Source organism: Durio zibethinus, chromosome 15 (genome assembly GCF_047325235.1).
Source record: "Durio zibethinus cultivar Kanyao isolate XHJ-2024 chromosome 15, ASM4732523v1, whole genome shotgun sequence".
NCBI lineage: Eukaryota > Viridiplantae > Streptophyta > Magnoliopsida > Malvales > Malvaceae > Durio > Durio zibethinus.
In genome coordinates, this window is record NC_143176.1 from 20,835,167 (window position 1) to 20,973,833 (window position 138,667).

The 138,667-nt window shown below is 31.9% G+C and overlaps 20 protein-coding genes and 1 pseudogene across 40 annotated transcripts in view; 13 read left to right on the plus strand and 8 right to left on the minus strand.

Moving 5' to 3' along the window:
- The first annotated feature begins 1,121 nt into the window (after positions 1–1,121).
- On the plus strand, positions 1,122–2,515 carry LOC111302453 (subtilisin-like protease SBT4.15). The gene is made up of 4 exons (XM_022898360.2): positions 1,122–1,219; positions 1,325–1,858; positions 2,086–2,220; positions 2,344–2,515. Exons 1-4 carry the CDS (start codon positions 1,122–1,124, stop codon positions 2,513–2,515), a joined length of 939 nt encoding a protein of 312 aa, XP_022754095.2.
- A 463-nt stretch (positions 2,516–2,978) lies between these two features.
- Positions 2,979–3,703, plus strand: LOC149514761 (subtilisin-like protease SBT4.15 pseudogene; annotated as a pseudogene).
- A 4,838-nt stretch (positions 3,704–8,541) lies between these two features.
- On the plus strand, positions 8,542–11,422 carry LOC111302097 (histidine-containing phosphotransfer protein 2-like). Its single transcript, XM_022898034.2, has 6 exons — positions 8,542–8,616; positions 8,948–9,078; positions 9,162–9,230; positions 10,028–10,099; positions 10,429–10,501; positions 11,104–11,422. The coding sequence occupies exons 1-6, from the start codon at positions 8,557–8,559 to the stop codon at positions 11,146–11,148; spliced, it is 450 nt and encodes a 149-aa protein (XP_022753769.2). The 5' UTR covers positions 8,542–8,556; the 3' UTR covers positions 11,149–11,422.
- Positions 11,423–12,290: 868 nt separating this feature from the next.
- On the plus strand, positions 12,291–13,082 carry LOC111301287 (large ribosomal subunit protein P2B-like). The gene is made up of 3 exons (XM_022896849.2): positions 12,291–12,471; positions 12,584–12,810; positions 12,892–13,082. The coding sequence occupies exons 1-3, from the start codon at positions 12,384–12,386 to the stop codon at positions 12,916–12,918; spliced, it is 342 nt and encodes a 113-aa protein (XP_022752584.1). The 5' UTR covers positions 12,291–12,383; the 3' UTR covers positions 12,919–13,082.
- A 2,875-nt stretch (positions 13,083–15,957) lies between these two features.
- Positions 15,958–18,287, minus strand: LOC111301289 (histidine-containing phosphotransfer protein 1-like). Its single transcript, XM_022896854.2, has 6 exons — positions 18,228–18,287; positions 18,000–18,130; positions 17,822–17,890; positions 16,728–16,799; positions 16,514–16,586; positions 15,958–16,002 (listed from the first exon to the last, which is right to left on the minus strand). The coding sequence occupies exons 1-6, from the start codon at positions 18,285–18,287 to the stop codon at positions 15,958–15,960; spliced, it is 450 nt and encodes a 149-aa protein (XP_022752589.1).
- Positions 18,288–21,416: 3,129 nt separating this feature from the next.
- LOC111301288 (peptidyl-prolyl cis-trans isomerase CYP71) lies at positions 21,417–27,778 on the minus strand. Of its 5 annotated transcripts, none has more exons than XR_016328296.1 (15): positions 27,571–27,778; positions 27,146–27,231; positions 26,838–26,926; positions 25,733–25,972; positions 25,508–25,629; positions 25,190–25,265; positions 24,912–25,019; positions 24,659–24,835; positions 24,311–24,528; positions 23,785–23,917; positions 22,914–23,137; positions 22,305–22,458; positions 21,912–22,022; positions 21,599–21,690; positions 21,417–21,503 (listed from the first exon to the last, which is right to left on the minus strand). XR_016328296.1 is itself a non-coding variant. In XM_022896852.2 (14 exons), the coding sequence occupies exons 1-13, from the start codon at positions 27,720–27,722 to the stop codon at positions 21,939–21,941; spliced, it is 1,863 nt and encodes a 620-aa protein (XP_022752587.1). In that variant the 5' UTR covers positions 27,723–27,778; the 3' UTR covers positions 21,500–21,690; positions 21,912–21,938. The 5 variants fall into 5 exon arrangements, 1 of the variants encoding a protein (XP_022752587.1); XR_016328295.1 differs by having other exon boundaries at positions 21,854–22,022; XR_002691511.2 differs by having other exon boundaries at positions 21,500–21,690; positions 21,854–22,022.
- Positions 27,779–29,825: 2,047 nt separating this feature from the next.
- Positions 29,826–33,425, minus strand: LOC111302098 (serine/threonine-protein kinase AGC1-5-like). Its single transcript, XM_022898035.2, has 2 exons — positions 32,729–33,425; positions 29,826–30,698 (listed from the first exon to the last, which is right to left on the minus strand). Exons 1-2 carry the CDS (start codon positions 33,310–33,312, stop codon positions 29,903–29,905), a joined length of 1,380 nt encoding a protein of 459 aa, XP_022753770.1. The 5' UTR covers positions 33,313–33,425; the 3' UTR covers positions 29,826–29,902.
- An 18,432-nt stretch (positions 33,426–51,857) lies between these two features.
- On the plus strand, positions 51,858–57,217 carry LOC111301290 (serine/threonine-protein kinase D6PKL1-like). Of its 2 annotated transcripts, none has more exons than XM_022896856.2 (3): positions 51,858–52,603; positions 53,183–55,206; positions 56,215–57,217. In XM_022896856.2, exons 2-3 carry the CDS (start codon positions 53,474–53,476, stop codon positions 57,071–57,073), a joined length of 2,592 nt encoding a protein of 863 aa, XP_022752591.2. In that variant the 5' UTR covers positions 51,858–52,603; positions 53,183–53,473; the 3' UTR covers positions 57,074–57,217. The 2 variants fall into 2 exon arrangements, with proteins under 2 accessions (XP_022752591.2, XP_022752590.2); XM_022896855.2 differs by having other exon boundaries at positions 53,193–55,206.
- Positions 57,218–58,234: 1,017 nt separating this feature from the next.
- LOC111301293 (protein-tyrosine phosphatase) lies at positions 58,235–63,866 on the plus strand. Of its 3 annotated transcripts, none has more exons than XM_022896861.2 (5): positions 58,235–58,793; positions 59,111–59,246; positions 59,406–59,473; positions 59,555–59,641; positions 63,530–63,866. In XM_022896861.2, exons 1-5 carry the CDS (start codon positions 58,383–58,385, stop codon positions 63,608–63,610), a joined length of 783 nt encoding a protein of 260 aa, XP_022752596.2. In that variant the 5' UTR covers positions 58,235–58,382; the 3' UTR covers positions 63,611–63,866. The 3 variants fall into 3 exon arrangements, with proteins under 3 accessions (XP_022752596.2, XP_022752594.2, XP_022752595.2); XM_022896860.2 differs by having other exon boundaries at positions 58,273–58,793; positions 59,111–59,258; positions 63,530–63,822; XM_022896859.2 differs by having other exon boundaries at positions 58,271–58,793; positions 59,406–59,641; positions 63,530–63,822.
- Positions 63,867–64,017: 151 nt separating this feature from the next.
- On the minus strand, positions 64,018–67,792 carry LOC111301291 (alkaline/neutral invertase E, chloroplastic-like). 3 transcript variants are annotated; one of them, XM_022896858.2, is made up of 8 exons: positions 67,603–67,754; positions 67,047–67,383; positions 66,715–66,944; positions 66,442–66,607; positions 66,145–66,356; positions 65,289–65,782; positions 65,136–65,184; positions 64,018–64,673 (listed from the first exon to the last, which is right to left on the minus strand). In XM_022896858.2, exons 2-8 carry the CDS (start codon positions 67,333–67,335, stop codon positions 64,347–64,349), a joined length of 1,767 nt encoding a protein of 588 aa, XP_022752593.1. In that variant the 5' UTR covers positions 67,336–67,383; positions 67,603–67,754; the 3' UTR covers positions 64,018–64,346. The 3 variants fall into 3 exon arrangements, with proteins under 3 accessions (XP_022752593.1, XP_022752592.1, XP_089600880.1); XM_022896857.2 differs by having other exon boundaries at positions 66,715–67,383; positions 67,603–67,792; XM_089744754.1 differs by having other exon boundaries at positions 66,715–67,379; positions 67,603–67,726.
- Positions 67,793–70,086: 2,294 nt separating this feature from the next.
- On the minus strand, positions 70,087–76,756 carry LOC111301294 (uncharacterized). 4 transcript variants are annotated; one of them, XM_022896865.2, is made up of 11 exons: positions 76,618–76,756; positions 75,581–75,669; positions 74,561–74,708; positions 74,183–74,327; positions 73,958–74,085; positions 72,851–72,922; positions 71,930–72,053; positions 71,731–71,855; positions 71,488–71,529; positions 71,038–71,250; positions 70,087–70,443 (listed from the first exon to the last, which is right to left on the minus strand). In XM_022896865.2, exons 3-11 carry the CDS (start codon positions 74,690–74,692, stop codon positions 70,375–70,377), a joined length of 1,050 nt encoding a protein of 349 aa, XP_022752600.2. In that variant the 5' UTR covers positions 74,693–74,708; positions 75,581–75,669; positions 76,618–76,756; the 3' UTR covers positions 70,087–70,374. The 4 variants fall into 4 exon arrangements, with proteins under 4 accessions (XP_022752600.2, XP_089600882.1, XP_022752602.2 ...); XM_089744756.1 differs by lacking the exon at positions 76,618–76,756 and adding an exon at positions 70,721–70,782 and having other exon boundaries at positions 75,581–75,746; XM_022896867.2 differs by lacking the exon at positions 76,618–76,756 and having other exon boundaries at positions 74,561–74,694; positions 75,581–75,737.
- Positions 76,554–81,515, minus strand: LOC111301295 (putative histone deacetylase 10). Of its 8 annotated transcripts, XM_022896868.2 has the most exons (8): positions 81,378–81,515; positions 81,051–81,169; positions 80,859–80,944; positions 79,769–79,982; positions 79,381–79,444; positions 78,577–78,669; positions 78,212–78,455; positions 78,038–78,129 (listed from the first exon to the last, which is right to left on the minus strand). In XM_022896868.2, the coding sequence occupies exons 2-7, from the start codon at positions 81,083–81,085 to the stop codon at positions 78,339–78,341; spliced, it is 609 nt and encodes a 202-aa protein (XP_022752603.1). In that variant the 5' UTR covers positions 81,086–81,169; positions 81,378–81,515; the 3' UTR covers positions 78,038–78,129; positions 78,212–78,338. The 8 variants fall into 8 exon arrangements, with proteins under 8 accessions (XP_089600887.1, XP_089600884.1, XP_089600888.1 ...); XM_089744761.1 differs by lacking the exons at positions 78,577–78,669; positions 79,769–79,982; positions 80,859–80,944; positions 81,051–81,169; positions 81,378–81,515 and adding exons at positions 76,554–76,891; positions 77,045–77,111; positions 77,316–77,414; positions 77,587–77,657 and having other exon boundaries at positions 78,212–78,261; positions 79,381–79,429; XM_089744758.1 differs by lacking the exons at positions 79,381–79,444; positions 79,769–79,982; positions 80,859–80,944; positions 81,051–81,169; positions 81,378–81,515 and adding exons at positions 76,554–76,891; positions 77,045–77,111; positions 77,316–77,414; positions 77,587–77,657 and having other exon boundaries at positions 78,212–78,261; positions 78,577–79,336.
- Positions 81,516–81,691: 176 nt separating this feature from the next.
- On the plus strand, positions 81,692–83,489 carry LOC111301296 (uncharacterized). 2 transcript variants are annotated; one of them, XM_089744763.1, is made up of 4 exons: positions 81,754–81,835; positions 81,986–82,050; positions 82,994–83,150; positions 83,284–83,489. In XM_089744763.1, the coding sequence occupies exons 3-4, from the start codon at positions 82,995–82,997 to the stop codon at positions 83,329–83,331; spliced, it is 204 nt and encodes a 67-aa protein (XP_089600889.1). In that variant the 5' UTR covers positions 81,754–81,835; positions 81,986–82,050; position 82,994; the 3' UTR covers positions 83,332–83,489. The 2 variants fall into 2 exon arrangements, with proteins under 2 accessions (XP_022752604.1, XP_089600889.1); XM_022896869.2 differs by lacking the exon at positions 81,986–82,050 and having other exon boundaries at positions 81,692–81,835.
- A 2,155-nt stretch (positions 83,490–85,644) lies between these two features.
- Positions 85,645–93,272, plus strand: LOC111301297 (pleiotropic drug resistance protein 2-like). Its single transcript, XM_022896870.2, has 20 exons — positions 85,645–86,237; positions 86,484–86,604; positions 86,791–86,879; positions 87,325–87,409; positions 87,491–87,781; positions 87,865–87,955; positions 88,066–88,966; positions 89,082–89,242; positions 89,404–89,507; positions 89,595–89,745; positions 89,835–89,915; positions 90,188–90,336; positions 90,438–90,770; positions 90,905–91,195; positions 91,297–91,380; positions 91,542–91,675; positions 91,777–92,004; positions 92,134–92,305; positions 92,424–92,678; positions 92,805–93,272. The coding sequence occupies exons 1-20, from the start codon at positions 85,870–85,872 to the stop codon at positions 93,072–93,074; spliced, it is 4,359 nt and encodes a 1,452-aa protein (XP_022752605.1). The 5' UTR covers positions 85,645–85,869; the 3' UTR covers positions 93,075–93,272.
- A 2,139-nt stretch (positions 93,273–95,411) lies between these two features.
- Positions 95,412–97,081, plus strand: LOC111301298 (uncharacterized). Its single transcript, XM_022896871.2, has 4 exons — positions 95,412–95,869; positions 96,186–96,296; positions 96,507–96,587; positions 96,710–97,081. Exons 1-4 carry the CDS (start codon positions 95,618–95,620, stop codon positions 96,782–96,784), a joined length of 519 nt encoding a protein of 172 aa, XP_022752606.1. The 5' UTR covers positions 95,412–95,617; the 3' UTR covers positions 96,785–97,081.
- A 5,153-nt stretch (positions 97,082–102,234) lies between these two features.
- LOC111302099 (LURP-one-like protein (DUF567)) lies at positions 102,235–103,189 on the plus strand. The gene is made up of 2 exons (XM_022898037.2): positions 102,235–102,651; positions 102,739–103,189. The coding sequence occupies exons 1-2, from the start codon at positions 102,391–102,393 to the stop codon at positions 103,105–103,107; spliced, it is 630 nt and encodes a 209-aa protein (XP_022753772.2). The 5' UTR covers positions 102,235–102,390; the 3' UTR covers positions 103,108–103,189.
- Positions 103,190–107,190: 4,001 nt separating this feature from the next.
- Positions 107,191–107,890, plus strand: LOC111302100 (stress-response A/B barrel domain-containing protein At5g22580-like). The gene is made up of 2 exons (XM_022898038.2): positions 107,191–107,350; positions 107,467–107,890. The coding sequence occupies exons 1-2, from the start codon at positions 107,232–107,234 to the stop codon at positions 107,663–107,665; spliced, it is 318 nt and encodes a 105-aa protein (XP_022753773.2). The 5' UTR covers positions 107,191–107,231; the 3' UTR covers positions 107,666–107,890.
- Positions 107,891–108,542: 652 nt separating this feature from the next.
- Positions 108,543–109,774, plus strand: LOC111302101 (uncharacterized). The gene is made up of 2 exons (XM_022898039.2): positions 108,543–109,460; positions 109,559–109,774. Exons 1-2 carry the CDS (start codon positions 108,740–108,742, stop codon positions 109,648–109,650), a joined length of 813 nt encoding a protein of 270 aa, XP_022753774.2. The 5' UTR covers positions 108,543–108,739; the 3' UTR covers positions 109,651–109,774.
- Positions 109,775–119,459: 9,685 nt separating this feature from the next.
- Positions 119,460–121,117, minus strand: LOC111302102 (uncharacterized). Its single transcript, XM_022898040.2, has one exon. It carries the CDS (start codon positions 120,540–120,542, stop codon positions 119,646–119,648), a length of 897 nt encoding a protein of 298 aa, XP_022753775.2. The 5' UTR covers positions 120,543–121,117; the 3' UTR covers positions 119,460–119,645.
- An 8,647-nt stretch (positions 121,118–129,764) lies between these two features.
- Positions 129,765–131,386, minus strand: LOC111302103 (uncharacterized). The gene is made up of 3 exons (XM_022898041.2): positions 131,081–131,386; positions 130,857–130,960; positions 129,765–130,090 (listed from the first exon to the last, which is right to left on the minus strand). The coding sequence occupies exons 1-3, from the start codon at positions 131,242–131,244 to the stop codon at positions 130,059–130,061; spliced, it is 300 nt and encodes a 99-aa protein (XP_022753776.2). The 5' UTR covers positions 131,245–131,386; the 3' UTR covers positions 129,765–130,058.
- Positions 131,387–136,897: 5,511 nt separating this feature from the next.
- The window catches only part of LOC111301299 (nucleobase-ascorbate transporter 12-like), a 7,745-nt gene continuing 5,975 nt past the window's right edge, over positions 136,898–138,667 (plus strand). The window contains exons 1-3 of the mRNA XM_022896873.2: positions 136,898–137,805; positions 138,465–138,562; positions 138,657–138,667. The exon at positions 138,657–138,667 is cut by the window's right edge and continues 160 nt beyond it. Coding sequence (XP_022752608.2) covers positions 137,280–137,805; positions 138,465–138,562; positions 138,657–138,667 — 635 coding nt within the window. The 5' untranslated portion in view covers positions 136,898–137,279. The remainder of the gene's footprint in view (positions 137,806–138,464; positions 138,563–138,656) is intronic.

The window sequence follows — 138,667 nt, forward strand, 5'->3', positions numbered from 1 at the left end:
CTTTATTATGGACTTGCAACAGGCTTACACCGTTTACATGGGAGATTCTTTGAAAATAAAAACTCTAGCTGTGGCCAATCACCATAGCTTGCTTTTTGAAGTTACTGGAGTAAGTGATAACAAAATTATTATGTGTTCTACGTACAAATCAGACAAGTTCAAGGGTGAGAAATGTTATAGTGTTTGACATTCTGATTGTCCGATCGACTACTCATAAAAAGAAATGCCTATAAGGTTTTGTGAGTATCAAAATTGTCATTATTAGTTGAGAGGTACTAGAATCGGCTTTAAAATTAAGGGTTTTGAGTAGAGGCGAAGTCAAGTATAGGGAAAAGGTATGGGAAGAAGGACCAGATAGTAAATTCAATTGAAAAGTAAATTTTATGGGAAAGAGCACTATACATATAAAGGGTTATAAAATTTTTTTGGGGAGCCATGGCTCATCTTTGCCCCCTAGCTACGCCCCTGATTCGGAGTTTGAACCCTAATCCTAATTCAAAAGATCAAAATAGATTGTCAATATATCAGACAATGCAACATTACTCTTAAAAAATTTGCTTTGAATGTTGTTTGAAAGAGTGAATTAACAATCAATTAGACTGTGATGTATAAAGCTTAATTTTCTATCTAAAATGTAGTAGTATAATCGGTTAGTTAACTAATCACTTTGGTTAATATTTATTAGTGAGGAAGCTGCTCGGCAGTCCATAATTTACAGCCATGGGAAAAGTTTTAATGCATTTGCTGCATATTTGTCGCCAGATGAAGCTGAAAGACTACAACATTAATTTATATACATATACCAGTTTTGGATTACAGTAAGTATATTATACATGTAAAAATATTATATGACTATGAGAGATTATTCCCATTGATTTCAGAGAAAGAAAATGGGGCTTCCGTGTTTCCAAGCAGTATGAGACAGCTTCACACAACAAGATCATGGGATTTTCTAGGCACGCCTTTATCAGTTGGAAGAAATCTCCAAAAAGAGAGTGACATAATTGTTGGTGTGCTAGACACGGGAGGGAAGTTTAAAATTTTTTGAAAATGGAATGCTTGAATCTTTCCTCTCTTCTTATCATTAATTAACAATTGTTTGATATTTTTCGAGAATTTATATGGATGCTCCAAGTTTTGATGACAAAGGGTTTGGGCCACCTCCAGCGAAATGGAAAAGCACCTGCCAATTAGGAGGCAACATTTCAGGCTGCAACAAGTTTTTTTTTTTTTTATTCCCTTTTGGTCCGGATTCGAATATGAGAACTCTAAAGTGAAAATCTTGAAATTTAACCATTATTTTCTTGCTGTCTCTTAATCACAGTAAGGTGATAGGAGCAAGAGCATATAACCTGGACCCCTCGACTGGGGATTTGAATTCAACACCGGCTGATGAAATGGGCCACGGCTGGCACACTGCGTCAACAGTAGCAGGCAATCCTGTCCAAGGTGCAAATCTATATGGCCTAGGTGAAGGCACAGCTCGAGGAGGGGTTCCCTCAGCAAGCATTGCTGTCTACAAGGTCTGTCGCCCTGGCTGTAGCGACATGAGCATACTTGCAGCATTTGATGATGCCGTTAATGATGGTGTTGACTTATTGTCATTGTCCATTAGTGGCTACTCCCCGGGTCGCTTGCACTACTCCATAGCCATCCGTGCATTTCACGCCATGAAGAAAGGTATCTTGACAAGCTGTGCCGCCGGAAATGAGGGGCCGTATTTGCATACATTGAATAATGGGGCTCCTTGGATTTTCACTGTTGGTGCTAGCGCTACGGACAGAGTGTTTAAGACTCCAGTTAGAATCGGCAAGCACACGAAAACTTTGGTAACCATCTTTCTCTTCCTGCATTCAAAGTCTCAATATACCATTTTTACTTGAGCTCAAGTGGCATGTTCAAATCCAACATTTTCTTCCTGCAAAAATTTTAATCATGTTAACACTTCACATGGACCGACCAGATCAAGATTAATGGAACTAATGAGCTTTTAGGCATATAAAGTGCTCATGCTCTTATTATATTGATAATAACATATTGGTCGTTGTCTCTAATTAACTTATTGGTACTTAATTTGCGTAACAGGGGGGGTTCTATGAATACCTTTCATCTCAAAAGGAAAACGTACCCTTTTACTAGTGGAGCAAAAGCAAGCATGCCGGGTGAAAAGGACTTTAACTGTAAGAATCAGGAATTGGACCATGATCGCTTGAATAAAGAGTTCGACGCTTTACGTTCAGACTAAATATTAACATCAACAATATCCAAAATCACGTTTTGCTGTCGGTTATTTATTACACAATTTGGGCTCTAATCAAATGAGAAACACTTTTAATATTGCAGGTTATGTGAGATTGAAACTTTAGATGAAAAGAAGGTCAAGGGAAAACTAGTTTACTGCAATGGAGGAAACAAAAATTATATCATTAAGAATATGGGTGGAATAGTTGTAATTATGGGTTGCGAACCCGCCGCCAGAGATGCTGGATATTCTTTTATAATTCCTGCCGCATGAGTCAATACCCAAGTAGGAGAACGCATTCAGAAATACATTAACTCAACCAAGTAAGTTTTCATTGGTCAAGATCAGATATCTGTTTACGACTATAACAAATGAGTAATCTGCAAAATAATAATAATAATAATAATAATAATAATAATAATAATAATAATGCAGAAACCCTCGGGCTATGATTCTCAAGCCAATAGAAATCAAAGTTTCTGCACCTTTTGTGGCTGTCTTTTCATCTAAAGGGCTGTACGTTCGTGCCTGCTCTATTTTAAAGGTACTATCTGTTTGATTAAGCAGTGCCTTTTTATTGGTCTGAAATTAGTAATTTTCTAGGTTTGGTTGTTGGCATAGCCGGACACTGTTGCACCTGGAGTTGCAATTATAGCTATTCACACGAAACTTGCATCTATGACGGCGTCTGAGTGTGACAATCGCTTCAATACGTAATATCCTGTCTGGAACATCAATGGCTTGCCCTCATGCTACTGCAGCTGCTGCCTATGTCAAGTCATTCCATCCTGAATGGTCTCCCAGTGCAATTAAATCTGCTCTCATGAGTCATGACAACAAGTTATAGTCTGACCTTCAACCAAAGTGAAGTAAAAAAAAATTGCACAACTGATTGCCTAGCCACTATTTAGTTTCATCTGAAATCCAGCATCTGAAATGAAAGTTGGCCATGAATTTGCTGAGTTAGCCTATGGAGCTGGCCAAATTGATCCAGTTAGAGCTGTTCAGCTTGGTTTAGTTATCAGGTTCCTATGCAAAGAGGGCTACAAGGGAACACGTATTCGATTGGCCATTGATGAACATGTTGATTGTTCAAGCATCCCAAAGTTTGGAGGCCAAGATGATCTAAACTACCCATCCATGTTTGTGTTGCAGAAGAACCGTAAGTCAAGAATTTCAGCTGTTTTCCATCGAACTGTTACAAATGTAGAACATGGAAATTCAACATACAAGGCAATCGTGAAGGCCCCGAAGTTTCTCAAGATCAAAGTTATCCCGGACACACATGTTTTTAATGAATTGAATGAGAAGAAATCTTTTAGACTTGAGGTGAAAGGGCCACCATTGAAGACCAACTCTACTGTTTTATCAGCATCCTTAGAATGGACTGACTCAGTTCACAGAGTGAACAGTCCAATCGTCATTCATCCTCGTTCTATAGCATACAATATTGTAGTTTGAACTTTATTTTCTCATTTTTAGACCAAAAACGAATTTTATATTAAGAATGCACCATTCAACTTAAATTTCAATCCAACATATAAAACAATTGATTAATAAGAGAATATTAATGATGTAAATTAAGGGCGTGTTTGGTTGTGACAACATTCTCATGTTTTTTTTTTTTAATTTATATTAAAAAAGTAAAATTGTCATTATAAATTATTTTATATTTTAACTTTCTATTTGAAAATTTTGAAATCTAAAACCCTTTATTAAACAAACATTTCACTAAAGTTTTATCATTTATGTAAAGCTTCAAATAACTAATCTTAATCATTAGTCAATCCTTCACATATTTTCACAAACAAAATTGGTCTAACTTTCACTTATCAAGCCCATGTCATCTGCATTGGGCTTCAAAATGTTGGGCCCTACTTTAGAGCCCAGTTACCATTTAGAAGGAAAATATTTTCCTCTTAAAATCTTAGACTGGGGTTAAAATTGCGATACCATAAGCCTTTTCGTTCTTCCCTTTTATTTTTAATTTTTTGTTGTTAAAATATTTTTGTCATTGAAAATTATTTGATATATTAAGAGCAGAAGTTATTAGGGTTATTTGGATGAACAATGATATTGATTTTGATGAGATTAAAAATAATGATTAAAGTGAAATTAATTATTGTAATAATAAAATTAAATATTATAACAGTAAAATTAAATTAGTGATAAAATATGTATTTCAATGTAAAAATAATAATAACGGTAAAATAAATTATAGTAAAAAAATGATCATTAAAAATATTAAATTAAAACCTATATATAATAAATTTATAATATATTTGATATTTTTATATTTATTCAATTGTTAAAAATATAAAAATATTTTATATTAGATAATAATTTTATTCATAAAAAATATAAAAAGTAATTAAAATGAATACTATAGAAATTTATTTAATTATTAATTAGTTTATTATATAATTATAAAATCTTATTTATTTATATTAAATTAATAAAAAATTTTAAAATTTTTTTAATAAAAAAAAGAAATGAAAAAAGAATTTAAGTGATAGGGATGTTTTTGACTTTACATTATACTTTCAAGGGTAAAAAGGAAAAAAATGGAAATGTATGGTTTTTTTTGAAAAGAACTATTGCAGTGAAATTAAAAATTTCTCACTGGACACTTACAGGTCCAGTCCAGCTTTTGCTTCCAGTGCGTTGGAACCCCCTTCCAACTGCACTGAAGTTCTGCCATCCAAATGACAAATCCCAGCACGTTTGGACGGAAAAACATGCCAATTTTACCACATTACACTTCGGTGGAATCCAAATCCACCCTTAATTCTACGAGTTTAAAATAATTTTTTTAAAATTAATTTTTAATTTTTTAAATATATATTAAAAATATGAGGTAATATTTTAATTTGTAAAATTAAAAAATCTTATTATTAATATGTCAAATAATTTTTTTATTATATTTGACATTGTTAAATTTAAATTGATGATTAAAATTAAAATTTTAATATTTTATCAATAAATATCAAATTTTATTTTTAAAAATTTTTAATATACCTTTGAACTCTTATCTCAAAAAAACACGTAATCTAGTTCAAGAATCAATAACATAAAAATTTCATGTACATGCTAAATTTGTTCATTGTCTTTTATTTTCTTTTCTTTTTTTTTTTTGTCAATAAATATCTATTAATTATTTGACTTTTACGATGGAAGTCGATATGAAGATTTGTAGGTTCAAACTTGAGTATCTTTATGTTCAAACCGACCAAGATTATAAGCCGAAGCCCTTTTGTCCAGTAACCAGTTTTGGGCGTTATAATATGGAGTTTTGTCTTCCCAAGTCCCAACAACCGGTGTTCACTTCACCAAATGAGTAAAACTTCATTGCCTTTTATACAAAACTTTCCATCACTTTTAAAAAAAAAGAAAGTTGAAAAGAATCTACCCATTTCATGCAAGGAACAATTCTTAATAATGGCATTGCCTATCCAGAAAGGTCTGCTTACTGGGTGTTTATTAAGTCCATGCATGATGAGGTAACCCATCTTGTTATACTTTTTTTTAGCAGTTTAATGCAATTAGGTTTTGAATTTTCATGTTTTAACTCCATTGTTTGATATTCTTGTTGGGTTTCTTGGAATTTATTTGTTGTTCCTTTGTAGATTGTAAAATCATCAGAAAGTTTTGAACGAATTGGTGAAGTACTTGCTTTCCTTTTTCTTTTCCCAAATGTGATAGATAGAGGAATATGTAAGTGTTCAAAGCTCTTCATGAGTTAAATTACTTCTTTCCAGAAAAAAAAAATCTAACCTGATACAATTTACTCTCTTAATAATTTCAGGGAATCGTTAATGACCAATTCTATCAGCTGGAGATTGTTTATATTGACGCAGTAGCTTCACCATTAGTTTCAGATTTGGAAACAGGTTCTTGTGATACAGTTTATTTTAATGCATGCCTAGTTTCTTGATTGGAACATTACTTGTCTATTTTCATGTGAGCAGTTAACCTGATGACTTGTCTAGATGAATCTTGTTCTTTTAGTTGCAAATTTTACTAGATGCTATAAGGTTTAAATTCCTTTATGTAAAATTTTAAGTTCTAGACAATGAAGTGGTAATGAATACGAAGGTCCTGTGATCCTTAACAATGTTTCTATGTTGTAAGAGCTATTTGTTGCAACTAAAAAATAAGGGAACGTATCTTTTCAGAAATTTAGCGAAGTGAATTTGTTAGTTAAGAATTCTTTGAGCTGGCATTGTGAGCCATTTCAAAAAACCACCAAATTGATTATCCTAAATTTTGGGGTTTACTGTAACCAAATTAGTTGCAGCCTGGGATTGAAATTGTATTGGAAGGTTCATTCTAAACCTACAGGAGGCAGATTTGTGTGGGGTACAGCTTTCTTGCATCTTAGGGAGCTTTCTTTCTTTTCATCAGAAAGGAAGGAAAATGTAACAATTTGCTGTTACCACCTAGTTTTCTGGATACCATTAAACTTTTGTTAATTGTTCAAGCTTGCTGAGTGTTTCTAAAGTTGTGCAATATATTCCAAATATGATGCATGTGGCAGTTATAATATCAAAGCTGCTTTGCACTTGAATTGATTGCCTTTCTGCTGCTGCTGCTGCATGAAAAATCCGATTTTTCACTATTGAATAATTTCTTTGTAGCTCTCTGCTCCAGGTGTTTTCTTAAAGAGCCACAAGTATTTTCCAAAAGATTTTAGCTAGCTAGCTTCATTTAAAAAAAAAAAATCGTTTTAAATCTCCAAAGGAAACCATGATAATGAATGTTAGAAACTTGAATTTGTAAATTTTACATGAAATTTTGAAATATCTTTAATACTTAAGTTCAAATCTTTTTAAGGTTAAAAAAGTAATATGAAGCACCACAACTTAAAGCCTTAAATTGCAAAAACTGGTGTCCCAGAGACAAAAGGACATTAACATCTTTGTAAAAAAATTCAATTGTAAATAGAAAAGTGGATATTAACATCTTTATAGGAACTGATATCACCTTCACTATTTCTTGTGTGTAAAAAATTCAAATGCATGAGATATATGTCTACATCTCAAGTCGAAAGCACTCATGGATATCTATAATTTGTATTTCCATTTGAATTTTTACTAGTTGCTGATTTTCAGCATGTCATACGAACTGAAGGTAACATTTCTTTGTGTTTTTATGCTTATGATATAAGGCTGCATGAGACATATCATTCTGGTAGACTCCAACTCTAGGGCAGGTCTTAGGACTTAATTCAATGTTATCTGGGTTAAGCAGAGTATTGTGTTAGTCCCTTCATCAATCTTATTGAACCTCTAGCTGAGATTCTTCAATCCATGCCAAGGAACTAACTTGTTATACACTAGCTTAAGTTGGTTTATTTACCGAAATGAGCTTCCCTTGGTCCAGTTAAAAGTGTTTGATAAACTTGAACTACTTTTGGTCAATGAGATGTTTAAAATATGATCTGTATAATCCTTTTTTGTCTAAATAAATAAGACAACTGTATACGGACTGTTATGGTAACAGATTAAAACAATGGGGACCCAGTTGAGAGTCTAAGAATTTCTTCGATTTGACCATGTGGCATGGACATGCTGTACCACCTTATGTGTCAATAAGGGGTAAAGTGGACCCACAATGCCTGTCATCATGCCAATCAGGTTTAGATTGGGACTACTTTATAGGGTGAGAATTCTTGGAAGTCCCACTGGCAACTGAAAGTTTTACTGGTATATTTATAGCGGCTTCGTGGTTAGAACCATCAACATTTGGTTAACTTATTATATAATGAGTTGTATATAGCCCGTTATGAGTTAGAACATAAAACCATCATTTTCTGGATGTGTTTGGAGTCCTTGGTTTTGTTTTTTTCCCCTTATTATCGAGGAGAAAGAATTCATTTTGTATTGTGTGCAATAGTTGTTTATTCTCGTGCACAAATGTGTTGTATGATGTCCAAAAAAAGGCTTGGCTCTTGATTTACCAATTAATAATCTCAAACTATCCCCATAGTTAAATGTTATCAAAATACTTCTTGATTGATGGTTCAAGTGTTTTCTCACTAAACTAAACAAGATGTAATTTAGTGCCAGAAACTCTTGCTGAAAGAGGACAAAAAGATTTTTGTGACATTTGTCATTAGGAGTTGTAGGTGTTATCAGTGAAACACCATGCTTAACTCGTGGTGTTCTGACACACCATTTTTGTTTGCTACACATTTTGCTTGTTGTCACTTGAAGGGGGTGCATCTCATGAAAAGTTCTTTCTTCTTATTTTGGATTAAAAGATTTCTTCCAGTTTCAATTGTGTAAATTTAATAGTATTCATTAATACCAGAAATGGCTTTGTCTATTGTTAAAGGACTGCTGCAACAATACGTGCAGTCATTGTTCAATGAGGTGACATATTATGAGCTCAATCTTGATTTATCTTGGTCTTTTGTTTTTCTGTTTTGTAATATATTTTGTGCCATGGGTCTCCTTTGGCTCTAATTTGCTCTGTGCCAGGTTCTTTTGGTATAAGTTGCCATGTGATCTTGCATCAGATGCCTAAACATGTATAGTTAAAATTTTATGCATTATATTAAAAATTTGATTTGTTTCTTCTATATTCTTTTTTATGCTGTTTGGATTATAGCTTCTAGTACACAGAGATGTACTTGTTCAAGCATATCTGGTATTTATGAATTTAGTATTGAACCTTTGTGGGTTCTCATGTTGTTCTTTGCAGGGGATCGTAAATGATCAGTTTTCTCACATTCAGCACTTGAAAATGGTTGGAAGAGCTGACCATTTTGTGCAGTTGATCAATATGTACTGCCTCGATGTGGAAACCATTTTATCACAACTTGCAAGCTACATGTATCTTTGTTCCTAAAATGTTTGAACTGAAGAAGCTAATTTTCTTTTATTTGGATTATTTTAATGGGTCTATATATTTGCAGTGATCTCCCTACCATTGATTTTTCTAAGTTGGCTGCTCTGGCTGCAGAAGTAGGGGAGAGAAGCTCCTGGTAATGTTGACCTTAATTTTTCATCAAGGAATCAACTGGAAAATCTCCCTGATTTAGTTCTTGTCTTATAGAATGTTTTCTAGATAGAGAATGTTGATTGAAAATTTCATCCTGATGATGCCTTTCGATTTAAAAGTCAAAGGGCTAAATGAGTTCTTAATCATATGCTATGCAACAGTATTAAAATCAATATTGGACTTGAAATAATGTGTTTTTTGAGTAAGAAAAGTGTGCATGTATTTATAGGTCAAGGCATTCGTCTTAGGCATGGGGTTTGCCAAGGTGCCAGGTATGACAAGATGCACAACTAACATATTGGTAGAATCACCCTCCTTCCTTTCCCCCCTTTTTTTAATGATTTCCTATGTAGTGCAAAAAGAACAAAAGATGCACAGCAGCATATCTCCAGTGAAATAGTATGTCGAATTAAATAGAAGCATCCATATATGCCTAAAGAAAATTTCAAAAGGTGACAAATAAGAATATATAGCTAGTTTGGGTTTTCTTTACGTAACGGGTTACGTCATTAGTCTCCATGGTTGGGAGAACAGTTGGCAGAGAGAAACAGGAAAATAATTAAAAGATCAGCTGTTTGTTCTTATAAGAATATTGTGATGATTCATTTGATGCCACTTTAGCTTTTTAAGAAAAACACTTATGTCCAAAATAATATTTACTTTGTCTTTTTATGAACAGTTATGATATGATATTGTTATGTGGTCTAGTCTTAATTTATCCAACCATTATTTACTGATTACTTATTGCATAATCTCCCCCACCCCACAAAATGTAAACAGTATTGGCGCTGAGCACATGAGACTTGCATGTGTGGATCTAATGCAGGCTTGTGATCAGTTGCAGAAGCAAAAGTATGAAATTTTCTTCTATGCACTTTCTCATTGATTTTTTATCTACATATATGCTGCCATGTGAGAAAATGTTGATATGCATTCATCAATCTTGGGCTGTAACCATGCTTTTACTTTTATGGCATAGCCAATCTTAGTAATTGAAGTAGAACTTTCATTTGCCCGCATCCATTGACCTGCCAGGATCATTCATTCCTTACCCTTTATGATCTGCTTATGCTTTAAAGATTTCTTTTATTCTCTTTTTTGTTATTTTCTTTTCTATTTAAAGTTGCGTCATGTGTTTAAGATGCTTTTCCCTTTTTGCTTTGAAAACGTCCTTGTTTCAGCTTCCTTCAGGCCTTGAGTTGGACAAAGAATGAATTCGCTCATACCCGTGAAAAGTTACAAGTCCTTGTCCAGGTATAGACTCAACTTTAATTCATATGACAGTTACATTACATGAATTTGTAAGGACATTACAATGAAAATGAACTATGGAAAGTGTTAAATTCAGAGCCCATCTAGCTGGTTATCATGTTAGGCCTGCATTTGTTTTGTGATCTCATGTCATTTTGGTAATGCCTTTGTCTTCTAAATGGTCCTCTCTTGAGGCCTCTCTGTCTACACTTACAGTGGGGCATGGTCTTTGTAAATATGAACAAAGGAAAAAAATCTATTGGAGCAACTCCCTGGACTTTTGGGAGACGGGTTTAGTTTGTTTGTCACAAACCATACAACATAAATCAGGTTATACCTCCTTATAAATTAACTGGAAAATATTGATCATTAGAGGTGCACCTTGTCATGCTGAGTTTGCATGTCTGAAAAATTTCTACTTGGCTTATGAATATCTTATCGTCTTGAATTTGAACTTCATTCATCATAATTATGAGACTATTACACAATACATTTGCTTATGAGATTTATGAAAGTAATGATAATTGTTTGGCATTAATTCAAGACTATCTAGTACCTTTTCTTGTTTATGGTGGTTGTTAATTCTACCTGCCTATTGAATGCAGATGGAACGGAGGATTATGAGACTTGAAGCAAAACAAAAACATTAGAGATGCTGTATACCAAGTGTTCTTTGATGTGCCTGCAGAAATTTCAAACAAATCATTGTGATTTCTTTGGGAAAGTGGTACCGTTTAGAAAAGTAGAATAAACAATCTTACAGTAATTATTTCATACTTCTCATGAAAAGCAGTAATCAGTTTGAAATTCTGGCACCTGCTTGTTCATGTATTTATTCCTGCGTGTTTACATAAACACTAGAAAAGGAGCAATGCTTTGTCAATTGCTCCTCCTGAAAGATCGAATGTGAATTTTTTCTGAAAATGGATAAATTGTGCACTGTGGGATGAGCAAAAGGAAGATGGCAAACGAAAGTGATGAATGACATTGGACAGCTAAAGTAAGTTTGCGTCATGGTTGCCAGCTTGCTGCTACAATAGGCTTCTACTTCTCTGATAAGCCTTGAAGACGATATTTTTCCAAAGGTTGTTGAACAAATTAACCACACACTAGTCATCTTGGGAAAATCTTGTGATGATTCCATCAGAACAGAGAACTGCAACATCTCTAGGTGGGTTCATGAAGCAATTCATGAAATGCACACAAACTGTGAAGTATTTGGTGCTATTTTCTGGACATTGTTCCAGGGCAACACAGTTGACAAGGGCAGTTCTGGTGAAGTCTGATTGTAATGGATGGGATCTTTGCTGAAATTAATTTCCACGAATCTATAAGATTTCTTTTGGCTTGAACTTTATTCCTGATGGTCTAGGTTGAGTAATAAACTGTATTAGACTAATTGATGGACGATGCTCTTGTTGCTTAAGATTACTAGCGACTGGTTTTGGTGGCAGGAGACTCAAGAGGAACAGATAATGTCAATGCTTGGTTCCAAATGATTTGGAAAAACAAGATTGGAAACTTTCAGGTCAACCTGTCAAGTAACCAGGTTAACTGCCCAAGTTTTAAGGCTCTTCAAAATTTAAAAGGTTTGAACAGGAATGGTAAATCCTTTAAATGGGATTAAGCTTAAATTAAGATCTGTTTAAAGGGTCCATTTACGCTAGGTTGAAACTTGGAAAATGGGCTCAACGAGCACCCATCGGAGGGTAATATTGGGCCTCTTGTCTTCATGTTGGGCATGAGAAAAAAATAATTTTAAGCGAACGGCCCTCACCAAAAACAGCATCGACACTTATTATCCCCTCTGCGCTGCAAACCCTACCCTTTTTCCTCCGCCGCTCGTTTTCCCTTCTCGTTCTCTCTACTCTTTTGTCAAGTAAAAATGAAGGTGATCGCTGCCTACTTGCTCGCCGTATTGGGAGGGAATCCTTCCCCTTCCGCCGATGACTTGAAGGCTATTCTCGGATCAGGTCATTTTCTTACTCTTTTCTTTACTCCATTTACTCTTTTCTGATGTGATGGTGTTTCGCTTAGATGATTTATGGTTATGATTCTTTGATTTTTCTTTTTAATATGTTGCAGTTGGTGCTGAGGCTGATGATGATAGGATAGAATTGCTCTTGTCCGAAGTCAAAGGAAAAGATATCACCGAGCTAATTGCATCTGGAAGGGAGAAGTTGGCTTCAGTTCCTTCTGGTGGTGGTGCTGTTGCCGTTGCTGCTCCTACAGCTGGTGGCGGTGCTGCTGCTGCACCTGCTGCCGAGGCCAAAAAAGAGGAGAAGGTCGAGGAGAAGGAAGAATCCGATGATGTAATCACTTTTACACAGAAGTTGACTTGTACTGATCTTTATTGGTGTGTTCTTCACTAATGTAATTTCCTTTTGATGCAGGATATGGGTTTCAGCCTCTTCGACTAAGCAGGCAATGCAAATATCAAGGCTTCTCATATCAAGGTTTTGTTATATGTTTTTGTTTCTGTAGTTGAACATGGCTTTCGTTCTTCTTGGGACTTTTAAGTTTTGTTTGAAAATTGTAGTTAAAGATATTAACATTTCAGTTATAATTGTGGATTTCTGGATAACCACTACTTATGGTTGAGTTTGGCTGAATGACTCTTAATATTTCCAGCTAGATACTATGGTGGCAGGTGACTGAATAAATCTCTGGTAGTTTTTTTTTTTTTTTAATTTTATTAGTCTTAACTCCAAAGTTAATTTCTAGGCTTGAGATATTTCATGCTAGGATTAACTGTGAAACCCTGTTTTCTTCTCCATGTATACTTGGGAATTGCGGAGTTACTTATGGATGATTGCCTGGTGTCATCAAACCTGTAACTGTGAGGCTTCTTTCTGTTGCTTTTCTTCATTTTTGTCCATGGGGTAGGGTTTAATCAAAGCTGCCCTTTCATGCATCAAGGTACATAATCAGACTCAGTTGCATAGAGTTGGTTTGAATCTTGTCTGGTTAGTTTTTTAATTTTATACCCTCAAAGAGTTGAGGGTTTATGAATCACTAGAGACAATATCAAATTGCAGAAGAGTGGCTGCAAGTTGTGCCAATGCAGCGAATCGATATTTATTGGTCAAAAGTCAGTTTCTAGCATATGGTAGAGAATGTGGAGATGCTTTGTTTCGTGTTAGATTTGTTTTTAAATCTTGTCTTATCATGCAGTAAATCCTCTGTAGCTGTTGTGCCTGCTAGGTTGAATATGTTCTTCAATCTTTCACAGAGCACACTTTTTTTCAGCTTGGTCCAAAAATAGAAAGTAAACTATTACTGAGCGGTCTTTGATTCGTATTCTGCTGCATCCAAATGATAGGTAATCGCCCCTAGAACATAATTCTGAAGAGAATTTAGTATGCGTAAGTTTCAAGCATGATTTGATGGCTTTAGAAGGTTTGTTCCACTCCCGGACGGTATCTTCGCTCCTTGGCCTGTATTTTATTTCGCTGGGATCAATGCCATTTTTATCAGCACCGAAACAATGGAGCACACTGAGCCCTGAGGTGACTTAGACAAGCCTGGGAGCAGAATATGCGGATTAATACACGTTTATGCGCCTTTTGTTATTTTGATCTGACGGCTTCCTTAACCTCTCATGCATTTCAAGAATTCAATCTATATGTGGGTTGAAAAAGGTAAAGAAATGTAAAGTACAAATCTCTCTACCAACAGGTCCAATGGCTAAAATGGAAGAGTTTGGGTTCAAATCTATGAGTCTGCTCTTCCGTTCTCTCTGCCACATACATTCCAGAGGGAATTTTCGTGTAGCCGGCCATTTATGCAAATCGAAAACCTAGGAAATGCAACTGGCCCCAATAACACATGCATTCAAGTAAATGCTGTTGTCCCCAATTAATTTGTGTGATTAATAAACAAAAGCAAAAAAATTAAATATGTATGAACTTTGAGTTGGCAAGCAGATCACTATTAATAAATTTGAAATTTAAATTTCATGTAATTTTTTTATTCAAATTACAGTTTCTTTTAAAAAAAAAAATTCGAACACTGAAAATATTTTTTAGTGAATCAATGTATTCATATTAAGAAATGTACAAATTAATTAAGTCTAATTGACATTGGCCTCGCTCGGAATCAATTGAACTTTAAGTGAGAGGTCAATTGCATTGAAATTTTGTGCGAAAAGCATCGAACACCCTTTTGGGTGTCAATGGTGAGGCATGATTGGTGACTTTTAGCTACTAATGAATTTTGCTAGTGACCAATTGGTCACATTCTTGTTTTATTTTTACCCTTTAAATAATAGTATAATTATAAAAATATCATTTCATAATAAATTTTCACTTTCTGTTTTAATTTTTTATTTAAAAATAGTAAAACAATTTTTTTAAATTTAATTTAATAAAAATATTATTTATTAATTTTATAAATATTAAATAATTTAAATTTTTTATAACATAATTTCGAACTCATTGTGACGATAAAGAAGACCTTAGAATTCTACCCGAAAAGCAAAAGCATATATTAATAAGAGCATTGCCTGTTTTTGATCTATCAATCCCTGGCTCTGTGCTCTTAACTGAATAGTTTTATTCACTGCAATTTCTAATGTAGATTACTCCTGAAATTATTCAAAGAGCAGAGTTGATAGTGCATTTTCGGTTGTTTTTTTTTTCTGCTTGGTCTTTGCTCGACTCAAATGTTTCCTTGACTTGATATTACCTTCTTCTCTTTCTCTAATTACTAAACCCATTGAGGAAGACCTGTTTGATATTCCAGCAGTACCAATGGAGGAGGATTGATGTGTATAACTAGGTTTGAAACACCTTATCTATATATGATCATGTTTAATTATAAAGTAATTTTCAATATATACACTGCTACAATTTATTTGGTTTTGGTTATATATAACTACATCTCATTTCTTTTGACAGAAGGATGCTAAGGACTTGGTAAACTGCAATTTACTTTTTTTTTTTTTTTTCAAAAAGGCTGTGAGGATAAAGAAAGAGATTGTAAGTGCTGATGTTTGAATTCCAAATCTATTAGATGCCAACTGATTAAGTTAAGTTTCGGGTTTTATTTCAATTTGCTTTTTATCATTGCTAGAAGTAGAAATCATCAATTAGGGGTGGTGCTTAATTACATACCTATATTCAGTAAATGTAGCATTTAACCTTTATCACTCATCACTAATCTCTTTTAAGACAAGAAATTATTGCTTTGATAATAAGTGAGGATGAAAAAGAAACATAGAAAGTCACTCCTATTAGCGATGGAGGTGGTTTGGATATCAGAAACTAACTTTAGACACAACACTAAGGACATATAATTTATCATTAGGTACCAATAAAGCACATAAAAGACACAACAAACAGCAAACCAGGTTTTGTTGACAGAAAGCATAAAACAACTAAAGCAGTCTCAAGCAAACAACATTATTTCTGACACCTGATGGTTCCTAAAGGCTAAAGCTGCAAGCACAAAGGAGCTTGCTATGGTTGACGGCCTCCAGTCTCATTGGCGATGGTTCTCTCCATCTGTGAAAAGAAAAAAACCATTGTTAGGGTGAACATGCATATTCACATACTATTTGGCAATTAAGCAACTAATAATCACTTAGAATATGAAAAAAAAATACATACCATTAGGTTTCATATGGATAATTTATATAACAACAGTTTATACAACTTTTTTTTAAACAAAAGAGATCATAGTATGAGAATAAAAAAAGAGATCGTAAGTGGTAAGATTTGGTTATAATTAGAGTTCTTAGATATCACATCTTAAAAATGATTACATGAACTAATTAAACTAAATTTTAAATTATATACACATTTAATTAGCTAAGATTGAAACTTTTTTATTTCATCAAAACTATGATTAACAACATATAATGATTTAGACCTCTTGAGATTTTTCTCCCTTTTTGCATGTTTCTTGACATATGCTTTTTTAACCCTAATAATCCAAAAATAGTACTATTCTTCATAGGTCATCAAATTTTATAAAATTTTTAATACCAAATTCAACATCATAATGAAGCATTACCTGGGAAATGGTATTGAAGCATTCCTGCAAAGTGCTGTACTCCTGTTTCACCCTCTCAAAGATTTCAAGGCACCTGAAAACATATTAGCACAAATGTTAATATTTTTGGTGCAAAAACAAGTTTGAAAGGATGGCTAAAAGAATCCCACCCACAGAGGTACATGAAATAAATGAAAAACAAACAAATTAATTAATGAACACTAGTAATTCCTACCTCTGCTTGTCCCTGTCATCACAGGCATTTCGTAGCTCACTACAAGCAAGGGCCATCCGCTGTCCACCAATGCTGTGATTGTAAACGTAATAACATAAAGTATTAGACATTCACAAGAGATAGTGGAGTGTAACGAAAAATATTTTATCTAGGCAAAAAGAAATGCAGAAATGGAAATTAATATGCTGTATTTATATCAAAATGCATCATATGTTTATAGGCATAATCAATAATTAAGGTGTCTAAAAAAAAGGTATCCATGGTCGGATAGAGTTAGCTATAATTAGTCATTAAAGACTCATGGTCTAGCCTTATTTAAGAGATTTGAAAATTTTTTTTAAAATATTAAATATTAATATTTTAAATATATTTTAATTAAATTAGTTTTATTAACATTTTAATATCTCAAAACGGATTAGATTCAAATTCAAAAATCATTATCCAAAACCCGACTCAAATTTACACAATTGAATAATCCAACCTATGAACAAGTTTAATCATGATCATAACCTTATTACTTTGTTGTTATGAGTAATCAACAACTATTGAAGATATCGCCCCTTCCCCTAAGGCAATAGCATTGATAGATTGATAGTAATCAGGTTTAGAGTTTGAGTATTAATTATAAAAATATAACAAAGAAAAATAGTTAAAATTTAAATAATATGTATGTATCATCACCCGTCATAAGCACGTGTTTAATTTTTTAAAATAAAAATTTATTTTCAAATGTTTCGGATTTAGATCAATTATCACGTGTATAGAAATTATTACGATCGATCTTATCTAAATTTTGTAAATATATAATTAAGTTATTATCATGCAAAAGTACATCCAAATTAATTAAAAAGAATATAAATAGTATATAGTGATTGCTTATGAAAATTTTACCTCATTTCATGTTCATACATCTATATATTTATAAATAACATAATAGTTCATATAAATTTCTTTTTGTGTTATCAAAAATCAATTGGTCTCGACTTTCGAGTTAGAAATATTTTTTTGGGAAAAAAAATTTTATTAGCATAAAATTTGCTATAAAAATCCTTTGCTTTTACTGAATAGATCTGAAATATGTATATGTATATTACCTTGAGCTACAGCCTTTGAGCTGATGAACATAGTTAATGGTCTTTGCAAAGTCCACATCATCTGAGTTCCTGTTCATGTATATATGTAATCAAATAAATGTATATACATGGATCTAAAAATCAGTTGAGAAAAAAAAAAAAAAAAGAAACTACGAAATTTGTGATGTAAAAAACATACAGAAATGACGTGATTTGGGCAATGCCAGTTTCAGCATCATTGAAGAACATTGAGATCACTCGCACAACAAACTGAGGATTTCCTTCATTTTGTAACTTTTTCACATGGTCGAAATGGTGGTCTAGGATGCCCTACAATGGAACCAAACCCATAAAATTAATAATAATAATAAAAAAAAAAACTGAAGATTTTTCAAAGGAAAAACAATGAAAAAAACAGGAATAAAACCTGATCATGCATGGTCTGAATGTGGTTGTTGAGCTGTTCTGAAAGAGTAGTGCCCACCATTTTTTCTTCTTGTTTTCTTTCTGCACAGAGAAAAGAAATAGATAGAAGGAAACGTAAGTGAAGAGGATTGAACGTTTATTTGAGAAAGTGATAAAGAGGATTGAACGTTTATTTGAGAAAGTGAAGATTAACGTCAGTCTCAATGTCTCTCTCTTGCTTTTTACCTGGTTTTAGACCACCTATCAGAGAGTCGAGGAACCAAACAGAGAATCCTACTTATGTATATGCAATGTATAAATGTATAATAGTGGAGAGATGAGATTAAAAATGGTTTTGAAAGTGAGTTTTTGGTGATAATAATGAAATCTAAACTGGCAGTGTCATCCTGATTTGGCAGCTCTACTATTCAGAACAGTTACAAAATATGACAGATAAGAAAATAAAAACATTAACTATACGCCTCACTCTGTCATCACGCGCTTAGAAGTTTACCCAGCATATGAAATATTTTTTTCGTCTCAAAATATTTATCATATATTAATTTTTATAAAATTTTAAAAAAAATTAATTTTAAAATATTTAATATTAAAATTCAAAATTTTTTTATTTAATTATAATTTTTAAGTTTTTTTTTTTGTTTGTAGTGCAAAATTTTTGAAGAAATAATAAAAATATTGATTGTTGATTTAGAGAAAAATGTTGAAAGATACAATTTATATTCTCTTGTATTATATAAAGTAAAATTGAAATAAGATTATAATAAAATAAAATTCAATTCAATTATAAAAAAAATAGAGAAGGCAATGTAAAAATAGTTAAGAAGCAAAAGTATGAATCAAATAAAAAATTTATGCATAAATGTTTATAACTTAAATAATTGCAATCGTAATCGAATTTTAAAACTTAAAAAAATAATAATAATAAAAACGCAAACAAATAAATCTTTGAAAAAAAAAATTTCATATCTCTCTCTTTTTAAATAAAATATAAACTTAATAATTTTAATAAATTGATATCAAATCAAGCTTATATGATTATAGATGATCTCAACATGTAAGATTTCATTTTCTTCGGTTAATTTTTTTTTTACCTTTTTTTTTTAACACATCTTAGTCCTTACCTTTTTCCAGACCTTTTAATATTTTTTTATTGATTTGTCACGTGCACGCTTGATATCATCAATAAATACTAAATTTCATTTTATGCAAATGTTTAAATTAATTTAAATATTTTTAAATAAAAAATTGACTTTAAAGTATGAACGTATCAAAAATTATGCCCCAAACACTTATAATACGTGTCAAAAACCCATATAAATCCAAGCGAAAAACTCAACAAAAACAAACAGTCGTCACTTGTACTATCCTTTGGGGTTACTGCTATGTAAAAATATGATTTAGGACTTAAAAATCTAACATCGCTAAGATCTAACCGAAAACTATTCCACAACAAAGAAAGCTAGAAAAAAAAAAAAAAACATATGTCAAGCCATTATTCTATTTGAGATACTTTTTATATAAAGTTATATAAATATTTGTTTTAGATTATGGGAAAATCAAAAAAAAAGAGAAAGGTTGGGGCACGAGAATGCCATTATTTTCTTATATTTGCATGATAGCTTTGTTAGCTAGTTTTTTTTTTTTTTAGGAGAAAATCTCAAATAGTTGAGTTTACTTTTTTCTATAGAAAAAATTATAAACAAGACAATAAGAATAATAATTATACGCATTTCTCTATGTTACCACGCGCTTTGAACCTTACCTATTATATAGAGTATATTTTTTTAGACTATGGGACAATGGCAAAAGAGAAAGAAAGGTAAGTTTTTGGCAAGACAATGCCGTTGTTTCCTTGTATTTTGCATGATAGACTTTTTGGGGGGAAAATCCTGCATATTTGAGTTTTCTATTTTTCCATATAAAAAATGATAGATAAGACAACAAAAATAATAATCACATATCTCTCTGTTACCACGTGCCTTGAGCTTTACCTACGATATGGAGTATATTTGTTTTAAGGTATGGAAAATTTAAAAAAAAAAAAAAAACGAAAGAAAAAAGATTTTGGGTAAGAAAATACCATTTTTTCTTATATTCAATTGATAGGCCTTTTTAGGAAAAAAAAATCTCATATTTGATTTTACTTTTTCCCATAAAAAAAGTGACAGATAAACAACAAAAACAATAACTATATGTCTCTGTGTCACACCTGCCTTGAACTTTGCCTGCCATACTTAGTACATTTGTTTTAGGCTATGGAAAAATTAAAAAAAAAAAGAAGAAAGAAAGATTTGGGGTAAGAGAATGCTATTATTTTCTTATATTTAGTTGTTAGGTTTTTTGAGGGAAAAAAATCTTATATATTTCAGTTTGCTTCTTCTCATAAAAAAATGACAGACAAGACAACAAAGCCAATGACCACATGTATATTTATGTCATCACGCACCTTGAACCATACCTACCATATGGAAGATATTTGTTTTAGGTTATGAAAAAAATCAAATAATTAGATAAATTATTTAAAACTTTTAAAATATGTTTGGTACATAAAATCATGTATAAGATATAATAATAAAAAATTATATTTATGATTGAATTAACTAATATTATCTTATCTTATATTTAATGTGTAAAGATTAAAAGTATGATAAAATTATTATATTCCATTATATTTGTTACATGTAAGATGATGAGTACAATATGATATTATACAATATGAAATATATATATATATATATATTTTTTTTTTGAGACACCAACTAAAGTTAATCATGACATTTATATGAAATTATTTGGTAAATTAAATCATTATACAATTTTAATTTGCATGTGGGAATTATAAACTTCCTTACTAGCTAGTCTATTAAAACAATCTTTTATTCCAAAATACCTTATTGTTTTGCACACATTTATGGTAAAATTTCTCTAACAATGTCTTAATTTAAATCACACATGAAGCACATTTAATTGTTGGAAAACACCAAACTGTTACCAATTTTTCGATCCTCTTGTTGCTTATAAAGTACCATAGAATGTAACATTTCTTTTGCTCATTTATTATATTTAAGGTGACACTTACATTATATAAATTATATATATGGTAGATAAATGTGTTATTATATCAAGGGAAAAATAATATTGTAGAACCAGGCACTCATGAAGTTCAATCATTAATTAGACTAGAAACAAATTTTAATAGAAAACTAAAATGTGATGGCATGATTTGTTGTCCTTGATCTTCAAATTACCTTCTATTTATATAATGAGTGGGCATTACCTACAATCATTATATTAAATATTATATATTGAATATCGATTCTACGGGGAAATTATTTTAAATTGAACAAAAGTAATTAAGTTCAGGAAGGTTACACAGAAACTGAAGATCGAGACCTCCTCGACCTATGACTGCATAATGATGAGTAAAAAACTTCTGATTCCAATCATGTTCAAGCCTGATATACCTGGCAAAGCAACACATAAAATGTGAGAAGATATAAAATTTTGAGCTATAAATCGTGCTAGCGTTGAGGTGGTTGAAACAAATTACTACGTATATGGAAGATGAATATTAGCAATTCTAACATATCAGTCTGGCAAGGACAAGAATAATGGAAAAACACTAACCACTTATCTGAGATATATAGTCTCCCATGGCCAATGTTCAATGCAGGTCAAAAAGTACCTAGAAAGATTCACCACAGGAAGAAACTTAAGACTTTGGCACAGTCACATTTAAGATTTTTACATCTTGATATGGCTTGTCAGCTTTGTCTGTCTTCACTTTCTCAATCCCCTGCCAACAGTGAATGAGAATCACATATGATGGTCCAATCTCTATTAAACATACCAAGACACGCATCCTAAGGTTCCAAAGCAATTTAAATATAGAGACTCTTAACCCAAAAACCTCCAATTTTTATATTTTTTTTCATCTTTTCAGGAAAAGCAGAGATAAAAACATGTTGAGTCCTCCTTTCATGCATGTGCATCTGTGAAAAGAGATGAAAGAAATAAACTACAGCAGCGACAATAGCCATATAATACTGTCTGCAGAGATATAGTCTCAAATATATACCTGCACAACATCCATTCCCTTAACAACTCTGCCAAATACTGTATGCTTATTGTCCAGCCACGGAGTGGCCACTGTGGTTATAAAAAACTGAGAGCCATTTGTATTTGGGCCAGCATTAGCCATCGAAACTGTGAAAGGCCTGTCATGTCGTAAACTGCAAGGGCAGAAATGTTTCATCCAACAGTCAGTTGAGCTTTAATGCACCTTGGAAATCCAATAAATAACACAAACCATTGTATGCCATTAGGCTAAGAGATCCTCTGAACTTTAAGAGTAGCATAGCAAGGAAGTGAAGGCAGATAGTTGATAAACTCAAAGATACTTGAATCCTTGTTAATCATATAAATTCCAGACTAATGCCAAATCAACTGTATCTCCAAAAGCATTTACAGAAAGCATATAGCATCACACAAGCAAGCTAATATGAACATGACTGCAGGCACATGCACAATCAACAGGGGAGGGGGTACAAACAGGTAAGGGATCAGGACTTAGGAATATTTAATTATGTGGTGTCCTCCGACTAATGCACCACATTCACACCTGAAAATTCTAGAATGTTGTGAGAAGTGCCAAATGCTTCATCTTGGAAAAAGCCAAATTGGTTACCTTTTATGAAACTCATCCTCAAATTCCCTTCCCCAAATAGACTGCCCACCAGTGCCATCTCCCAATGGATCTCCTGTTTGTATCATGAATCCTTTAATGACACGGTGAAAGATGAGATTATCATAATAGCCATTCCGACAGTGTGTTGTGAAGTTCTCCACAGTTTTTGGACATTCTTCTGGGTAGAGTCTCATGTGAACATCACCCATTGTGGTGTGCAGTATCTGGAAAAACAGAGAGCTAATAATAAAAGAATGCCAAACAAAGACATAAAGCAAAGAGAATGAACTAAACTATGTAAGAAATTATAAAGCTTAAAACAACCCTACCTTAGGGAAAAAAAGGGAAGAAAAAGAGAAAGATAGTAAAACTAGCACTGATTTCAGCAGAACTATTTTCAAACCTTATTTTAAATTATTTTTATGGGCCATTTTCAGGAAAATTAGAAAATGTTGACACTAAAATAAAGATTTTCTACCAATTAACCATTTCCTGCATGCCAATAACCTTTTAACTCCTAGGACACCAATTAATCGGTTATGTCCATTGAGAGAAAAAGGAGGATGATAAAGAGAGAGAGAGAGAGAGAGAGAGAGAGAGAGAGAGAGAGAGGGATATAAAGGAGTTCCTTTGGTCCCCTGTCTTAACAGCTGGTCTTAAAGAATTTCCAAACTAAACATACTTGGGTAAAATTTTAAATTGTTTTTGATATGTCATTACCTTTATGTTCTGAAAGATTCGAACAAAGCTCTCCTCATATTTTATTTACTTTTGGTTATTAAACTTCTTATTGTCATTATTGTGAATAGAAGCAAGGCCATAACAATTTCTAGTATTTCCTATCCATACACATTAAAGAAAGAAATCTCACCACATTGTCAGGAAGAGATGTTGTAACTGCTTTCCCAATATCAGATACAGCCAGAAGCTCATCAGCAGGTGGCTTTTCATTAAAGACATCCCTTCCTTTTGTGGCATCTTCAGGTTCTTCTGGTTCTCGTCGACTATATAAACCATTAAAGACCATCAGAGTAATCAAATGTATTCAGAAGGTAAATCATAATTGTAACCACAAAATGTAAACAGGCACCTCAACAGTTGTCAAATTTATTTTCAAAGAAACAACCAATGCACAGGCACATAAGACAGACATGTGACAATGTTTTTGATATACATGACAATACACTACCACACTTGATTTGTTATCCAAATAAATTTACCTATTGCTATGAGCCTATGACATCAATAACCCGAAATCCGTTCAGACTTCAATAACAAGAGTATCTCAATGGTGATTCAACCATGTAGCATCTACAAGTCATTCTTTGTTGCATTATGCATTACAAGTCAAACATGCTGTTGTCAGTCAGTAGAAGTCTTGCAGTAGATTCTTATACCTGAATAAATAGATCCTATGCTTCTTGAAAGCACAACACAAGAGAGTTGGATCGGTTAATGGCTCTTTGCTTTCATTGACATTTGCTGCAGCAGCAGGAATTTTTCTTACTTTCTTGCTACTTCGATCACCTTGATATAATGCAATTCTCAAGAATCTGTCATTGCTCTCCACTTTTCCAAGTATTCGAGCAACTTTGTTGGTGTGTAAATTTACCATCTATCAAAATATGAGGAAATAAACAAGCATTATTAAAGAAATAAGATAGCACAAAAATTTATACTTAATTGCTGTTACAAAAATGGTTCAGCTAGTTATTTTATGTAGAATCTAATAAGAAGAAACTTACTTTTATCCCAAGAAGAGTAGCATATATGAGGAAATTGGAGCTTTCATCAAAAACTGCATTTGGTTGAGGAGCCATTTCGGTTTTTTCAATTTCCTTTTCAACAGCCATTCTTCTGCCAAAGTCGATAGCTTCCAGCCGATACATGGGAGCATCACTTCTCTGAAGATCTTGGGCCACCTAATCAAAAGGGTTTTGAACATCACAAGAAATTCCAAAAGCATCTCTATCAAAATCCACTGTTCATTAATTTTACCTCAAGTGATTCATCATAAACTCGCCTTAATTTACCAGTTCTGAACCAAAAGACACGTATCCTACGATCAGGTGATGTAATAGAAAATTGCTTACCATCTGGGCTCACCTGAACAGCAATAAAATACAGTATTCATAACAACTCCTTTAAAATGAGAAAAAAAAAATTTTTTAAAAAGAAAATTATATAACCATAAAACAAAAGAATTATAGTCATAAAATCTAGAAAAAAAAAAAAAAAAAAAAAAACCAACTTGAATGCAGGAGTATAGATCATACCTCAATGGCAGAAATGGTTGTCTTGCATTTTGCAATTTCAAAGAGATTAGTGTCACTTTTCAATCTAAAATTAACCCTGCATGCACCATATATTACTTACTAAGAAATACAAAACTTATGTTCATCTACAAATGAAATGCTCAACATGTAAACACCATAATCAGGTTACAACATTGGTCTGTAACAATAGAAAACAGTTTTTAGAGTAATCCAAACAAAAATTAAAAGTTTATACGTCAATGGTAGTTGAAAAATGTAAATCTTCCCTGTAATAAAAGTACATTGTTAATGGTTGTATATATGAACATCAGGACATACTCGCTTTCTGGGAACTGAAGTGTGGTAGGGCTCCAATACTCAATAATTCCCCTCTCATCAGCAGATATAACACTGTCGAATACAGAATTGTACCTCATTACTTTCACTGGGCCCAGGTGTATCTGGAAAATGAGTTCAAACACTAAATTGGTAAACATGAATAAATGGAAAAGTGAGACTTTTAAAAAGTTAAAATTGTGCAAACTTTCAACATAGTACAGATACCTCTTTCGAGATGATAGGTTCATTTGAACCAGCTCGTGCATCATATATATGCACCAATGATGAATTTCTATCACTAATGGCAAGCTTAGCTTTAACATCCCCTTGCTTGTAGACCCATTCAACAGCACCAGGAACATAAGGTAGGCGAAGCATGACCATCATGTCATAGTTGACCACGTCATATACCTTCACCGAACGATCATTGGAAATTGTACAACAAAGTAAACCATCTGCACTAACCTGCATAGCTGAACAAGTCATGGTTGATGACTCCACCAACAAGAAGCTCACAGAAAATCAAATAAAGAATGATACAGACTAAGGAAAGCTAAAGGATTTGCTGCTTTGAATGACAAAACTTTCGAATGTTAAAAAAATATGCAAACCACAAAATGCACAAACCCACATGGAATTCAACCATTGGAGAAATGTATCTTTCACATCAAAGCCATGTATGTAGGAACTATGGAGAGAGAAGTGAATAAAACTACACCATACTGATTAAAAGACTTTAACTGCACCTCCGAATTTTATGGCAACATTTATTTTCATATTGTAATAACATAACGCTTAAAAATTTTACTTATGAAGTTGTTGGTAAATACATGGCTCTTGAAAAGGAGGAGTAAAACCATAAATAAGTCAATATAGTTCCCTACATCTTCAAACAACAGTCATGGGATGAGAATAAAGATCAGAACCCCTACAGAATGCAAACTTCACTAGACAGAAAATAACAAATAGACTGTGCAAAGCCTAGATGGACTTGCAATATAAAGCAATGATGGGCACATTAACCACAAAATAAGAATGCAATATTTAATAAGAAAGCAGTGACACACAAAATTAGACAGGGAAATTAAAACACAAGGGTTGACATAACAGATCATATTAAAACCAACTTTTAGTTAAACTTTCCATAGCAGGCCAATATAACAAAGAGTAAACACTGATGGCAGACCTATCAGCAATACAGAATTATTAATGTACATGTAATATACCTACATTATGTGACAGCCTACATGTTAAAGCAAGGATGAACTGAGAAAAAAAAGTTTAAACTTTAACCACAACAAGCATCAGTAAAACAAGGAGGAAAGCTCACCGCTAGACCTTCAATGGGACCCAGGTGGGATCTAAAATGCTTTGCAAACTCGATCCCAATAGCTTTTTTCTTCCAAAATTTCAAATGCCCTAGTATAAAAATAAATAAATAAAACGAAGAAGGATCAACAAGCAATCAAGAAAGGTATAAGCTACTACCTAAACTCCCTTCACAGGGAAAGCCTCAAATATTACTCATAAAACTTAAGCCAAAAACCGAGAAAAAAAGAAGCATTTTCACTTAAAACAGACATGAGATAAATGAGTCTTTTAGATATTGTTTATGGATATTGACATCATAAAACTTACCATCAACACTTCCAGTAATGAAAAAATCTGCAGACGATACAGCGACATGAGTAGCCACATCACGATGCATATAACTTTTCTCATACCTACAAAGTACAACAAAGACATAAATCAAGAATTCTCTCAGCTCTGTTTACAACTTCAATGAGTTAACTTTCGTTATAGTAGTAAGAAATTAAGGTTCTTTTGTTGTTGGCTTGTTGCCTTTGCTACTCGCTACTTTTTTTTTTCGCTTCAGAAAGCAAAAGGCAAAAGCTTAAATTCTAAACCCTAACCCTAAACCCCAAAGGAATGAATACAATTTGGAACACATAAAACCCTATTAATCCATGAGAAAACAAGAAAATTCTACCATTAAATAGATAATTGCTTCGAAAAAACGAAAAAAAAAGTTTCTTTTAAAAGGAGAGAGTGGAGATAATTACATGTTAGCCGAAGGAAGGGAATCGAGATATGCTTGTTCGAACTGGAGCGGGCGCTTGGGTCGGGCTCGAGGGGCGGGTCCGGGTCCTATTACCAGCTCCTCCACCTCCGCGACTGTATTCAAATTTGTATTGCCGTTTTGTGGTTCTTCCATCTGCGTTTTCTATTTCCTTTTTTCCTGCTTCGGAGATACGCAGAAAAAGAGTAGACGAAGAGAATGAAAGAGAAAGAAGAAGAGAAAATTTAGCTTAATGGGTTATCTGGGCCTTATGCCGAAATCTTAGCCCAATGGTTTCAGCAGTTGGCCTATTTGATTTATAACACAAAAAGAAAATAGTATTTAGATATATGACCCAACAGGGTGGGTAATGAAGACAAGACGACATGCTGAAGAGAAAAAGGAAAGTTTAATCTAGTTGGTTTTAGGGTCATTTTAAGAAATAATATTTAAAAAATATAAGATCTATTTGGATGGAGATAAGATTAATTTTATGAAATTAAAAATAGAAATGAAAATAAAATTAATTATTATAATTATGAGATTAATATCAATAATTAAATATATATTTAAATATAAAAATAATTGTGACGATAAGATAAATTATAATAAAAAATAATTTAGTATTAAAAACATTAAATTAAAATATGTATAAAATATAAATTTAAACTAAATAATATTTATAAAATTTATTTATTATATAAAAATTGCTAATAAATAATAAATTTTATTGATAAGTAATAAAATATTTTTATAATATTAAATTAATAAAAATATTTCAAAATTTTTAAATAAAAAATAAATCATAAAAAAAATTTTGATATAATAATATAATGTAAAGGATAAAATAAGAATAAAAATGAAATTAGTGGCCGGTCACCAACTGGACCAAAAATGGCCCGTTAATAGACTTTAAATTTTATCCATTGCCCCGTTGAATCGTTTTTTAAAAAAAGGCTCAAAGTAGGCACAGCTTCTCATGGCAACTACACCTCACTGATGTTTCAGTTACTTTCGAAGGAAACCTTAAATTCAAATCTTAATGTTTATAATTTTTTCTTTTATTTTCTGACTACGTTATAACTATCCTTTATAAAAAAAAAAAAAAAAAAATTATAAGCGATGTAGAAGTGCCTCATCATGAGACAAAATTCACCATGCTTTTATCTATAAAATTTGGGTATTTGGAGAATAACAATGCCAAAGGGATGGGATATCTAGCAGCCAGCAGCCAGCAGCCAGCAGCCAGCATCCAATTCCATAAGCCAAAAGGAGATATACTATTCTTACCCCACTTAGGCTTTTTATTCGTAGCAGAAGCTGTAATCAAATTCTGTTAAAAAGGATGGAAAAAAATAAAATATCAAAAGCATATACCATTAAACATTTGATGACGAAAAAGTTGCAACTTTCAGACTAAATTGTAAAGATATATGGTATTAAATATACTTACATATCTCAATATTGGTTGCACTAAATGCCAATAAAGAAAAAAAAAACCATTTGATGGCATCATAGTGGAAGCACGCAGGGATCATGTGAAGCAATCTAAAGGGAAAACCCCAAAAAATAAAAAGGAAAATCATGGCAAAATACCCCACATTTTCCCTACGGAGTAAACAAATCACATGGTGGGGGCATGATCTTTCACGACCAAACACACACAAACAAAGCAGCAGTTTCCTACCCCTTATGGTTATGCGCATTCTCCCCCTCCCCCGTGATCGGTGGGCAGCCTATCACGCGGCGCCACCGGCTTTCTCCATCCCCTAGGTCAATATCGATGATTGTTTGCATGTGGATTGTCGGGATCCTATGCTCCGGCATTGACCTCAAACATATATAACCCAAAAAAAAATGTTTGCTTGCATACATCCCTGTCACCATGAAATATAAAAAATGCTTGTATCCGATTATTTCCATCAAAATCTAAGATTCAAATTTCCCTTCTCGAAATAAAATATATGTATGGAAAATGTTACTGATAATAGTTGGCTACAAAAACGCACTATATCCCAACCATACAAAGAGTTTTGATGAATATGATATTGTTAGGGTCGTTGTCATGCCAACAAATCTTACAAACCTGAATGATTTGTCCCCTACTCCAACAATATCTTGCCAGTTGCCAGGTTAGTTGAGATGAAGTTTTCGGTTCTTTATCTCATATATTTACACATGCCCTTGGCCTAACGATGGCCATGGCCTCAAATGGCGGCTCGAGCGGTTGGGAACGTGAATGCCAAGAGGATGATTGCAAAATTATAATCACCAGTTATATTGAATGCTATGAGGATTCTTGAAATTTTCTTATTTACTTATTTCCTTTACTTAACCTAATAATAATCCACTGGGGTCTCTGGACAGCTTTCATCTGATACAACTTCTCTACTAAATGGTGGAGGTACATATGGTGGGGTTCTGCATCTTAGCAATGCCCAGCTGACCCCTTGGAAGAATGGGTGGTGCTTGATGGCTGATGCACCCATTGTGGACCCTAACCGCCTTGCAGGATCCTTGACCAGTAGTTGGGAAATAAGATCCTTAGCCGCTGCGGGAATTGTGGGTTCCTTAGGGAACTCAAGGGCTCGAGCCACAATGTTAGCCAAGGTTAGCTCATGGTCCACACCCTTAAATGGTGTTACCCCATAAAACAGTTCATACATAAAGATCCCCAACGTCCACCAGTCCACAGGGCTGCCATGGCCCTCACCGGACACAATTTCCGGTGCCAAATACTCGTGGGTCCCGACAAAAGACATGGACCGGACATCAATGGGCTCGGCTACAAACTCAGGCCCACCACGGTGGCCGGTCTTCTTTTTGCGTTTGCGTTTTGGATGGAAACATGACACAGCAGGTACTATACAATTTGGAATAATGCATGAAGAGGATGTGAAAGGAGGATGATCAATAAGATAGTCGCTTGGCGGAACCGGAACTGGTGGTTTTTGAGCAGAAATAATCTGGGGTGTTGCTGTAGAATCATGACATTTTAACGAGAGGTCAAAATCCGTGAGCATAATGTGACCATCAGATCGAACAAGCACGTTTTCAGGCTTTAGATCACGATAAACAATCCCCAGCATATGAAGGTACTCTAGAGCTACCACCACCTCTGATGCATAGAACCTGCAGTCACCAAGAAACAAAAACTTGTATTAAAAATTACAACCAACCAACAAAGCAATAAACTACCTATAATTTTAATCACTACTTTCATCATTATCTCATTAGGTTAATCAAGACCAACAACTTCATAATACTACAATCTTGAGCGAGGGTCCACGAATACCTGGAGATAAGAGAGGTATACCCTTTTTCTTTTCCTTTCTCAAGAAAGTATTGTAGACAAGAAAATAATTGAGATGCTCAGATTGTCATGTACTTTTTTATCACATTAGCAAAGGGACATAAGGACCTACTACCATTATTATCATTCCACTGTGATTTTAAACTTGATTTATACACTAAACTAAGACAAGAAATTATCTTGCTTCTACCTCTACAACATATTATGCATACTATAAGGGACCTACATGTCTCTTTTTCTAGCTTCCTATCAGAATCTTTTCATGGAACAGATCGATGTAACAAGGCAAAAATCTTCAAATGAAAATTGGAGAAGTAAAGCAATCAAAAGTTTCTCTAACTTGTGTCCTATATATTGCAGAATATTCTCATTGCTCTCTCCCTAGATGTTCCCTATTATTTTGTGTCTTGGAATTAATAATGTTCAAAAAAGTATAAAACATGTCAGAATCTGATTCCTTTAAAGTGAAATACAATTAAAAATTTAGTGGGTGAGAATATCAAATAACAATTCTGAGCTTATTTATGAAGATCTATCAAGAGACAAGCATTAGGACATAAATGAGAATATGCATTATCAATAGACAATAATCTAATATTGAATAATGCATACAGAAAGTCAGAAACATTACATATCAATCATTAAACCTCTCATTATCAAAGCAGAAAGATCTGCAAAAAGATTTGTTGTTTTCTCTTTAACCTTATTTGCTGAAACACAAAACCCTCTCCAATTCCAGTTAAAAAATGGTGGTTATATAAACATCATATCATCAATGTCATCATTAATATTGTATGGCTAGATGGAAAAGACAACCAGGGGAGGGCCAGATAGCTATATGAACGAAGAAATAAAAACAGGGTCTACCATCATCAAAGCTTCAACTTATAAAACAAATCCCATAAATCCAGCAAAAGAAAAGGGAATTCGTATTACTTGATTCAGATTTCCTGTGGTCAAACAAAAGAAAAGAAAATTTCCTGTGGGATCACAATTAAAAGACAAGCATTTATGGCCACACTTCACTAGTCACAACCACTGACATAAGATGCACAACTTGCTCTAGTGCTAATCCTATTCTCATTAATTTCTCAATTTCTAAACTACCAAATACTAATTACAGTCTAAATATATGACCCCATATCATTCATGTAATAGTTTTCCTTAATTTTAGCTGCCGCAATTCAATTTTGTTTCCCAAATTTTCAATCCAAATCATTTCACGCGGCTATTAAAAAATTTCACAAATGAGAGCATAGTGATTTCTTAATGAGAACACTATTACTCATGCAAACTGTGGTCAAATATTAATTTCTTAATAATAATTAATCTACAGAAATACTAAATGATGGAATCATTATATGACTCTGCCGTGTGATTGAGCTGTCTCTCCCAACCCTCAAACACTAATCTAATTTATGTACTTTAACTCCTTAAAAATTTAAGCGAAGTGCATTAATTGGCCAATGTACCCAGAAATTATGAAACGAAACGGTGGTACTGATGCGATATTTTAGGTACTAGAGTCCATAACTGTACGTGAATACGCGTCCCAAAATTATTGGCTTACTACCTTAAAAAGTCAAATCTCTAACACGTTTTCACCATAATAGCCAATCCGGAACCGGATCTACCGTCAATCATAACGAAAATAACGAAACTAATTTGATCCGATTTACAGCGAAAAACTAGCAAGTGGGCCCCACTCCGAACTGACACTCCGCCAGTTTGCGGGCCCATTTCTCTCTGATCCATCACTCTCAAAAATCCAAAAATAATAATAAGGAAAAAAAAAAAAGAGAATGATTTTTTTTTTAAAAGACTTTAGCGGTTAACGGAGAGGATGTACCTGACGGTGGAATCGGGGAAACGTTTGAGAGGTTGACGTTGACGGAGGACGTGAAGGTCGCCACCTGGACAGAACTCGGTTAATAAACAAAGCCATTTAGGGGAATCGATAGCGGCGTGAAGAGAAGGTAAAAAAGGATGGTCCAACAATTCGAGTATTTCCCTCTCAGTCGTCGCTCTTCCTTCTTTACTCCTCGACGCTAGCTCTTTCTTGTCCATCACTTTTGCCGCGAAAACGACTTGGCTTTTCATGTTGTTGTTTTTGTTGTTGTTGCTGCTGTTGTTTTTATTTGTGTTGGCGGCATTGGTGTCGGGAGGTGGGGCTGGAGATTTGAGTTCCGCTAAGTAGACGGAGCCGATGTCGCCAGAGCCAAGGCGGAGGGAGAAGCGAAGGTCGGAGAGGGAGAGGGAGCCGGAACTATGAGGTTTGGAAGAGAAGGAGCCATGAGCGGAGGGAGCGAGAGAGGAAGAGCCGGAGTTGGAGGCCGAGCCTGAGCTAGTGCTACGGTTTATGGTGGCGGTGGAAGAAGAAGTGAAGCTTAGGCTTTGGAGATCGTCGGCTAAGTCGTCGAGCCACGGCTCCATTGTTTACAGCCAGACAGAAAAAGAGAGAGGGAGAGAAATGGAGCGAGGAGCAGAGAGCGAACTGTAATTGATATTTGAAGGGCTGATGGGTTCGGGTTTGAGCTTGGGCTTGGGTCGATAAGGGGCCCAGATGATTGGCTGGATCTTGATTCTTCACCTCCCCTAGAAACGAGGGCCCTCTTTAAAGCAGCGTTTAGGGATCAAACAAAATAGCTCAAAATCAATTCTAGGATTTAATAATTTGTTGTTATCACTAAATAAATTTTATATTTTAGAACAAAAATGGATAAAAACTTTTATTAAAATAATTTTATTTTGAGAGTTATAACCTTTTTTTTACCCTTTTTTTTTTTTTTTGCGTCCCCGGAAACTAATGAATAAAAAATAAAAGAAGGGATGATATTAATGCTGGATTTGGGAATTGTGCATCCATGAAACTTAGTTGTATGGATAGCCATAGCCTTATTTTAGGGATTGTGATTTTTTTTTGTTATAGCACTCAAAATTGGAATTAAAAACGTGTGCTAATTACTTCAAAAAAATTGTGTAAATTTACATTAATTTCATTAGTGTAAAACTTTTTTTCAAGTAGAAAAGATAAAAAATTGGAAATAAGGAAAATATTTGAGGTTCAATTGTAATTAAAATTGTTAATTTTAGTTATATAAAAATTTTTATTTCTTCTCTTTCCACAAACGGAATATAAGATTTTATAGATAAAAAAATTATGTAAATTCATTTATTTTCCTTTATTTTTAGATATATAATAGTTTGATTGAGTGCAAGATTATAAAAATATTAATTAATTAGTATAAAATATGGCATATCCCATCATTAATTTTAAAAAAGATAAATATTAGATTTTTTATATATATCAAATACAATTTTTAAATAATGACATATTCGATTTACATTAAAATAATTTAGTGATTAACGAATGATTGTTGTTTAAAGAGTAAATTTCATTTTTTTTTTCAAAATAAAAAAAAAGTCGATAAAAAAAATACATACCTATCCTAATGTTGAACAATTTCTTATATGCCAAACGAACTTCTCGTCCATAAATATTATGAAAAATGTAGCAAAGTTTATCGAGCAAAGCATTAATGCTGCGACATTACAAAATCACCAAGGTGGGTTCACGTACCATCAACTACCAGCCTTGATTAATGTCACCTGCAGGCTGCATGCCAGGCATGGCTTGCAATTTTTTTTTTTTAATAAAGAAAGATGCATTTAAAAATAAAAAATAAATTATAAATTTTGAGATTTGAGATTTGATTTTTTAAAATTTTTAAATATTATTTTTTAAAATAATTATATGAATTAATTAAATTAAATGGAATTTGCTTGCATGTTTCACGTGAAAGCGAGGTGGAAAATTCGTACAAAGATACCAAGACAAAAGGCTCAATTGTGGATTGAAAAGGTTGAATAGTCCATGTCTAGTTTTTAGTTAATGCTTTGATTTGATCTGCTCGGCTTATCTTACCCTGGCGAATATTTTTCCAGCACCTATAGTAGACGTTTTCCTCGTTATTTTCATTCATGTTTGTCAATGAAAATGACACAACGTGATAAGTAATTGGATTTAAATTGTATGGATCGATCTTGCTGTCATGCAACATGGAATTTAAAAATCATGCTCTAATTCCTGGGTGGTGATCCTGGACAACTAAATGTAGCTCCTCAGCAAAATATTAGCTGGTTTTTTTTTTTTTTTTTAAGTCTTGACTCTTACACGATATGATGAGTTTCAATGATCGTATAATTTAATAATAAAATATTATATTTTTAATTTTATTAATTAAAATTTAAATATTAATGATCTCAAATATTTAAAAAAAAAAAAAAAAAGAAAACAATGAGTTATTAACAATTCAAGCGGATATAAATATGTAGGGGTGATTACAACCAATAGAAATTAGGTGAAGAAGAGGAATTATTCTCTTTATGTAGAGGCAGGCAAAGGACCAAACTTTAGAAATCAATAAAAGGTTAATATATGTGCAGCTAAAAACTTGATGAATCCCACGTTTGTTCGGGTTAATGTTTATGAATGATCTTTAAATTATAATAAAATATTAAATATAATATTTAAATTTTAAAAATATTTAATGTAATACATGAATTATAAATTTTTTAGCTAACGTAATACTTACTTTTAATATAATTAATTTTAAATAATGATTAATAACATACAAATAACTTTTCAAATATTTTTTTTATAAACTTAATGTTGTCTTGAAGATTATTAGGGTTCTTCAAATTATTTAAGTAATTTTTTTATAGAAAAGTATACATTAATTATGCTACATCTTTAAATAATAATCGGAACTGTAGTTGGAAGAGATTAAATTTTATTGTTAAAATTAAAATTCTATCTATTGATTACATGAATTTTTTTTTTACTAGGCCAAATAAATTTATTAAGCGACCAAGAAGTTACAAAACTAATGAAGCTAACAAAGCATCAAATGTTGTTCGAAGCAAATTTGAAGACAAACTAACTAAAATATCAATCCAACAGCCCAATAACTTATATCAACACTTCTTAAAGAAATTAAACATCGAAACAATTCTAAAATCATATATCAATCAGATCAATCAAAACAATTACAAAAAGACAATACCCAAATATTGCTAAGCTTCAATATTGAAAACCATATCATTTATCAAATATTTCACCTGACTCTCACCTTCAACAATAGAATATTTACCCTTACAACCTCATTGCTTTGAATCTGATATCCAAACTCTATAATAGAACAGCATGAAGGAAACCTCTATACTCCTAAAATTTTGAATCATCAACACCAGCTAAAAACATTCCAATCACCTAAGACTGACGATGCCACAAAATCTAACTACCATGTTGTTTCTGCTTCCTTCAGGAACACGCCTGCTCAATCTCGATCTGCCAACTCTTTCAATCTCTTGACAGTAACATCATCCTCACAATTGGTATGAAAACCCAACATTTTCCCAAGGTTCCATATGGCTTTAGCTTCATCTATTAAAACCTTGTATTGACTTTAAAAATCTCCATCAAACAACGATTCATTAGCAAATCGATCTCTTTGGCTCATTTGCACTTGCATCAAGTCACTATCCTTGATTACAAGGCTATTTACGTTCTATGATTAATTTGGCATATACACCAACTCTAATTAGTGTCATAACATATAAATCTAAAAACTTATTGCTAAACACAATAAGAAGAATCACTATCAATTTTTTTTAGGTGTGATTAATCACCTAAGAGAATTTATTCCTTTAAGAAAGTTCTAAGCTTAACTAAGGGTTTTCAAAAAAATAGATTTTAGTATACTAATTAGAACTAAATTCAGGAATTCGGTTATGTATAAGAAAAATTATAGCACTTTCACATATCAATCCAAATGATGGTATCAGTTAATCTTAAATTATCCTAAAAATCTTAATTTAAATGGTCTTTTGTTTTATTAGATTTTAGTATTTAAATATTAGAAATAACTTTTAGGTTTTTTTCATCAATTTGGTATAATTCCTAAAAATATTTTCTCATATCAAAAGTATTTAACAATTTCATTTGTTTTCTTAAAAAGGCTCATTCTTTGAAAAAAAAAACTTAATAATTTATTTTTTATTAAGTTTTACTTTATCAAAAATATATCTAAATTTTCTACCATATGAGTCAAATTTAGAAATATTTTCTTACTTAAAAATTAAAAAAATAATATATTTATAATTACTAAGAATTTCATCATCAGACTTATTCTTTATTTTGTATTTTTAATTTTTTATGTTAGTTATTTTATTAAAAATATATCTAAAATTTTCACAATTTAGATCAAATTTAGAAATATTTTTCTTTTCTATAAATTTCTTTAAAAAAATAATTATACATTCATGATTTTTAAGTCTTTCATCTAGGGTTTTATTAATTATTTCTTCCTAATTTTTAGAATGAAAATAAATGCCAATTATTTTTGTTGAAACCTTATTTAAACCCTTTCCATAATTTGGGTTGAATTTAAAAAAAAAATTTCACCTAGAATATCCTAGAAAATCAACTATTTGTACTTTTTTTATGATTTCATCATTGAATAATTGTCATATACTTATAAAAAAAATTATAAGTTATATATTTTTTATTTGATTTGAAAATGAATACAATTATTTTTATTGAAATTTCATTTAAATTATTCTAGGGGTTAAATTTAGAAAAAAAAATTACTCACTTTGAAATTTTTTAGAAAATTGACCATTTGAAATAAGAATCTTATCATTGGATAATTGTTACTTATTTCCAAAATTTTATAAAATTTATTATTTTTTACTTTGAAAATAAATACTAATTATTTTTGTTGACATTTATCTAAATTTTTCCTCTATTTGGATCAAATTTAGAAAAAAAATCTCTCACCTAAAAATTTTTTAAAAAATTATCCATTTGTAATTTCTAAAAATTTCATCTTAGAATAATTATGATTTATTTTCAAAATTTTATTAAAGTTATATTTTAATTTTAAATTTTTTATAATTTGGAATAACTTCCCCTAATTTTTTTAAAAATTTTAATTAAACAAAATATGTCAAAAAAATTAACAACAAGATACAAATAAAACAATTAAAACCAATAAAACAATTAAAATAAATAAAAACAAAAATAAATAAATAAATAAATAAAATTAAAAAAAACTGTAATCGGGTCGAAACTAGGTGGACACACGAATCCTAAAAGGTTGACGTGCAAGTTTTGAAAATTTTTTAAAGGCCTAAAACAATGTCATTTAGGTGTTTAATAAATAGCCTAAAGTTAGACTTTTTTCAATTTTCCTTCTCTTTTTTCTTTCTCTTCCTGTTTATTTTTGCTTTGTTAGCCTTGAATTAATAAAAGTTTTTGAATTGACAAAACAAAAATTTGCCTAACTTAAATTAAATTTATTTTATCTCAAATTAAACATTTTTCCAACCTTTTATCCTACCAAAAAATATTTTTGAACCAAAATAAAACATGTTTGGGAAACAAAAATGAAATTTGGACAATTATAGGATAGAAGGGATTGATCACTTAAAGGGAATGATCAATCCCCTCACATGACCCAATCAATCCCTTGACTAAAGGGATCAATCCAGTTTTCTTCCAGTATCCTATCTAATGCAAGTTTTTCAAGAATTAATCGATCATTTTTCTTGTAGGGATTGATTAGTTATGTTTTCTAAATGAACTGATCGATCCCCTCTTTAAAGGGATCGATTAGTTAAGTTTTCTAAATGAATTTATCGATCCCCCCTTTAAAGGGATTGATTCATTTTTATCCAAAAGCAAAATAAATTTCAAAGTTTATAAAAGAGATCGATCTCCCTACACAAAGGATCGATCACCTGGGATAAGGAATCAATCAGGTCCCTTACCTAATCGATCAAGTAGTCTGATAATGTACAAAATTGATCTTAATTTCAACTAACCTAATCGATCCCTTATATCCCTGGGTACATAAAAAACCCTAACGGCTATTATTTTGTCTGAAATTTTATAGTTTTCAAGTATTAAATGCAAACAACGACTATCTTTCACTTTCAATGTATAAATAAAGGTTTCCCATTGCATTTGAAGAGTATAAAAAGCTAATAAAACTTATTGCTTCTATCTACCATCTTTTTCAAGCATTAAAGAATATTTTAGTAAGAGAAAAGTGTAAAAAATTCATATTGTATCTGTTTTTCTTTTAACATTCTTCATAATCTTGATTTGTACTTCAAATTAACAAACACCCAACCTTAGAGAGGTTTTCTGAGTTTGCAAATCATTCAAAAGCTTGTATTATGAGGTTGTGAGCTTAAGGGAGAGGATAACCATTAAAAGATTATATTGTTAATTGTATAAAACTTTGAAGAGCTAGGTTGTAATATTCAACACATAGTAAATTGAACTCTTTGGTAAGTGAGGCTAAGAAAGAGGATATAGGTGCCTAAAGGAGGGGTTGAACCTTTATAAATTTTGGTGTTTAATTTTTTATCTCTATCTTTTGCTTTTAAGATTATTAGTATACTTATATTTGTTATGTTTATTTGCTTAGAAAATTTGATTTGTAAAATTTGTGCTTTTTGTATTTTGAATTTTGAAAAATTTATTATCAACCAATTTATCCCCTCTTGATTTATTTTAAGTCTTTGAGATAATAATTGGTATAAGAGCTAATGTTTTTTTTTTTGTAGATCTAATAACCTAAGAGTGATTCTTAAAATGACTCAAAGAAGTATGGTGATTAATGTGAGGCAACCATCTTCAAGCTATAACAAATATGATGGGCAACAAAAAATGTGTCTCATAGCAAATGAAACGGTCGCTATATATTTTAGAAGTTAAGGCAATTCCATTGTAAGACTTTATATTTTTGTTGGTTACAACTATTCATATTAAAAAACTAAGAGGAGCTTGTTTATTCAATCTAATGACTATAAAGTTTGGATGGTTATTATAAATGGTCCTCAAATTTTAATGAAAATAAAGGATGATAGAGAGATAGTCAAGTAAGAAAGTGAATGGGATGCCAATGATATTAAGATGACTCAACTCAGTGCTAAAGCAATGCATTCACTTTTTTGTACATTGGGACCTAGTAGTATAATAGAGTTTTTTTTGTGTGAAAATACAAAAAAAAAATTGAGACAAGTTGGCAATCACTTATAAAGGGACAATTAAGTGAAAGGGATCAATATTGACTTGCTTACTCATGATTATAAGCTATTCAAGATGAAATCAAAATAAACCATTAGTAAAATATCAAACTGCTTCACCAATATCATTAATGATTTGAAAGCTTTTAGAAAGACTTACTCAAATATGGAAATGATAAAAAAAATCTTAAATAGTATACCAAATAGTTGGAAAGCTAAGGTGATAGCTATTGAAGAATCCAAAGATCCTCACACACTCTTTTTGGATGAACTTATAAGTTCTCTACTTATGAGATGAAGCTTAAAAGAGGATAAGAACCAATCAAGAAATGTGGTATTGTTCTCAAATTAACCTCTTAAAAAGATGAAAAAAAGTTTAAACAAGATGAGGTTGATGAAGATGAAGAAATGATTATGTTTGCAAAAAAGTTCAAGAAGTTCATGAAAATGAATAACTTCTTAAATAGAAGAAGACCACAAAAGAAAATGATCAAAGGAGAATCAGATAGAAGAGAAAATGATCAAATTATTTGTAATAAATGCAACAAACTGGGTCATATCTAATTTGATTATCCTTTATAAAAAAAGAAAAACATATTAAAGTTAAATAAGAAAGCAATGGTTACAATATGGAGTGATAGTGACTTCTCTAATGATGAATCAAATAAGAAGAAAGTAACCAACCTATATCTCATTGCTCTTAATGAGCCTAAGGTAATTTCTAATCTAAATGATTTAAGTTCATGCACATTTGATAAGTTGCAAGATACTTTTAATGATTAGCTATAAAATTTAAAAACATGAACATAAAGTATAAAAAAATGATTTCTAAATTGAAAATAGAAAATGAGCTCTTGACTAAAGCAAAGAATAACCTAAAAAAGGAAATTGAGCTTTTAAAATTGAATGTTGATGATTTGACTAAGAAAAATGAGAATTTGCATAACTCATATTTTAGATTTTATATTGGACATAAAAAACTCAATAACATGTTTGAAAGACAAAGAGCATTATTTGATAAAAATGGATTAAGCTATAATTGTGGTGACCAAGATACTCATTTAAAGAATTTTTTTTTTAAGCCAAATGATTCATCTAGCACATGTATATATTGTCATAAATTGGGTCATTCTATACAATATTGTTTCTTGAAAAAAGTCACTCATAAAGATAAACTCATTAGTAATATGGAGATTCCAAAATTAGTTAGTACATTTCAAGATGAAATTGCTAAGATAAAGTGGATTTTAAAAGGTACAAGAATTGTGAATACTAACATTTAAAGACCTAAAAAAGTTTAGGTACCCAAAATAAAAATTTGATATGTTCTTGTAGGAGGATGAGCATTACTACGAGGTAAATTTAAGCAAGAACAATCTATCGTACCTTAGTAGTGGATGTTCAAAGCACATGATCGAAGACAAAGCTCAATTCAAGGACTTAAAAGCTAAAAGTGGATAAGATGTTACAGTTGGAGACAATTCCAAAGGCCAAATTGAATGGATTAGCTCCATTTGTAACAATTTTTCTACTACTATTGAAAATATTTTACTTGTGTAAGGATTTAAGCATAATCTACTTAGCATTAGTCAATTATGTGATAAAAGACTTAAAGTTGTATTTGAATTCATGTGTTGTCAAATGATTGATATCATGACTAACAAATTAGTTTTTATTAAACATCATCAAGAAAATGTTTATGTGGTGCATTTGGATGATCTATCTTTTAAAAATATTTGTTTTATGGCTAAAAAAAAAATGAAAGTTGAATTTGACATAGAAAACTTAAACGTGCAAGATGCATATACTTTCAAAACTTTTTCAAAATGATTTGGTTGTTGATTTACGAAATTTGAAATATGAAAATGACAAGGTTTATGAGGCATGTGCTTAAGAAAAACATAGAAAAATCTCTTTCAAACTTAATAATTGTATTTCAACTACTAGACCTCTTCAACTACTTCATATTGATCTTTTTGGTCCTACTAGAATAATGAGCCTTGATGAAAAATAATATGAGTTTATTATTATTGATGATTTTACTAGATATACATGGGTTATCTTATTGCATTCAAAAAATAAAGCTTTGAAAAAATTCATCACTTTTATCAAACAAATACAAAATGAAAAATGTTATTCCATTTCTAATATTAAAAGTGATAAAAAAAATTTAAAAATCTTGGCTTTAATGTGTTTTATAGTGAAAATGGTATTAGTCATAATTTTTCTGCTCCTAGAACTCCTTAACGAAATAGGATAGTAAAAAAGAGAAATAGAACTTTAGAAAAAATAGCTAGAATCATGCTTTGTGAAAATAATTTACCTAGATATTTTTGAATGGAAGCCATAAATACCTTTTGTTATATTATAAATAGAATTATGATTAGGCCAATTTTGAAGAAAACTTTTTATGAACTTTTTTTTAAAAAAAGCCTAACATAAGTTATTTTTATCCTTTTGATTGCAAATGTTTTGTTTTAATGAAGGCATTTTCTTAGGATATTCTTTGAATTCGAAAGCCTATAAAGTCTTTAATAAAAAAATATTAGTTGTTAAAAAGTCTATACATGTTATATTAGATAAATCTAATCCACCTCTGAAAAAGGTATCTCTTAATGATAATGATGTAGGTATATTTCAAAAAAAATCAATGATGCATCACATGACATTAAGAAGAACATTCAAAAAAAAAACGATGAGTTTCTAAAAGAAGCACAACAAATAGAGCAAGAACCAAATCATCATAGAGAAATGAGGTATGTCAAAGATAGTAAGATTATTGATAATCCAACTTAAAGGGTAAGAATTAGATCTTCTTACAATGTATGTAATTATGTTACTTTTTTCTCTCATATTGAACCCAAGAACATAGATAAAGCTTTAAGAGATGATAATTAGATATTGACTATACAAGAGAAATTGAACCAAATTGAAAGAAGCCAAGTGTGGAATCTTGCATATAAACCTAGAAATCATCCTATTATAGTCACCAAATGGGTTTTTAAGAATAAAATGGATGAGCACAACAATGTTATTAGAAACAAAGCTAGGTTAGTGGCTCAAAAGTATAATCAAGAAAAAGAAATTGATTATGATGAACCTATGCCTCAATTGCAAGATTAGAAGCCATTAGGATGTTGCTTACATTTGCATATTTTAAAGATTTAAAACTTTTTCAAATAGAGTCAAGAGTGCATTTCTAAATAGTTTTATAAATAAAAAGGTGTATGTAGAGCAACCTCTTAGTTTTGAAAATCTTTAATTTTCAAATCATAATTATAGATGACAAAAGCTTTATATGGTTTAAAACAAGCTCTTAGAGCTTGGTATGAAATATTGTCAAACTTTTTAATTAAAAATGGTTTCAATAAATGGAAGGTTGATACTATATTTTTTTTATTAAAACAAAAGGAAAAGGCATTCTAATTGTGCAAATTTATGTTAATGATATTATATTTGGTGCTACTAATGAAGCTTTTTGCAATAATTTGCTAAGACTATGTAAGAAAAATTTGAAATGAGCATGATGGGAGAGTTTTCAATTTTCTTTAGATTATAAGTAAAGCAAACAAAATATAGTACCTTCATCAATCAAGTCAAATACATCAAGTACTTGTTCATAAGGTTTGGATTAAAAGAATCAAAGCCTTACTCAACACATAAAATCACTTCAACAAAACTTCATAATGATGAATGGGATAAATGTATTGATTCTAAATTATATAGATTTATGATTGGTTCATTATTATATCTTACAGCAAATAGATCGGATATAATGTTTAATGTATGCTTATGTACTATATTTCAATCATTACCTAAAGAATCGCATTAACTTGATGTTAAAAGAATTTTTAGATACTTTAAAGACACTATTAACTTAGGATTATAGTATCCAAAAGGTTCATCTTTTGCTTTACATGCTCATTCTATTACAGATTTTGATAGTTGTAAACTTCATAGAAAAAACACTTTCAGTACTTGTCAATTGTTTGAGAATATGCTCATATTATAGTTTTTTAAGAAACAAAATAGTATTACTCAATCCCTAACTGAAGTCGAATATGTATCAACTGGTAGTCGTTATGCTTAAGTTCTACGGATTAAACAATAATTGGAGGATTTTGGAATTACCATGGACTATATTCCTATTAAATGTGATAATACTAGTGCCATTAATCTTACCAAAAATCTAATTCAATACTAAAAGACTAAGCATATTAAAATTAGGCATCATTTCATTATAAATCATGTTCAAAATGATGATATTGCCCTTGAATATATTGATATATTGCCTTAGTTAGCTAATATTTTTATAAAACCTCTTGATAGAGATAGACTTTATATAATTAGAGGTGAACTTAGTATTATAAATGCTCCTTAAAATGTTACTATTGATAAATTAATGGCTTACTTGAACAAATGTGTGTTCACTTTAATAACTTGTGTATGATTACATTGAAAATGTTATAATGTATATTTAAAATAGTTATATTGCATACTTTAAAAAAAATGGCTACATATGAATCAATCGATCCTATAAAGAACCAGATCGATTGATTTTCACCCAGTAGCTAAATTGACTTAGGATTTGCATGAACTAATCGATCCTTTAAGGGATCCAATTGATTAGGTAGACGGGCAGTTTCAAAACTCACTGTTTTGGCTTTTCAAATTTTGACTCTTCTTCTTCAAAAAACCCATATGAGACTCCTTCTTTATCTTCTTATTCCATTGCTTTCCTATACTTTAATCTTTTCTCTCACAAATTTTCTCAACACTTATCCTTTTCAATCAAAATTTCTTATAAAAATCTTTAAGTTTTCTTGTTTTCTTGCAAAATCTTTATCTAAACTCTTAGAAATCATACTAAAATCATCACAAATCACTCTTGCCCATTTCTTTCTCTAGAATTTTGATATATTTTTTTAACCTTTATCATTCACTCAATATTCCTACTTCTTACAAACTTATATTGCTTCCTATCACCTACATTATTAATTTCTTTCATCAATTTTATAAAAGATTACCTATTTTCTCATATTCAATTTTTTCATTGCATTTAAAACCCAAAGAAGTGTTGGAACAAGAAGGAATCCTCCAAAAAAGCTTCTAGTTCATCAATTATGCCTTTATTCGATTAGAATTTTACGAATCTTGATGCTAAGGAGAGGTATAAAGTGAATTTTGCTTATAGGAAGGTTAATCACATAAGGGTAATATCTCTTAAATTTTTTCAATCTATTGAGTTTTCTATCTGTATGTATTTAAGGATTTTCACTGGATGAATTATCTATACATGGATGTGATAGTTTATGAAAATCTAGTTAAGGTGCTCTATAATAATGCTACATGTATTGAGATTGAAGGAACTGAAAATAGATATTATCTTAATAAGTTCAAAACTTTTGTTATGGGTAGAGAGATTATGATTAATAAGCAATTGTTAACTAAAACATTTATGCTAGATGATGATGAAGACACAAATACTAGTGTGAAATATTGGATTTAGCTTAAGATATCTTTGAAAATGAAAACTTGAAAGCTGTTCTTACATAGACCATTAAACTCTTTATGTATGATAGCTTATTGCACCTTATAGTTACCTATGTTTTGATATCATTTGGCACACATATTCAACTATTAGGAAATAAGATTATTGGTGGGTGTACAAGATCAAACATAAGGAAAAACTTAATCTTATGCACTTTATCTTTAATGACATAATAAAAGTAGTACAAAATAAAGATTACACTTTAGTTTATGGGTTTGCTATAAGTAATCTATTGAAAAAATTGGATATTAACACTAGGAGCAAAAGAAAGATTGTATTTAATGATCCATTTACCATTCTTAAAGTTCATACTTTGCATGGTATAGGTTATATACAAAATACAATTGATTTATGGATTAGAAAGATAGAAATTAAGGATACGCAAGAAAAAAAAAAGCATGATATTTCAGATGTTCTTGGTATACCTCAAGAAGAATCCTTAAGTTCATAATTTGAAACTTAAGGTGCATTATAAATTACGATATGAATAGCTTGCACTCCATGGTTGGAGACATAAACTCAAGGCTTGAAATTTTGAAGTTAAATCAGAATGCCATGACTGAAGAAATTTACCAAATGAGGACTAAGATGAACTAGCACTTCCACCATTTATCACCTTATCCTCCTCCTCAATGATTTACCTTGATGCTATGTCTTAGATGTTTTTTGTACATATATATCTTTTTAAGTTTTAATTTTCTTAAAAACACTTTGCATTATGTTTTTAAACCTTGGTATTTGACATTTATGTTAATGGTATATGCATTTCATTTTCATAATGGCATTTGGTATATTATATTGGAGTTGGTTTAAAATTGATGTTATATGAAAATTTATTGATTTGCTATAACATTAAGTTGATTTGATTAGAACATATGTTGAGCTTATTGTTGCCTTAAATTAATTGCTATGACAAAAAAAAGGGATAAGTAATGAAATGAAAATTTCTTGTTGAAAAAGAAAAAAATGTTTGTAACAAAAGGAGAAGTTATGAAATGAAATATGATCATTTTGCTTATTCATTTGATGACTTGCTCACTTGTTATAGGGGGAGTAATTCTAAATGGATATATGGATATTGCATTATCTATTAATGATCTTGATATTAATGGTTATATTCTTGTTTTTAACTTGTTTAAATTTTGTATGCTTAAATTCAGGAATAACCTATTTTTTAAATGGAAAAATGTTTTTAAAGTAAATTTTACACTTGGTTTTGCATATAAAAAAGAAGGAGATTGTTAGCCTTAAATTGATAATAGTTTTTGAATTGACAAAATAAAAATTTGCCTAACTTAAATCAAATTTCTTTTATCTCAAATTGAACATTTTTTTAGCTTTCTATCTTGCCTAAAAATATTTTTGAACCAAAACAAAACATGTTTGAGAAACAGAAATGAACTTTATACAATTATGGGATAGAAGGGATCAATCCTCTAAATGGAGGGATCGATCCCCTCACATGACCCAATTGATCCCCTAACTAAAGGGATCGATCCATTTTTTTTTCAATAGCCATTCTCATGCAAGTTTTTTAAGAATCAATCGATCCCCTTCCTAAAGGGATCGATTGGCTAGGTTTTTTAAATGAACCAATCGATCTACCCTTTAAAGTGATCGATCCATTTTTTTTATCCAGAAACAAAATAGGTTTCAAAGTTTGCAGAATGGATCGATCCCCCTACACAAAGGATTGATTACCTAGGATAGGAGATTGATCAAGTCCCTTACCTAATTGATCGGGTAGTTTGATAATGCACAAAATCGATCTTAATATCAATTGAGAGGATCGATCTCCTATATGAAAGGATCGATCTCCTAGTGCCCAAAAAGCCCTAACAACTTTTATTTTGTTTGAAATTTTATAGGTTTCAAGCATTAAATGCAAGTAACAGCTATCTTCCACTCTTAACATATAAATGAAGGTTTCCCATTACATTTGAAGAGTATGACAAGCTAAGAAAACTTATTACTTTTAACTACCATTTTCTTCAAGTATTAAAGAGAGTTTAGTGAGAGAAAAGTGTAGAAAATTCATATTGTATCTATTTTTCTCTTAACATTCTTCTTAATCCTAATTTGTACTTCAAATTAGTAAACATCCAACCTTAAAAAGATTCTTTAAGTTTGCAAAACACTAAAAAATTTGTATTGTGAGGTTGTGAGCTTAAAAAGGGGATAACCTTTAAGAAATTGTATTATTGATTGTATAAAGCTTTGAAGAGTTAGGATGTAATATTCAACACATAATGGATTAAACTTTTTGGTAAGTAAAGCTAATGGAGAGGATGTAGGTGCCTAAAGGAAACGGCGAACTTCTACAAATTTCGATGTTTGATTTTTTATCTCTATCTTTTACTTTTAGATTATTAATATACTCATATTTGTTATGTTTATTTGCTTAGAAAAATTTATTAGTGAAATTTGTGCTGATTGGATATTGAATTTTAAAAAAATTATTATCAACAAATTCACCTCCCTCTTAATTTGTTTCAAGTCTTTGAGCTAACATTCTTTCTCTTTAAAATTCCAGCCTCGATAATGATAAATCTGGCCATATTCTGAAAATTGTCATTGGCAAATTTAAGGTTACGCTAAAAAATTCAAATGTCCATCATAAAATTCAAAAGCCACTAGAAAGTCGCCAAAACTAAAAAATATTGCTGAAATCTTCATTGAAAATTTCAAAGTATCATAATAAAATTCAAATTTTTTTCAAAATTTTCTTGAAAATATTTCGAAAATGCTAATTCAAATCATTTTGTCCTCTTGGATCCTTCAATAATATTGATTTTCTCAAAATTATATTAAATCAAACTATAACAAAAGAATTAAATTCCCAAAAGCCAAATATCCCTATATCAAACCTATTGCCAAATTATTTTTCTACTCACTCTCTTTCTTTCCGATCATTTCTTCTTATTCCTATTGTGTTGAATACTTGGCTATTTATGGATAAAAATTAATAGGGATTTCAACTCATTTAGGATTAAATTTAAAAAAAAAAAAAAAAATTATCACAAACCTAAATTTTATCTTCAAAACAAATCCCAATCCAATTTTGATGAGGCAAACTCTATCGGAACATTTTTTAAAATTTTTTAATATTTTGGTTTCTTTTTTCCACTTTTTTTTTATAAATATAAACAAATAATAACAAGATAATGAGATAAAACTAAAAAAAAGGAATAAATAAATAAAATAAAAAATAAAGATAACAATAAAGATGAAATTAAGGTAAAAAAATAAAGTAAAAATAAAAATAATTTGATAAAGTAAACATAAAACTACAAGTATAAATATAAACTATCAAATAACAATAAAACTTATGTAAATATAAAGATAAAAATAAAATAAAATAAAACATAAAAATTTGATCTTTGAATTTAAAACGAGATTGAGCCCAATTGATTTAGACATCGAATTGGATAAAATGACTATGACTAGCTCGATGATTTATTCTAGGAAGTAAACAAAAATTCAAAGGCTAATAATTAAAATGATATATAGTAAATATAGCTTTTTGGGGGGTACTTGCTTAGTAATACTTAGATGATATTAATTATGATGAGTTGAATATTGTTACACAATCTGCAGAAAAGCAGACTCACTTATTGTAGTGATTAGCAATTCTGGAAGTTGGCTTTATTTTTCGACCTGACTAATCAATTAGTTTCATGGTACAGTACATAACTACTTAATTATTATTGCAATTGCTTGTCATGCAAGTGTGTTCTTAAATGATAATATCTTACTTAAATCTTAATCTTTTCGCTTTAATTTAATGGTTAAATTTCATAATAATTTTTTATATTATAATTTAATCATTAGATTAAAAAAATCTATTTTTACCTTGTTTTCGTCATTTTTACCAATTAAAGCTTAAATTCAATATTTTAAAAGATACATATCATGATTATGAAATCAAAGAAAGATTATTCTCATTACGGCCTAATACCTAATATTTTCCTATACATATGTACCCAAATAATGGAACCAATTCGATCGAGGAACGTTCAAGTCAAACATGTAATTAGGGCAACAATTTTGTGTTTTACTGCTAATTCTATTCTTGGTAAATGTTGAGCTTGAATTTTATGTTTTATTTGAATGATCGATAAAAAAAAATTGTTATTGTATCATTGTTTTTAAATTGAATTCTTCGTAATTTTGTTTTACGTATTGACCATTCAAATGAAATATTAATCAATTTATACCGAATAATATGATTGATTCAAAGTATTTTTTTTTTTTCCAAACATGAACTCTTCTTCATTCTCCTAGATTTTTCGATTCCTTCACCAAAGACTGATGATTTTCTTCATCTTCTTTACCTAAAACTAATCATCACATGTGAGTGCATAGCAAATAAATTAAATGACAAAAACCCTACTTTCGAAACCACTCTTTAAAGTAATTGCCGCCCATTCAAACCCCATAAAACAATCTTTGCTTGATCGTCAAAGTTCCATAAATGGTGGTTAAAACAACAAGACTTTATCTACTATACAAGTAAAAGCAAGAGAAACCCACACTAAAAATCATATTTTAAACCTCTAAAAGCAAACATTTCCACTTTCTTGGTCTTGATTTTTTTTTTTTTTTGTTGTGGTGTGTTATCATTATTAGAAGATAATCAAAATTAAGTCCTTTTCATTCTAAAGTATCATTACCTTCAAGTGTAATGCATTTGGTCGAGCACCAATCCAAGATATTCTTCTTGTGTTCCTCTTTAACCTTTTTGTTCATCACATGTCCTTCAACTTTTAGTTTATAATAAAATATAACACTTTGAAAAGTGCATGGAAAAGGAGAATTTTCCTGTGAAAATGTTAAAGTAGTTGATTTTGAAGTCATGGCACTAAAAAGAATCTCATGAGGAGGACATATATAATTAGGATTATTAATTTTATATAAAAAATAATTCAAAAACGAACAATTAATAACGGATAACTCTTTAAATTTTATAACGATAAATATATTCTTAATTAATTGTATAATTTAGTACAAAATTATAGTACTTTTTTAGAATGTTACATGCGATGATATAAAAAATATATAAAAAAATAAAAAAATAGTTTATCATATCCCCTTCGTTTGTTGATTTTACAAGCATGAACATACTTTATTGTATCTCTCTACCATGTATAAACCGTAGCTTTTGTAGGGCCTTCAAGGTTTAGGGAATGGGTCAGGGACCTTGCCGATATGTATGACCGAATATAATGAAAAGAGGGCCTTGTTTTGGGTACCACTCTTGTATCCAAGACCCAAGTTTGTCCTTTAATCATGGCCTTAAAACTTTCAAAATTTGCCACAGAATTCTTTGCCGACATACGAGTTTTCATCTTTATTATTCCCATGAATTGTTACGTGTATGGATAAGAAACATGCTACATATGTAACTTGTTCCAATCAATTTATATAGATATGTTTAAGAAGATTCTGTCAAAAATTTTTAAAGACATGACAATTTGTTATTGAGAGACACTTAAGAAAAACTTCATGTTCTTCTTGAATGAATTTTGGTCTGTCAAACTTGATTATAACCATTGACCTAAATGATGAGGGCAATTAATGCTTATTAGGTGGGGAAACGACCCATAGGTCTAAGAAAAGAATGGCAAGCAAAGCATTTTCTCCAAATAAACTATAATAAAATGGCTTTTAAGAGGATAGAGGGAGAGGAACTATAAACACTGAAAATTGAATTTTAATTTTATAAGAACTCATCTCTCATTAACGATAGATAAATTATTTGAGCTAAATTTTAAATTCTAAACAAATGATTTTCAATATTTATATATGTAATTGCTAGGGTTATTTGAGATCAACATGATATGATAATCTTTTTTCTTGATAGTTACTATCAATAGACAAGTCAAAAGCATTTTTTATTTTTAGATTAAATTGATATGTCAGATCGATTTGATCATAAAAAATTACATAATGAATCTACGTAATAAAATTTTTTTAATATTTACTTATCATTTTTAGAATAGATGATCAATATCCATATTAACTTAATTTGTCAGAAACTAATCTCAAATAAATTTTTTATATCTTTCTCTTTACAATTGTAAATAAAACCATATAGGTACTATTTGATCATTTTATTTTTCTTAATTTTTTGATCTACTCCTTTTTATTTTTCATTGCCGATCTGTCTTAAATATTAAGATACAAATGCTGAGACCATTCCCAACTTATTACCTCTTATAGTTCACCTCGTACGGTGAATAACCAAAAAGTTGGAATAACTTACATCTTTCAAATTTTTCCTCACAATAAAAGAAACTTCATGCAAATAGTAATAACTCGAGGTAACTATTCAACTTTTTAAAGAAATAAAAGATGCTGAAAACTCTGGAGAAGCTTTGACTGTATATGACATATCCATTGTTGGAAGGACAAGAAGAATGTGATTGATTTTGCATATTTTTGACATTCTTTGTCTCTTAGCCCTTGGGGGACAATCATGCATCTTCTTGAATCGAAATGCCAGCAGCAAACCAGACCAGCCCCATAGTTAACTGCTCCATCCTTTCGGATTTCATGCACAATGTTTTTTCGTATAATTGATTTTATGACTCAGTGTTCATTATTTTTGGATTATTTTCATTGTATAATTGACACATAGAAATGCTGGATACAAGCCTAACCTGTCGACATGCAAAATTGGGTACAATTGCTTTCCAACCAGAGGCTTTCTTTTCCCTTTTTATAACAGTAACCAAAAAAACAAAAAAAAAAATTTGTGTTGGTATTTTTCCGCCATTACAGAGAAAAAGAAACAGTAGAGCAGCAGTAGAAGTAGTAGTAGAACAAGGTGAAACTTCTCGTGATTGGCATATCCAACTTTTCCTTTCTTTTCCCTCTCTCTCTCTCTCTTCATTCACTCAATTAACAATTTTCTCTTCTTTCCACTCTCTTTCCCTCCTCTGTCCTAACCCTAATTATACCCCTTACCTTTCTCTAGCTGCCCAAATTTTCTTCCTTTCTCTCTTTTTCTTTTTGTTTGGCATCTTCAAAGGCAACGCTTTTTTGGGTTCTACGTATTTCCCAGTTTCAGAGGTACCCTTTTGATCATTCTCTGTTAAATTTTCTTTTAACTGTTCTGTTTTGGGTTTTTTGGGTTCTAGCTGTTGCTATGCTTTACTTTTTTATTCAATTTCTTCTGCTATGAAAAAATTCTTTGTAGTTGTAGAGTTTTGCATCTTGGTTTTTATTGTTCTTGCTAGCTTTTTATAGGAGGTAAAGTTATTTGATTCTGTAAAGTTATGCTTTTTAGGTTTGAAAGCTTCAGTTTTTATGCTCCTTTTAGATGTAAAAATAGTTGTTTGAACGTGTTGGTTGGTTGTGTTCATTAAGCCAAAAGCCTTGATGTGTGCATGAGATTTTGGTTGAAACTCAAAGTTAAGAGTTTGTTCTCTGTAGGGCTTTCAATGAAATTGAATTCTTGCTATAAAGGCAGTTGTTGTATAGCTTTAATGGTCCATGATTTCGGTAGTGTTACGCTTCTTTAATTTTGAAAAAGAAATATGAACGTTGATAGTACTGATGACTTGATTTGTTTGACGAGGTTTGGTTATTTGGTTAATTACTTTTAGTGCAGTAGTGAATGAGTGTTGGATTATTCACGTCCTTTTATAGAATTGTGCAGGATCATGCTACTTCAGTGACAGTTTTCTTTCGTGGCTTCTAATTCTCTGAAACTTTGTGATCGTTGTGGATTTTGGGTGCTGTGTTTGAAATTAAAAAGTGGATTTTGACTGGCCTTTCAAATCCGAGAACCATTATGATCCTAGATAATCATGAGGGATACGTGAGGTTGTCTTATTGCTCAGTTCTACACTATCTTCGAAATACTTCTTCGGAAATGGATTAGAGTAAGTTTGCAAAGCCATAGTTCTCTTGTAAGCCTTTGAGTTGAACCGTGGAGAGATGGATACTGTGCGTAGTACTTCTGAAATTGTTGAATCCACTGATGAATTAGATGCTGAATTGAAAATGGGGGTACATGCTAAGAACCACCATATGCCAAAATCAGAAAATAAGTATTCTATAGAGGATGATATTAATCGTCTTTTCGAAGCAATTGACATTAGGACATCTTCTAGGATTTCTGGTTTCTCAAGTGAAATTGGTAGAGATGCTTTACGAAAGAGTGCAATGAAAAGACCAGTTAGAGTTGGCTCTTCTCAAGCTTCAGGGATTGGAATTTCTGAACCTGTGAGTTTGAAGCAGGCACTTAGAGGGTTGTGCATCTCTCAGGCATCGGAGATGGCTGCTATGAAGAAGCGATTTTCAAAGCCAGCAGGTTCTTCAGGGGCCTCAGAGGCAGGAACCATCAAAAGATTATACAGGGCAGTAGTAGTTGAAGCAAATGGATCTGGTATTCCCCTAAATGAAGGTAAAGGGAATTTAGTGGAAATCTCCCTTGTTCCTGAAAAGATTGCGTCCAATTCTCCTGACAAGATGCCTGAATCTTTGCAAGTGCCAAAGCAGGAGGTTTTCAACCAAAATTCCTGTCCTTCAGATAATGCAACAATAGAAAAGGAAATACTAACCAGATTACAATCCCCAGATCAGATTGCTTCTTTGGTTATGGAGTCTGAAAGTGAAGTATCAAAAGCAGAACTTAAAAAACTGAAATCTATAGATTCTTCCTCTGTTAATCATGCTGCTGAGGAATCCTTGGAGATTGGTTGTTCCTCAACTCAGGTTTATGTTGAAACTCCTGTGCCTGATAAGGAGCCAAAGGGCAAGTTGCATGCTGAATCTTCTCTCTCCGTTTCTAGTGCTGCTGGTAAGTTGAAATCTGTTTGTGAAACTCCACGTCTAATCAAGCCAGTCTTTAGGAACAAGAGCTTTATAAGGAAGAAAGAAAAGCACGAATCAACTTCTTCTGTCAGCAGTTCCCATTCCTGTAATGGTTGTCTCAGCAATGATCTTGGTCCTAGCACTAGTTATTCAGATAGGCAAACACAGAAACATGCTTCAGGCAAGGGAAGAAAAGAAAATCTGAAAGTTTCTTCAGTTTCCGGCAGTACAAATCATAGCATTGATGTTAACTCAAGCATGGTGGGTACAAGTTTCAAATCAACTTTGAGTTCAAACTGTAATAACAAATCCAAAGCCCTGTTGACCAAAGCTGATGACAGATCAAGATCAAGGGAAAAGGGGGAGTTTTCCCAGAGCTCCAAAAGTAGCATTGGGGAGTACAGTAGTAGCACAACCACGAGTGAAGAAAGCAATATCAGTGGGTCTAGTCGGAGTGGTAGCAGACCTCACATGTCAAAAGATTTGAGGTGGGAAGCTATACGCTCTGTTCAAAAGCAGCATGGAAGCTTCAGTTTGAGGCACTTCAAGCTTCTCAAGAAGCTTGGTTGTGGGGACATTGGGATTGTTTATCTTGCTGAGCTAACTGGAACAAACTGCTTATTTGCTTTGAAAGTGATGGACAATGATTTTTTGTTGAGCCGCAAGAAGATGCCTAGGGCACAAACAGAAAAGGAGATAATGCAAATGCTGGACCATCCTTTTCTTCCTACACTATATGCGTATTTTGCAACAGAAAAACTTTCTTGCTTGGTTATGGAGTATTGTCCAGGTGGAGATTTGCATGTGTTACGACAGAAACAACCTGGCAGGAGTTTCTCTGAACAAGCAGCAAGGTAAAATCTATCTCTTAATGATGTTAAGATATGCTTTTAGTTTGGAATATAACATTGTTTTGGTGGACTGAAATTTTTAGTGTTCATTGTACCTCGTTTTTAATTTCATCTATTTCTGATTCTGCATGACTAACGGAAGTCCATACAGGAAAATAAGGAAGAGAAAACACTGTTGTTATTTTGTCTGAAATAGATCTATTCATCTTAGTATCTATTCTTCTCGTCATTTATTTTTGTAATTTCAGTACAAACCCACCTTTCATGTTTAAGAACTTGCAACCAAAAAGGAAAAGAAGCAAAAAATGCTTTCATATTGAATTGACATCTAGGATGATTGCGAATTGGCAGTTGCCATCATGAGAACTCATGCACCTCAGAAAATGATAGAATTTTCCAATAAAACAAAAGCATTATAGATTTTAAGTGGTAATTGTAGGAGTAAATCTTAATCCGAGTTCTCAAATTGAGATTATTTATATTGGTTTAATGTTCATGCAGATGCCATTTTCTTGATTTTGATGTCCCTCAAAAGATCACACAAGTGATGGAGCTTAAATTCAAATTGACAACAATAGATTATTAAGTTTTAATCATAATTAAGATCTCTGTGAGTATTTTGAAATTAGATTTGAATAAACATTATTATGGTCTTTTTAGGCCTTGGAATGTTCAAAATTAGGTGCTCCTAGGATATGGTGAAAGATATGATATACTTGAATATTTGTGATGCTGTGATCTGCATTGAGTTAAATATATTGCATGTTTTTGTCAGGCTTTGGAGTCCAGATTGTTCACCGTTTGTATCGTTAAGTGTGTATTTTCCTATGTCTTTGCTTCTTTTCTTTCCATTTGGACCTGATGCACAACTTCATCTTGAAGAGAGGACCATTTTGTCTATGTTTAGTAGTATAAGATTGAAGAATTTCTGGATGCTATCTTCATCCTCAGTTTCTTACCGCCATGCTTCTCTGATGTTTTTGTTCCAATTTCTGGTTTTCATATACATAGGTTTTATGTTGCTGAAGTCCTCCTTGCATTGGAGTACCTACACATGCTTGGTGTTGTATATCGAGATCTAAAACCAGAAAATATCCTGGTTAGAGAAGACGGTCACATCATGCTCACAGATTTTGACTTGTCACTCAGATGTGCTGTTAATCCAGTGCTGCTTAAATCCACTTCACCTGTTGCTGAACCTGCTGAGAAGATGTCAAGTCCATGCTCTGAATCCAGCTGTATTGAGCCTTTCTGCCTTAATCCCTCGTTTCAAGTCCCATGCTTCACTCCTAGGCTTCTATCGCTTGCTTCCAAATCAAGGAGGATAAAGTCTGACCCAGCTACTCAGATTAGCCCCATGCCACAGCTTGTAGTGGAGCCAACCAGCGCCCGATCAAACTCATTTGTTGGAACGCATGAATACCTTGCTCCAGAAATCATCAAGGGTGAGGGTCACGGGAATGCTGTTGATTGGTGGACGTTTGGAATCTTTCTATTTGAGCTTTTGTATGGTAAAACACCCTTCAAAGGTTCAGGAAATGACGAAACACTATCCAATGTTGTGTCACATAGCCTTAGGTTTCCTAGTAGCCCTACGGTTAGTTTTCATGCAAGAGATTTGATAAGAGGGCTTTTAGTTAAGGAACCTGAGAATCGATTAGGATCAGTGAAAGGAGCTGCAGAGATCAAACAGCATCCTTTTTTTGAGGGCCTAAATTGGGCTCTGATACGTTGTGCAACACCACCTGAGATGCCAAGGTTCTGTGACACTGGCATCTGTGTGCCAACCTCAGTTTTGCTGAAAAAGGACAGCACCAAAGGCGACGAATTCCTGGGCACAGAAGACCATATGGAGTTTGATATGTTTTAGCTAGAGCTTATCTGATGTGGCAAAAGATGATGTTTTGGTTCTCTTTTTAACAGTGAGGTTTCTGATCCTGTTGTTGTAACTGATATATGTAGCACATGTTGTAAATGTAATTCAGAAAATTGGCGGCAAGTCATTACTATGAGATAGATATACGGTAGAGCAGTTGAGTCTTCAAAAAGTGCAGCCAGCTTCTTGATTTTCGTAGTATTGATTCAAGCTTGTGAGCACCACTATATTAAACTGAATGCAGTGTGTAATATCAGTATATACATTATACATCCATTTCTCAGTTTTCTGCCAGCTTGATTTGCTTTCACCAACGGTGTGAAAGGTAATTCTAGCACTCGCATTCCTGTTCTTTTCACCCTCATAAAATACACTTTTTGCTAATAATATAAACTCCATTAAACGTCATGGAAAGACCAAATATTTCAACATTTAACATGGGCGCTGTCTTGCAATTATTAGCCTGTGGCACTTACCCTGATTTTTACTAGCGTCTGAAGTTTGATTCTCCTTCAAAAAGCAAATCAAGCTGCATCTCCAGCAAAGCTTTTAGACTGTTTTAACGGATTAAAATCAGAAAATTAATTAAGTTAATTTTATGAAGATTGTACTTACGAGATATTATTCATTTTTATTCAAATTTTTTTTATCACATAAAATAAACTTTATCAATATGGATTTTGGTATCAATATATATAATATAATATTTTCACTTTTTTTTAGTGTAAAATTAGAGGCCTCATAGTTTTTTCTATTAAAATTTAATATTTTTATAAAAGCTTAACATAAAACATATACAGATCCAGATAATAAAAATCACATCAAAAATTAAAATTTTAGAAGTAATTCATATTGTCTAACACTTAGCTCTCTTGAATTTATAAAGATTTACACTTAACTTATAAAGTATTATCTACTTTAATAAAAAAATTTCATAATTTTATCCTAAAAAAACATTTTAGATATAAATTTAAATCTTAACATATTTATTATATCATATTTTCACGTTGAAATTGGAAACATAACAAATTTATACTATCACTTTTAAAAATCAACATATCATCTTCTTTCCTAATTATGATTTGATTGTCATTAAAAAAAAAAAATGAAAGATTTTAAACCCAACAAAATGTCCAATACCGAAACAAATTGTTTGATTTGGTTTAACCAAGCTCGTTGCTGAAAGTCCAAATTGCTAAGCAACCCCACATTTCTTCAGGTTTTTATCTCTCTCGGTTTAACTTTAACACTGCCCCAACTCTTTTCAAAGCCAATCCAGTCCCCAACTCTGATTGCAGGAGTTATGAGACCATCGCTGAACGGTACCACAACTAGACTATTATCATCAGCAACTCCTCCATATTTACCTTTTTGCCAGCACTCCCATTTCCTTTCTCCCAGGGCCTCATTTTCTATTCTTCCTTCTCCATCAAACAAATACCCATCTCTCCAAAACCCCAAATCCCCTTCATATCCCCACCAAAACCTTGACAATTATCCTGCTTTTGGGCTGCTGGTAAAAGCATCAATGGCCTCGTCAGCACCATCCACAGGAGCTGCGACAGAGACAAAACCTTTCTCTGTTCTGTTTGTTTGCTTAGGCAATATCTGCAGGAGTCCAGCTGCTGAAGGTGTCTTTAGAGACATCGTGAAAAAGAAAGGCCTTGACTCCAAGTTTAACATTGACTCTGCTGGCACCATTAATTACCATGAGGTATATATACTTCAAATATGCTAAAATGGTATTTTTGGACTGAGTTTTTACTTATATCTATGGGCAAATATATGTATGTTTTGGTTTATGATTTAGTTATTAGAATCAGTATAATTGAAGCTTTCTGGGGATACCAGGGAATTTAAATGATCAAGATTGATTCTTTCTAGGATTCCAAGCAATGTGAACGATTGGATTATATAACCTTTCTTTTAAACTTTTAATGTTTTGATTGTCAGCAATCAATGGCTTATAGTGAAGGGAAAATGGGATTTAAAAAAAAAAAAATTAATTAAGGGTTTTTGTTGTTCCTGAAGGGAAATCTGGCAGACCCAAGAATGAGGGAAGCCTCAAAAAGGCGTGGGATTGAGATAACATCTATTTCAAGGCCAATCCGGCCGTCAGACTTCAGAGATTTTGATCTTATTCTTGCAATGGACAAGCAAAATAGAGGCATTATTCATGGTTTTCCTGTTTAATTTAACCTTTTGGAAGTCTTATATTTGGGTTTAAATTGAATTCGTTGGTGCTCTGTAACTTTTGATTGTCCAGCTTTAGTTATATGTACCAAATAGTATTAGACATATTGATAGTTATTTCTGATGCATGCAGAGGATATATTGGAGGCTTTTAATAGGTGGAAATTCAGAGAGACACTTCCTGCTGATGGACATAAAAAGGTTAGTAGCATATTAAGAGTGAAGACTATCAGTCAATTATGGAGTAGGTTTTTTACTCTGATTTTTGTACTGATTATGCAGGTTAGACTGATGTGTTCTTATTGTAAGAAACATGATGAAACGGAAGTCCCTGATCCGTACTATGGTGGACCGCAAGGTTTTGAGAAGGTAATGTATGAGGATTTTCATATTTAAAACTGGATTATAAAACTTGAAATGGGAATCAATTCATCTGGTTCCTCTTTGCAAATTTTTGGAATATGGGGAATGTTTAACGGACTTTAAAGAACAGTGAGCTTTTTAGGTCAGATAGTGTTGTAGGAAAAATTGTGGTAAGGGAGGGAGGCGGAAGCATGCGGGTATGGTGAGGTTGAAAGAAGAAAATGATGAAAGAATAAGAAATAAGGGAGAACTTGAGAAGTTATTAACCAAACTTTCTTCTTATTCTTATTCTGGAAGGGAGGGAGAGACAGATTAGAGAGAGCATGGTGATGTTTGTTATTTTGAAAGAAGAAAAAGAAGAATGGAAATGAGGAAATGGAAAGTTCTGTTCAAAGAAGTCTTTTCCCCCTTCTTTATTTTATTTTATTTTTTGGGCTTAGATTTTTTGTGCTAATTCTACCTATGGTATTGGGTTGAATTTCTGAAAATTTTGGTTTTGGATATTAAAGGAGAAATATTTTGTTTCCTCTTTTCCATCCACCCGTTTTTTCTTTTTACTTTTCTTTCCTACCAAGCGTGGCATAAAATGCCATGTACAATCTTTAGTTTGGTTAATGGAAGCCAAAATTGGTGGTGATGATAACTTCGTTCTAAAGAGGAGTGTCATAATGTATAGATCCATGGACCTACTGTTAGATATGAATTAGAGAAGTCGTCACCAATCTTTTTTGGTTAAGTGTGATTAGCCACCTGAAACATATTCTGGTCTGTGAAAACAGATGTTAGATTCGAGAGTCGATTACGCATAGGAAAGGTTGTAGTACCCCCACAACGCCTATCCAAAGAATAGTACCAATTTGATTTCAAATTATCAAAATCTTGATCATTTTGATGATTTACCAAATAATTTAATATTGAAAATTAACCCTAAAATTCTTATAATAGTTTGATAGCAATTTAAGATAATTCTTTCATTTCAGAAGTATTCATAAAGACTAGTATCCTATTCTTGAGAGGTTTCGTTGTCGGATTTATTAATTTTTATTACAGAAAAATTAGTAAAGCCTTCCAATAGTTTGGTAGAGTTCACTTCAAAGCAATCTTTTAATACTTTAGAGGATAAAAATTATTTTTGTTTATTTGAAAATATATAATTTTTTTATTTTTTGTAGTGAAGGGATTTTTTATTATTTTTATTGAAAACTTTATTTGACAAGATATTTTTTTATCTGACAAGATGTTTTTTTTCTTTATAAAAAAAATTATTTTTAATTTCAGAAACAAAATGTAGAAATAATATCCTTTTAAAAAAAAAGCCAAAAAAATAATACATAAAAAATAATAACATAAAATAAGTGGGTTAAAAATAAAATAAAATGAAAAAAAAAAAACCTGTGATCGGGTTAGATCGATACCAAGGTTAGCGCGCGGATCTTGAGCTATTCAAAACGACTTCGTGTTAGGGAAGTATAAAAATCACACCACTCAGTTTTTCTTCAGAATTATTTGTGTATGTCTCTCTTTCTAAAATGGTTATTCTTCTGTCTTCTCTCTAATTGATTCTCAAAAATTGATGAATAAATCTCAACTGCTGACAGAGAATTTTCGAAAATCCAATAAATTATCTAGAAAGCTAAACCCAAAAATCTCTGGAATGCAAAACCCTACATAAATTTAAACCCAAAAACACCAAATCCCAATCCTAAAAATTCTCTAGAGTTTCTGCATAATCTTTTCTCTCTCTCTAAATGATCCCTTGCTTTGATCACAGGTTTATATAGGAATTTATGCTTAATCAATTCCCCTTAAATCTATGATTTTATTTGATTTCCGTTTTAATGAAAATTTACTCTAAAATCAAATCCCAAAATTTCTCCTTATCAATTTAACGTGAATTGATTATAGAATTAAATTCCGACAATCTCTTCATATTATTTTTAACACCAATTGATTTTGGAATTAAATTTCAAAATCTCTCAATTATGGTTGAAGCTTAATTTCGAAAAAATATTTCCAAACAAAATGGGGTGCCTACAAGGAGAAGAGGTTATGTGCTCTCTCTCTCTCTCTCTCTCTATATATATATATATATATATATATATAATGCCATCTCCTGCATGCTTGGCATAGTAGTCCATTTAATAAGTGGGAAAAACTAATTTGATAGACTAAAAATGTATAAAAAATGAGCATGCTGTATGCTGGATAGGAATATGCATCTATCTTTGGTCCTTGTTTAGAAGATGTAGTGTATGTATTTTGTAGTACAGTTAGAATAAATCCTGTTGATTCTTGATTTTACTTTTTGAAGTTAGAAAGCTGTCTGTTTTTGTTCCTTTTTCTTTCTTATTATCCTTGAACTCTCGAATATGAAAAATCAGTATGTGTCACGTAGGGTTGGCAACGAGTCAGGTCGGAGTAGAGTTTTGCTCGCCTCGAACCCAATCCGACGTTTATGTTTATTAAACTTGAACCCGACCCGAAATTTTTTTTAATACTCGAACTTGACCCGCACTCGATATTATATAAACCGTTTCCAATCCAATCCGAAATTAATAAAATATTATTTTTTAAAATATAAAAATATTTTTTTAGATATAAATATTTAAATATATTATTATATAAATATATAAATAATTAATTAAATAATTTTTTTTTATATAATATCGGGTTGGGTTTTAGATAAACCCGACCCGATTCGAAATCCGATTTAAAAAAAAAAAATCGATTTAATGAGGTCGGGTCGGGTCGGAATCCGTTAGCGACGGGTTGGGTTGCCCACCCTAGTGCCTAGAGTTGGCATCGGGTTAAGTTCGAGGCAGGTTTTGCTCGTCCCGAACTCAATCCGACTTTATGTGTTATTAAACCCGAACCCGATTTTACCCGAATTTTTTTTTGTTTTTTCATACCCGACCCCAACCCTAGTCCGATACTATATAAATTATATCCGACTCGAAATTAATAAAATATTATTTTTTAAAATATAAAATATTATTTTTAAAATATAAATATTTTAAAATATCATTATATAAATATATATATAAATAATTAAATAATTAATTAAAAAATAATTTTTTATATAATATAAGGTCGAGTTTATTTAAAATCCGAACCCGACCCGATCCGAAATCCGAATTTCAAAAAAAAAAAATCGACCACATAGAGTCGGGTTAAGTAAGAACCCGTCGGAGACGGGTTGGATTGCCGGCCCTACTAGTGCCACATGGCTTCACCGACTTTGTAGTGCATCGAGTACTAGTCTTTTTGCTGGAGCTAACTTATAATGTTGCTTCGTTTGTTTAACACATTACTGTCTGTTCTTTATTACCAAATATCCAATCATATCCTTGAACTCCCTATGCTGTGTATTCGGCATCAATTTGCCGCTTATGATTCTTGACAATCTTCTTTGCTGGAGCAAGTACTAGTTTTCTGTGTGACATTAGCCTTTTCAATGTTGCCTTTATCCCATCACCTAATAATGTTACCTCCATTGTGTAACACATCTCTCTCTCTCTCTCTCTCTCTCTCTAGGTAAAGACTACATACATCTTTAAACTGTTTAATCAACTCATTTTAACTTCCCCTTGTTTTGGTGCATTCATCATTTTATGATGACAACCGCTCGCCTTTTATTTGAAAAAAAAAAGAAACAAAAAAGAGATATTATCCCACGGTTTCTTGTAATGCTTGATTACCAGATGCAATGAGATACTGGTCTATCCCTCTTAAGTACTATAAAGTTGTTGATTAGCTAAAACAAAATTGGGCGGTTTCATTTCATCTTTTAGTCATCCTACTGAGCCTCCCATGTTTTGATTTCATTCAGCAAGTTATGGTAATTATATTCTGCATACAATTTAGCAAAGCTTATGAGTTCTGTTTCAATAGCAGGTATTAGACTTACTTGAAGATGCGTGTGAATCGTTACTGGACAACATCTTGGCAGAAAACAGCAACATTCGTAGTTCCTAAGCTTTTCTACATGAATGCTCTGGTTGATCCAGTCTAGGCCTTGATATTGACCTGGAAAATGTCAATATACCCACAGTATCTACACTTTGTAGCTTGAATAGGGACTTCCATCAGTAAGCAATAAATGAAATTGGAGTTTGTATGTATTTAACCGTTTGTTTGGCATGCCAAAATTCATGAATGAAAAGTAACATCTGGATTTGGGACGTGTAGTAGAGGTTGTTGAATAATACTGTTGGACCCCATTATTTACCTAGATTTCTAAGTAGTGGAAACTATTGTTCTTCTATTTAACCTGGATTGTTTAACAAACTCTAAATATTAGCTCAAATCAATAATATTTCTCACTTCCCATTGAAGATTTCAATCCTTCAACGCTCGACAGAAATCCACACGCAGATGCATGATAAAAGAAAAATGTCGCTACTCCCGATTCCAAGCCTGTATTTTTTTTGTGGTATAAAGGGTATATCCACAATATTCAATCAAGGGTAAGAAGTGATTCCCTCCATATGTATAATCGTACAACTACGGATTCCAAAAACCAGAAAGCTTACTGCTACTGTAATTGCCAGAACAAAAATTTGTACAGCAAGGGAATTGTATAGCGTACATGGTGTGAACTTAGCTAGGTAGGGATCAATCTCATGCCTTAATGGTGGTACTCACTTCACTTTTAAAAGATTTAGAGAGCTGAATTCTTCATAGGAACCTCAATAGTATCATTTGCTTAAGCTCATACGATGAAGGGCTGTTTAAATCTTTTTCGGCCACGTTTCCTCCTTGGATTAGCACTAAGCATGCAAGAAAAGGCGTTTACAATTTCAGAGTCCTCCTCATTTATAAGAATCTTTGCTGCACTAGGGTTGGCAAGGAGGAGCTTTGCCACAAGGTATCCAGCAATAGACCACGTTTGAAACAACCGTGACTGCTTGCCAATAAATCTTGCTCTTCTAGTGTCATAGTATTCTGGCCACTTGTCTCTAGATAAGTGTCTCTCAGCAAGCATGACAGCTTTTTCAGCAATCTCTGGTCTGTTCATCTTTATGCATGCCACAGTGAGCTGGAACAGCAGCATAATTATGTTAATTACTAGAAAATTCTAATCACCATTTTAGAAAAAGCAAATTCAGATTGGAAGGTGCAGTCAATCTGTCGCATACTACAAAACACTCTATGGGTATAAAATATCTCAGAAATCAAGATGAAAGTACAATAAAAGATACCATAGTATAACACAGTACAAGATCCATGCTTACTCCTGGTTGGATGGATAATGGAACCAATCATCCTTTTCGGATGTATGCTTAACACACGAAACATTCTTAGATAAATTTCAAAAGGACAGGCAGTTAGAAAGAATAAGCCTATGAAAGAATCACATTGCTAATACTTGCATTCACGTTTCAGGAACCTCCAAAGTTCTACTGAGGTAATCTAATGTTGCATTGCCAGAAAATAGTGCAACAATGGCATAAGATCATTCATTACTGCAGTGAATGAAGTTTGGAATGAATAAACTAACCTGCCAAAGCAAAGTTGGCCAAGAACCTCCATTGTGGTATGACCAGGGACTGCAATAAAACAATAATGTTGAGTATGAGTGGAAGAACTAGGAATGAATTGCCATAGTAAATTACTGAGAAGAGAATCATAATCATATAGGTGAAGATCATACGTGTTCTTGGGATCACTGCCTGTAATAATTCGCCATTCCTGGCCCTCAAGAGCAGGATAACATATTTTCAATGGCATATCTGCCACCAATTCTGACCATTTTGCTTCAACAAGATCCAATATGGCATGTGATTGATCAACTGTTGCAAGACTGCTTACAATAGACCATATGTTTCCAAGTGAAAAGAAACGGAAATCCATGTGGGCAGGCTGCAGATTTCCAATCAAATAACCTCCTCTGGCAGGCATGAATTCCACCAACCAGTGAGGGATTTGATCTGGGTAGATGTTGAACTTGTTAACTGCATCATATGAGTATTCCTCTGTCTTGTAACGGTAGATTTCATTAAGTTTTTTCATGTCAATCCAGTAATATTCTCTGATGTGAAATGATAATGCAACTAAACGATTGTTGAGAGCTCTTATAAGGTCGGCTGAACTATCCTCAGGAGCAAGCATCTCACGTGCACAGAGTAATGCCGAATAAAAGAGTGCCTACATGAACACAAAATTTTTATGCAAAAGTATGACTTCAAATCTCCATCTAACAATGAACATGCCCACAATCATGAAGCTTCAGCTTCTGTAAGATAAAAGCAATATAAACCCTAGAAACCTATCAAGCACTGGAGTAAAGACATGTCTCACTCTTCACCATACATTTAAGGGAGAGGTGGAGGTCCACATTTGAAACACAAATATCAACATATCATGTTTCCTGGATCATGCTTAATTGTAGCAACATAGCGCTACGTAGAGGGCATGGATTTGCTCCTTAACAGTTTTGAAGCTACAGATAACATAATTCATTCCTCAAAAGTGTAACTGGGAATCAAACATTTTAAAAAATACTAAACCTGAATTTCCAAAGGATGGCCATGAATTCCCATGCGACGATCTATCATGCAAGAACCATCTGTCACTAATAAAGTCGGAAACATGTCAAAGCCATCAGCAAGACAGAGCTTTAAGATCATTTTAATCCCAGTTTGCACATCAACCCTCTCTTGCACCGAAAGATCGCCAGTGCATTTTCCATATGCTCGTAATAGGATAATCCACCATAATCCTGGAAGTGAAATCAAAAGTTGAACCATTAATCTATTAGGTTATAGTGTAACTCACAGAGATAATTTACCACAACATTCTCTTACCAGAATCAACTGGAGCTACACGGCCAATTGCTGCTTCACCAAAGTCAGGGTCTAATACATCTTCAGTCACAGAATCATCACCATCAAGTGGAACAGTACGCACTTTAAAACTGGCAGGCATCAGCCCCTGACCAGGACTATGACAATCCATGGTTTTCTCCCAGCTCTGTCAATTAAAAAAAGCAAATTAGCGGAGAAGTGACATTCATGCTTCAAACAAGTAATCCAATTGTAATGCTTAATTAGATAACAAGATGAGAAACATTAAATTACCTGCAACTGAAGTGTGTACAGGATGAAATTCCTAACAATATCATATTCTCCCTTCAAAAGAAAAGCTATCCCCGAAGGTATGAAGTCACGGATAAAGACTTGATCATAATTTAGAATGCTAGAGCTGCTTGTATCACTTGCAGCAACCGTTCCAATTGGATTACCACAATAGTACACAACAGACTCCTTCAGAAGATCCCATGCTTCTTCCTCAACTGATTTCCTACTATCTGTAATCATTCCAGCCCCATTCGTGTTACCATTGGCAAACCCTTCCTTATTAGATTTCAAAAGTTGCTTCAACTCAAACTCTTGAACATTATTCACCTTACCCTTGCCAGAAAGTGAAGCCGGTATTCCATGATCCGCGGTTAGTCCATTAACACTATCAGCCTTTTGGCATTTGCATCTCAAAAAACATGAAGATCTTTTTGTTCTGTTCTTTATATCAGTACTACAACAACCAGCACTCCAAAATCCATTGCTCTTTATTCTATTTCGCGATCTTCTTAAACTATAATGGAATTCTGCTAACCCTAAATTTCTTTGTTTTCCAAAATTTGCACCAGATTTGGATAAAATCATAGGATTTAAACATAGAAATGCTTCTGATAAAGCCATCAATCTTAAATTATAAACTGGATTCAACTAATTTCTTCAACCAACTATCTATTCAACACAAAAAGAAAAAAAAAAATGGATTAATGAATAACAACAATACTAAAACTAATGATGGAAAAATTAAAGCATAGTATAAATTTTTTTAGAAGAAAATTTTCTTTTGATATTTTGAAGTTGAAGAAAAGAATCAATCTTTTTCGTTTCTACGATATAAAGCAGGATTTTCAGTTCCTCGTGAAGATAAAAAAAGTGGCAAACTAAACTCACCTCTGTATCATCAAAAGACTTTTATTAGTTCATTTGAAGCAAAAGAAGGCAGCATCTCCAGCTTTTTCTCCGGAAAATGCAGGGTTTTTGCATAAGGTTTACTAGAATTTTCTAGGCATCCAAACAAAGGCTTTTACACTTCTCGCTTGCTCAGATTGGATGAGCGAATGGCAAAGACTATTAAAACGCTGCCGTTTGGTCCAATATCAGTTCCAATTTTGATTGGTCAGGGGGTGGGGCCTCTGGTCAATTTCAATTGGGTGAGAGATCAAGAAAATAAATAACAAAAATGGGAGCATTGGATAATGTTTTTATATCCCTAAAATCAACAACAATTTTGAGCCAGTGGACGTGAGATTTGCACGTGTGGGATGAGGTGGTGCCATGGCCGTCGGACTGAAGGGCGATTTGAGCTTATTTAAGTAATCGATAATAAAAATATAATCTAACGATTCGATATAAATATGCTATGAATAAAAAATTAAAAAATAAAATTTAAAATTTTGATAATAATAATATAAAATTTTAATAAATTTAAAAAATATATTTTATATTAATATAAATTATAACATATAATTTTTATATAAAATATGATATAAATATATAAATTTTAATATTTTATATGATACAAGTATAGTAATAGTCATATTTATAATAAGAACTCTCTTGTAAGGAGACAAAATGGAATAATTTCTTTAAGGAAAAAATTAAATTGTATGAAAACTTCAGCATATGTTCTTTAACATCACGGAATTTTATTTTTTAAAAAATAATTATTTATTATATATTATATGTAATAATTAAATAATAAAGATTTATTTTGATAAATTTATTAATGATTTTATAATAAATAAATAGTTTTTTCAAAAGCGTTTTTTATTTAAAATTATTAACAAATTAAATACTAATTAATGAAATTAAAAATTCAATACTCAAATTACTGATAAGCAATGTACCTTTGCCACCACATAATTAATTAATTAATTAAGTAATAATTTGACAGTTCATTGAGAAAAAAAAAAAAAAGGCAAGAAGAAACATTTGGAGTCCTTATGTTAATGAGACCAAAAATTAACGTACTTTTGGATCATACAACAAACAGGTTCTTCTGATGATACCTTTTCCTTTTTTCCCCCATATTTTCCTCTTTATCTGATCAGAGCTTATAGTAATAAGCCTGCCAAATCCCAAGAGTTGTGAAATTTCATGATCTTGATTCTTGAAGCTCAAACAGATTAAAAGGAAAAGCTACCATGCATGGCAGCATGGGAATAGTACATACTGATAATAATATTTAAAAACCAAAGAAGCGCCTACAAGCTTCAAGGATCTTGTTGTTTCTCTTCTGAGCCATGATCGTGTTAGTTTCTCCATCACCAACCGGAACTGGATCGTATTGATGATCAATCCTGCGATAAACTTCGTTTCCTGAAGCTGATGATGCTCTCATTGAGAAGGCTCTCCTCACAGCCCTCTCAACCACTGATGAATTCTCATCCTGTTCAGTTCTCATTGAAAACGTTTTCCTCACTTTGCCATCCAGTTCATACTTTTCTTTCTGACCTGCCATTAACCCTTTGTCATATTCTGATGGTAAGCCTGAAGGGTACCTTCGCCTCAAAACGGCCTCGATAAGTTCTTCTTCGTCTTCCTCCTCTTCATCTTCATACCCTTGATGAAGAAATGAATCATGGAGATGTTCCAGATCAGTGTTAATGGTATTACCACTGATCTGGAGCCCTTGTTTTGTACCTTGGAGTTTGTAGTTTGGGAAAGACATAGGTGTTTGAGGAGGAAAGCGGTGACAAAAAGAAATCAAACCAACCTTGTTTCGTGAATTCCTTCATGTTTCTTTCACCTTAGGCTTTATATAAAATGTGTCATAACTGTTTGATGATCAATCATAAGAAAGAAAATGCATCATGGAAAATGTTGTGATAAACTGATATTGAAATGCATTCATGAATAATGAATTCTATAATTTCTATAGAAAGTGACCTGCTTTTTCTGCAAAGGTGGACAACATGTTTCTATCATTTGTTCTGCGTCTAATTCAACATCTAAATGCATTGAAAGTAAACTTATCCAGCAAAACGCATCCAGTTCTAGAAGAACTGGTGTTTTCTTTTTACTCAAAATGCCTACAGTTTGAACCCTAATCACTGAAATTAAAAGTCTAGTGCTTTACCAACAGGCAATGTTGGCAAGAAGAACTAGCTTTGGCAACAAATATAAAGTAGGGATTCAAAACAATCTAAAACTTTATCAGTATTTTTATATTGTTACCATCTGACATCCTCCTTCACATGTAAGAACAAGAGACATCTCATTTAATTATGAAGACATCAGGATATAAAACCTCAAAACTAGTAACCTTAACAAGACTATTAATGTAAAGCCAACAAGTAAAGAGTAAATCAAATCTGCTCCAATAATACCATGTCAAATTTTATGATAGACATCTATCCATGTTAAGATCAAACGTCAATAAATCTCCTACCTTATATTTCAATATTGAGGATATCCAAACTTAATCAGTAGTATTATATTAAACATGGAAATATCAAGTTTCAAGAATCTATTGAACATTTATGTGCTCAGGAGGATCCTCGAAGCACTTTATTGAACCTATTTTTTCGTCCTATTGCTAGGTGATCCATTAAGGGATTTAACCCCCAGATTCTGCAGGAGCCAGCCCCAGGATCAATCTGCCAGAACCTTAAATGGACATTTATATTTGATAGCCTTATTGATACGTTTGATTCTGGCTAACTAATTGACAAACTCTATCCCTGTGAAAGGATTTCCGGCATGAAGTTGTAAGGCAACATCACCGACAACCTGCAATTAGCAAAATAAGAGGTACAATCATACCTAGAAATTCAAATTAGACAACTAACAGAACAAGCAAATAATAATAATGGTACAATAGTTTAATTTTGACAAAGCCATATGATTCACATACCATCCAAACCCTAAGCAGAGTTTGGATCATGATAAATGTGAAGAAAATAGAGTAGATAAAAATATTAAACCTTTTGTTTTAGTTGGACAAATTGTAGTAATCTTCATACACTAAATTTCTTTTTTCAGGTATTCAGACAAGACAAGAAAGTACCTCAACTTTTGTAATGTTGCCACTTCTCTTATTTTCCACAAACCTTAAAGATCCCCAAGATACTTCGCATTCATACAGTTCGGGGAAATGTTTTTATAGATCAAAGTAGCAGAATCATTTTTGCAAGAATCATTAAGTAGTTTTTGTTAGTGATTGCAACAAACAAGAATTCAAGCTTTCACTGGAATATTTTAGCTCATAGCAGACAAGAACTTAAGCAGAAGGATGAAATCTAGGCCTATGATAGACTGATTTATACAATGAAAAATGAGATTCATTTTACTTTTAACAACTTAAAAGTTTGATAAGAGGCATACCTTAGCCATCAATCTATAAGAATATTCGGTAACCCCAGCTAAATGAGGTGTAACTATAACATTCTTGAATTTCAAAATCGGATTGTCAGGGTCAAATGGTTCTGTCCATGCAACATCAATTCCTAAGCCTCCCAAGTGTCCAGACTCAAGATGATGCACAACAGCCTCATAATCTAGAAGACCCCCTCTAGCAATATTTACCAAAAGGGCTCCCTGAAATTACACACTATTATTAACATCCAACATGTAACCCACTATGTGTGCAACTATTTCAATAGAAAATTAAACAATGAAAGTTTATTGAAGAGATGCAACATCATATAGCATACATGCTATGAAAACATGCGTGTTGTAAAAAAGTTTTCATTGTTTAGTTTTCTATTTTCATAGCTATGAATGCAACTGAAATTTAGGAGAATTCCAAATTTTTGAAGTGCATTTGAAACAAACCTGTTTCATCGAAGATATGAAGGACTTGTTTACAATGCCAACCTGAAAATTCAAAATATAGAACTGTAAGTGATTGGAGAACAAATTTTGCAGCAAGAGATATGTTCACCATAAATATTCCAATTGTAAGAAATGTGATTGGAGAATAATGTTTGTAGCAGATATATATAAAAACATGGCCAGATAATGTCATAATCTGGGAAAGCAGATATTTCAAGTAAGGAAAGAAAAGAACAGCCTTACTGTTTCTTTATTCAAACTCAAGCAACAGACAACTATATCAGCATTGCTTGCAAACTCATAAATATCTCCATGACTTCCTTTCTCGTCAACCAAATCATCAACGACCCCGTTTTGAATTGGAAATGCTGAATATTCAAGACATAATAAATCAAATGACTTCACAAGTGAGCTTCACTATTACTTAATGAGTCCTCTATACCTTTTGGGACAGGAACTTGCAAATTTGAGGCCCAGCTCCTTTTTGTAGCAATAATTTTAACACCAAATGGTTTCAAGCGCTTTGCCAGATCAATTCCAATATTTCCAAATCCCATTATAAAGACCTGCACTCAGGGACTCAGGGTATAATATGTAAAAAGTCAAATAAGATACAAAATCATGGAGACTATGATTTGAAACATGAGGTCATCCACCTTAATGGTGGATGAATAGTTGTTAATGGAGTAATTTTTTGGAAAGAAAATAACAAGATTGCCTTGCCTATGATTCATTGAAAACAAGATCATAAACTAACATTTCATTTCAGAGAACCAAAAGTCTAAATAAGGCTTCAGCTCCTAAACACAAATGTTTGATAAACAAATTGGAATGTATTAATTCTCAAATCTACCCTTAATTGTTTTCTGCTTTCCTTTTGTATGCAAAATCTCAATTTAGTGAGGTAACACATGCATGAACATGGTGAATGCTAAATAATGTCCCCTTAATACATTGCAATTTCTGCGTAAGGAAAATCATGAGGAAATAGGCACAGAAAGGGGATACTGATTTTGCTCTGTACTCAATGTTTGATCAAAGAAAATATTAAATTTCATGCCTGAATCCAGGTTAAGTTATTGACTGTCTGGTTGTCTTCCTCCACTACAAACCTAAGCAAGCTCCCTTGTATCACTAGTTATGCCAGAATGAGATAAAGCTTTTATTCTCAAATCAACTTTTGTAATAGTGTTAAAATTATAAAGTTCAAGCATCACTCATCGAGCATATTATTAGCAAAAGTCACCATGAAAAGAAAAAAGAGAAATAAGAAAGCACGGGTCCAATTTTCATGAAAAGATTTTAGTACAAGAATCTCAAAGAAGTGTCAAAGCAGAGGGAAAAGAATAAAGCATAAACTCACTGTTTTCCCAAGCAGTGTTTCCCCAACAGGCTCTCCAAGCTTTTTCTCCTTTACAGAAATTTGCATCTCATTCTGCAAGAGCACCACAATCACTCTGGTCATGAACATAACAACTATCATTACAAAACAGACAATCAATGTTAAAGTTAAGGTGTAATGCAAGTACATGTATCAAATATTTCAAAATGCAGGTAGATGGAAGAGAAGTAGTGCAATGTGCAGAAACACCATGCAAAAGTGAGTCCAAAAAATGGCAACGAGATACTGAAGAGAAGAGATGATAAAAGTGGGCAGTCATGATGGATATGAAGTAAATTTGGTGATGCTTTGATTATAGGATTGATTGAAAGGAATGACAAACCTACCAAAAAATGAGGGTGTAATGTAATGGCTGTCTGATGCATCAAACACAAAACTACTTAAGCAAACAAAATAATAACCAAAATGAGTTGCAATCTAGCTGAAATGCAAGAATGACAGCAACACTCTCTCTCTCTCTTCAATTCAAATTGGGAAAGAGAAAATGTGTCATTAAACTCACCTACAATTAGCGGTAACCACCATATGAGGGCATTATTAAATTATTCATATTACTATATTAGGGAGACAACATTAATTTCAAGACTTGATGAAAATTTTCTGGTAATAGAAATGAAGACAGAACACTTGTACTTCAGGACCGCTTATAATATCATGGCTGGGGGTATGGCTCAGTTGGACTAGAAAGTATCTCCTTGAAGATGCTTGCACTAGTTTTATCAGTAAACATTCTTATCCATTACAATTATACTTGGGGGGCTAGTCTAGCCTGAATGGCCATGGATCTCAAAACAATTTTAAAGGTTATTCCTCCCTTCCACAAATTGCTTAATCTACCACATTTAGATCATTGGTTTGTTGAACTGATAAACAAGTTCCATTGCAAAGTCTCTTTTATTTCCGTAAACCAGATATGGCTTTCAAGTGTATGCCACAACTAAAACAATAAGAAGATGGTGAACTAACCTCACAAATATCATAAAGTCAACTACTTTTCATTTAACCATAATCATATTACCATATTATAAAAGTAGTGCAATTCTCAGTTATTAACTTAAATAAATAAACCTGTTTCCGGAGAAGGCCCAACATTAGATATATAGCCATTTCAGCACAAGATACTGCATTTCCAGATGCATCACCTGGGATTCTGGCAACTTTAATCCCATGCTTTGTAGCAGCATCAATATCAACTCCTTCATGCAAAAGTAACAAAATTGAACAATTTACTCCAGTACATGCAATGTGCCGAAAGCTTTAATTTACGGATTAAACACATAAAAGAGTAAGAACCTTCTAGGCCAACACCAAATTGCATTATAATCTTCATCTGTTTTGCACGAGATATAACATTTGAATCAAACCGCATGTTTTTTGCGACACAAAGATGGTAGTTCCCAATATGATCAGGAACTTCCTTCAGTGGCACATCATCAACCTACAAGAAGTTCAATCGCTAGAGAAGCTCAATATGAAATACAAAAAGTTCAACTCCAAAAAAAAAAGGAAAGGAAATGTGTTAGGTTGCTTGGAGATTTCATTTTATCGAGGGATTTGGCATATGCTTGCTAGTGTGTTTGGTTAATGATAAATTGATAATGCTTTAATATTTATGTAGATTCGAATCTATCAGTGAATAAGTGCATAAGCACGAGAATTTGAGCAAAATACCTGGATAAAAGAATACTTCTCTAAGTATTCTCTAGTATAATTTTGTGAAGCTGGAAAATGCGATCCACAAAAGAGAACACGAGTGATGGGTTTGTCATTGTCCACATCTCTCCTCTCCAGTGTGGAAGACATAACTGCACTGAAGGACCTTAAAATCAAAACAAAATGCCCTAGAATATGAGAAGATAAAGCAATTTAAATTAAATTAAATTAAATTAATGCATTCAAAAATTCCAGAAGCATTTCTAAGTGATTGTCTAACTACCTATTGTAACAAAGACTAGAGAAACCATGTCTTCCTAGAAAGTGATGTGAAGTAGGGTAAGTCCGCCAAGACACAAATTCCATACCAGAGAGAAAATAGTGTTATTCGAAGAAACCTTGAAAAATCAAACAAATGCTTCCTTTAAGGCAAAAATTACTATCTTCATCAGGTATTAATGACATTGCTTTCATCATTTGCTACAGATAAAACCAGTTTGGGCCGGAAAGCACCAAATTCTAGTCATCGAGCATTCATTAGTATACTTTTATTGGTACTACTTGTCTAAGTATGGTACCTAGCAAGGAGAAGGAATAGAACACGGACTCTCACAGTTTATCCAACATAAACATGACGAGCAGGACACAAAAATCAATGAAAAACTGTAGCCCAGTGTCACAATAAAAATAACATTTTGATCTTGATTCAGAGGCCTTAACATGGCGAAACAGAGTTCCCCTGTTGCAAGGGAAAATCTCACTGCTACTCTCTTAAGTGCAAAATAGCTCTAGTAATGTTGAGTTTATTCTTAGAACAAACGTGGGTTCAACTTAAAAGACAATCTTTCCCAAGGAAAACCAAGATTCTTGGTCAACTAAAATCTCAAAGATCATTCTTTTTTTCCCAGAAATTCCAACTTTTACCTCAAACCTTTCGCTAAAAAGCTTCTATCTAACAATCAAAACAAAGCCTTCACCTTAATTCTTGTACTTTTATACAATAGAAAACGTGAATAAAAAATTAGGGAGCAAACTCACAGAGCTGAAGAGTTCGTGGACTTCCACCTTGTTAAGAAGTGAATATATGGGAAGACCCTGGACCAGCTTTTTATTTGAGTCTACTCTACCTAACAGCAGAGGAGCATTTCAACTTTAGATGTCGGTTTCCTCTATTTACTTAAAAATTTTTTGTATAACTACTCTACCTAAAGAGCAAAGCACTGATGTCAATCCTCAATAAATTATTGTAAAACTTTTATAGCCTTCGGTGGAAGATATTGCAATTTTTGTAAACTTTCATAAATTATTGGTAAACTTTCATGGCCTTTGGTGGAAGATATTGTAATTTTTGTTAGTGTCATGTTTTATTTTGTATAAAATATAAATCACAAAAATTATAATATCACAACTATGTTTTGCCAAATATAAAATATATCTTTTATTTTTGTCAAAATTATATAAAATTTTTATTAAAATTTTAAATCATATTATTTTCAGACAATATAATTTTTATTAAAATTTTAAATCATATGAATTTTATATATTTTTATATCGTATTATTATATATACTTTAAATTATCTTATCTAATTAATAAATGTGAGATAATGCTTTTGAATTTTTTTTCTATAGTATCACCGAGGATGTAAGCTAATGGTAGGGAACAAACTTTGATGTAAAACATCAAGAGAGATGATAACTTAATCTATATCTAATAAATTTCGATCTAACCTAATTTTTTAAAAATAAATTATAAAAACAATCAAATTTCTAATCAAATAATAATACAAAAAATTCAAAATTGAATTTTAAGCAATCTCGCAACTTGATATATATAAAAATTTATTTTTTAATTATTTATTTACTTTTATATTTATATATTTATTAAATTTAATATTTATATTTAAAAATAATATTTTATTAATTTCAAATTGAATCATATTAAATATAATTTTATATAATATCGAATTAAATTGAATTAAGATATTAAAAAAATAAAAAAAAATTATTAAATCGGATCAAATTCGATTATTACGTATATAAAATATAATCAAATTTAGGACGAGCAAAAACTCACCTCTACTATACCTATTGTCATCCCTAAACACCGCTGCCATAGTTTTAAAAACAGTATGAACAATAACTATAGTGCGGTTCTTTCCACATTTGTTGTTTGATGGAGTTAGCCATATTTCTGAGTTTTGCCAGCATCAACTCCTACACGTTAAAAGCTAATACTACTACCTACAAAAAATGGTACAAGAAACTTCAAATGGCCGTGTTATGACCATTATCATTGTCTCCATTGTAATATTCATCGTCACGCTGAATTTGCTTGTCTTGGGTGTGCTCTATAAAGAAAAATGAAGAAAGGAGAAGTATTAGATGCTGAAGAAAAAACAATTCACAAGAAATCAAGTGGCAGAAAGCATGCACGAGTGTTGATTAAGGGACACAATGGCGCCACAGCTCGAGGGTACACGTTATTCATGAGTTCTACTTACGATCCATGCACTCATCAGGATTTTGCTCATCTTCATCAAAATCAGGAATACAGAAATCAGGTGGAACCTGCAAGACAGATGATAGCCATTACACCACCGGTATTTTGACTGCATTTAACACTAATGTTTCCCCCGGAAAAGCATCCAGGCTCTCTCTTGCCCTCTCTTCCCATTCGGGTAAGGCACAGAAAATCAGAAACCAACCACCTAGACAAGTAATCCGGCTCATCAAGATTCAGATTTAGTTGGCAACTAGTTGTGTGTTACTCACCTCTTGCATTTGTACACCTGGAGCATGTTGGATGCTACAAAGATTTTCCAATACTTGCATTTTTATTGTACTAAGATATGATTTGCTAGTTAAATTCTCCTGGATAATCAACCAAAGCATGAAAAATTATGAGGGTTTTGGACTTTTTCAAGATCATTGTTGCACAATGCTAACTACATCAGAGAATTTATTTGCATTGAAGTTGACAGTTGTCAATTGAAAAATAAGGAATTCAGTTTCTTGAAAGAACTTTAATTGTGAAATAACATACCATGTAACCATTTGGAATATTCAACAAGTATTCTGGTGAAAAATATTTGATATACTCATTTTCTGGGATTTCTGCAAAAATATCAAACTTTTAAGTAAGTTTCTCAATCTTCCAATCAGTGAAACATCCTAAAAACTGTCCCTTACCAAACACAAACACAGACACAAATAAGTCCAAAAAACCGGCCAAAGACCTTTGAAAATATATCGAGCAGCTTATTTCAATATCAAGCAGATTCACAAATGTAGCAATTGACATAACATTCACATGATACATCTCCAATATGGGGGAAAATGGGTTACCCAAATTGGCAATCTACGAGTCAGCATATATGTTTAGATGCTTTATGAAACTGATTTACATAATCCCAGTTCTCATGCCAAGTTTAGTGGGAAAGATACCAATTTCTTTATAGCATATCAAGAAAAAAGTGGGGATTATCTTAACATACCATTCGTAAGTTCTGTATCTAAAAGAGCTCCTGTTTTCAACAGCTCAACAACGTGCAACATTTTCTTTTGTATATCGTCCACCTCCAGTAGCCTGTAGGATAAAAGATCCCTCTCTGTACCTTAAACAGGACTGATTTTACATCAATTAGGGGGCTAATCGAACAAAGAAATACCAGTAAAGGTAGATTGAATTTCTTCACAATTCTAACACACTCAGCATGTCCTGCAAGTGACATCAACAACTCCAATATTCAACAGTAATTTAAGGGGGGGAGAATAGTCCTTAATTTACAAGTGAATTTATTTATCATCAATTGAGAGTTTGAAACAGCCCAGACAATCCCCAGCAAGAGAATCTGCACCACACTGAAGAACTATTGCACCTGGTTGATACTTTTCAACAACCTCGGAAATAATCTACAAGAAGTAGATATATGCGCGCAATTGTTTAAATACTACAACAGTTAACTGACAGACTAAGAAATTATCTTTCTATTATGTGCTTTTCTTTTTATTTTTTGTCTGACTTGGAACTTACTGTCTTAAACAATTGAGTGAAGCTAGTGTCATCAATTGCATCCTTGAGTGGGACATTTATGGCATAATGCTTTCCTTCTCTTTCTCCTATATCCTTCAATACAAGTTGTATCGGTATTTCACTCCAATATCAGCTTGGCATAATACGAGCATAGATCAGTAGAAACAATTCAGAAGAAAGGATTTTGTAAGCAAAGAAGATAATAAATTTCTTGATTATACAAATTTCAGAAACAAATAGGTGAGAGTAACAGGAAGGAATAAAGCAACTACACTAGTTTTCTTTCTCCAATAAAGAAGTTTAACTTGGAAAGTTGATCACTAGGAAATGCTCTCACCTACATTTGCAATTCAAAAGCAAAGAAGACTAGCACAATGAATATGTCTGGCTTCTCAATAAGAGCATATGTAAAACAAAATCATGATTAATAGGCTTCTTGAGACCTTTTACGTAAAAAATAAAAAAAAAAAACGCTGGGAATCAATTTTCAAGATTTAGTTTAATTTAAAAACTTCAATGATCAACCACATTGTTTTAGGAAGAACAATAATGGCACAGTAGTATCCTCTTACTAGGGGGATATATACAAAGGATTAAAAGCAATTACCATTTGAAAGTATGCGACTTAGAAAATGGAAATTGATAAAGCAGGAAATAAAGTAGGTAAAATTGAAGCAATCAAGTTTGAGAGAAATTAGTCAAAGCAGCTATCAGATGTTGGCCGTGCAAAACTATATTAACTAACAAATTTACCTACTATTAATGCTACAAAAAGAAAAAATCTAGCAAAGCATTGAAATTAACCTTCACAACACCAGTTCCAGGAAAGAATATATCTCCATACTTGTGAAAACTAACAGTCATCACCCTGTCATAATAAAGTTTCAACAATTTCATTAGAGAGAGAATTTTTCAACCCATTTTATTGAAAGTTCAACAATTTATATAGCATCTCAGAGATGCATGAAATACTAAGTTTCTTCTAAACTTGGCATCATAAAAAAACAGTCTACAAAGCTGATTTAGACCTTGCAAAGGCTAATAAGAACATAACCCCCCACGTATATAACTCTTCTAGCAGTGAATCACCAAAAAGAGCATTTTTGGCTCCTCAATGAGATTCAAAATTTTGAAATGATGTATGATCCTGTTCCTAGGCTAAATTCATAGTCCAATAACAAGAGAAAACTACCTGTCAGTGAAATAAAAGGCTTCTTCAACACCATCCCCATGATGTACATCTTTATCAATATACAAAACGCAAGCATGATACTTTAGAAGCTCCAAGATTCCCAAAACCAAGTCATTGATGCAACAAAAGCCAGAAGCCTCACACTTCTTGGCATGATGTAAACCACCAGTCCAATTTATAGCAATATCACATAGTTTCAATCTTCGTGCAGCATCTGCCAGCAATGCTAATAAATTAAGGCTGAAAAGGCACAAATCAAGTTCAAGAGCAACAGACTGCCAAATTTGGGTTTCCCTATTGTTCCACCAACATAAATTTGACAAAATTCAAACAAGTTTTCAAAGACAGGGCAGTCTTCCCAAAGATTGACTGGTTAAGAAAAAAGAGAGAAAAAAGGTGAATATGAAACTATAAAAACACATATACATCAGATGAAAGCAAAATCTACATCGAACCCTAATCCATTTCAGAATGATAATGCATATGCATGAAACCGGATAGTATAGAATCAACGTCAATCTACAGCTCATATGTAAGAAAAAAGAAAACAGCTCTGATGACTGGAGAGAAACTGAAATTAGAAAAGTAAACAATAAACAACACTAAATCATTGCTATCACTTGAGCCAAAACAATGAATATGTTTAATCTTAAAACCAGTTCAATCATCAATCTCAAACAAGGCAATCCATGGAACTTCTTTTTAACACATAGACAAGATAAGTCACTAAACTAACTGTACAATTTGTGACACCGTATCAACTTAAGTCTACCCTTAACCCACCAATTTAACAAATAGAAACAAGGCAACAATTGAGCAAAGTATAAAGAAGAGTAAACAGGTTCGCAAACTAATTTCCAAGTCTAAATTTAGATAGCAGAACTTACGGAAAAATCATATCCCAACTAAAGGTGATTCCAATCTCCAAAACCTTCCCAAGCATCAAACATTCATACAAAATACTCAGTAGTTGACTTTTCCCAGCCTAACAAACTTCTTTCTCTTGAACAATCAATCATTGTAACTCCTAAAACTATCTGTTTTAAATGATTTACCCAGAACCAAAAAAAAAAAAAAAAGGGATACATACATTTGACCAATTCATTCGAGAAAAAGAACAGCATAATCATCTGAATGGAACTAAGCAAGCTCAACAGGGTAGGCCTTGTGGGGACGCTGCATTAAACAACTGAAAATTTTTAAAAAATTCATCAATAAAGAAAAAGAGAAAGAAATTTATAGTATCGAAATTAGAGAAAGTTTGAGTAATTGAGCAACTGACATAAATTTCCTTTTTCTTTTTTTTGTGGAGGTCATAGGCAAGGGCCAAATGGTGAGTCATACAAAGCTGGTGCGGTTTCATTGGATGATTAGGGCCAAAATATACACTCCCTACATCTCCTGCCAAACAACCAAAAATAATATTAAAAATATTTTATTTTTTTGTTAACCAATGAGTTAGGGTTTTTCAAGAATTAGGGAAATTATGGAGATAAGCAGATAGTTATTGAAATAAGTGTGAATTGATCAAAAAGATTAAAAGACAAAGAAAGAAAAAGGAGATGAAATTGTAAATAAGAGAGAGAGAGAGAGAGAGAGAGGATGGTACCGTCGTAAAAGAAGGCATTTTGTCCTTTGGACGCATTTAGCTACCAATAGACAAAGACAAGGCAACGGAGAAGAGAGGGAGACTGAAGTCTTTTGCTACGAAGAATCCGCCATTGTTAGAGCTCGATGGGACAGTTGCAGAGAGAAAGGGAGAACAAGACTAATTTAAGATCTCCAATCCAACAGGCCCAAAAAAGAGCTGGGTAATTGCTTAATTGGGCCAACCCTCCACTCCAACGGGCCCAAAAATGAGCTAGGGAGTTTCTTAAGTGGGCCAGCCAGCTCAGCCCATATAACTTTTTATTTTTGATTTTTTGGGTTGATTTTTGGTTTTCTTCCCCGAATAATATAAAGACCATTTTCACTAATCCTTCAATCGCGAGAGGCTCAGAGTCGTCTACAAATTCTAGGGTTTTCCCATCTAAGGAAAAAGAAGAATCAGGATTAGTTTTCTCTCAGGTACTATCTTTCTTTCTTCTCCTTTGAATCTGATCTTGAAAGCTGTTTAATTTCATATGGCAGAATTAATTTTTTATCATAGCTGATGGTTGAATCTGCTGATTTTTTTTTTTGGGGGGGGGGGGGGGGGGGGAACATTTCCCTGAATAGGGTTTCTTTTGGTTGATTAGTTTGGGTTGATAGGAGTAGATCTCCGGTCTTTGTGGCTTGACAAGGTATTAATTTTAGAACAAATGAATCAATCTAACATATTTCATTTTGAAATTGATTTGATTAGGTGTAGTTGAATTGGTTAAGATTATAAATTTATGATTAATTGAAACCATATAAGGTACGTTCTAGCCGAGGATTCATAAAATTCGTCATCCTCTGGATGGAATGTAAAATGGGTTTCAACTGGATTTAGTAATCCCACTTTTTTTATTTAATTTTGTTTTCACTTTTCTTATGCAAAGGAGTACTGATATGTTGAGGTTTTGTTAGAAGCATTAATGGCTTTTTAAGTTTCTGTAAGTTAGAATCCATGTCTGCATATGGGAACCATTACTTTATGGAGCTTCTCCAGAAGCAAAATTTTATTTGTAGGCTATAGTGCAATGGGGAACTTTATTTCATTGCTGAAAATCATTTGTACTCTCTGCCTGCTTCGGTTGTTGCATCAAAATCACTGCCATGTTTCAATATAGCTTTTTTAGAAAAAGGGGGGACTGCCATGACATCTTCAATCCTGTCGATGCAAGTGCGACTGATGTCTGCTTGTTAATGTAAATTCAAAGTTATGGGTTGTGGGGGAATGGTAGGCTTATGGGGTTCTGTGGAGCATGAAGTTTCAATTATTTAATTGGTTAAAAAAGAACATGTTAGCACGAAAAAATTGTTTTCTTTGGTTTTACCAAAGGCCTAGGAGCAAATCCAGCTTACACCTTTTTCTTTTTTTTTTTTTTTTGGGGGGGGGGGTGTTTCTTTATGGAAAAGGGGAGCACAGCCCAGCCATTGGACCAATAAAATGAAAAATAGAGGAAGAGAGACATGATGGAACTTGAAAGTGCATGAATGTGCCATTTTGGGAAGAGAGAAGTGAGGTTGAGGTGTTTTGGGAGCATTGAGAAGCTTCTTCAATTAGATGATCTATAACTGGATTTTGAACTTGTGATGCAGTATGTCGGAGCCACCATTCAGACCTAGGGAGAAGCTTATTGAGTATCAGAAATATTTTCAAAGCATCCACAAGCACACTTACCTGAAAGGACATTATGATAAGATCACATCTGTCGCTATTCCTGCTGCTTTGGCTGCAAGTTCCTTGTTTTTAATTGTGAGTTTGTTTCTACTTGTAAACATGCCTTTAATAACTTTTAGCTCCTATTTGCCAAAGAATAGATTGAGAAATTATTTTTTGGCATCTCAGTGATGTAACTATTCCTCATGTTGTGTTTGTTATTTTTCAGGGACAAGGGATCTATAATATGTCTCATGGGATTGGAAAGAAAGAATGAGGTTACTCATGCTTAGAAGACATGTATTCCTTGACTTTTGTGGGTTTTTTTCTTTTTTTAGCATGAAGTTGCATGTTTGTTACCTCTAATAATTGTTTGGTTTGCGCACTTCTTTGCTGCCAATGGAAATTTAAAGCTACCCTAATGGATTATGTTCAGTTTGGTTTTTATTTTTTTTTAAATCTACATGATCAGACCTCAGGATTCAGCAAGCTTTTTGATGTTGTCTATGCTTAATTTGGTTTTTGAGTTCTGTCTTCTCGGTTATTGAGACTACTTTGTTTCCACTGTGATTCTGGTTTGAGCATTATCACATTCATTCAATTTTCAACAGCCCTTGGTCTTGCATTTTGGAATAGTAGTCTTACCCCTTTCCCAAATTTTCATGGGCCCAAGTAAGTTAATGGTACTGAAATTCAACTGACGTAACCAGTGCGTGTAAGTGATGCTTGCTGCCTGTCTAGTCCTTCCATCAATTATTGACTAATAATAGTCAAGATTGCCGATTACAGCTACTTTCAGGCACCATAAACTTAAGGATAAACAGGAGTAAAAGAAAAGGCTACTAATGATTGACAGCAAAGTTTTTGGGTTTAATTTGGATAGAAAGCAAATCATATTATCAATATCTCCATCATAAATTGCCCGAAGAAAACTGTCATTAAATTTATTAATGCTTACTTGCAAACTTTCTTGGATTTCACAAGTAAACTGGTTGGATTCCATTCTACCAATTTTTGACATGGATGTCGGATGCTAACCGCTGTTAGAATGAAGTTGAAATGCTATTATGACTTTTACAAAGGAAAAACCAATCTAGAAATGTATATTTTTGGTCTTTAGTTTGTAACACTGGTTATGAGATCTTGAATTGGAAACAAAACCAATTCCACATTTTTTGTGAGGTTGCAGCCATTATAGAATCAGTCTTGATTCTGATAACGATACAGTTGGCTTAATCATGGAAATTAAAACAAATATGAACCCTGCCCTATATTAAGGACTTTCGAGGCTAATGGGAACCTTAAAATGTTCACGGGCAAGAACCAATGCCGTTTGTTAAAGGTTAAAGTAGTTTTCGTAACTGTACCTATAAACTTTAAAGAAAATGGTCCTTTCTTTTTCTTCCAAAACGGTGGATCGATTCTGAGTTCTTTATTCAAAGAATGTAGGAATTGAACTACTACCTGTAAAAGAAACACAGCCTGTTTATCTGAGTTTTTAATGTCTGATAAATTGAAGATCTAAAATACTTGATGATGGTCTTCAAAGTTTGGCTATGTTCTTGACAGTGAACATTTGTCAAGATTTTTAGGCAAATTGTAACAGAGACTGATGAATATCAATCAAATTACTTTAATTTTATCTGCAAGGCATGGACAAGTTTCTAACTAAATGTACCAGTTTTCAACTTAAAGAATTAAAAAAAAAAAAAAAAAAAAAAAAAAAAAAAAAAAAACCAACTTCAGAGCCAATAAGTTTCTTGCCAAGTCTACTTCTAGAAGTGGTTCAAAGTAAACTGAGAGGCTTCAATATTCTTTTGTTTCATACAGGCAAAAAATGACTTAAAGAAAGTCATGCAACAATTTTCCGGGAATGTCATCCTAGTCAGGTTTGGCAAAGTTGGAATATAACGTACTGATTTCAGTTCACATGATTGTTAATTGTTAAAATGAGACCGAGTCAGTGAGATCAAAAGTCAAAAGTCGTTAAAAATAAAAGCTAAGAAATATTCAAAGAAGTCAAAATGATTGATACGTTTTGCAGGTTTTAATTAGGTTTGAAACAAGAATCACCGTTGTACTCCCTTAATCTAATTCAACATTTTTGTCCTCCAAAAGAAGCATCCTGGCTTGAGAATTTTCTTTTCAGATGATTTTTCTTCATCCCTTGGTCAGAAAAAGGGAAAATATTTCAGCTATCCCTTTCCCTGTTGGCCCCTCAGTTCAATTATGGTAGGCATTAATCAGATAGGTTGTTGTTCAAATCATTCCAAAAATGCAAAGCACAAGCATATAACACGTTGAACTTAAAAAAAAAAAAAAAATTAAAGCTGAACTCGGGTATAATTCAATTGATTAAATAGTGATACCTAATAAATAAATTTGAGTTCAAAATTTCAAACCGCGTAACTCTTTCTCCCGTCTTCCTACTGCCATATATTTGTATAAAAATATTAAAGCTTAGCCTTGGAAAATTGGAAGCGACTTCCAGGAGTCAATTTTGACCGATATCAGCAACAGTGAAAGGGAAAAAAAACCAAAAAATGCAAAAAGAGGATAAATTTCCTGTCACATTCAATATTTTTGTCTCTAATCTTCAAAGTTCAAACTGCATATAAATGGACTAGGAACATCGCTCTTTTTAACGTTGTCTCTTCAAAAAGGCATGAAATCCTGGTTTCAATATTAGTTCTTGGTTCAGCACTCTTCCAACAATTAATCATAGAGCTGAAAGAAGACACTCTTGCTGAACCAGTTTTTTCATTGTATAATCGTGCTATATTGGTTGTTACAAGAACGTTAAAAAGTTCCAAACATGGCGGCTGCATTGGCCGGAGAGGACTTGTCGAGGCAGACGAGTATGAGTAGCAGGAGAAGCTGGCGTGCCTCGAGCGTTAGGGAAATGTTTAATTCACCGGACGTGTTTCAAAGGAGCAGTAGACGGCACGAGGTTAATGATGAAGAAGAGTTAAGATGGGCTGCAATAGAGAGGTTGCCAACATATGACAGGCTGAGGAAAGGGATGTTGATGCAGGTCATGACCGATGGGAATGTTGTGCATGATGAGGTTGATGTTACAAAGCTCGGACCACAAGCCAAGAAACAGTTAATGGAGAGTATACTTAAGGTTGTTGAGGAAGACAATGAAAGGTTCTTGACAAGATTAAGGAACAGAACTGACAGGTTACTGCACTTCCTTTTCTTTTATTTGGCTTTTATATGAGAGAATGGAGAGAAAAGAAAGAAATGTTGAATTTTTTTTTTTTTTTTTTTCAAAGCAAGCTAAGCCTAGGGATGGGGATGGGATTGAACCGAGATCTGTTGGATGCCACCTTTTTAAGGATTACTACATGAACCAACTGAGCTAAAATCTGGGTTCAAGAAATTCTGAGTTTGAATCTTACAACTTTTATGTTTTGATGGAAACAGGGTGGGAATTGAGGTTCCTAAGATTGAAGTTAGATTTCAGAATTTATCCGTCGAGGGAGATGCTTTTGTTGGGACTAGAGCACTTCCAACTTTGATCAATTCCACCATGAATGCAATCGAGGTACTATTCCAATATTGAGAAACTTTTAGATCTTTGAAATGGGAAAGAAAAGCATAACTGTGCCTTCTCGTTAGTTTCAAACTGAAATTGAATATAATCAAGAGCATCTGATTTTTGTGGTTTCCCTATCTTATAATATCGGAGTTTTGAGAATTCTAATTGTTGTTACATTTCAAACATGAGTAGGCAACTCTTGGATACCTTGGACTCTCTCCTTCAAAGAAAAGGGTCGTCAAGATCCTCCAAGGTGTGAGTGGAGTACTAAAACCATCAAGGTACGTTCTTACAAATCAAACCTTAATTAAGGATGAAAACCATCGGAAAAAATAGTTCATGAATATATTCAATTTTTTTCATTTATGTTTGTTTATTAAACTTAAAAAAATGATCACAAACAACATTTCATGATTCGCTAATTAAATGAAAAGATTATGAACATAACAAAATTCATTCATGTTCAATTTGTTTGTTTGTTTGTATAAATGAATAGAGCATTTGACAAACAGACTATCAAACTAACAGACTCCACTTCTATTCGTTTACTATGCTTAACAAACGATCACAAATAACATTTCATAGTTTGCTAATTAAACGAAAAGATCATGAACATGGCAAAGTTCATTCATATTCGGTTCATTTAGACCCCTATTCTTGATGGATAAATGCTATATCTTGCTTGGAACTGATTTCATATGATTTAACCGTTGTTATCTACCTCAGGATGACACTACTCCTTGGGCCTCCTGCCTCAGGAAAAACCACACTGTTGCAAACACTAGCTGGGAAACCAAAGGATGATATAAGGGTTTGTTTCCATAAGTCATGAATTTGTTTAACTTTTATTTACCATCTCCATTTTACTGATGATAATTTTGGATATAAACAGATAACTGGCAAAGTCACCTACTGTGGCCATGAATTTTCAGAATTTATACCTCAGAGAACAAGTGCTTATATCAGCCAGCATGATCTTCACAACGGTGAGATGACTGTCCGTGAGACATTAGATTTCTCAGGGCGTTGTTTGGGAGTGGGAGAAAGGTATGAAATGTTGGCAGAACTATCAAGAAGAGAGAAGGAAGCAGGCATTAAGCCGGATCCAGAGATTGATGCATTCATGAAAGCTACAGCAATAGCTGGACAAGAAACTAGTTTGATTACAGAATATATTCTCAAGGTTTGTTGCCTCTATTTTGATTTTATGTCTTTTCTCTTGATTCTTCAATGAACAAACCTAATCATCATATGGATTTGTAACAGATACTTGGACTGGATATATGTGCTGATATCTTGGTGGGAGATGATATGAGAAGAGGCATTTCTGGTGGACAAAAGAAACGTGTAACAACTGGTATATATGCGTTAATTCTACATCTGCAGTCATTATAAAGATGGATTGATTCAAACTTTTAGTAGTTTTTTTTCTGAAAACCTTAACTTATACGACTTGTCTGAGTGCAGGAGAAATGCTGGTTGGGCCAGCAAAAGCATTTTTCATGGATGAAATATCAACAGGGTTAGATAGTTCCACCACATTCCAAATTGTTAAGTATATGAAGCAGATGGTTCATATTATGGATATAACCATGATCATTTCCCTCTTGCAACCTGCACCTGAGACATTTGATCTCTTTGATGACATTATCTTACTTGCTGAGGGTCATATTGTCTACCAAGGTCCTCGCGATACAGTTCTTGAGTTCTTTGAATATATGGGATTCAAATGCCCTGAAAGGAAAGGGGTTGCAGACTTTCTGCAGGAAGTAACTTCCAAAAAGGACCAAGAACAATACTGGTTCCGAGAAAACCAACCGTATAGATACGTCTCAGTACCTGAATTTGCACAATCCTTCAACTCCTTTCACATTGGCCAGCAGCTTTTAGAAGATCTTAGAGTTCCTTTTGATAAATCCAAAACTCATCCAGCTGCTTTAGTGACAAAGAAGTATGGGATTTCGAACAGGGACCTCTTCAAGGCTTGCCTTTCCAGGGAATGGCTTTTAATGAAGCGCAACTCCTTTGTTTACATTTTCAAGGCTTTCCAACTAACATTTATGGCAATAGTTGCGTTGACAGTGTTCTTGAGAACAGAAATGAAATCTGGTCAAATAGAGGATTCAGCAAAATTTTGGGGAGCATTGTTTTTCAGTCTCATTAACGTCATGTTTAATGGGCTGGCTGAAATGGCAATGACAGTGTTTAGGCTGCCAGTGTTTTTCAAGCAGAGAGATTTCATGTTCTACCCTGCATGGGCTTTTGCCCTGCCCATTTGGCTCACAAGAATTCCCGTCTCCCTAATGGAATCTGGAATTTGGATAATTCTTACATACTACACCATTGGGTTTGCACCTAGTGCCACTAGGTAAGTAAATGTTTTACTTGCATGGTTCACTTTATCAGCCTAGAGATTTGTAGTAGAATGCAATGCATAAGAAGTATAAGTTGTTCTGCAATTGACAGATTTACAACATGTTCAGGTTCTTCAAACAGTTCTTAGCATTCTTCGGTGTTCATCAAGTGGCTGTCTCCCTCTTCCGTTTCATTGCAGCGTTAGGCAGAACAGAAGTGGTTGCAAACATCTTGGGTACCTTTACCTTGCTAATGGTATTTGTGCTGGGAGGTTTCATTGTAGCCAAAAGTAAAAAAATAACTTTCCTTTTTAATTGATTTTGTTTCCTTTTCCTTTGTTAATTGAACTTCTTGATTTGATGATTTATACATTGATAAGCGATTGCGTTTTCTTGTCTCATTTATAAGAAGATCCATGAAACTAAGATGAACACCCTTTTTCTCATGCAGATGACATTGAATCATGGATGATATGGGGTTATTATGCATCTCCAATGATGTATGGTCAAAATGCCATTGCTATCAACGAGTTTCTTGCTGACAGATGGAGTGCGGTACATCCCCTTACAGAAGCATAAACATTAGATTAAGAATCCTGGCTCAACTATATTAAACTAAAGATTCTAATGTCTTTGGTGCAGCCTCACCTGAACTCCACTGTTGGAAAGACACTTCTCAAGGAAAGAGGTCTATACACTGAAGAACATTGGTATTGGATTTGTATTGGAGCACTTGCAGGGTTTTCTTTTCTTTTCAATGTTCTTTTCATTGCAGCACTCTCTTTTTTGAATCGTAAGTTCAAATTTCTTACATTTACTAACTGGTTTATGCAAAGAAAAGGTCTACTGAACTCCTGCTGTTTTCTGTTGACTCAATTTCAGCTCTAGGGGATTCTAACCCTGTAGTCTCAGATGATGACTCAGAAAGCAATCATAATAGGCAATTGGCATCCAATGTAGAAGGTTAGTAGTTTTCTCAATATGGTTCAATTTCAGTAGCTTGACTTTCATAAATTAACTTTTAATGAAAGATATTAAAAGCAAATTTGAATTTCTCAGAAACCGTAAGCTTTCTTAAATTGTTGAAGCTAGTTAGGCATCATAAGCTAACCATGGGTACACACCGACGAAAGAAATGATTGTTCTTCCCTATAATTAGTAATGCAGCATTTTTTCCATCTATGTTTTCCTATTGTAATAACGTGGCTCCTGCAATGTTTAATTCTTTATTACAGGGATTAATATGCCAGTGAGAAATGCTCAGTCTAGTCCAGGCTCAATTGTTAGTGTTGCTAACAGCCAATCCAAAAAGGGAATGATTTTGCCTTTCCAGCCACTTTCACTTGGTTTTAACCATGTGAATTACTATGTTGATATGCCAGAAGTGAGTTGCTCTTTCGAAGGATTAATATTTCCAACATCTTTTGACATTTATTTAGATGCCTATGGTACATTTAACGGGCTGATTTTTTCTTGACTTACCAGGAAATGAAGAGTCAAGGGGTTGAAGAAAATCGATTGCAGTTGCTAAGAGATGTGAGCGGTGCCTTCAGGCCAGGTATTCTTACTGCATTGGTAGGTGTTAGTGGTGCTGGAAAGACGACCTTGATGGACGTCTTAGCTGGAAGAAAGACTGGTGGATATATTGAAGGAAGCATAAGCATTTCAGGTTACCCGAAGAATCAAGCCACTTTTGCTCGTGTCAGTGGTTATTGTGAACAGAATGACATCCATTCACCTTATGTTACCGTCTATGAATCACTGTTATACTCTGCTTGGTTGCGTCTTGCTTCAGATGTGAAGAAGGAAACACGAAATGTACGCAGTTCCTAAGCAAAATTCTCTTCTACATATACTATCTATTGTCTCCATTGGTAATTTTTGTTTCATCATCGTTACTAGAATACCTGGCCTCTTGGTTAAAGTAAAAAATTTTCATTCTTTTTCTACAGATGTTTGTTGAGGAAGTAATGGAGTTGATTGAGCTTAACCCGTTGAAGAATGCTCTAGTTGGACTACCAGGAGTGAATGGTCTTTCTACTGAGCAGAGAAAGAGGCTAACCATAGCTGTAGAGTTGGTTGCTAATCCTTCTATCATCTTTATGGATGAGCCAACATCAGGCCTTGATGCTAGAGCTGCTGCAATTGTCATGCGTACTGTGAGGAACACGGTTGATACAGGACGAACTGTAGTCTGCACAATCCATCAACCAAGTATAGATATTTTTGAGGCATTTGACGAGGTATTATTGAATTTCAAACATGTATAATGTTCTAATACATGCTTTTTCTGCAGGTCATTATCAATGAGCTATATTTTTATGATAATTTTTCCCTGCTGCAGCTCTTGTTGATGAAAAGAGGAGGACAAGTGATATATGCTGGACCTCTTGGCCGCCATTCTCACAAACTTGTTGAATATTTTGAGGTGCGTCTTCTCTTTTCATTAGCGGACTTCTATTTGGCTTTGAGCCTTAACCATTCTAGTCGTCAGGATTTATATTTAGATATCACTCCCAATGCCACTTTCTTCTGAAAATTCTTTCATGTATTGATATTTTAGTCCTTTGACATCTAAAATACTTGCAGGCTGTTCCAGGGGTTCCCAAGATCAAAGGAGGCTATAATCCTGCTACTTGGATGTTGGAAGTCAGCTCCACTGCAGTTGAAACTCAGCTCAATGTTGATTTTGCTGAAATTTACTCCAACTCTGACCTATATCAGTTAGTAGCAGTGGACAATTTTTTTTCCATTTACAAAGTCCTCAATAAACCTTACAGTTTGGAGATTGACCTTTCTCTTCACCTCATTGTTACTTTTTCAGGAGAAATCAGGAACTCATCAAAGAACTAAGCACTCCACAACCTGGTTCCAAGGATCTTTACTTCCCCACTAAATATTCGCAAAACTTTGTATCGCAATGCAAGGCTTGTTTCTGGAAACAATACTGGTCATATTGGCGGAATTCACAGTTTAACGCTGTCCGAATGTTTTTGACAACAGTCATTGGTATTTTGTTTGGTGTCATCTTCTGGAACAAAGGAGACAAATTGTAAGTCATTGAGAAACTTATGTTGAGACAATGTTCTATACATGTCTTTTTTACAATTTTTTTGGAGCAAAAACCAAGGACCCAACAGTTCAATTCATCCTTACATGGCCATTTTTATGTTGGTTACAGGCAACAACAACAGGACTTGATGAATCTTCTAGGAGCTACCTATGCTGCTGTTTTTTTCCTTGGAGCTACCAATGCTACTTCTGTGCAGTCTGTTGTGTCAATTGAAAGGACTGTATTCTACCGTGAAAGAGCAGCCGGGATGTACTCAGAATTGCCTTATGCATTTGCTCAGGTGAGACATGAAATCAAATAATTTTGGTGTGCATCAATTTATATTTAATTTCAGGTGAAATCATGAAGAAAGGTATTGTCTTTCTCAAATCAGTGTGTACTTTCTTATGTTCCTCCAGGTGGCTATAGAGACCATTTATGTTGCATTCCAAACCATTGTATATGCTCTTCTTCTGTACTCGATGATCGGATTTGATTGGAAGGCAGACAAATTCTTGTATTTCTACTACTTCATATTCATGTGTTTCACCTACTTGTCAATGTATGGGATGATGGTTGTTGCTCTTACCCCTGGCCAGCAAATTGCCGCCATTGTTTCCTCCTTTTTGCTTAGCTTCTGGAACTTATTCTCCGGTTTCCTCCTCCCCAGACCGGTATGTAATATCAGCATAATAATTCTTTTTTGTTCATTTCCATGCATGAAACCATGATCATCAAATATTAATCCACAAAAATGTTTTGCTGAACTTTTCTTTTGAAATTAAAACAAAAAAATGCAGCTAATCCCTGTGTGGTGGAGGTGGTACTACTGGGGTTCACCAATTGCATGGACAATCTATGGTGTTTTCACATCTCAATTCGGTGATAAGACCACCACTATCCAACTCTCCAATGATGATAGAATGGCAGTGAATAGGTTCCTCAAGGATAACTTGGGATTTGATGAAGACTTCCTTATACCTATTGTCCTTGGCCATGTTGGTTGGGTTTTGGTATTCTTCTTCGTCTTTGCCTATGCCATCAAATTCTTCAACTTCCAAAGGAGATAGAAAGGTCAATTGAATTTTGAGCAACTCAACTCAACTTTTAAAATCTCAACATGTATATGTAACCATTGTTAACACAACTACTGTTGGGTTTTCTTGGTAATTACTATTTATACTTGGTTGCTTTTGTTGGGTTTGGATTCCCCCTATGCTGCTTCTTTTGTAATTTTTTTTAAAAATAGATTAAAGAAAATTCCTTCACTGTGCACCACCATTTTTGGTTGGCCTGTCTTTGCCCTACCAAAAAGCTAGTCATTCTCTGCTATGCAAAAAGCAATAAATAAACCAAAACTCAAGGCTGTGCTAAAGAGTCAAGTTAAAGATATGATGCCCCATTAACAATAAATAAATAAATAAATCACAAAGCAGAGTATATTGTTCTGACAGTTTGCCTGTGACAACCCTAACCTTAATCCAAATTTTTTTGACATTTGCAGGAATTTAGTGAAAGGATTTTGAATTTTGAATCCATAGTACAAAAATCCTTGTGGGGGCAGGCAGCATGTTGGTTTTCTCTAAGACGAAAAGAATCCATTTATAAATTTATGCTGCAAGTTATCAACTTTCTAGTAAGGGTTGATTATCAGTAATTAGGCAAATAGATTACAAATTAAACCCATACATATATATATATATATATATCATGTAAATCAACAAAGAACAATAGTTTTGATCCTGAAATTTAATTCTGTTAGTTCATTCAGTTACTTTTAAAAGATGATATCTAATAAATTTATAATTTCAATTTAAATACTTGTAACATATGTTAATGTATTTGCTTAGCATCTCCAAAATAAGCCTTTCAATCACTTATCCTCTCACTCTACATTGAAATAAGAAAGGAAAAACCGGAAGATTAAGAGTGAAAATTCTTCCTTTAGAAGTCCAAGCTGGAAGGACGATGATATTATGTAATAAGGGACAGCTATCTGCTGCCAATCTCTCCTACTCTGTCTTGTCTCTTAAGGCTTTCCCCCATGTGCCAACGAGCCTTTGGCTCAGCGGCATGAAGCATTCGGCACTTGAAGGGTTGCTTAAGTTTCAGAAACTTCAAAAAAAAAAAAAAAAGCTTTTCCCCTGTCTTGTGTAGGAAACCACTTGTCCACTACAGAAATAAGAAGCCTTCTGTTTCAAGCACTCCTCTTCAAGGAAAAAGAAGATTTACCAATATTTTTTAGGACTCTTCAACCAATATATATCAGCTTATATGACAGCAACATTATTATAAATAATTTACATTTTGGAATTGAGATAATGATATATTTCTTCACATATACACTAGAGGTAGTAAGATCAATAAAATTTTACATAATTATATGTATTTTTTATTAAAAAAATGTCAAAAATTGATGCACAAGTGAGAAGAAGAGCAGTAGTTAACTGAACTTTGTCAATAGACCAACTTAAGCAAATAGATAGCTTACCAAAGTAGACCCATCTAGATTCTCCTTCAATCCAATAACTTGAAAAAATGCAATTGGAAAGGTTTACAAGATTCAAATTATGATGACTAAAATTATAAATAAATAAATAAATTTTGAATGCAAAAATTGCACTGATATTAATTAAGTGGAATGTTAAAAGTAAAGATGGAAAAGAACATTTGGTTTAAGTTTTTGTTCAAGAAAGTATCCTCTCTAGCTTCATGATTACAATTGAGGAGAGATTTTGGTTATTTTGTATATTTTTATTAACGAGGAATGTAACTTACATCTAAATTTGTTCAAAGGTCATCTAAAAATTCGTTTAAGTTTTGGAGGATATGAATAAAAAATTAAATTTTTTTTAAATGAGTTTGAACACAAATTTTAGATTTGTTTAAATTTCGAGTGGATTTTTAAATAAAATATTTAAAATTCGAGTTTGATTTAACCCGAATTTAGATATATATATTTATTATTTATATATATAATTTATATATAAACTAAAAATAAAAATTATACATTTTTATTAGATTTAATTTAAAATTAAGTCTAATAAAATATATATAATTTTTATTTTTAATTTATATATATATGTCAATTGAATATAATTTCATTAAATTTAGTTTAATTTTTTTTAATTTTTATTATATAAATTAAGTTTAATGAATGAATTAGAGATTTATTTTTTTAATTTGGGTTAGACTTTAGACTTAAAGTTTTGGACCGAATAGGTTTGAGTATACGTGTAAACTATATATTAAGTATAAATCCAATCTAACTCATGAACGCTTTTTACTTACATCAATGTAAAATTAAAAAATTTTAAAAAAATATTAATTATTAATTTTAATATATAAAAAAAAAATTTTACTTATTTCTCTTTTAGATCTATTAAAATAATTAATTTTACAGCGGCCTCTTCATTAATACAATTATTTGTTTTGTATTAAAGTAAGATTGTTGGTTTCATACCTTTAAAGCCAGCCTTGCATCTAACCACCTATAGCAGGGGAAAGAGAGCCATCATTGTAAAGAAAAAGGAGGAAAAAGAAAAGAGAGTGGCGGGGTAAAAGAGAATTGCAAGAAGTAAAGAAGGGGGTGTGTGTGTGTAAGAAGGCATCAATGGCAACACCAAAGCAGATATGGGAGCAACAGCAATCACAGATGCAGCGAGTGAAGAACTCAGGGATTATCAGTAGCAACGGGAGTCCAATAAAAGACGACAAGGAAGAGGAAATGGCAAAATCTGCATTGGCATTGTTTCGAGCAAAAGAAGAAGAGATTGAGAGAAAGAAGATGGAGATGAGGAGCAAGATTCAGACTTATATGGGACGTGTCGAAGAAGCAACTAGGCGCTTGGCAGACATTCAAGAAGTAAGTTATAGGATCATAGGTTAGAGACTAGAAGAAAAGACTTCATATCTAGCATCATGTTGTATATATTAACTCTGGCCTAAATGAAAAGCATGAATCTATATGATATTAATGTTTTAGAACATGGAGGAATTTGAATGGAAATAACAGTTCCATTCAACTCAAGGATCCATAAGCTAGATTCTTCCTTTTAAAGGGTACTTCCATTTGAGAATGATTTTTATGTTTGACTGTAGTGTAATGATATAAAATGTCTGCTTCTATTGAACTATGATGCGACGCATTGTGGATTCTTTGAATTGATAAAATCTTCCAGGAGCTTGATGCTCTCATAGATCCAATGAGGAAGGAAGTTGCAATTCTGCGCAAGAAGATAGACACCGTGAACCGGGAGCTGAAACCACTGGGACAGAGCTGCCAGAAGAAGGTGCAAATATTATTTCCATTACTAATTATTACAGTGTTTATCAAGTTGCAATGTTTGAGGGTATAGTTAGATTAATTTTGATTTGATGATTATAGCAAACTCTCATCATTTGATGCAACCAAATGGGAGATCTAAATGCATCTTAAAGCTGAAAATTCACTTTCCAGTACAATTTTTATTGTCATTTTAACATTGTTTTGATAATCACAGGAAAGGGAATACAAAGAAGCCCTTGAAGCCTTCAATGACAAGAACAAGGAGAAAGCACAACTGGTTAGCAAATTAATGGAGGTGAATATATGTTAATCTTGTATTCAATCAATAGGAGCATTAATTTGCTATGATCAAATCTTGTTATGACAATCTCCGTGACATTTTTTTTTTCCTTTTGCTTTCTGTCAATTGCTGGTTAGCTGGTGAGTGAAAGCGAGAGATTGAGGATGAAGAAACTGGAGGAGCTGAGCAAAAACATCGAAACCCTTCAATAGATTGTGCTGACTACAACAACATGATTTGTTTGTGTGCTGTAATTAGATCCAGTTTTCTGATATGTTTGGTGCATTTATTGTTCATGGTTTCTCTGGTTCCTCAATGGGAAGTTTTCTAATTTAGGAAAGTAGTCACTGAGAGGTTTGTCACCAAATCCAAACAGGCCAACTTTATTTGTTCTTTATGCTTGCTCAAGCATCATTGCACAGTAAATTGCTCGTGTTTGCCTGTAAGCCACCTATTTAATTAAAAAAAAAGTGATGTGCCACCATAAAAATTTGGTCAATAATTTGAATTTTTCAGTTCCATTAATTTTAGCCACTTAGAACTTGCAACCAAATCTCATATTTTGATTGATCTAGTTTTTACACTATTTTTTGTATTAATACCTCTCAAATTGAATATAAGTTTTCAAATTAAACTATTAATTCGAAAAAAGATTTATAAATTTCAAATTTTTTTTCATAAAAATTTTTCGAATTTATATATCATCTACCAACAAAAAAATGCTTTACATCTAAGTTTTAAATTTTAATCACTTACGTTAAGGAATACTTAACGTGTAAAGATAGGGTAAAACTTGCCTAGGACAACGAAAAAAAAAACAATCGAAAGGTGGGGTAGAATGGAAGTAACCCTCCTCATCCAAGGCCTGCCATGGCCCATGAGGTGGCAAGGTCATTAACCGGCCACGACAGAAACTGGAGTTTTGGCTGTTTGCTTTAGAAAAAGGCACAAATCAAATGCTTGTTTTCCCAGTTCTGATTTTTTTTTTTTTTTCATGGCAGGGACAACCAAGCTGACATCTGTATTGGCAATACATGTGTTGCATCGAAACTCCGATTATAAGATATTACAACTTGTAAATAAACACTATGAAACAAGTTGGTTTAGGTAATTAGTCACGTAAAACCTCTCTTCAAATGATTTTATGTCCCTTTGCTAGGTCAGCTAAATTAACTTAATTATTAATTAATCAATCTTTCTATCTCCCACGTGTGGATAAATTTTTACAAACACTTCCTCGCTCTTTAGACTTTTAGACCTCTTTGGTAACAGGTCTCAATGCGGTGAAGGTCTAACCTCACGGCATTGGAAAATCTCGATTGGTCCTCAAAAGCCATTAGATGTAAGAATGGTAATGATTCGATTTAGATCATATTTAATTTAATTTTTTTTTAAATATTACATAATATTATAAAAATTTAAAATTTGATCTGAATTTAAATCAAATTTTTATTTGATTCGAACTGAATTAAATTTTAACGATTTAATTTATTATTTTTAATTTTTATATATTATTTTAATATAAAATTTTATATTTTGATATAAAATTATTATTTTATTTTATAAAAATTTTAAAAATATATAAAAATTTAAAAAAATATATAATTTGATTTGATTTGATTTTTTTTTATTTTTTACTTTTCAATCCAAATTTAATATTCAAACTTGATTCAAGCTAAATAAAAAAAAAATTCAAATCAAATTAAACACTATAATTACGAATCAATTCGATTTTTGTTTTCACCCCTATCAAATATGGCTTTAATGCCTGATACGAGACAGACCCTAGAAAGATTAGGAAGGAAAGAAGAAAAAGAAATAGAGAAAAGGACTTATATTCATGTAATGCAATCAATAAATTATGAAAGTTACCTGCTTATTTCTAAAGCTTCCTCATCAAATAATTAATATAGATCATTAGCAATTAAAACTTTTAACAGCAAATGATATTAAGGCTAAGTTTGAATTCCATTGCATTTTTTATACGGTATGATTTAATTCGTCATACAATCAATTGAATTCAAATATCAATTCTAATGAGATCCATTTAAAATAAATTTTTTATTAAAATATTTTTTTCAATCACAGTTATAATAACTTTTTTCAATCCCAATTATAATAATTTTTTTATTATTTTTAATCTTACTGAAATCAATCTCATTGCTCATATAAATGGATCATAAAAAAACAAAAAAAGCCTCTTAACATCAACTATATTTAGTGGTGAACAACTGATCGGTTCGACTTGAAAAAAATCAATAATCAACTTAATCGACTTTTATTTAATGAATAATTGAATCAATCAAAAATTTTTAAATAATCGATTATAATCGAACCGATCAAAATCTATTTAGTTTGTTCGGTTCGATTAAATAATTAAATTTTTTTATAATTTTTCTTTGTATTATGAATAATTATTTAACAATAAATTTAATTCAATAAAACTTAAACTCAAATATCATTCAAATTAAATCATTAAAAAATGAAATAATTTTAACAATATTTTACTAGAAAAAAATAAATAAAAATACTTATCTCAATTTTTTTTATCTTTACTTATTATAAAATTGATTAATTCAATTAATTCAATTATTAATTTTAAAAATAAAAAACCGATTAAATTAATTAATTTAATCAACTTAAAAAATTGATTCAATCAAATTTATTTAATTTTGATTAATTTAATCAATTCAAACTGACTTTTACTCTATATCTCCAAATCAAAGTGTTTTTACAGAAACAGAAACTGACTTTGTGCATCAAAGTTAATTAATATGCAGGGAACATATGCATTCTAAAGCAGCTTCACGCCAAATCATGATGATGCAAACGTAAAGTCTTTTTCTAGTTGCATCAATTTTGAATTCCATGTTTGACTATATAGGTTAAGATATCTCAATCTGGACAACCTGGGGCTTTGATCCGAACTGGTGGTGCTAGCTCCACACCTAATAGAGTTGAAATCTTAAAACCTTGGGATTCGAGCCTTTAATGATTTAAGGGTATGTTCTTAATGCTACAGAAATAATAAGATTATTTTGACGTGTTGAAATTCGGTAAGAAAGATTTTTATTTTAATTTAAGATAAGATTGGAATGTATTATTTTAAAAAAATAAAACTAGAGACGATTGTAAAATGTTCAGTCCCACGTCATATCAGGATATATAAAAATATATATTATTTATTTAATTTTATATTTATATATTATATTAATAAAATTATTATTTAATATTTTAATTTAATAAAAATATTATATTTATAATAATTAAAATAAAATGTATATTAAAAAAAAATTTATTAAAATAAAATAATTAAATTAATTTTAAATTAAATTTAATTAAATATAAATTATACATATATGTATTAAATCAAAATCAAATATAAAAAATATTAATTCGATTTTAAATCAAAACAAAATCAAATGAAATTATTAAAAAATCAACTCGTCACGATCGATCTCGTGGCCATTACCACTTGCACAGCAAATTAAGATAATGAAAATGAGTACTAAGTAATTCAAAATCTATATTGTTTTTATTAAATTATTATATCTAATAATTTTGGGACTACTAAACGTTAAAACTTTACATCTCAGTCTCACCAGAAAAAAGTGAAAGAACTGGGTGGGTGGCGGATAGAGAGGCGAATAATAATAATAATAATATTTACGTTTGGTTGTAATATTATTTTTATTTTTTTAAAATTTTTTAATATGTGATAAGTAAATTTTTTATTTTAATTTTTAATAGATGATAATATAAACAAATATAAGTGTATTTAATTTTTAATATAAATTATAACTTAATTATATATAAATATATTTTTAATTAAATTAAAATATTAAATAATATTTTATTAATAAAATACATATATATAAATTAAATAAATAATAAAATATATATTCTTTTATATATCCCAAATAGTTTTAAAATAAAATATTTCTTTCGATTTGATCGAATTTATTTAAAGAAAAAAAGCTTTACCCATTATTTTTTATAAAAAAATCACTTCGAATAAATTATAATGAATCAAAACTAGGTTGTTTGTCACCCACTACAATTATTATTATTTTTAAATTTTATCTAATAACTAAAATAAAAAAAATAACAAAAAAATAACAAAAAAAAGACAAATGGAGTGGCAAGAAAATTTATTAATTAATGTATTAAATAATAATTTTTAATAAAATTTATATTAATATAAAATTATATAAATAATAAATATATATTGTTATATATACGAAGGAATGGACGTAAGATAAACTTTACTTTTATCCAAATTCAATTTAAAAAAAAAAAATCTTGACACAATTATCTCAAATTAAAAAAAAAATACATTAATTAGATCTTAGTAAATCAAAACTCATTAAATATAAATTATTTTGTCTTATTCATCTCAATTAACTTTTTATAACAAAATTTATCTAATAAAAAAATTAATTTAAAAAACCAAAAAAAAAAGCTTTAGAAAACACAGATAATACCAAAAAAAAAAAAAAAGTGCTATGTAAACACCTTGGTGAAACACTTTAAATTTATCTTTAACCAAATTTTATTTTTTTAAAAAAATTCAACTTGAAAAAAATAAAAATCAGAACTTGATTTTAATTTTTTTTAAAAAATATATTTGTATTAAATTTATTCAAAACTAATTAAATCTGAATTATTCTATCATTCTTATTTTTAATGAGATTTTTATAAAAATTATCTAATAAAAAATAAAATTATAAAATTAAATAAAAATTATAAAACAAAAAATTAAAATAAATTTAATAAAATATAAAATAAAATAATAGAGATTAATGCCACGCGAAACCCTTCCTTTGTATCAATCGCTACAAATTTAGTAATGCAGAGAGATAATAGTAATAATAATAGCTCCAGGACGATAGAGAGAGTCCCACAAGCCGTCCCGCCCAATCAAATACTTGCAAGGTTATTAACAATAATATAAACTCGTGTTTTGGACTTCTTAAAAAATAAAAGAATTGGTCAATGGTAAACGTCGTCAGAAAAATATCTAAAGCAAAGCATTGGCCAATCGACATGTGTGCACTGGCGACCACCGCAAACTGGTTCTCAGCCACAATTTTAACCTTTTTTAATAGTACCAAGATAATTATTATTTTCTGCCTTTGAAGCAAAGATAGGGTATGGCTTTTATTTTTATTTTTTTTCTAATCCTCTAACCCTTTCGTCTCTGTCAGATGCGTCAATGGATGGCTCACCGCCCATCGTCGCCAATCCATCCCTTTCCATTTCCCTTTCACTTTCTACAACTGTTTTCTTCTTCCAATCAAATGCTGGTTTGATTTCTACAAAATGGTGGCGCACTTGGTTTAGACTTTTGTACCCAGACTCAATCGGTGCGTTCTTTTATTTTGTAGCATGATTATTCGTAAATTTATATCATATAAAATATAAAATATTATATATTTATATTATATTTTATATAAAAATTATATATAATGATTTATATAAAAATATAAAATATAAATTTTTTTATTAAATTTATATATAATTATTATAATTTTAAATCATATAATTTTTATATTTTATTTTTATATCATATTATTTTATCATATATCATATTTTAAATTATCAATTTTTTTCCACCTCATTTCTCTTCCTTTATATAGTAGTAGATCTGCCTAACTCGACCACCCAAACCAAGGTCCAAGGCTGGCTTTGCTTTCTTTTTCCTTTTCCTTTCTATCGTCTCTAGTTTTGATCATATTGAGTTGAGTTAGTGTTGGTTGACTCGCAATTTGCAGTCTTTCCAAATTAGAGCTACAAAAGGCTGGAACCTTTTACGCGAATGACAAAGGTGTATCCCAACGCTAGTTTCACCGGCAGCGATGCCATCATCTCCGAAAGGCCGTCAGTAGCAGCTGACACGAGCGAGGAGACGGTTCTTACCGTCTGGAAGAAATCGTTGCTGTTCAACTGTAACGGCTTCACGGTGTTTGATGTTAAAGGTGATTTGGTGTTCAGGGTCGATAATTACATGGAAGGCAACAAGGTTGAGATCCTTCTCATGGATGCCAATGGAAAGCCTCTCCTCACTATCCGCCGCAAGGTACCTTTTCCAACTTCACACATAAGTTTGACATTACATTTGCCATCAGATTCTGACAATGGTGATGTTTCAACGTTTAATTGTCAGAAAATGAGCCTGGGGGACAACTGGCTGGTTTACGAGGGAGAAACCTCAGTGAATCCCCGACTTTCAGTCAGGAAATCAGTGAACATCCTAAACAACAAGTGCTTGGCTTACGTTAGCCCCGGAAACAGTGACAGTCGAAATAACATCATGTACGAGATTGAGGGATCATATTCCCAACGATGCTGTGCCGTGTTCGATGAGAAGAGGAGGTTAGTAGCCGCGATCAAGCGAAAAGAGGCTGTTGGAGGAGTTGCCTTCGGAACCGACGTCTTCCGTCTTATTGTTCAGCCTGATTCTATCAGGACGGACTTTACCATGGCTCTCGTCATCATTCTTGATCAAATGTTCGGATCTTCAAGACGTTGCTAGCTGCTCCACCTAAATCTTTTGCTTGCTATTTTTCTTCTGGAAATTAAATACTATATATATAATCATAGCAACAATTTCCAAATTGCAGCGTGATCAGCATATTTGGTTTTATGAACTTCCTCACCAAATCGCTTACTTTGGTTAAGAAAAAGGGAAAAAAAATAAAAAACTGAAACTGAAACTAGTTTCTTTGGTCTTGGGGCTTGGTTTTTTCGTTTTAGATAAAAAACGAAGCTTCCGGTGGGGGTCTATATACATTCAACAGAAGAATAATTTTCTGTTTCTCTATCTCTTTCCTTCTTTTTGGATGGTTGTTTATGAAAGCTGCTGCTCTGATCTGGGTTTTTCTGGGTAGAGGAAACATCAAAAAAAAAAAAAAAACCCATTAACAGTTTGTCTTTCTCTATTTTCAGCTGAGAGAGGGATGCGATTTTAGTTAATTTGGATAACTCCAATTTATATCAATACAAGCTTATTGTCACACATCAAACGATCATCTACAATGGAAAACGAAACTGGAAACAAATATAAATTTAAACCGAAATTCTAGAGGAATATATAAATAAATAAATAAAACAGAAAATGAAAAAGAAAGTGAAATAGATGATTGGTAATTAAGGAGGTTGCAGAGAGATGAAAAGAAAGGTGTATGATTATCATTTTGAGTTGTTACTTGTTAAAATTATGTTCTTGTGTACTTGGTATATATGGAGTGAAGTTGACTCCAGATATATATACTCACATGTCTTCAATAATTTTTTTTCTTCTTTCAACAATTAAGATCGATTTCTTCTAAATTTACATAATCAAAATCTTTACATTTTTCCTCAATGAAATTGCGAATCATAAGAAAAAAAAAAAAAAAAAAGGAATAAGTGACGGGCTTCTTGGTCTTCTTGCATTTGCCTGGAATTTACGGGCTTTGGAACTGAACAAAACTGATGTTAGATATGAGGCTATCCCAAACCCATTTTTGAGCGCCTTTGTATTGGGCTGTTTGTGACCCAAAAAGCCCACCAGAAAGCCAGCTTCTTTTCTAAGCTCAGCAAATTCAATTCAACGTCAGAGACTCAGAGAGATGGAAAAAAGCAGTGACTCACCTGCTAGAACCCTAAACCTCTATAATGGAGGAGAACCCAGAGGAGAAGAAAAGAGGGGGTCCAATAGGGTCAGGAAAATCACGTTTAACCATTGATATGGCGACCCATTTTCCTAATGAAATCATCAAGTTTGATTCCATGCAAATCTATCAGGGTATTGATGTCCACACTAACAACAGTGATCATCATAACAAATTAACAAGGTTAATGCATGGTAAAAGACCTCCATGGAATTTAACAGTATTATTACCTTTTTCCTTGTTAATCAAGGATGAATAACCTATAGCTAGTGTTTTTATTTTCTGAAAAATATGGTGCTATAAATTATATAACGTTTGTGCTGCTTCAATAAGGAGCAACTCTATTCGTCTAGACCCTTTGTCGCTAACCCACTGTCCCTTTCAAACTCAGACATTGCAGCGAAAAGGTCCTGACGACGGTTGATGATGACGATGGAGGGCCGGGCCTTTGAATTTGACTGTAATAATGGATTTTGGGGTCACACCACTGCTAGATAAGACGCGCACTTGATGATGACGACGGAGGGCCGGGCCTTTGAATTTGACTGTAATAATGGATTTTGGGGTCACACCACTGCTAGATAAGACGCGCACTCAAATATTTATTCCTTGCACGAAGGGAGGATGCCCTCTTAATATGATTAGGGGAAAGGTTAAAGTATAGAGGGACAAAAAATGTTCAAATCGATACCACAGGACTGTACATATTATCTCCACTTGTATGATTGGATCTTGCTTTCATAAGATTTCAGAAGATAATTAAATAGTAGCGTTTTTGTTTGATTTGCAATCTTCCTGAAGTATTATTTATTTTAATTTAAAATTTTTATATTTGATTTCAAAAAAAATTCTTTAAAAATATAAGGTTAAGTTTTATCTTATATATCATATCAATAGTCCCACGATTAGCCAATGTAAATTGAGGGCTGACTTAAGGACAAAAACTTAACTGGTTTGCAATTTATCATAGTTGTCTAGGCTTTGTGATAATAATATTAGTTTTTATCGTAAAGGTAATGTATGATATTTTTTACAAAATTATTAAGGTAATATAATTATCAAAATAATTTTATTATTAAAATAATTTTATCACTGAGGATTTAAAAATATTTTGTTTGATTAATAATCATTAATACTTAATAATTAAAGATTACTCATTTGTTATTATTAAAAATTAAATGTTATTTTATTAAAAAATATATAAATAATTATGCATATTATAATAGTTACGTAATTTAATGATTTTAATATTATTTAAAGATAATAATTTGTAAAATATTAATAATTTTTTATTTATTTTAAATATAATATGATTAAATTAATAAATATATTTATTGATAATAAACTAATTTATATAATATAACTTATGTACAAAATATTTAAATTAAAAAATAAAACTAATTTATTAAATTTATAATAAAAGAAAAAGAAAAATTATATTATAAATAAAATATTAAAAAAACATAAATTATTTTTGAATTTATTACAATAAATTTTTTTTTTAAATAAAATTTTATAATATAAAATAATTATAATTTTAAGTGAAAGTAATATTTTAATTCACATATTAAATAGATAATATTGATATTATTAATTTTACATATCATTTTATTTTTGTGATAAAATTTTTTATTTTTTTAAATAAAAATTATATTACCTTTCAAAATAATAATTTAATCACTTTTGATAATCTAATATCACTATCACGTAAATAACCAAACACTTACTAAATATAGTAATTTAATCATCATGTTTAAATCATTTTGATTTTTAGTGTAATCATTTATATCAAACGCTACAAAAAAAAAATAGTATATTCACCTCTCCTTATTATTTCCGTTGATAAAAGATTAAGGTTTTTTTTTTTTTGTTATCGTTTTTTAAAATTAAAACGTTAATCGTAACAAGGCTTACATATGTATCATATTGTTCTTTTTGAATTACCATTGGTTCATGCATTAAAAAAATTACCATTGTTCCCAAGTTCAAACATGGAAAACTAGTGTTTGAGATGATCCCTTGGAAATGTATTTATCAAATAAGTAATTGTTAGAAGGCTGACCCACATTTTTCTTACAAAGCACAGTTGATTTTAGCGTATAACAATGAAGATTATACTATCATGCATCATGCATGCAAATAGAAGAATGTCATCACCAATTAATATTGTTCAAATTACAAAGATTTGATCATTTTTGAAGAAAATTGTCATTTAATTTCTTGTATTATTTTAACAAAAATCTAAACAAATCTTTTTGAATTGACTAATCAAATATTTGCAAAATGCTATTTGACAAAATGAAAATGTAACCCTGGTGCAAGTTGGGCAAATGATAACCATGCATCTCAAAATTGTGGAGGAAAGGGTGTCCTTAATCATAAAAATTTTGATAGCAGATATGACCTCAACTCTTCATTCATGGTGCTCATGTTCTAAGAAAAAGTCTCATAATAAAGATTCCTTAAAGATAAGTATGGTGATCAATGTCATCCATGAACTAAGCTCTGAATAATTGGTACTTTGGAAGTAACGGGGAGGACATGGAGAAAAGTCCAGCAACAAACATTGTGTTCTATAAGTCGGAGAGAAAAAGGAAAGAAAAGAAAAGAAAAGAGGTTGTGTCATGTGAATATGTGATAATAATGCCTGTGAAAATCAGGTGCATAAGATCTCAAATCTGAAGAAAAATGCAACTACACATGACCCCACTTCATGTGCAAAAGGCAAAGAAAGATACACGACAATGGCTGAGGACAATTTCACTGTGCGGTGGGGCAAATAAATGGCAGACTGGTGGGTCCCACCCTTTACTTATGTTGAGGTGCAGATCCTGTATAACAAAGGAGAGACTAAAGACTTTGCCCCCTTGGTCATGATGGTGATTGGTCACACTGGACAGATGGGACTGTGGATGTTGACACAAATAATTTTGGTGTGTGTATAAATTTGTGAGGTTCAAACCTCAAACTTCAAAAGGAGTAGTGTGTTGCAGAGGGGGAGAAAATGGCAGGGTTCAAGCATCTTGTTGTTGTTAAGTTCAAGGAAGATGTGGTGGTGGAGGAGATTTTGAAAGGAATGGAAAAGCTAGTTTCAGAGGTTGATGCTGTCAAGTCCTTTGAATGGTCAGTTCTTGTGTCTTCTTTAATTAATTTTGGTTATGGTTTGCAACAATTGAATCATTTTATTGGGCAATATCAAGAAATCATTTACTTTTCATCAACTGAATCTGTTCTAACAGGGGTCAAGACATAGAAGGTCAAGAGATGCTCAGACAAGGATTTACCCATGCGTTCTTGATGACATTCGACAAGAAAGAAGACTACACAGCGTTTGTCAGCCATCCTAGTCACATTGAATTCTCTGCTACATTTTCAACAGCCATTGACAAGATTGTGCTGCTTGATTTTCCATCTGTTCTAGCAAAGTATCCAGCATGATCCGGCAAGATCTTTCAACAATTAAAAAAAAAAAAAAAAGCTACCCAGGAAATTAATATTGACGGTTTATTATGCCGATCTCTCTTGCATTTATGCATCTATGTTTTATTGCTTGTCATTGCTACCAATTTCCAAAAAGAAAATCTCAATTTGTATTATTTATATGCATCAAAGACATTTAGCTTGCTGATGAATGGACTGAGGAACCATAAAATCCTTTTCACAGCAGTATTTTTTTTAGCCTTACTGGTAATATATATGCACCAGAAAATCCTGAAAAAGGATAAAAGTACTTTCTTGACTTTGTTGTTTCACCTGATCAATGTGATTGATGAGCAGCGAATAGGTTAATTAGCTTTATTCATGATGGTCCCATCTTAACAATCCTGTCTGCCATAATAATTCTTAAATTGCAAGAGAGGGTTCAAAAAAAAAAAAAGCATCAAGATAGCTACTTTTTTTGTCATAATTTCACATGTAAATACGAGTAAATCAATTGCGAAAAAATGCATATACTTAGCACTAAAGGCCATGAACATGGTAGTCTATAAAAATACATGAAGAAACAAGTGGGGCAAAGACCCGTTAGCATGAATTAGAGTTTATCTCAATCAACATCTAATAAATTTAAATTTTAATTCTAAAATCTCTTCTCTTATCCTCAAATTATTGACTTAAATAAAAAAAAACCTCATCAGCTTGATGTCCGAATTGAGTATTAGCAAAGGGGAGAAACAGGCAGGAATCTTACAAAGGATGTTTAAAGGAAAGCAATATTCCACTGGAAAAAGATGACTGAAAAAAGAAAATGGAAGTCCATGTGGGAACGCTAAATTTCGGAAGTAAATAAAAGTGTAACAGATGAAAGATACAGCCATTTCTTCCAATATGATTCCAAAGATGCCACCAAAAACCAAAAAGACTGGGGAGAATGTAACTTTCCCTTTAGCAGATCTGAAGTAGTTTATTTGTTTTATGCCTTCTTATCTGCTCTGATCATCAAAGGCACGATCTCAGCAATCTTGCTCATATCATCTGAAGGGACAAACAAGGAAAAGGAAAAAAAGGAAGACAATGCAAACATTCAAGAAACTCAACTTTCTGCATTCTCTTCTTTCCCTTGTGCTCTTCCTCACCAACTCCACAGCCCAACACGCTCCCACAAATGACTGTGGCAATATTCGGCTTCAGACATCCTTCTTGAGTCAAAATTCCACTAACTCCTTCCCATTAAACCGCATGATCAAATGCAAATCTCAGAAGCTATACTTCAGAACCTCTCTTGGTCTTTTTCCCATATCTTCTATCGATTATACAAGTAAAACACTGACAGTCTCTCACACTTCTTGCTCTTCTTCAGAGCGCTATGTATCCCCTGCACTTCTCTCTGCTGGTTTCCCTTCTCCTCCTCAGCCCAACTCACTTCTTCTCTTCAAGTGCTCACACAAAAGGTATCCCACATCATCATCATCGATCCACAACTGCACTCACTTACACATGTGTGGAGCTGCTTCCGGTGTCCAGAAACAGGAAATTAAAGTTCCATATCCATGTCTACTCGTTCAAGATATTGAAAAGCTTGACGCTGACTTTCATCCAAAAGATTTGAGTTGCTCAGATTACAGGAGGGTATATAGAAGGTCTTTTAGTGAGGAAGACTACGAAGGAGTTGAGCTAGGGACAAGGATTTCTTTCGACATTCCTGACCATGTACCAGATATCTGTAATGAATGTAAAAAGCCTAATGGTAATTGTGGTGTTGGGTTGAAGTGCATTTGCCATGCAAAAGAGTGCAGTAAGTACCCCCCTCGTCTGATCTCTTCAAGTTTGCATTTGATCCATATTCTTGTTGCAATCTTGTGATGTCTGATTGTTTTAATGATGTTTTTGCAGAAGACAAGGTCGTTTCAGCAGCCAACTCACTGAGCACTGGTATTGGTTTCCTATTTCCATTATTTTCTATCAATGTTCTGATGAATTTCTAGATGATATGAGCAGTTCCGAAACATCAAATACAAAGAACAGATAACCTACTTTTTGCTTTCCTTTCTCATGGATGTTAAATTTATATCTCTACTTACTTTTCAACTGGATTGCTATTTAAACTTCTATCATCTATCTACACAAACACAAGAAAACGCACCTAGTTGGAGCCTTCTATCGATGAAAGCATCCATTATGAATTGGTACCTGATGTAGTCAAGCATTATCTCTTCATAAATTTACATGGTTAATGTAGCGAGAAACACATGATCACCAATTCGCCAAAATCGATGAACATTTGATCTCTAGTTAGTGATTTAAATAACATAATTGATGTAGCTGAAAAATGCAGGACAAGGTTTTCCATCCATTGTTTGTACACACCTCTACATCCCAAAATAAGTAAAATGATGAGAAGATGATTTAATCCAGCACAAACCATCTATTATCAATTTACTTGGTTGACTGGAATAGCTTTCTACAAAGATATCAAGATCATAACTTCTATATGAATAAGATTATCAACCAAATTTATAATGCACACTTTTTAGACAGCTAAATGCTATACTGTACTCATGAACTAGACATTGCTTCTTAGCAGCAAAGTAAACGAAACCATTTTATGCTAAGCAGAGAACTTTTGTCGTAACACCCAATCCCACGCTGAAATATGATGAGGATCTAATCTATACTTGTATGAAGATTTTTTGTGAGATAAAATCTTTCGGATCAAAGAAAATGCATCTCTGAGTTCAACATCAACTTGTCCTATCAAAAGGATATAAATATAATTGACAGCTGGGAAACTGAAAACTAGATTTAATTATTCGTAGGATAACATCAAGATTCAAGAAGATATGCTCAGGGGAAAATAATTGAACGAAAACAACAGTAGCATGGTGGCCATTTTGTGGGTGTCCAGTGAATATTTAACGGTGAGTTGCAAAATGGGGCCTTAACGAGAAATGGGTTGGAGAAGGGAGCATATGCATCCATTTCCTTTTACATAAAGCTTCAAGATCTGAATGATGAAAAGGAAAACATTCAACATCAAACAGATCATTCCCATCTTGAAATGAGAATTCATATATTAAAAATTAATTATAGCAATATATGATAGTTGGAAAACTGAGATGTAATCTGATGAAATATATGTTGTTAAATTCATCTTTACAGGCTATGCAAAGCACTTTCCAACTAGCCAAAAAGCCACAAAAACTATTTCCACACCATGGATCACTCAATCCATCCTTAACCTGTAAAACTCACGTGAAAAAGCTGACTGGTATCGAAGTTTCTTCAATATTTAAAAGAAAATTTGAACCAAGAAATTGGAATAATAATTTGGCTATAGCCAGAAGGCAGAAACAGGAATGAACTAGTAAGCTTTCAGATGATGACTCAGGAACCACTGTCTCTCAGTCTATGGGGCAACATTCACTTCTTAGGCACCCGAGGTAGCTTTTGAATTTACTTTGCTGAGTAATAAGGCAGCCCTTGCTCTCTCTAAACCCAAAGTGGTCTGATCACTGATGGAAAGCCCATCCAAACAAGAACAGCAGAAACTAAGCTTTAAAAATATACTCAGCCTTTACTTTGGATGAAATTCTTTGTATTATCTAAACCCTATTGTTTAAGTTCCTTAATTCTGATAACATTTATTCAACTTTTTTCCTGCTAAAGGGAGTCCATTTGATTTGAGTGAGACTAATGACTTTAAACCCCTGCTGCAGGCCTTCACACCACCTCAGTTAATCTTTTGTTACATCAAACAAGAAGTACAACTTTAAGTAAAGAAACCATAGACAAACTGAGGGAAAAACATTGCATTGTGAAAATCTTTATTCTTTAACAACTGAGTCGAGCCCAACTCTTCAATATACATCAATATATAGTAGATATATATAGAGATTATAAAAGCACTCGTCAAACAAAAGAGCCCAAAGCTATTTTCATCTTGCTCATTGTCAAACTAGAGACTACTTTCTTCTAATTTTTTATTGCTAATTAATTTGATCTCGTCAACTCGGATGCCATAATCTTGTAAGAGTTGGTGAACTTCCACAACTGAGAATGGACTTCCTAGGCTAAGTATTGGAGATATAAGAAACCGATATGAAAGGAGTTGAAGAATTAAAACATTTTGGAGGATAAATGATTGGCAAATGCAAGTGAAGAACTTGAAACATTGACTCCAAGAACAATTTTTTTTTTAATCACCAGATTAGATTAGTATCACAAAACCATTTTCAAATGCATATCAAAGAATATTTACATCGAATTTAAATCTTATAAGCAAAGTATTTGATCTTACCAATTAAACTACAAGAACCAATGATGATGGTGATTCTATTATTAACCAAATTCTATGGTTATTGATAAGCCTAGTGCTGGTGTCTCCCAAGTAGTGTTACTGTTTCATGAAGATAGATCTATTTTTTTAAATAAGCTTGTCCTATATTCAAATAGTAATATCAGCACCAAAGCATTTGATTTCATAATAATGTAATACCCAAGCCCTATTTTATATCCTAAATAGTTGACCCAACCCATATTAAAAAAAAAAAAAAGAAAACAGAAGGAAGTTTTCCTTCCCTAATTTCTCTGAAAGGAAAGGGAATACGAAAGTTAGAAAAAAAAAAACTCTAAGGAAGAGAAGAGAATGGTTGAGATTGAGAATTTAATCGTATAATTGAAGATTTGGAGGTAATACTTGCTTTTTAAACTCTTTAATTTTTGTTTTTTTTGAGAAAAACTCAAATATTATGTTAGGTTTTTAATATTTTAAATTTTCAGACAACATTCCTATAATTCTTTAGTTAAATTGTAGGTTCTAATAGAAAGGTCTCTTCAAGGTCTTTTTAATGGTGTATGTGGCACTTTATTTAATTGAATAATTTAGGAGAATATAGTGTTTCAAGTTTTTTATTTTTGAGTTTCTAACAATTATAAATACTCAATTTTAAGTTGCCAAAACTTCATACTTCAGTGGCTGATTTGGTCAAAATTTAGGTGCTTTTGATAGTACAAAATATGAACTTTCTAGTGGTACAATTGATTTGTTCAAATAATTTATAAACTAAGAGAATCGAAGCCCCAAAATATGTTTTATGAATATGAAACTCAAAAAATCTGAATTGCTTATGATAATTTGTTTAGTTTTGGCCTTCAAAACATCGATATTTGGAAATCATTTTTGCCAAAACAAAATTCTAACTTGTGTTATTACATTCCTAATTTAAAGTTATGCTTTCTTTTGTCACTAAGAACTATAGGATATTCGAGATTTTATAGTTCAAATTAAGTTAAATAATCACAAAAATGTGAAAATTTCATAATTTAGAAATTCTCATTTTTAATTATTTTAAAAATTATTTTCAACCACTATTTGATTTACTTAATTATAAATTACATAAGTTTTAGTTATATTATTTTAAATGATTTACTTATTTTAATATATTTTTATTATATTAATTCCATATTTTTAATAATGTTAAATGTTTATTAAGTTATATTCAAATTTATAAAAAAATGATTACTATTAAGTATTAAAAATTAAATATTTGTAAAAATATATATTGCTACTGATTTTTATGTTTTAATTTTTAATTTAATAGTTATACTTAATTTTAGGTATTTTGCTATATTAAAAGAAAATTTGTTTTATATGCTAAAAAAAATATTTTCAATTAGTATTGAATTGTCGAAAAGTTTGCCATTCAACCCAATTTGCTTAGGATGACTCGCAGAAGTTTTGCTTTATTAAATTTATGTTTTTGAGATAAATTCTAATTTTTTAATATTTCTTGAATTATTAAGATACTAAGAGAATTAAGTGATTTGCTGCTTAAGTTTCGGTTTAGCGCTCAAGTAAATAACTTGATATCTCTTCGATTTTTATGTCCCTAAAAATTAGCCTCAATATAATTAGAGTTAAAATATATAATATATATTATTTTGTCTATTTGTTTTATAAATCGGGTTGAGTATGCAAAATGTACATATGATTTATTTGTTATGACTTTGGAATATGGTTTGATGTTGTTTTGATTTCCGAATATGATTTTATAATAATATATTTATATATCCATCATTTGTCATAATATGAAATTTTGTTTTGGAATGATCATGGAATTTACTTTGTATGAATTATGTTTTAAAAAAATTTATAAATATTAAATTTGTATATGTTAGGTAATCTAAAAATATATTGTTGGTTTTTGTCTCCTAGTATAACTATACTCTAACCCTGCCAATCGGGGTTAATTGTTAGTCATATCGACATGTACTTTATAATATTGATACATGTTTTGAACTATGCCACCGGTTGAGAATAATAGTTTTGGTTCACAATGTCATTGGTGATAACTTCTGTCTCATTGCATTAAAGGGATTATTGTGATTTTTGTTTTATCCCATTACACTAACGGGTTAATTATGATTATTAGTACAACGATCTAATTGCTTCTAATATACTTTTATTCTATTACATTACAAGAAAAATTCTAATTATGGCATATGCCATAGGGGTTAAGTGTGATCGTAGTATGTTACGAAAGACTAAATAAATTTATAATTTAGTGATATTTGATTCCGTTTTGTGATATGAGAATTTGGTTTTGAGAATATGTTTATGAATACAATATTACCTAAAATATTTTTGAATCAATTAGTTAATGTTTTGGCCTAAATGTTGTATGGCATACTTAATCCAACTGAGGGGATGTCCGTTACTCATTCCTTTAATTTTTTTTACTTTTTCAGATTTTTATATTTATATCTTGAAAGGCTTAATCTCGACAACTACTTGAATTAGTAAGATTAGCATTTGTCTTTAGCTTGGTATAGCTTTCAAGTAAGTATTTTATTATTGATTCTAAAATATTTGCTAATAAGAATTTTATTATCTTCGACCAATTTATAAATGATATAATTTTGTAGATTCGAGATTTTGTAAAGTATTATTTTGGAGATTATTAAAGATTTTGATTTAGTTCGATATCCGTTGTTTTGCATACTTATGAGATTCGTCTTATGAATATATATAACATTGTTACGTCCTAAATCTTTATATTTGGGGCGTGACAAATAATTTTTCTTGAAGAATTGAGTTCACTTCAAATCTCCTTTCTCTAATATTTCCCAAAAGTTAAAGTAACTAGATGAAATGAGAAATAATTCCAAGTACAAAAACTAATCATGATAATTCAATACCATACCTTCTTTAGAAAGCAAAATAAGTGTTTTTTCGTGTGATTTTATCTGTTGAAAGTGTTGACGCTCTAAAGGGTTGTTCAAAAGAAAAGAATGTCACAAGGAAAATGCATGAAGAATTATTATCTGTGGTCTTCAAACAAATAAATTGCAAAACTGGTGAAGAATAGGTGGAATAATCTCTAAAGCCATTGGAAAAAAGAATTTGTGATGGAAAACCAAAGCTTTTTTTTCCCCTAAATTCTAACTAAAACACATACCAAGATAACCTAAACCAAAACCATCAATCATCATCATCTCCAATACACCAAATCTACTCCATGAATGAGGAAATCTGCACCCAACCAAAAAGATGTTATTCGCTTTAATATAAAAGTTTTCAGTTTTATCCTACAAAAAAAAAATCTTACAAGTTTGAGTTTTTAAATCTTCACTGATATATCGATTCTCAAAACATCTTAGTATGAGATTGGAGTGTTATAAACTCCTCTATTAAAATTTGAAATTTTTATCAAATTTAATATAAAGTACACATAAAACTAGAATCACATCTAATATTAGGATTCTAAAGGTAACTCTCACCATGTAACACTTAATTCACTTGGGATTTTAGGTGTAATATTTAACTCCCGTTCGACTTGTGACCACTTTGATATCATCTGTGAAAACTTATACCCAAATTGTGAAGTATTATCCATTTTGATTCGCTCAAGATTTTATCCTACAAAAAAAGTTTCATAAGTTTGAATTTTTAAGTTTCTACTTGCATATCATAACACATTTTCAATGAGATTAAGATGTCCTAATGATTACAAAGGAATTTCAAATGTCAAAATATGGTAGACTATTAAAAGAAAATTTTATTATCCTAATTGGGTTATGCATTTCATCGATTATATATATATATATATAAGAGGTTGTAATCTTAAAATAAAAGAAAAGATTATGTGTTTAGAATTTAAACTCTAAATATATCAAATGTTATTTTTATTAGAAATAATGACTCAAATCTCATAAGATATTTATTTGGGATTGATTAGATATTATTTGATGGACAAAAAGACTTGTAGAAGAAGAATTTTAAGAGGAAAAAAATTTTTAATAAGAATATTTGACTTGCAGAAAAAGAATTTTAAGAGGAAAGTGATTCCTAATAGGTAAGTTTTGTATACTTATAAATAGGTTAAGTCTTTATAAGTTAGGTATGAGAAAAAAAAATGTAAAAGAGTTATAGGATTTTAAAAGATAAACACCTTATAAAATTATTAGAGATTTATATCTTATGGGTGTATATGTTTGAATGTTTGTAAGTGAATTAGAGGAGACTGAGATGATTCACATAGAGATGGTGCATAGGTGCACAAGGGTATATATTTGTTTGGATTGAGAATATTTCATAGGACTAACAAAGATTGAGAGAGCCCATGGATATTGATTGTTGAATACTTGATATATATTGTATATTTGTAGGTCTCTACAACTAGTAGATCTTGTTTCTTATCTGTGGATGTAGGTCAGTTGGGTCGAACTATGTTAAATTATTATCTCTTCATTGATTGATTAATTATTTGATTATGCTTCTACTGGTGTAATTGGATTGAGGCTTTTTTGTTTAACAAGTAGTATCAAAGCTTTATTTTTGGTGCAAGTAGCAAAGTCTAATAACAAGTAGTAGAAAAGCTATGGTGATCCCCAACAAATAATATTATAGCTGAAAGTTTGAGACATAGAAAGAAGTAAGCTCAGAGGAGCCTGATTCAATAGAAGAATTTGAGTTTATATTTTGAAGATTGAGGATCGGTTTGCGTAAAACTTGAAAACACATAAAAAAAAAGATAATTGTGAGACTTCCATTATAAGTAGAGCTAAACATGTCTAGCATGAAAACAAATGATTTGATGAAATTTAAGTTAAGATGAAGATTGTTGGGAATAGTGAATCAAATCCCATAAGAGATTTGTTTGGGATTGGTTAGATATTACTTGATGGATGAAAAGATTTGCAAAAAAAAGAATTATAAAAGGAAATTGATTCTTAGTAGTTAAGTTTGACTTGTAAAAAAAAAAATTTAAGAGAAAAGTGATTCTTAATAATTAAGTTTGTATACTTATAAATATATAAAGTATCTATAGGATTAGGTATGAAAAAAAAGATTTAAGAGAGTAGAATTTTATGTGATAGACACCTCATAAGACTACTAGAGATTTACATCTTATGGGTGTGTATATATGTTTGTTTGGGTTGATAATATTCTATAGAATTAGAAAATATTTAGAGAACCTATAGATATTGATTATAAGTGCTTGATATGGATTGTATGTTTATAATTCTCTAAAATTAATAGATCTTTTTTCTCATTTATGTACAAAGGTCAATTGGGTTGAATCACGTTAAATTACTATCTCTTGATTGATTGATTAATTGTTTAATTATGCTTCTGCTAGTGTAATTAAATTGAGGTATTTTTGCTTAACAATTTTTTCATAGCGATCACATAAAGCAATTGATTAATTGCCGGATTCTATTATTTCATTGACTTTAATTTAATCAAATGAATTGTTCTCAACAACTTCAACAGTATGAATGATAAATAAATTTAGCTTCAGTTTTGGGTTTCAAGAAAACTTTAAAGTTCCTTCCATTAGAAGAAATAGCAGTAGTAATAATCATCATTCATATTTCATAACAATGACAGAATGTGAGCCTCAAGAGTCAAGCGCACACCTAACGACATATCTTTTCACCCTTTTCGATTTTGTGGTTGGCCGTTTTAAAACTCCTGTCCCAACATTCTCATTTACGCACCATAAAGCAAGTTTGTCTTTATTTTGGAACATTGATCATGGTTCTGGCCACCGCATTTCCAGTTTGTCTGTTTTTGACAGCACTTATCCTTTGAGAGTTAAGGATAAAATGAATGTCCAAGCAACAGATAAGTTGTTAAGTTTTGCTTTATCTGTCTAATTCTGAGTTAATACAGAACATTAATGTTAGCAGAACTATAGTAGAGATAAGACACCAGAGAGATATATATATCCTTGGCATGTCTCCCCAATGATTCCAGAATTATATCTGTTTGAGATTGGCCCACTGGAAGATCTGTCCTGTTAGTAAAGTAGATGGTTTCCTCAAGCTAAGATTCAATGAAATTTGTAAATGGTGAAATGCTAAAGTATTAACTATAAAAAAATTAAATGGAAACAACACCAGGCTGGTGAACCTACATCAGGTCAACTACTACTTTTACCATCACACATTCTGCAAGATATTCAAAAACCTTTTCTGCTGTGTGCAATAATGTCCAGAGGATTTATCAGCATTTCTTGGTTGTCTTCATTTAAATTTCACAGGAACAAGGGAAGGGGTGGAGCCAAAGAATTAATGTTACTCTTTAGCAAGCGATACCCTTTGCAAACTGAGTACTTAGTTCAATCGGTTTATATAACCACCGCTAAATGGTATCATCCAATAAATCCGAAGTTCAAATTCCAACACCGCAATCCCTTCTTTTGTTGCGACTTTTTTGTGCGAAATAAATAAATAAATAAATACCCTTTGCAATCCTTAGCTTCTGATGCTCCAATGAAGAGTCTGAATAAGAGTACTTAAAGCCTGAAGATTTTAGTGTCATCTCTAAGTTAAACTAAGTTAAACTGAGTCCAAGTGTCCTTTTGGAAAGTTTTGCTTCTTGCTTGTGGACCAAATATTATTAATTCAAGGGAACAAGGGGACCATAGTCATTACTAAAGAGGGGGTAAGGCATAAGGGGTCCTAGTCTCCTTGAGCATAATTGAGTACTATCCTTTGGTGACAGAAGGTATCAAACATGCAAGTCCAAGATTGCTAAAAGCTTGTTCAAACTTGATTTAATGCTTGATGGAACATAGCATGAGCATGTTCACAATGGTTTGATAGTCAGACTTAATTGGGTTATAAAACAAATTCACAGTGAAAAGAAAGTAACATGGAAGGAAAGAAAATTAGAGAAAGCAGTTAATAGCAAGAAGATGAATAAATTTGGTTAATTCTTGGCCTTGGAAAGCATCCAAAGAAAGCGGAAATGATCCATTTACTGTATGCCTAATAAACAAGAAATATTATATATATGTAAATGGAAATATTCTTTGGTCAAATTGCTTCTGATTATTATCAGGAGATTCCCAACTTTATTTTGTGCTTTTAAGGGCAAAAGCAATCTTCCTTGATATCTTTCAATATATCCAAATTCTTTCTAGCAAATCTTCATTGATACCCTTCAAAATCCTGAAAAGTTTGTTTGAGCTGTCTTTTCTTTTACGGTCCTTTCAATTGTTTGAACCTCACAACAATGTCCTACTTTCAAATTTTTACTGCCTTTGTTAAGATTATATTTCTGACAATTAATTTGGCAAATTTTGATTACCATCCTGATAAGATAAACATATCAAAATTCAAAATAACTTTTTTTTTTTTTACAAAGGAGATAAAGAGAAAATGATTGTAGCGATGAGATTTGAATTTTAAATTTATTTAATTTTATTTTTTAAAAATTATTTGCATGAATCAAATGACCTAAATTTTAACTTTAATTCGAATGCTATATTTAGTTATTCTATAATTCATATTTCTGCGACTCAAGAAAACTAAAATATTCTGCAGCTCAAGTTATTTTCTTTTCTTATATGATCAACGAATTAAGTATCTATTTCTTTCAAGTAGAAAAGGGGAAAAAGAAAAGAAAATTGGACAAAAAAAATGAGAAATTAAAACAAATAAACAAACATGGACAAAGTCAGTAGTTTCTTTATGTGTTCTTACAGGCATAAATCAACAACGAGAATTGAACTCTGTCTTGATCTTTCTGCACCAACTTCTCCTCCAACCAAAGCCGGCTATCCAATCCACTTCTTGTCCTGAACATGAATACAGCAGAACCAGTGGCAGGATTGAAGAACCAGTCGTGCACATCCCACATCAGATCAACTAGCAATCCATCAACAAATATTGTCTGGTTTCCTCTAAAATTCCACTGCAGTCTCTTTACACGAATCACTGTCTTCTTATCGATACAAACTGATAAAACTGGATACTTTAGCCCTTCATGTTCTCCGCTACATCTGATCATAATATCATGTATAATGCCTGTATCACAGAATTGAGCCTTGGTGGAATAAAGTGTATTACCTGAACAATGTTCTTCCCGAGAAATGAGAGAGACTTTAGCAACTGTGGTGGTAGTTTTGAACTTCTTGGTGACAGCTTCAGCCATATCACCTATAATAAGGCCTATCTCTGAATCAACCATGACCAGGACGTAGAATCCATCAACCGGTTCGGGTCCTACATCATACTTGGCCGTAGAAAGATCCCAAAAGACTTCGATCTTCGAATGATCAGATTCAATCACTTTGTTGCCTTTCTTCTTCCTGAAAAACCTCAAATTCGTGTTGAGCTTGAAACTTGTTGAAGGGTCATCACCAAAGTTTATGCTTAGGCCTTGACCGGTTTGATTCTTGCACCAAGTGACTCTGATCAAGAGCTGCTTCTCGGTTGAAAGAATGACTTTGTAAATACCTGTGACTGCATTCTGGACTGAAGGCACTAGGCTTGGAGAGATGCAAGCATTGGTTGAATAGCTAGAACATGAAGAATGAGAAACATTTACTGCGTTTTCACTAAAACAAGAAACAATGTCTCTCATTGTAGCTAAAGAACAATATTGAAGATGATATATTTAAAACTGCAAATTGGTTTCTTCGAGTAAAAGAAAGATCTAAAGGTTTGGAGATATGGGTCTTTCTCTTTTGGCTTATGAACAAAAAATGAATATGTCAGGAAACTGGACAAAGTTTGGTGCTTTTGATTTGTCTCTCCCTGCTTTCAATTTTTCTAAACAAGAAAGCGGGCAGCAGCAAGGAAATTCAGGTTATCTCACCTTATATAATCTTCAATAAGAAGGGAAAAAAACAGAAGAGAGATACAGCAAAAACTTCCAAGCTTTATTTTCTATACTCTCTTTTGCCAGTTCACAAGAAATATTAAAAACTCAAAAAAAAAAAAAAAAAAAAAGCTAGAAAAAGGAGTGTTGGACCTGGTCTGAACACTAGCACTTGTTTTGACATGATATCATGGATGCTTTTAATTCCTTACCGTTGGCTTTTTAGATTATGAATACTGATCATTAAAGGTGAAAAAAAAAAAAACTGAGGGAAAATCTTTTAATTGGAGAAGTACCCTTTGTTTATTCTCTTTGAAGTATAGAAAGTTAAATATGGCCCCTGGTAAGATTTTACAGAAGTTTTGGGGACAGTGAAAACAAGTGGGTCTGGAAAGATACAAGACATGTGTTGGAAATATGGGTAGGGATGAATTTTGAAGGCAGATTTTTTTTTTACTAAAAGTAATGTTGGCAGTGGGATGACTATGATAGTGAATTTTGCCCCCACAAAATAAATTTAGCCTCTAGACCCACCAGCTCCTGCTGCTTCCAACACCCTTATGTTTAAAAGCAAGGCATAATGAGAGCAAGAAAACTTTACCCTTTTCACTTTCATTTTTATGTTTGTTTTCCTTTTTATCCCCTAAATTTATTATTGAATATATTAACTAAATTAATTCATACAATTCTTTTAAAATACGATATTTAATATATTTAAAAATCAAATCTGCAATCAATTTTTTATATTTTTACAATGCAACTTTTTATAAAAAAAAAATTATTGAAATGTTTACTTAACAATAAAGTAGTGTTACTATTTTAGTTAGAGTTGGAGCTGGTCTACTTGTTACATCCCTTTTATACAAAAATATCATGTGGTTACAGTTTAGAAGCAACATTGAAAGCAATGCCCAAGCCCCATGAACTTTTCAAGGGTTTTGGGTCAAGATTCAAGAGTCCCCTAGTTCCCCACCCAGAAAAAAAATATGCATATATCAATGCCCTTAGAAATTGATTAGTTTGAACTATTCCTCCAGAAGTTAATTATAAGAGAAGTTGAAGCTTTGTCGAAATGGATTAAAGTAGTTTGAAGATATAACTAAAGAAAAGAACCCATGATTTGAGTGCTTTAAAAAGTTTAAATGAAAGAATGAAAAAAGAAGAGGAGAGACAAGATCTGTTAATTAGAACATGCATGTGGGTTTTATATTATCATTATGTTTTTAAACAAACATGTTTATTTTGATATAATGAGAGAAAGATTGAGTAAAGTTTTGAAAAGATAATGGATAGTGGGCATTTGGCAACTGGCATAAAAGCATCTGTCATGAAAATATAAAACAATTCAATGAGTATTTTTTTTTTGTTTAGAATTTTCGGTGTTCGATAGTAATTTTGGACATTGATTAATCTGAAATTGAACCGGATTTCATAAAAAAAATAAATTTTTTTAAATTTATTTTTTCAATTCATAAAATTCAAAATCGAGATCTTACTTAAAAGAATCGAACTCTTTGCTACTTAGATAAACAAACGTTGGTTAATTCAATGAGTATTATTGTTTCTTCTGATGATTTTTATTTAGATACAAAGTTTGAGAATTGAAGGGGCATGGCATACTTTTTGATTATGGACCCCAGGAGGGGACTAAACCTAGTGGACGACTCTCCATAGTCCGAAAATAAAAAATTAATTATAAATGATAAAATTTGAATTTTAAATTTATTAACTATCATCTTTTAAAAATAATTACATGAATTAAATTACTTAAATTTCGTATTTCATATTTTTCATTTAACCAAGTAAATGACTAACTCAATCTACATATGAATTGTAGGAAAAAATTATGGTAGGCTGAGTCCAATCAAAATAAGTAGGTTGAATTCTTGACAGCTTAATCTTTCCATTGAATTTGACTGTAAAAAAATACATTAAACTGAGTAAATATTTCTAAAAGTCGACATAAGACGACATTGCACTTTGTTTTTTTTTTTTGGCTAAAGCCAGATTATTTATTGATGATTAAGAGAGATTACATAGGATAAACTAGCATAAGATATTGTGTCATGGGTCGAGACTTAAGCTTCGAATCTGTGTGGTTTCGAGATTCGGGTATCCACTCATTTGGCTCTCAGATCAGCCTATCTACCACGATTCACCTCCTTGTAAGGTATTGTCGGCTCTGGTCCCTTGACCTCACGATTTTGTCATACAAAATGTGTCTCACAAGAAAGAGATGGTGTAGACCCTTATATACCCCTTTTATATTCGATACAGTTTTGTCATACAAAAGGTGCCTCACAAGGAAGAGATGGTGTGAACCCTTATATACCCCCTTTTATATTCGATGTAAGATTCAAGACTCCTCTTTAGGTCTGTGACATTTTCTCTCACCCAACATCGTGACGCCATCGTCAGGAAGCCTGACCATCCTGCTCCGCCATCCTGCTCTGGGATCTAGGCATCTACTCATTCGGCATCTCAGATCAATCTGATCGTCACGGTTCACACCCTTGTGAGGTATTATCCGCTCTAACCTCTTGGTCTCACGATTTTATCTTACAAATGACATCTCACAAGAAAAAAATGGTATGAATCATTATATATCTCAATGACTTTTTTTTTATATTCAATATGTGATTCAAGATTTTTTTTTAAGTCCGTAATAATTGCATTTAGTTAGGAGTTATACATTAGAGATAAATTCATAGAATATTAGGCATTGATCTATTTTTTTTAATAATACGATTAGAGATATTTGTCAAAATTTGTCTTTTGCTTGAAATTTTTATTATTCAACTAATCCTTTAATTCATATTATTGTTAATCTATCATCATTAACTAATAACGATCCGTGCATGGGCAGCTAATTAATTATCTTTTCAGTTTTTTTTAATCTTTTCAGTTTTTTTTAATCTTTTCAGTATTTAGATAGAGTTTGAACGCATAACTTTATTCTTCGTTTGGTTTCTAGGAAGATAGATTCCAAGCTTTTCTGTTTCTTTTTCATTTTTTTTTTTTTCATTAACATATACAGGAAATTAGGAATGGTTAAGTTAAAGCTGTAGCTTCATTTAAAAGGCAAAGCATTTGGTACCTAATTCACAAAGGAAACAACATGAGAGCAACAAAGCAAAAAGGGAAAATGGAATCCCAGGTAAAAAGGAAGTTCTTTCTCTTTTGGCCTTATATCATGCCAAGAAATTCTTACCAAACCTAAAACACCAGTGAAGCTTTCTTTAATTTATCTATTTAACAAATACCTTAAACTCGGCATTATTTTTTCTTATAAAAAAAAGTCAAAATTTAAAAATAAAAAAAATTGTAAATGTTAAATTTTAAAATTTAAATATATTAAATATTATTTTTTAAAAATAATTACATAAATCAATTAAATTAAATCTTGGATTCGACATTTTTTACAAAATGAAATCCGTGAATAAGTGAAAGTGGCACAAATGAGAATTAACGTTTCCAAATCGATTGTAAACATTTTTTGGTTTATTGATATTATCATCTTGGAGTAAAAAGAAATTGTTACTACATTTTCCCCTTCTTTTCCTAATGAATTTTTCCATAATCTTTTGTTTGAATATAAATAGATAAATCAAACTATTAGAAGTTAAATAAATACAATAATTAGAATAATTGATCTTCCAATTGAACATGAAACATGTTAAATCTTGTGTGGGTAATGTGTTCTTGTTTTCTTTCTTGTAATTTTGTTGTGAGGCCGATGTTTGTTAGATGTTGACATTGTATCAAATATAAACTTACCTAATATGAAGTTTAGAAATTGTCAGAGCAAATTCCTATAGGGCTAGCTTTTAAATTTTACTATTTGACTTGCATGCATGGTTTGATTGCTTCTTAGAAATCTAAATATGATAATTTATGTATTTATATCGTATAAAATAATAATAATTTATACATTCATGTTTTGTTTTATATAAAAATTATATATTATAATTCATATCGATACGAAAAATATAAAATATATTTTTTGTTTTATTAAATTTATATATAATTTTTTTAAATTTGAAATCATATTTTTTTTGTTTATTTTTTTTATATCATCTTTATATTGTATCATTTGTTATATATCGTATTTTAAATTATAAAATCTAAAAAACTTAAAAAGAAATTACACACCACTTGGCTAAATGCCAGCTCATGGATTAATATATGAAAAAAATCTTTTGAGAGAATGAATCTATAATTGTTTAAGATTGTGTCAGGAAATGCATGTTGCAACTTGCAGGCGAGGAAAAAATTGAAGACCCATTCCAGCCAGCAGTTTTCCTTCTAAAACAAATGGAAATTAGCTGCAAAATTAATATATAATCAAAGAGAAACTAATTGGAAGAAAGAGACTTTTCAAGAACAGAAAAAGAAAACGAAATGTTCCTTTCTTGTTCCTTTGTCAAATTCCTGATGATGTCATTGGATGTGGTCAGTTGGCATGGCTGCATATGTGAAATTAAAGAAATTTGGTAATTTGTCATTGAGAGATAGAGGGTGAGGTCATCTTCATCAATTATAAAATAGGTTTGGAACTGTTAAACTAATGGGTTTTTCAGTTGTAATGTATAGTTGTTAGGAATAAAAAAAAACAACTTTATAAGATTATTAAGGTGCTTAGACTTTGGTATATGATCTTTATGATCTAATAATAAAGTTTTTTATACGAAGGATATCGTAATTCGAAAATGAGGAAAGAAATTAAATCTGCTAAGACTTTGTTAATGTAATATCTTAATAATGATTGCATATTAAAAGAATATTGGATATGGTATAATATATATGTAAATATTTATATTTAAATTTATGAAATACTTTTTGTATGACAAAATCATAAGATATTCGAATCAAATCAAATAATGCATCGTAGAATGAGTATGAATTTTCACAAATGATATCCAAACTATCACCAATCGATAGGAATTAAATCCTACTTCATAGAACTCATTAAGTGCTATACAGTTAGAGGTCCTACATCGTATAACTCATTAACTGTTATACACTTAGGGTCGTAAGAGTCACTAAATATTATACGATGAAAAATCACCTCTAAATTTTGAATATTTGGTGTGATCTTAATCTTATAGTTAAACTCGATTTGATGGAGACGTCAAACTTGTCATTTATCTTATATTAAAAGAATATGTAAATATATATGATATATATAAAAACTTAAATCCAAATCTGTGAGTTTTTATTTTAAATAAAATCGTAAAATTTTTGGATCAGAACCATTCTAACAATAGTTTCAATTGCAAAAAGAAAACAAATCTTGTGAATTATGAGCTAAACAATTTCTTAAGATCATGATCAAGAGAATTTATAAAAACAAACAATTGGAATTCATCAACATTTCTCTTATTTTGTAGGTCTTCTGACAGACTTAAAATCTTTGGGTAAGAATTCCATCATATGTAATAAATGTAAACAATTTTTTTTGAGATGTCCAAAGGGCAACATAGTTTTGGCAACAATTAGAGAGTTAAGAGTACGTCTAAACATGTTTCTAAGACCTAGGGCAAGACAGACAGAAAAAGAGAGAGATTGAGCATGAAATCAAAGCTGAACATGAGCAATAAAAGCAACTAATTAATAATTTCAACTTTCAAGTGCTTGACAGCTATCAATTCCAAACAATTCCCTGAAACAAAGGGATCATTGCTGCATTATAAAACAAGTTTTGGTCTGATTTGCACTTCATTTCGCTTGAATGATCATGAGAAGAAACCACCATTAATATTAAAAATTCTGGGTCAGCCACTGAAAGTCCTTCCATCAGCCACAACCGACAGGCCAACACATTTTTATAAAAAAATAAAAAAATAAATAAAGAATCAATTACCTCAGCAAATTCCATATCCTCCATTTTCAAACAAAAAAAAAAAAAAAAGAATGAATCTAAGCTAATCTCATTTCAGAATGGCAATTATAATTATGGAGTTTCGACCCTAACAGGCCATTAAAAAAAGCTAGTCAAAGATAATATATAGAACAGTACTGCAGCTGAAGATGAATATGATATAGTCTATAGTTTGGTAGCTTCTTGAAACTTGTTAACAGGAAAAGAAAAAAGATAACAACTTAATCAATTTGTGAAAGGAAAACACAGTAAGCCTCAGTTGTTGCGTTGAATTGCATTGCACCCGTGATTCTGCAGTGAAAAATGAAAGTACATCAAAACCATGTTGTCCACCAATAAAAAAGTAAAAAACGCAGACATCGATCTACTTCATATCTGTACCTGTCCTGACTTTGGTGGTGGGGGAAGAGTTCTCTAGGAAACTGTATTGGACATTTTCATTTGCTTTCTGAAGCCCACAAAATGTTGAATCAATCCGATTAAACCTCGAATTTTGTTATTATATTACTTGCTTGTCTTGTAGCCGAAGTATGACCAAGCTCAAACTTGCCCAACTCTACTTACTGTCATATCTCAATATGATAGTCATATTTATAGTTAAATATTACACTTGCTCGATTTTGACTTTTATTAGGTGAATCATCAGACAATCAAGAACCAAGTAAGATGAACTTTGCGAATGATGAAATTCTTCAGAATCCAATCCTCATTTCAAAGAATGCATTTTGAGTGAGTTGTGTTAATTAAAGGGAGTGGGACTACAACAAATGAGACAATTTACATTGAAAGATCCTATAAACATAATCCCTTTTCGGTTCACTTTCAATCATAAAGAGGCCCTGGATGGTACATGAGGCTGAAGAAACAAGTATGAGAAAAACAAGCTTTTCAATCGGTACCCTGAAAGTGAAAACTCAGGTGCATGGCTGTGCATCAAACAGATTCAAGGGATGAACTCTTCGGTTCTGATCACACGAAAAAAAGAAAGGAAACTGTTTACTCCCAAGGTAATTTTGATTTGTAGTTTTCTTGTTACCTTGTGGAGTCCTTCTCGTCGAAATATTGTGGCGTTTTGCAAAGGGGGCATTGATGCTGTTAGGTAGGACAAGTATAAATCAGTAAGGCCATGGGGCTGAAGTCCTTACTTTTGCAACCATCTCTATTATGGATAACCCCTTTATATCTCTTTCATGGAGCCCCAAAGCTGTAACAGGTAAGTCTTCGCTGTTTGAAGCCTGTCAAGCGCTTAAGGTTAACCAGCAAGAAAGATAATCCCAACCAGCTTCCATTCTCCTATTCATGTTTGGTTTGAACATCTATAATCATGTATATTTCCCTAAACACAGCCTCACAAGACCAGCCTAGTGACCCTTGGAGGCTGCGAAACCTTAAAAGGTTATCACGCCACCATACTCTCACCTCAAAAACCACCCAAAATTAAGGTTCCTTTTAGTCTCAATTCTATCACAATTTCCTTGATTCTCAAATTCAACCACCTTGATTAACATAAAATGACATAAGAACAACCATGCCAAGTAAAAACATACGGTTATCCTAACAGGCAGATTCCAAGATCACAATCTTCATACTTTCAGTGTTATTCATATCACAAAATAAGGATAAAACAATCAACAGTAAAGGACTTCGACTATGGTAATTTAAGCAGTAGCAACATCTCCCGAAGGGAACTATTACAATGAAAATAATAGTACCTTCCTCTATTTCTTTCACATGGTTGTACCTTGTCCAAGGATTCTACTCAAGTTTCATAAATCTCAAGCTCAATGCTACTTGTTGATTAAGCAAAAACTCAAAGAGAGAAATAACACAATCTGTAAGTCAATAATCATTTCTTAAAAGTCATAAAGTTATGAGGAAAATAGGCTTTGAACGTGTGGTGGCTTTTTCTTTGCTCCTTTCCCAAAGGAAAAGCAGCTCAATTGCATCTACCAATCCCCCCACAGTGTCACTGCAATCTCCAGAGAAGAAACTAGTGGTTAATCTAAGTGTAGGCACTTCATGCTTCAGCTTCATGATCTATATTCCATCCTCTTATAATAATGCAATTCCATGCAATCTGCTATAATTAACACTAGAAGCAAACAAATCAAGCATAGCTAACAAAACTTGCCGAAAAGCACCAATATGTGCGGTGGTAGCAACTTCATCAACAGCATTCTTAGCCACATCACATTTTCCTCCAACCTTGCTCAATAAAAATTCAATACCCAGAAAAAATTTACAAGGAAACCCTCTTTCACAATAAATTTTAGAAACTCAAGTCAACAAACCATCATCCCAAGAATCTTGTGATAAGGTACCAAGCATTTATGTATAATATGAGTAACAAAATGATAAATAAATCAAAGTTATTGGGTTGAAGAGAAGAATTCATATGTCATTTGGATTCGAAAATGGAATCATTTATTACTACCCAGAAGGTATATTTACTATCAGGTTTTGAAATATCTACCAGATAAAAAGATCATTCTTAGAAACAATGTCTATTTAGGTCATGCAACTACAAGAGAACTTAGTAATTAGCCAATTAGAATGTTCTAGTGCTGCCATGATTTATATATAACCAAGGAGAATTCTTTTTAGGTCCAAGCTTGAGCCACTCACAAATCAAAAAGACTAAATATAGCAATATCTATCAGAATTCTTTAAAACTCCTTACATAGGGTTACATTTGCCATGATGCTAAATAAATGAAAAATACAACAGTCAACCAATAAGTTTTCTATTTGCCAAAAAAAAAAAAAAGAAATAAGTTTTTAGTGGCTCATGATCTTTTATGGCACCACAGTCCGCACAAACTTCCAAAGTAATGAGCAAGCTTTAAAATCAAGTACACCATCCTCGTTTCAGGGAGATAAACATTTAGAACACAGCATTAGCCAACTTTAAGCCAATCAAAATCAAAATTCTTAAATGATGGGTGCAACAATAGCCGCTGCTTTCTAGAACAATTCTCATAACTAGTTTCCACAACATGAAAGGAAGCAAAATAAACATCTTACTGCAGAATTAACAAGGCAACAGAGACATATTTATCTCATTTTTATGCACCAATTTGAAGCATTCATCACAATTCACCAACATAACCATAACCCAGCAGGTCAAACCTGGATACCATTATGGATTTATTTCAACTATTCAGATGATATTAATAGAGACTTTTAGCAAAAGAACCATCCATCATATGTAAATTAAAATCATCACAAAGTAGACAGGAGAATTTCAAGTGTGACTTAAAACCACCCACTCATTAAAGATGGGAAAATAAACACGTATAGCCAATTGATCCCTGAAAAGCTGAATTCTGACTTAGGAATGAAGAAAGCAGCAACACTAGATTGAAAGAAGAAAGCTTCAACCTCCACAAGCGAGAGCTACTAGATAGGACTGAGATAATTAGCAAATCTACCTGTCATCCGCCAAAAAAAAAAATCATAGATAAAGTCAAACACATATTTATTCACATAACAAACAATGAATTATTATCTGCCAAATGATTTGAAAAACAAAGGCAATATCTAGACAGTACAAGAAAATATTATCCCAGCTTTTACCTTTTTCTTCTAAAAAGTGCTAGTTGTCTATCTATGTCATAAGTTTCCTTACTAGAAAGCAAACTTTCGTTTCGCTCACCAGATTAGCAACATGAAGAGATGAAATGCCTCCCAATTACACTAAAAGGTACTGAATAAACCAATTTGGTATCTTCTACTTAAACAATGGATTATACACAGAGCTTAATCCAAAGAATGCAATGCTGGAATGCGCTGCCCCTATCATTGCTGAATTGATATTAGGATGAGCTTTGGAATATATATGACAACTAGCTAAAACTTAATCGTAGGGTTTCCATCGATGATAACTCGCATGCTATTGCTAAGTGACAAGTACAAAAGCATGTAAGCAAACCTCCCCACCCACCCATACACCCTACAGGCACTGGCAAAAAAACAAAAACTGCTAACGAAAGCTAACTCTAGTTCAAGTCGTATAAATTTTCAGCAAAGAATTAGTTCCAGTAAAATGAGGATTGAGAAGCAGTTCAACCAGATATCAAAACAATTCAGTTCGGAGTTTGAGAAACTACCGAATCAAGTCATGTTCTCTAAGGAACCAAGATGTATAAAACAGAGTACCTAAACCGAGGAATGTTAGAAAAGCAAAACCAGAGATACCTTCAGCACAACTGTTGGTATCACGGGGAAGCGTGGAAACAAGGCAAGCCGATGCAACCGCACTGTGAACCGGTTGAAGAGTGCTCAGTTCTCGTCGAACCAACCTTCAACACATTACCCAAAGAAACAAAATCTTTAAAAAATGAGATCATAGCCAAAAAAAAAACCCATTTATTCTATTCACAATGAAACATAATAACAATGAATAGAACAAAAAAAGGTACCGAGATAAAGGAGGAGAAATCCGGGTTTGGCGAAAAGTAAAACTGGAACGAAGTGAAGGATTAGGAACTGAAAATGGGGTTCTTGTTCTTGCTGTTGTCGTTGTTGTTGCTGTTCTGAAGATTGGACGAAGAAAAGAAGATCTCGCCGCAATTGCAGCTGCCATTTCTTGGTTGTCTCAATTGGAACAATGAAAAATGAAAACCTCCGCAAAACCCTGGTTTCTCAACCAGTGAACCTGCGAATTTGCTTGCTGCTTTGCCTGGTTCGTGGGGCTCGGCTTACGGACTTGACCTAAGAGCTTAGAGTCCACCAAAGGAAGCCCATCTGCTTCTAATGGATTACACAATTCTCTATTTACCAAATATTTTTAGTAATAAAATTATTATTTTATAAATTGACGATGAAAACATTAACTTTTGTATACGAAATTATTTACTTAGAAAATTATGTTAGTTATGTCTTGAAGATCCAATGTTTGATTAGGCAAATATTAAAGATCAGATTTCAAATGTCCCAAATTACTAATAAACCAAAAGTAATGTGGGTGAAATATTTGATCGCAACATAGAATTAAAATATTATGGTATGGCTCATTATTTATTATATTTTTTTAATACATTTTGACGAATAAAATTGTCTATGAATCAGTGACTTGCTTAGTTTGCGAGTTAGTTCAATTCAAGTCGGATTTTGAACATAAATTATAGAATTTGAACTCGAATTGTTTTGATCTAAAATTTATTTTTATTTAATTTAAATTTCAAAATGTGTATCTAACTTATAATATTTCATATATTTTTAATATTTTAATAAATATTTTTTAAATTTTAAAATTTTAAAATTTAACTAATTAAATTGAATCTTAAAATGATAAATCGAATCAGATTCAATCCAAAAAGGTTTAGTGATGAATAAATGATAATCTTCTAACTTAATAATGGAGTGCAAAAACTTCACCTGCCATGGGATGGATAATTTTCCATTGATTTCATTCTCCTTACCACCAATTTACCAAAGGATCTCTTTTATTCGTTGTTGGCAGGTGATTCAAGCAGCCCTGCTAGTCTAGCTAGCTAATCCAACTTCTGCAGTAGATGCAATCTTCATTTCATGTCTCACATGGTGCACAATTTACAGTCAAGTGCAGTAAAAAATTTCCTTTCTTATTGAGCATTTCAGCATGTATCATCAGTTTTTCAAGTATCTTAAAACAGATATGTGGGATCTATGCAAATTCACAATATGAAATTTGACATCTAATTTAATCCAAAAATTTTATAATTTTATCTTACAAAAATCGTAAAAGTATAAGATTGACTATCACAAAATATTCATCATCTACTGTTGATCTTGTAATTGGGATTGGGCACGTAGTTTATGCATCGGATCTACCAGTAGGTTCGTCTGGAAATCTACGACACTGATGCTTCCTGTATCAAGCTGGAATGATCCCAGCCATCTTATTTTCAGATTTAGGCAGTGTCCCGTCAATGATCAACAGCTACAGGATGAACAATGATCTTTTCTCCTCGGATTCGTCGTACGGTTCATTCAGCTGGGAACGCCAGGCCCCGCCCAGATTGCTCCCATGCTGTTGACATGACTCCATCGTCTAATCCATTTAACCAACCAGGGTATGGTACAGAAGCGAGACATCAATTTGTGTCCGGCAGAAATAGACAAATTGGATGATTTGATTATATAAAATTTCATTACGACATTAAAAATAAACTTCCTTATCACACTTTTAATGGGTGAATTCCACCAACCAACTTCTCTAATCACCTAAAAACACAGACTCTTTCTTGTTTCACAACTTTCACTTGTGTCTCTTGACTGTTAAGTGTGTCAATCAGACCGTTAGAAAAGGCATTAACCATTGGCTAGAAGGACACATCAAATTCCAATAAGCAACGAATATTATGAGCCTTCTTTCCTCGTTAGATATGGTAGGGTCACTTTAGACCAAATCACCGCACAAGGATGTACATGCATCTATATATATATATATATATATATATATATTTAAATATGATAATTTAAAACATGATATATATGATATGATATAAAAATAATATAAATAAAAATATAAAAATAATATAATTTAAAATTTTTAAAAAAATTTAAATAAATTTAGTAAAATTAAAAAATATATTTTATATTTTAATATCGATATAAATTATAAAATATAATTTTTATTTAAAATATGATATAAATATATAAATTTTTTATATTTTATATTACATAAATATATGAATTATTATGTTAATATATAAGTACTTAAAGTATGATATCTTAGATACGCTCGAAAATAAAAAATTTTTTTAATGCTTTCAAAATTTTTTAAAATTTTTTTATTGATAAAATTTATAAAGTTATAATAGTTTTTATATATTATAAATAAATAGCTTCAAAAATATCCTAAAATCAACAACTAGCCGTTGCTTTCCCAACTTGGGAGGTTTCTAAGCAGGGGCAGTTCCCACCACAAAAAGATCCAGCTAGCAATTCTTTTGCTTTTATTGTTGTTTTAATCAATTTGCCTTGTGGGCTGACCCCATCATCATATTTGTTTATTGTCCACGTTGGCACTTTCACCGGGGACGCTCCTTCTTTGCCATCAAACAGTCAACTTGGAGATATTCATCCTTATCAATTTCTTGGCAAAATCTTGCCATTGCTTGGCTGGCAATTTCATCCTAGTGTGATGACAAATATGGGCATCATGGTCAAGGCCTAGAGCACTCAAAAGCCCTAAAACAAGTTATATGTAGTCAAGTACATCCAAAGCTAGCTAGGATTAAGGGTCTAAATTTCAAACATAGTATAATAATATGATATCAATCTAAGACAAACTTATTGTTCAAGCTCAAATTAATCATTACATGAGTTGGTTTAAAATATCAATATTTTTAATTGAGTATTTGATTAATTAATTGATACATGTATATTTTATTTAAAAAGTTTATTTAAAATTAAAAATATTTGTCATGTATTAATTTTTATGAAATTTTTTAAAAAATTAATTTTAATGTATTTAATATTACTTTTTAATTTTTTATAAAAGTAAATTTTCATAATTTTTAATGTTAAAAAATAAAAAATAATTTTAAAATATAAAAAAATGATTTTTAGATATTTAAAAAAGAAAATAAGACATAATTTTAGAATATCTAAAAAAAATAGATAAAGAAAATGGGATAGATGAAGTGTAAAAATAAAGATATCTTAATATAAAATGTAAATTAATCACTTTTAAATAGTGGTCTCAATTTCATTACACTTAAGAAAAGCTTCACTCAAACAATTTTGTTTAGTGCAACTCTAACAAGCTCTATAGAAGATGATAATGATTTTATACGGATAGGTTCATCAATTAAGGGCGAAAAATATTTCATAGATAATTTAAAATAAAATAAAATAATATAATATAAATAAAAAATATAAAGATGATATGATTTAAAATTTTAATAAAATTCATAGATAAGTTTAATAAAATAAAGATATATATTTTATATTTTTATATTGATAAAAATTATAATTTATAATTATTTTATAAAATATAATATAAATATAGGAATTATAATATTTTACATTATATAAATATATGAATTATTAAATTTATATAAATACATAAATTTGACATGCGAAATTCACGTGATTTGGCACTACACACCTACTGTAGTTTGGACAATGATGGCCATCATGTCCTCCTCTTTTAATGACATGAGCAGATCAACAACTAGGCATTTCCTCTAACATGGAAAAAAGGGTATGACAAAAAGATTTAGCAGGAAATTTGAATGGATGCATCTGGTGAAGAAGACAATATACATGTGTATTCTGATGAAAGGTTTCTATCATTCTAAAATTCACTTAAAAAAAAAAAAAGAAATTTGTTTTGCCTCAGCTGAAACATTTTTTAATTTAATGATTGAGATTCAAAAATACATTAAAATATTTTCTTCATTTTCTTTTTTTTTTTTTCTTTTCTACCAAACAGAGTTAGGGTTTTACTCTTAAATCAGACAAGGAAAACAGGGTATGTTTTTTTTTTTTTTTTAAATAACTTTGTCTACTTAAAGGATTGCAACTGCTTTGATCTGGTGTCATTAGTGCCTTTTATGAGACACCATGACTGGTTATATCCAACTTTCCCTCATTCACTTCACATTTTTAATTATCCTCCAAATTCCCAGACATGAGATCTGCAGAAATTAGCTCTTTTTTTCCCTGCTGTTGATCATTGTTGTGATGAAATACTAATGAATTATCCGTTGCAACTTCCTCATTGAATATGAACTCCATCTCTTTTAACCAAATCTAATAACTGGTTGATTCATTCTTTTCACATCCAACTACAATTTACAACCCCATTTGATTCCTTGAAAACAGATCTATGTGAAGAAATATGAAAAAAACATAATAACTAAAAAATATTTAAAATAAAATTTCAAATACATTAGACCGAAACTGAAAAATATATTTTAAAAAAAATGAAGTTGATGAAATCTTCATCGATAATATTTTATTTTATTAATTTTTTTTATTATATTAAGAAGATAAAATTTTAATATAAATAAAAAAAAATTTATTGAAAATTAAACTTTTAATTTTTTTTAACGTCTTTAATTATTAGACTAAAAGATCGCATACTTTGTCATTTTGAAAGATATCTAAAGTCACTCTTCCACATTTAATTGTTTAATAACCAAATCAAATTTTTCCGTGATCATTGGGCTCAATGGTTTAATCCTATTGGCCTGAACTTTGAATCCTCCCATTCCATGCCACTGTCAATTCTTTCATAGTCGTTTGAACCTTTTTTTTCAACACAAACATAGGTAAGACTTTCACCAAATGATGCCTTTATCAATTTAATAGCAATAGCAAACTTTTAGGTTTGAAGAAACTTATTTTTGTTAATGTTTTTACACAATAATCATCTTTAATTTAATTAATCAAATTTTTGTATCAAAATATTTGGTTTAGTGATGGTTGGCACTTTTGATTTTTCAACAAAATTCAACTATTTTTTAAATAAAAAAGTAGTAATTAAGTTTTTTCGATAAAAATTAACTAATTAACTTACAATCATGTTTAAAATAATTAACGTAAAAATAAAGTCTTTAAAAATATGTATTTAAAAATTCATTCAATTTTGTTATAGAAATTAATTAAATCGATAAAAATAGAATGTTTTAATTATAAAATTTAAAATCAATTTTCATTATCAATAATATTTTTTAGAAGAGATATGTAAATTTTATAAAATTTTTTCATAAAAAATTTTTGGGATAAATAAGTTATTTAGTTATTTAAATTAAGGTAAATTATGTTATATCTGACAGCTTAAAATAAGTGATTACAAATCATGTATTCGAGATGATTATAATAAACAATCATTAGTAAAATTTGAATTCAAAATTTTTTTGTTGAAGAATATAAATTTTAATTAATTAAATAAATTACTTATTGATAATTTTATATAAAATTTGATTTAAACCTATAATAAATTTTGACCCTAAAACTTAAATTTTCTTCCAATAAAAAAATTTATTTTGATAATATTTTTGTAATACATAGAGAGGAGGAATATTAAGATAGAGAAGAGGAATATTAAGATAATCTTTCTTTTTTTTTAGCAAAAAGAATTTAATTAGCCGTTAACATAAGATGACAAGGAGCCCAAGGATTTGAATTTTTTTTTTTAACTACAAATATAATCTTATTATTACAAGTTATAAACAACATTAAAAAATCCCAGGGTTTTATTACATCATCCCTATTATCTCGGAAAAACCAAACCAAACCCCAACAAAGAAAAAAAAACGGAATATAGTAGAAAAAAACGCGGTTTAAGCTCTCCTCCACCGCTCTTCTTTTGTCGTCTTTCTTTTTTTCTTTTCTTCTCACTTCACTACCCCAACAAAACCGCTTCTCTCACTCACTCTCACTCTTTCCCCTCTTTTCTCTCCCTTTTCTACTAAACTAAGCTCATTTCTTCCCTTCTTTTTCTACAGTAACAAAAGAAACTTCTTTTCTTTCTCTCTCTATCTGAAAAGCTGCTTCAAAAACGCTAAAAAACCACTCCTTTTTAAGTTTTTTTTTTCTTTGTTTCTTGAAAACGCAGATCTGTGATCTTCGTCTTAAAGCTTAAAAGCTATGACCCATTAAGTAGTTTGGTCTTTTTAGATAATGTCGAGTTCTGACCCGAAGAGCCGACCCAAACCTGGAGCGTGGCCTCCAGCTCCTGATGCAGCTCCCGTTCCACCTTCTTCTTGGGCTAAGCGAACTGGGTTTAGGCCTAAATTCTCTGGGGAAACGAATGCGAGTGACTCGGGTCAAATAACGCTGCCTCCGAGGGCTAGAGAGAATGAGAACCAGCCTGATCTTGAAGCGGGTCGCGCTCGACCTGCACCACCGGTGGTGAATGGGGAGCGGCCGGTGAGCGAGAAGGGTCCGGCAGTGAAGGATCAGACAGTGAAGAAGAGGAGGGAGGCTGATGGGGCGAATAAAGGGGGCTTCGGTACCGGTGCTAATGGGCATACGGGTACGAATGGGACCGCGGAAACAGGGGCTGCGACGCAGCCGCAACAGCCGACGAGGAGGCCGTCGAGGACGGAGGAAGTATCGGGTGTGTTGCCACAGAATGTCGATGCTGAAGGATTTGTAGGAAGACATTCACACATGAGATATGAGCTCAGAGATACTCCTGGCCTTGGTAAGCTTAGGATTTTAAAAGTTGTTTCTCTTTTTTCTATTTTTAGTTAAATGTCTAATTTCTTTTTCTTTTTTTTTTAAATTGTGAATCTGTTTAGAATTGTGGCGTGCTTGTTGATGTTTGTCACAATATCTGAAAGTGAAAGATGATATTTTAATCGTTCAATGGGTCTTTGTGGTTTAGTTTGTATATACTGTCAGATGATTGTCTGAATTGACAGCTGAAATGGCCTATGCTTAATTATTTACTTTTGGATTATAGCTTGTTTATTTATTAATTTTTTCTCTATTTTGGGGTGGAATGTATGCTTTTATTGGTTTTAGAGGCTATACTTATCTGCATGATTTATTGGTTGCTTCCTTTTTTAAGTTTATTCCCTATTTTTGGTGTACACAATGTGCTCCTTGCTTGGTTTAATTGATAAATTATTGATAATTGAAGATGTGTCATTGCTTGTAAATTGGTGATAGTAAGACTGTTGATTTGGTGTCAAAATAAGAAATTTTGCCATGTATTTATGTCCATTTGAAATGGGTAAAATATTCATGATTGGCTTGTATATTGATGACACTTAGATGCTATTAGAACTTCAAAAGAATGTTATTTTTTTATGATTTGAGAGTAATTATGTTTTGACTGTTTCTAATTTTCTTTTCCAGTTCCCATTGGTCTTTATGGCTTCCAGCATTATCTTTCAATGTTGGGTTCATTGATTCTTATTCCACTCGTTATAGTTCCTGCAATGGGTGGCACTTATGTGAGTGGTTAACTTACATTTTATTTTAATTTGAAGCACATATATAGGAATGTAGACTGTGGATTGCTTGATCTGATTGGATTTAGTGGTGTAGGAGGATACTGC

Excerpts from the sequence above, each read along its gene's own strand:
- LOC111302453 (XM_022898360.2), top strand. The coding sequence starts at position 1,122 with ATGGATGCTCCAAGTTTTGATGACAAAGGGTTTGGGCCACCTCCAGCG. Across the intron at positions 1,220-1,324 it reads AACATTTCAGGCTGCAACAA|TAAGGTGATAGGAGCAAGAG; the intron begins GTTTTTTTTTTT and ends TCTTAATCACAG. Across the intron at positions 2,221-2,343 it reads CATGATCGCTTGAATAAAGA|GTTATGTGAGATTGAAACTT; the intron begins GTTCGACGCTTT and ends TTAATATTGCAG.
- LOC111302097 (XM_022898034.2), top strand. The coding sequence starts at position 8,557 with ATGGCTTTGTCTATTGTTAAAGGACTGCTGCAACAATACGTGCAGTCA. Across the intron at positions 9,079-9,161 it reads TCACAACTTGCAAGCTACAT|TGATCTCCCTACCATTGATT; the intron begins GTATCTTTGTTC and ends ATATATTTGCAG. Across the intron at positions 10,100-10,428 it reads GATCAGTTGCAGAAGCAAAA|CTTCCTTCAGGCCTTGAGTT; the intron begins GTATGAAATTTT and ends TCCTTGTTTCAG.
- LOC111301287 (XM_022896849.2), top strand. The coding sequence starts at position 12,384 with ATGAAGGTGATCGCTGCCTACTTGCTCGCCGTATTGGGAGGGAATCCT. Across the intron at positions 12,472-12,583 it reads GAAGGCTATTCTCGGATCAG|TTGGTGCTGAGGCTGATGAT; the intron begins GTCATTTTCTTA and ends AATATGTTGCAG. Across the intron at positions 12,811-12,891 it reads AGAAGGAAGAATCCGATGAT|GATATGGGTTTCAGCCTCTT; the intron begins GTAATCACTTTT and ends CTTTTGATGCAG.
- LOC111301289 (XM_022896854.2), bottom strand. The coding sequence starts at position 18,287 with ATGGTGGGCACTACTCTTTCAGAACAGCTCAACAACCACATTCAGACC. Across the intron at positions 18,131-18,227 it reads TTCAGACCATGCATGATCAG|GGCATCCTAGACCACCATTT; the intron begins GTTTTATTCCTG and ends GTTCCATTGTAG. Across the intron at positions 16,800-17,821 it reads CTCAAAGGCTGTAGCTCAAG|CATTGGTGGACAGCGGATGG; the intron begins GTAATATACATA and ends TTACAATCACAG.
- LOC111301288 (XM_022896852.2), bottom strand. The coding sequence starts at position 27,722 with ATGGAAGAACCACAAAACGGCAATACAAATTTGAATACAGTCGCGGAG. Across the intron at positions 27,232-27,570 it reads TCCCTTCCTTCGGCTAACAT|GTATGAGAAAAGTTATATGC; the intron begins GTAATTATCTCC and ends TGTACTTTGTAG. Across the intron at positions 24,836-24,911 it reads TTTATGATGAATCACTTGAG|GTGGCCCAAGATCTTCAGAG; the intron begins GTAAAATTAATG and ends CCTTTTGATTAG.
- LOC111302098 (XM_022898035.2), bottom strand. The coding sequence starts at position 33,312 with ATGGAGCCGTGGCTCGACGACTTAGCCGACGATCTCCAAAGCCTAAGC. Across the intron at positions 30,699-32,728 it reads TTCCCCGATTCCACCGTCAG|GTTCTATGCATCAGAGGTGG; the intron begins GTACATCCTCTC and ends TGGTGACTGCAG.
- LOC111301290 (XM_022896856.2), top strand. The coding sequence starts at position 53,474 with ATGGATACTGTGCGTAGTACTTCTGAAATTGTTGAATCCACTGATGAA. Across the intron at positions 55,207-56,214 it reads TTCTCTGAACAAGCAGCAAG|GTTTTATGTTGCTGAAGTCC; the intron begins GTAAAATCTATC and ends TCATATACATAG.
- LOC111301293 (XM_022896859.2), top strand. The coding sequence starts at position 58,383 with ATGAGACCATCGCTGAACGGTACCACAACTAGACTATTATCATCAGCA. Across the intron at positions 58,794-59,110 it reads GCACCATTAATTACCATGAG|GGAAATCTGGCAGACCCAAG; the intron begins GTATATATACTT and ends TTGTTCCTGAAG. Across the intron at positions 59,642-63,529 it reads GACCGCAAGGTTTTGAGAAG|GTATTAGACTTACTTGAAGA; the intron begins GTAATGTATGAG and ends TTTCAATAGCAG.
- LOC111301291 (XM_022896857.2), bottom strand. The coding sequence starts at position 67,335 with ATGGCTTTATCAGAAGCATTTCTATGTTTAAATCCTATGATTTTATCC. Across the intron at positions 66,357-66,441 it reads TGTAGCTCCAGTTGATTCTG|GATTATGGTGGATTATCCTA; the intron begins GTAAGAGAATGT and ends TTTCACTTCCAG. Across the intron at positions 64,674-65,135 it reads GGCCAACTTTGCTTTGGCAG|CTCACTGTGGCATGCATAAA; the intron begins GTTAGTTTATTC and ends CTGCTGTTCCAG.
- LOC111301294 (XM_022896865.2), bottom strand. The coding sequence starts at position 74,692 with ATGTCTTCCACACTGGAGAGGAGAGATGTGGACAATGACAAACCCATC. Across the intron at positions 72,054-72,850 it reads AAACACTGCTTGGGAAAACA|GTCTTTATAATGGGATTTGG; the intron begins GTGAGTTTATGC and ends CCCTGAGTGCAG. Across the intron at positions 71,856-71,929 it reads GCAAGTTCCTGTCCCAAAAG|CATTTCCAATTCAAAACGGG; the intron begins GTATAGAGGACT and ends TTGAATATTCAG.
- LOC111301295 (XM_022896868.2), bottom strand. The coding sequence starts at position 81,085 with ATGACCTCCACAAAAAAAAGAAAAAGGAAATTTAT. Across the intron at positions 79,445-79,768 it reads GCCTTTTATTTCACTGACAG|GGTGATGACTGTTAGTTTTC; the intron begins GTAGTTTTCTCT and ends TTATTATGACAG. Across the intron at positions 78,670-79,380 it reads CTGGAACTGGTGTTGTGAAG|GATATAGGAGAAAGAGAAGG; the intron begins GTTAATTTCAAT and ends CTTGTATTGAAG.
- LOC111301296 (XM_022896869.2), top strand. The coding sequence starts at position 82,995 with ATGTCGGAGCCACCATTCAGACCTAGGGAGAAGCTTATTGAGTATCAG. Across the intron at positions 83,151-83,283 it reads CAAGTTCCTTGTTTTTAATT|GGACAAGGGATCTATAATAT; the intron begins GTGAGTTTGTTT and ends GTTATTTTTCAG.
- LOC111301297 (XM_022896870.2), top strand. The coding sequence starts at position 85,870 with ATGGCGGCTGCATTGGCCGGAGAGGACTTGTCGAGGCAGACGAGTATG. Across the intron at positions 87,782-87,864 it reads TTACAGAATATATTCTCAAG|ATACTTGGACTGGATATATG; the intron begins GTTTGTTGCCTC and ends GATTTGTAACAG. Across the intron at positions 92,679-92,804 it reads GTTTCCTCCTCCCCAGACCG|CTAATCCCTGTGTGGTGGAG; the intron begins GTATGTAATATC and ends AAAAAAATGCAG.
- LOC111301298 (XM_022896871.2), top strand. The coding sequence starts at position 95,618 with ATGGCAACACCAAAGCAGATATGGGAGCAACAGCAATCACAGATGCAG. Across the intron at positions 95,870-96,185 it reads GCTTGGCAGACATTCAAGAA|GAGCTTGATGCTCTCATAGA; the intron begins GTAAGTTATAGG and ends AAAATCTTCCAG. Across the intron at positions 96,297-96,506 it reads GACAGAGCTGCCAGAAGAAG|GAAAGGGAATACAAAGAAGC; the intron begins GTGCAAATATTA and ends TGATAATCACAG.
- LOC111302099 (XM_022898037.2), top strand. The coding sequence starts at position 102,391 with ATGACAAAGGTGTATCCCAACGCTAGTTTCACCGGCAGCGATGCCATC. Across the intron at positions 102,652-102,738 it reads TCCTCACTATCCGCCGCAAG|AAAATGAGCCTGGGGGACAA; the intron begins GTACCTTTTCCA and ends TTTAATTGTCAG.
- LOC111302100 (XM_022898038.2), top strand. The coding sequence starts at position 107,232 with ATGGCAGGGTTCAAGCATCTTGTTGTTGTTAAGTTCAAGGAAGATGTG. Across the intron at positions 107,351-107,466 it reads GCTGTCAAGTCCTTTGAATG|GGGTCAAGACATAGAAGGTC; the intron begins GTCAGTTCTTGT and ends CTGTTCTAACAG.
- LOC111302101 (XM_022898039.2), top strand. The coding sequence starts at position 108,740 with ATGCAAACATTCAAGAAACTCAACTTTCTGCATTCTCTTCTTTCCCTT. Across the intron at positions 109,461-109,558 it reads TTGCCATGCAAAAGAGTGCA|AAGACAAGGTCGTTTCAGCA; the intron begins GTAAGTACCCCC and ends ATGTTTTTGCAG.
- LOC111302102 (XM_022898040.2), bottom strand. The coding sequence starts at position 120,542 with ATGAGAGACATTGTTTCTTGTTTTAGTGAAAACGCAGTAAATGTTTCT.
- LOC111302103 (XM_022898041.2), bottom strand. The coding sequence starts at position 131,244 with ATGGCAGCTGCAATTGCGGCGAGATCTTCTTTTCTTCGTCCAATCTTC. Across the intron at positions 130,961-131,080 it reads ATTTCTCCTCCTTTATCTCG|GTTGGTTCGACGAGAACTGA; the intron begins GTACCTTTTTTT and ends AATGTGTTGAAG. Across the intron at positions 130,091-130,856 it reads TACCAACAGTTGTGCTGAAG|GTAGATTTGCTAATTATCTC; the intron begins GTATCTCTGGTT and ends GGCGGATGACAG.